The sequence below is a fragment of the Pungitius pungitius genome, chromosome 11 (genome assembly GCF_949316345.1).
Source record: "Pungitius pungitius chromosome 11, fPunPun2.1, whole genome shotgun sequence".
In the NCBI taxonomy this organism is placed as follows: domain Eukaryota; kingdom Metazoa; phylum Chordata; class Actinopteri; order Perciformes; family Gasterosteidae; genus Pungitius; species Pungitius pungitius.
In genome coordinates, this window is record NC_084910.1 from 18,603,919 (window position 1) to 18,716,384 (window position 112,466).

The following is a 112,466-nucleotide window of genomic DNA, read 5'->3' on the forward strand; positions in this document are numbered from 1 at the left end:
TATATATATAGAAATATATGAATCTAATTTTCATAATTAGTTGTAAATGTCACTGTTTCCCTTCTTTTTGCTCTGTTTTTGGTCACCTCCCCCTCCTGTCATTGAAAGCAACGACGGCGGTGGCCATGTTTGTGATATACGGCTCTGCAACCCTGTGTGGCTTTTAACAAATAAGTGTTGCCTCCGCGTCCCCCGCGCCCCCCCCCCCCCATAAATCCCGAGGTCACGCATCCACTTGGCTGCTCAACGTCGGGTCCGCTTACTGCAGATGGAGAGAGGCTGGGATTTCTGTGGGAGTCTGAAACTGATCCCTCGCCCCCCCCCCCCCTCGCCCCCCCTGTAAAAGTTGCACACTGAACTGGACGCATGCAATGAGGTGAAACTGATCGCAGCGGAGTGGGTGTGAAATACTCGGCCACCTGCGGGGTCCCACGCACCAAAGGAGGTATACGCCGAGGAGCTATAACACCCCCCACACCGCCCCCCCCCTCCCTCCCCCACCCAATAACTTCTACGACGCAAATTAGCGGCGTGTTTTTTTTTTTCTCTTTTCCTTTTGAAAGGCCTCCCACGCGGCCTCCGGCGCGCTGCGCTCCGAGCGGCCCAATCATCGGCTCCGAGAGGTCACTCGGCGGCAGACAGGCGGCCACGCCCCCCCCCCCCACCTCCGGAGTGGGAACGCTGTCGTAAAATAAGCCTTGATGACATAAAACAAAGCGATCCGCTTTGACGTGGAAGTAGATTTCAGCTCATTTGGGAGAGAGGGGGGGGGGGGTTTAAAAAAGAAAGGGAACCGGTTCTGAATTGATCCCCGTGCTTTACGGCCTGCCTCCCCCCCCCCTCTGCGCTCTACGCCGCTGGATTTATTCCTGCGTCTGCACAGCAGGACATAAATCATCCTCGGACTCTCCCCCCCCCGCCCCCCCGCCCCTCTGGAGCGAGGGATGTGGCTGTCTGCAGGACGGAGGAGTCCGGCTCTCTCCCCTCCGGAAGAATTAGGCCGGCAGACATTACCACATTATATTTTGCGGTGCGTCGCTTTTTTTTTTTTTCAAAGGGGGGGGGGGGGGGGACCAGGCCTGGCTCCAGCGCTGGTCCCACTCCCGCGGGGGCCCCCCTTTTTGGGGGCCTCTTTCCCTCACCCTCTAATTAGATTAGCCGGGTCCCCAATCTGGCAACCTCCGGGCCCCCAATCTGGCAACGTGGCTGCCTTTGTGGCGGCGCAATAGTGGGTCTGAGGGTGGGGGGGGGGAGGAAATGACCTCAACGTCGGTCAGCGCGATACTCTGTTTCGGCTCGATGGTGTGCTGACAAAACGACTCGGGGTAATGAAGACGTCGGAGGCGGAGGAGGAGGGAGAAAGAAAAAGGAAAAAGAATATTTACAGCCAAGCTCTATGAAAAGTGCTGGGCAGACCGAAGGCCTGTGGTCGGGTTGGGAGGGGAGGCGAGGGGGGGGGGGGGGGGGTGAGGGGGGGGCAGCCATTTTAGGGAAGAGAACTGGCAGCGGAGGGAGCCATCGCAGGTCGGAGTCAGTTCCAGAACAGCCAATTAGGCGCTGAGGGGCTCTTGCATGTCAATAAATATCACCCGAGCGTGTCGCTACTCGGAGGCCTGCGCTTTAATTTGCAATATTAAACAACCCCCCCCCCCCCAAAAAAAAAAAACGCTCCGTCTGCTCTCCTGCGAGTGCTTTTCGACATCTCCGAGCTACCTCGGCCCAAGGCGGTAATGCACGAACAGGAAGTCACCGAGTCGGTCCGCGCGCGGAGAAAAAAAAGAAAAGAAAAAAAGAAAGGTGTTAAGACTGGAAGGGGAGGGCGAAACGACACAAGCCCTCAACCCCTCACCTCGTGGACGGGACGTGACGTCTTGACGATTCGGGCCTCGTAAATCGCTTTCCTTTCCTCCGCTCAAACGGCGCTGAGTTGATCCCTTCGAGGGCGCCGCTGAGCTCCCACGCTGTGACACAAATCCAAAACGCTGTGGCAGGTCGCGATGTTCCCCGTGTTGTGTTTGAAGGGAGGGGGGGGGGGGGGGGGGGTTGTTGCGGAGAAAATGGTTACAATGCTTCACCGTGGCCCCTTGAGGAGGGAGGGGGGGGGGGGGAGGAGGAGAGGGGAAGAGTCCCGAGTCAGGGAGACATGTTCATGGGAAAGATCAACTGGGGATTCGTCTCTACGGTGTAGTTATGATGAGTGTGTGTGTGTGTGTGTGCGTGTGTGTGTGTGAGAAAGAGAGTCAGCTGAGAGTTGAGCCTGAATTGACAGTAATTCAGATGGATTTGTTTTGTATAAACCCCGATATGGTCGTCAACCTTCGCAGTGAAGCCGTGTCACTGGGTTCACGGGTGGTGGCCCGACTCCCTAAAGAAATATCACATACTTCTACATCTCCGAAAACAACACCTTAAATAGTTTATGTATATATATATATTTTTTTTATTTGAACATTTCCTGTTTGATGAGTGTTGTCCATCTTTGGACAGGAGAGACGCTCCATACTCAGGTGTCTGAGGGCATCTGGTGGACAGGTAGAGCAACGGCGACGTGGTTTTTGTGGTGAGTGTTACAGCGTCTCCGGGGCGGGGCGGGGGGGGGGGCGAACAGATAAAAGTCGTCCGGGCCAGTTTACCACGCACAGGCCAGGTCGCACTTAGTCCGACTCCACCAAAACGATTTGTCTAAAACGAGAAAATTTGACCTTGAAAAGTGAAGCCGATGCTAAAGTGCGTTGGACCTGCATTCTGTCTAACGTCCAGCGGGGGGCGACTCCTCTGCTTGTATCGAAGTCTGTGAGTAAACAACCACTTCTCTCTCTCGACTCATTCCACCAGTGAACATTGTGAACACGAGTTCATGACCTCAACCTCTATTTTGTCGCTGGCAACAATTTGCAAAAATAAATGAAATAGAAACAAGTAAAGTGAGTGGAAAACGAAAGGTTTGGACCAACAACCAATTAAATCCCCGTTTAACTTTAACACAAACTGTAGCTTATTAAAAAAAAAACATGACCAAGAAGAAGAAGAAGAAGACGTGTATCAATGCATCGACGTGTACTTTACAGCCGCCTCGCTGCTTGTGTGGGGTGGGGGCCCTGACGGACGGTCCTGGAGGCGGGCCCTGATTGATGGCCGCCAGAGGAGCAGAGTGGAGGAGGAGGAGGAGGAGGAGGAGGAGTGGACCAGGATGGATGCAGAGGGAGAGAGAGAGAGAGCAGGAGGCGCTGAGCTCTGCTGACATTTCATCGTCTGAATCAAGCAAAGAGTAACCCCCCCGAATCCACAGCTGCTTCCAACTAACTCCCCCCCCCTCCTCCTCCCCCCCGTCGCTTTCAGCTCGCTTCCATGAACTTTATGAGCAGCAAAGTGAAAGAGAAATATTTCCCCGTTTCATCCTCCTCTTCTTCGCTCCTTCTCTCCCTCACTTCCTCGTGTTTTCCTCTTGCTTGCTTTCTTGTTCATTTTAGTGGTTTTTCCTTCTTTGACTCACTCCTGTCAATATTTAACTCCTTTTCTTTCCTTCCCCGTCCGTTGCTCTGCGGCCTCCTTCCTCGCCTCGATGTCTACCTGTAAATAAATTGTGTCCCAGATTATTTCTCATTTCTTCACCTTGAACAGCTTCTGGTCCGTCCTCCTGTCGATGGAAAAGAATTTTTAAAAAAAGAGAAGAAAACCCGGAGGAGCCGCTGACATCCGGGTGCCCCGGTTCTCCCGATGATGGAGAACCCCTTTTCATCCACGGCACCCAGACGCCTCCAAACACAAATAAATCAGCTCCGATGTGCCCCCCCCCACCCCCTCCTCCCTGCGCCATAATTGTGGATAATTGTTGGACACAATTTGGAGCAATTCACTCCGTGACTAAAACGGCCTGTTACATGGAACCCAGGGTTCCTTTGGCATGTGGACGCGGTTTTGGACCTCGGCGCTGTGATAAAAAAAAAAAACACCAGGAGGCTTCTGATCTCACACACTGTGCGGCAGAGGGGTGAAAAGCACCGGGGTGAGTTACACCAACGCGAGAAAAAAGATTTATGCAGCGTGACGAGAAGACGGAACAGAATCACCGTTTGAGGCCTTTTCGGGGCCTTTGGTCCTTGTTTGGGTTCAGGTGTTTGGGTTCAGGTGTTTGGGTTCAGGTGTTTGGGTTCAGGTGTTTTGGGTTCAGGTGTTTGGTGGGTTCAGGTGTTTGGGTTCAGGTGTTTGGGTTCAGGTGTTTTGGGTTCAAGTGTTTGGTGGGTTCAGGTGTTTGGGTTCAGGTGTTTGGGTTCAGGTGTTTGGTGGGTTCAGGTGTTTGGTGGGTTCAGGTGTTTGGGTTCAGGTGTTTGGGTTCAGGTGTTTGGTGGGTTCAGGTGTTTGGGTTCAGGTGTTTGGGTTCAGGTGTTTTGGGTTCAGGTGTTTGGTGGGTTCAGGTGTTTTGGGTTCAGGTGTTTTGGGTTCAGGTGTTTGGGTTCAGGTGTTTGGGTTCAAGTGTTTGGTGGGTTCAGGTGTTTGGTGGGTTCAGGTGTTTGGGTTCAGGTGTTTGGGTTCAGGTGTTTTGGGTTCAGGTGTTTGATGGGTTCAGGTGTTTTGGGTTCAGGTGTTTGGGTTCAGGTGTTTGGTGGGTTCAGGTGTTTGGTGGGTTCAGGTGTTTGGGTTCAGGTGTTTGGGTTCAGGTGTTTGGTGGGTTCAGGTGTTTGGTGGGTTCAGGTGTTTGGGTTCAGGTGTTTGGGTTCAGGTGTTTGGGTTCAGGTGTTTTGGGTTCAGGTGTTTGGTGGGTTCAGGTGTTTTGGGTTCAGGTGTTTGGGTTCAGGTGTTTGGGTTCAGGTGTTTGGTGGGTTCAGGTGTTTGGGTTCAGGTGTTTGGGTTCAGGTGTTTGGTGGGTTCAGGTGTTTGGGTTCAGGTGTTTGGTGGGTTCAGGTGTTTGGGTTCAGGTGTTTGGTGGGTTCAGGTGTTTGGGTTCAGGTGTTTGGGTTCAGGTGTTTGGTGGGTTCAGGTGTTTTGGGTTCAGGTGTTTGGTGGGTTCAGGTGTTTTGGGTTCAGGTGTTTGGTGGGTTCAGGTGTTTTGGGTTCAGGTGTTTGGGTTCAGGTGTTTGGTGGGTTCAGGTGTTTTGGGTTCAGGTGTTTGGGTTCAGGTGTTTGGTGGGTTCAGGTGTTTGGTGGGTTCAGGTGTTTGGGTTCAGGTGTTTGGGTTCAGGTGTTTGGTGGGTTCAGGTGTTTGGTGGGTTCAGGTGTTTTGGGTTCAGGTGTTTGGGTTCAGGTGTTTGGTGGGTTCAGGTGTTTGGGTTCAGGTGTTTGGTGGGTTCAGGTGTTTGGGTTCAGGTGTTTGGGTTCAGGTGTTTGGTGGGTTCAGGTGTTTGGGTTCAGGTGTTTGGGTTCAGGTGTTTGGTCTCAGGCTCGGGCTCATCGGCAGGTTTCACGTCACGTTACCAGCGGCAACCGAGGATGTTGCCGCATTTTTGAATCATTTAGTTTAGCAACTAAATCCCGTGTGAACGTTGGAAAGGAAAATCAGCAGTTTGTGTTAAATATAACAACGAAGCGACCCGGGGGGGGGGGGGAGGTCATTGGCTCGACCCCTAGGGGCCTCCGCTCGGTGCTCCCGCGTCCGGCGTAACTTCAGGTTTCAAACCCATTCGGTTCGGCACCGGGTCCGGGCCGGGTCTCATTTGGGCAGCGAGCCTCAGAGCTCAGCTCAGGGGGGAGAGAAATGTGGAATTCGTTTTGGAACGGTCAGTGAGTAAGGAAGGGGGGGGGGGGGGGGGGGGGGGAGGAAGTATGTGGGAGTGGGTACGGGGGCCGGAGAAGACGGAAGGGTTTTGAAATATATATCGTTTCTGGTGTTGTTTGGTATTCAAACAGGACCACGCCAGACTGAACACAGTTATTCCCAGTGCCCCGATCCCCTGGAAGCGTTCCCCAACATCTGCCTGTGTGCGTCCCAGTGAGCGCTGTGGGAAAGTGCACCGTTACGCACGCACACTCCTGGATTTTGTTATAGTGTGTTTATGAAATCCCAGAATTCCCCTTTTAGCTTTTAACTCAAACCACAAATTTGAGATGTGATAACGAGCAGCAGGAACAAGGTGGAGTTGCTGCAGTGGATTTTTGATTAAATAAAATAAAAATGAAAAAAATGAACATCCGTTTCTACAAAAGGTTCAATCGTGTCATGATAGAATTCCAAAAAAAGTTATTTTATCCAAACCAGTTGCTGTTCTTTATTTAACGTATGTCACAACGTGTGAAGCAGAAACCCATTAAAACCTCCCGATGTGTCAAAGGGAGATCAACCTTATTATTTACCAAAAAATAAATTGTGTCCCCCTTTATCTATTTTTCAGGTTCTTTTGCTCTCGGGTGTCCCCTTCAGATTGTCCTGATGTGTCAACGTGTCCCCACTCCACACAGGCTGCATTTCACCCTGGAGAAGACCTGTGTGCTGAAACGTTGACAGTTTAAATAAATCAATTGGAGCATTGAGTTTGCCATAAAGTCACTTTAGTTTTAATCCCCAGCAGATGGCGCCGCTGTCCACGAGACCAAAAAAAAATAATAATAATGTTTTTGACTTTCATGTTCCAGGACGCCGGACAACGTGGGCTCGCTGTGACATCAGCGGGTCAAATCCCTCTCCCCCCCCCACCCCGAAAAACACCTTCCCTCCTGTCTTCGTAGCTGCGTTATTGTCCTTGGCGTCCCACCTCGTCTGCTCGGGCTGACCTCCTGGCCCCCGTGTTTTGTTGTGCGGTCTCCAGGAAGGAGGGCTTTCTTGTGGCCTGGGGCGCTTTCATTGGGTCCCGCATTTTGGGGATCCTTCAGAGCCGGGAACACCAGAGTCTAAACATAGGGCTGTCACATTGGTTTCAAACCCAGTAAAAAAAATTTTTTTTTTAACTGCCTGGAAAGGCACACACACACACAGACACACACACACACACACACAGACACACACACACACAGACACATTTCCAAGGCCGTAATCAGAGCTGCGGTCGGCTGGTGGAGGGCGACGACGCGCCGCCCGAGCCTGGCAGACCGGAGGCCGTCAAAACTGTGGGATCTGGCTTCGCCCTGCAGCACCGGCCGTGACGTTATCTAAACAGGAGCCCCCCCCCCCCCCCCCCCCCCCCCGTGGCTCTGGTTAGCCTCGAGCGAGCTCGGTCCGGCCGGAAGACATCAACAGAGGGGGTTGATCACAGGGTCGGGAAATTAAAAAGGGGGATCTGTGTGTGTGTTTCAGGGATACATTTGCCATCAATCATACGCGAGGGGTTTTGTTTTTAGAAGTTGACAGTAGAACAATAATGAGAGATGAAAGAAAGACTTCATTCAGACTCAAGCTGCTGACATTCTGTTTTACACTTAAACAACAGGCTGATCTGTCTTGTCTAAAAGGTGTATGTGGGGATAACCTCTTTCTTAGGACACAAATATCTACTTTATCCCAGAGTGAAAGAAACACAGTTAAGCCTTAGAGAATAAACGGAATCGAAATTTAAATGATATTTAATGTAGAATAAAACGACTACATCATTGACTTAGATATGTATGTCTAAGTGCAAATACAGTATAGTCAAAATACATTTTAAATGATTTATTTAATTTGCTGTATTCTTTCTCTTGTTCTCTTCATAACGTATTATTTATTGATTTAGTTATTTTTATAACAATCTTGCATTCATATTTCATTTTGTAAACATTGACCTGGATAATCACATTGTAGTTGGTACATTTGAACAGACTACAATATTTATTTATTTATTGATTGAGTAGGCAAAAAATGACAATAGAGAAAAAAAAAACATTTATTTACGGCCAATTGTACCAAAAAGCAGAAGAACGCGTCCAAAGCCTGTGTTACAAATTTGACACGCCCCCTAGTGGAGAGAGAAGGTATCACACTCACACCATGTTGGGTTTATTTAACCACCAGGTGGCGCTGTACGCAAAGGAAAAGCCTTTTTTTATAAGCCAAGACGATAAGACGACCTTGGACACAATCCATCATTCACTGTCACCATGGTAACCTGAAACCTGTATTTTTTTTAATGAGTCAATTGACCTCCTTCCTTAAAAAAAAAAAATTAAAAACCCTAACATTGAAAATATATTGAGTACATGCCTGGAGGCAGGTGAGAAACAGTGTAGCAGCATACAGCAGACATCAGACACAGAGCAGCTGAAAATAAATATATAAGACATTCATGCAGAGAAGGTGGGGGAAGTGAAAGGAGGCAACAAAGTGAAAGGAAATCCTGAATGGAAGACTTGAAATGTTTGCATTCACCTCCCGCCAGCTGCTCCTCCGTAGGGCCCCCGCCCTCTACAGAAACATGAGCTGATATTGTTGTGAGGAGCTCATTACAGGAACCTGGAGACCCCCCCCCACCCCCCGGAGGGGCGACACTCAATCAACAGTGGGAATTCCAGCGAGTAGCCGAGGACGTAGAGGACGCAGGAAAGCGGAGATGCCCTGGAAGTGTGAGAGGTGTACACAAAGCGACGGGGCCGCCCCCCCCCCCCCCCCCGTGCCCCCCCTCCGTGGCCTCCTCAGGAATGCTGCGGCATCAACACCCGTAAGGTGTCTTTGATGTGCGCCGCCGTTTTTGACCCGTTCCTCCGACAGGTACACGAAGCCCGAGGCCAGCTCCCCCCCCCCTCCCCCCCACCCCCCCGTGATCGCACAACGTTGGCTCTGGATATTCCCAGATACTCGAGAGCATTTAGTCAAAGCAATTCTCCCCTTCTGTAAACTTTGGCCTCCTCCACATTGCACTTTTTGTTCCGCCGCGTGTAAACAGGACGTCGATCAGGTGACCCAGAGGGGAAGAAAAGTTGGGCCTATTTTGTCACGGAGCTCTTTCTCACGTGACTCCTCGGCGCCACTAACCCAAACCAAATGGCTGTTTTTCCTTGTGGAAACGGAAGTTTATTTTGAAAAGCACAGCACGTATTGACCCGTGTACTCGTTTGATGGGTCGGGGGGGGGGGGGGGGGGAAATGTGACAGGAGGTCTCTGCACATCTGACTCTGCTTACTTTATCCTTTGGTTCTAGAGTCGATGTTAGGATCTGAATATAAATAAACACAATACGGCACAAAAATGCAAAACACATGCCGTTTTATTGCCTTAAATAAGCATTTACACGGAGTACAAAAACACAGGCATCTTCCTAACGTTAAGCAGTCGAGACACACGCACATTGGTGTATTTAAATCTTTTATGTCGAAATATTTGCCTTTCCCTTCAGGCCTGCAGAAGCTGTCCCACCAGGGCGGGGCTCCTCTCCCGGATCAGGACCGACGCCATCTCAGCGACCTTTGATACTGACCTCTGCCAGCGCTCTGTGTCCTGAGAGAGAGAGAGAGAGAGACTCAATACGTGCAACAACAAATACGAGGGACCCCCCCACTCGTATTTGTTCACGTTTATCTTCTCTCTAGGTGGCCCATGTAAGGACCATGCAGAAGTAAGGTGGAGGCCCGTTAGGAAGGAGTAACAACGTCCCTCCTGGACTCCTCCTGGACGTGGATGCTCACACACTGGATTCACTGCGTGTAATGCCACTGTGAAACCAGGGATTTCTTTAATGTTCAAATCAACCGATGGAAACAATTTACTAAAAGGGGGGGGGGGGGGAACAGAATTAACTTTCTCTTTTCACAAATGCGTGTTGATTTTGAGCCCTTTGAAGCCAACAGGGCCTCCTCGGAGATGTACGATACTGGACAGAACGACGACGCTGCACAGAGGGACCTTCTCCCCCTTTCCCCCCTCTGAAGATCTCCACTGTTGTGGTGGCTTTGCTTTGCTGCCCCCCCCCCCCCCCCCCCCCGGGTTCCTCCCTTCTGCATCGCTTTCTCCTTTTCCTTCTTTGTTCTCATGGCGCAGTCCACTTTAAAATGCTTTGCAGCGTGAAGGAGGGGAGAACGTTTGAATGATACAGAGGAGGAGGAAACATTTAGGTCTTTGCATCAGTCCTGCATTCACAAAACTTCCATCATCAGGGATTCTTTTTTTTTTTGTTTTGAACATTCCGGATACTTTTTCTGGCAAACTTAATGAAACCTCTAAATCATCCAGTTTACAATGAAAGCTGAGGCATGTTTACTGTCACAATTCATGTTTTTAACAATGAGTCGTTTGGAGAAAGAGACACAAAAGCAGGCTTCTCGTTTCTGGCCCACGAACGTCAACTATGCCAAAATGCTATTTCTGGAATAATTGTTTTTTTTTTGTTGCAATTGAATCGGGTTCGGCTTTTTAAGCTGACTTTTCAAGTCCAAAAAATGAGCGGGCCCCAGTCTAACTCTCCTTTGTGGTCAATTTGACTGGAAAGTGGACCATTTACCAAAATGAACATCGCACCGCACTGAGGAACACTCTGAACTCGAGATTAAGATCACGGACTCCCGTTTACTGAGGAAACAAATCAAGTTTTCCTCACAGACTTCCACACGTTGGCTCTGATCTGTGATCAGGGAGGTCCTGGTGAACGCATCTTCTTCGCCTCGGGCCTCGCGACTATGTGTCAGCAGGTTTTACGCATTTACACGAGTCCGAGGGGAGAAAAAAAAGAAATAAGCGCTCCCTCCCTCCCTCTCTGTCCTTTCTCCACCTCGCCGCCCCCCCCCCCCTCCCAGCCCGACTTCACCGGACGGCTCCGAGGTGACGAGGTGTGAGAGCGGTGAGCGTGGAATCGGGCCTGATGAGAGCTGGGGGGGGGGGGACCTAAACCTCCCCCCCCCCCCCCTAAATCAGAGCCAGCGGAGCAGGGGAGTCGGATGACACGTGGATTTTCCACACACACACACACACACACACACGCTGAACCGACCCAACGGGGACCTGGAGTTACAGATCAGCGGCTCCTCGTTGCTTTTAATCAACGGGGGGGGGGGGGGGAAGATGGAATATGAGCGCTTTGATTGAGCTCCAGAGGCATTCGCTGTGAGCTTCCACGAGCTCTTCTTCTTAATAAGCTTTTCACATCTAATCTTTGAAGAATTAAAAAAAAAAAGGAAAACCAAGAGAGGCTTTCCTGTGTTTTTTCTCCAGCACGTACCCAACTCATTGTTTTTTTTCCCCTCTGGCGGGATCAGAAGTAGGAGGCGATGAGGCCGATCCGGTCCATCCGTCAGCAGCCGCTGACGCCACGGCGACGCGGCGCAGAGCTTCATCAGCCATCAGTCACCGGGCGAATCAAAGCGCCCCGCTGGGACCTGATTGCCGTCTTATTTCATTTGTTTACGCCATGAAGCAAAATCACATCCAACGCATTCCTCCGATTGTTATCTAAAATAAATCACGTCTTCGCACGGCGAGCACTTGAGCCGTTGCACGTGTTTAAAAAAAAAAAAGAAAAAAAAGAAAATACATTTTTAAAAAAGGGATCGTCCCTCGATGGCCACCCAAGTGCATCGCCGAGCGCGACGGGAGAGTCACAGAATCACGCTAATGACCCTGCTGGTGGTGGGGGGGGGGGGGGTCTGTTCTCCTTATAGGCAGGGAAGAAAAATAAATAAATAATAGAAAACACTGGAGTGAGCACAAGAGAGAAATAAAGGAAAAGCACGTCGGGGATCACCAGGGAGAATCAAAACGTTCTAAAGCCGGCCGAATCGTTTCCATCCCGGACACGAAACACGAAGCACGCTTCATGAAACGCCGTTATTCAATCAGGTCCTTCACGGCGGGGCGCAAGTAAGAGCGGAGCTCTTCACTGACCCCCCGGCACAGCGTTCAGCAGTTCCAACTGCCACTCAGGCCTTGCATGTGGTGTGTGTGTGTGTGTGTGTGTGTGTGTGTGTGGGGGGGGGGGGGGGGGGCATCATCACTGAACAGCAGCAGACTCTGAGGCCTCAGAGACGTTCGCATATCGCCATGCACCGTTAGAAAAAAAAGCTGGTGCCCCCCGCCCCGAAACAGCACGCCCGCATACCAGAGACACTTCGTACTGGGAAAGTGATGTGGGGTGGGGTGGGGGGGCTTCGCAGACGGTCGCAGCCCCCCCCCCCCGTCTCCCTCCCTCCTCTCAGCTTCTTGTGGACGCAGGGGGGAGCTGAAACAAACACCAGCAGCGGTGTTGCTGTTGCCTTGGCGATGGAGCGGGACGAGGGCCGAGGTCTGAAGTGAAGAGGGGGGAATTTGACTTCATTCTTTTTTTTTTCTTCCTTTTTTACGAGCCTCCCTCCCCTATTATCAGACGTAAGGGGGAACCAACTTTCCACTCCGTAGTGAATAACTGCCACAAAGCACTTTAAGGGAAGCCCGGCCAAGGGCCTCATGGTTTATTCACATTAGTGGAAGGACCTTCACCGGTCCAAGGGGAAAGCGACACATTTATATATATATTCTGAAACACGACTCTTTAAAAAAAATATATATTATTTTTTGTTTCCACTGACAGCAGAGCCTCTGCTACTTCGATTACCCACGCGTCCAATCCCTTCGTGGCCTGTGTGACATTTATAGAGTTTCTCTCCACAGATTATATAAAAATAGAGAGACTTTTCACAAACAATATGCGAGCTGGTGTCACAATGCCAGCGGACACGAGTCATGGTTGGAGAGGGGGGGTGGGGGGGGACTTTTTTTTTATTTCAATTCCCAGAACACCGACCCGAAGGAGCAGTCATATTATGAAATTAAGTGACAGGCTGGTTGTAATACATGAATAACAAATAGTCGTTTTAAAAAGCCCAAAACGCTCTCAAATGGCTTCCACGTGTACGAATGTACAAACACACGCCGCCGCCTTGTTCCAAACCACAGCTTTATGGAATGGAACTTCAATCATTAGCTTTCTATTTCTGCCTAAACGGGAGGATTTTGACAAGCCGTGAGGCGACAGGTCTTTGAAACGCCTGGCGCGCGGGGGGAGAGAGTGTGTGTGTGTGTGTGAGTAAGGGGGGGGGGGGGGGGAAGCTTCAGCGGACCACACAACAAGCAATCCCTCAAACTCTCTCTTCTTCAATGCCGCAGATACGAATCCCCCCCCCCCCCCGTCCGCCGCACAGGAAGGACCTGCTGAGGCAATTAGGCCTTCTAAGGGTGACAATTTGTCCGTCTCCATCTCTCTCTCCTGAGACCCCCCCCCCCCCCTCCCGAGGGGAGCCGCAGCGTCCACTTGAGGGAAGCATTATTGCTAGAAATAAGGCCAGAGAGCATTTTCACGCTTTTTTTTATCCAACTCCTGCCCTTCAGATGAAGTCCCCCCCCCCCCCCCAAAAAAAGATGACCCCGGCGAGTGACACAATGCTGCTGTGAAACGCACCGGGGGCCGCTTTAGGTCTGAGGGCGGATCGAGTTTCGTGGGGCTCCTGACAGCTCGTCCCCCGAGTGGGTCCCGTCCCCCCCCCCCCTGCCCTCCCCTCCGTGCATCATTGAAGACAGGCAGCTGCTCGGGGCGAGGCGGCGGTGAGTGAAGGGGGCAACGAGGTCCGATTACTGGCCGGTCCCCAAAAAAAGGGTCCGATTGGGGCCGCCGATCCAACGCCCCCCCCCCAGGGGGCTGCAGGGGACTCTGCAGGGACTCATTTGGACAAAGGCAAACGGCAACGTCCACGTACAGGTTCAGCTTCTCGTTGAAGGTCCTCGAGAGAACCGTCAAAGCAGCGACTCCATGTCAGCGTTATTATTTTTTATGCATCACTTTGAAAAATTCACTTTGACATCTTTGAAAACCGTGGAAACGGTTAAAAAGTGAGTTTGCAACGACCGAGCCAGAGCTCAATATGATGAATGAAGCAGAAGTCGATGAGTCTTAGCAGCAAAACTTTGTGAAATATAACAAGTACAATAACTTATTTTGACAAAAAGTGTGATCAACATCCCTTAAGTAGGAACCTTAAAGTACACGGAGAGGGCTTTATTATTCACCTTCTGAGCCTTCGTCATCATTCATCACGCTCCCACTAACAGTTGAGCTTTGGAGCTTTGATAAATAAAAGCGACGTGAGCCTTGTTGTTGTTTCGAACCCATTCTGAGGAAGGCGTTTTTTTTTGTTTTTTTTATTGAATTTGCTAAAAGGCCTCCGGGGGCCACCGGGCTGGACGTCCTGTGTCGTTCCCATTCTGCCCCGCTTCCCCTGAGAGGGATCACAAGAAGAGGAACACTGAATGAAGTCCGTCTCCCGGGCCTGCTTTTGTGGCGTTCCTCTTTCTTTTCCCCCCCCCCCCGGCTAACGTTTGTATTGATAAGTCGCTCTTAAGACCCCCCCGTTGAAGGGGGGAACAACGGCCGCTAAAGAAACCCCCGTCACGGCACACTGCTGAAACTCTTTCAACGCCGGTATCCAAAATATCCTGTCTAGGGGCGTCTGCTGGGCAAACACAGCCCGACGTCGGTCACGTCCCATGTACGGCTTCCTTTCTGCTCTTCGGGGGGGGGGGGGGGGTTTCTTTAAAAAGGCGCTCCGGTGAGAGACGACTTTGTTTGGACTCCGCTCGCCGAGAGACGTGCCTCCAAACAGCGAGCGGGACAATGGCGCTTTTGGGGCGCGAGGGAGGCATGAAAGCGTGGAGGCGTGGGTGGGATTTACGAGCGGGTGGGGGGGACATACCAGACCCCCACGTGCGGTGAGAAACAGACCCACCCCCCCCCCCCGCTGATGCCTCATTTACTCATCACACTGTATCACTCACACCGAGCCCAGGGAAGTCCGTTTTTACACAAGCACCTGATTGCAATCGCGCTTTCGCACAAACATAGGTGCGACACTTGTGTTTTTGAACCGCTGTCAAAATATCGGCGCACCGCAGACTAAACATCAAGGGGGATGAAGCCGGGCCGCGTGACGTGAACCGACGTTAGCGTGAGAACCAGAAGGGTTTCCGGCCCGCGAAGGGAGCCGGGAAAAAACCGTTGACCTTGAGACTCAATTCAGGAGGATACCTTGAAATCCGGTTATTTATAACTATGCACTTCCAGTTGAGGGTTTCCAACAGAGCGGGAAATTTGGATTTTTGGCATTCAAGGCCCGATTTTAAACCGTTGTGTTCATGCGCTATATTTCCTGCTAATTCCACATTTCTTACATTATCCTCATCCCACACAGAGTCAGACAACACGCCTAACTTCGGGACGCTCCAAGCGGCGATGGCGTTGCAGACGTATTTAAAAGTCAAGTCAAATGTCAGACTTTCTCTTTATTGGCTGGATTCAGTGTTTTTTTTTTTAAGTAAAAGTCTCTTTTTCTTTTATGATTCGGCGTTTTCCATCTGCTGGTGTTTGTCCCGGCTCTGAATCCGGCGGTGTGCTCATCCGCCAGCTGTTTTCCAACCACACCCAGAGGTTCCTGCAGACAAAAGCGGCCAGCGAAGCAGGAAGGTGAGCGCCCGTTGAATGGAGGCGTAGTCCCCGAGGGGGGGTGGGGGGGGGGGGGGGGGGGCGGAGCTCAGCCTTTGCGACGCACCACCACCCTGAAGGAGCTGGGGGAGAAAAACCCGGGGGACTGGCGTTGGGTGGTCAGAAACGAGCTGGCTCTCATCAGGCCTCCAAGCGTCCGTCTGCAGCTCTCAGTTGTCTCCTGGAAGGGCATTTCTGAAAGTCGTCGTCGGGTCGGTCACCCCCCCCCCCCCCCCCTCCTTTTTTTCCTTTTTTTAAACCTAAGATATCAAAGCTGAGTAAACAGCGCCCGATTCCTTGAGCCAAAGCCCGGCAGGTCCAGTTGCACAGGGACCGACGCACATCTGGAGCGCTCTCGGCTTGAGACCCTGCACATGTGGCAGGCTGTGACCCTAACACTGTACAAGTACATCGCTAGAGGAGGGGGGGCGGGGGCTGCGGGGGGATCCCCAGGCTTCTGTCTGTATGAAGATGTCAGGCGACCACAATTTGGGGTCAAACTGAAAAATCTCAAAAGTTTCATGGGTTCCTATGAAATGTTGAAGGAGCCGTCATTGTCCCCTTCTGCTGATATATGGGTGATTAGCGCCATTTTTACAGGGAAGCATCTCAAAATCCACTGTATAAAGTCTGGGACATCCATGATTAACCTTTTGCTGTGGTGCCATCATGAGCCAAGTCAGGACGGACTGTTCTGACTTCTCTCCCGACGTCTTCCCCCCCCCCACCCCCCCGCCATGACCTCCCTCGACCCCGGCGAGGGTTGCAACTCTCCACCGAGTGTCTCCGCGACAGCGTCGGCGGGGTGGTGCTGGGTTTCACCCGTCTGCCTTTCAGACTCCAGACCCAAACAGGCAGAGGAGAATGGACCTATAGAGCGCTCTCCTTTTCTCTACCACCCCTCCCCCCCCTCCTCCTCCTCTCCTTTCTCTCCATCGCTTTTCTTCCCCCGGCCCGGCTAATCTTTTCTCGGGGTTTAGGATTCCCGGTCCGGGCTCTTTGAGGAGGAGGAGGAAATATGGGGCTGGGTAAACATCAGGGCTCTCACTGAGGGGATTACAACACCCATAGATCACCCTGACAACCGCCCTTTCAGCGCGTGACAAGTCGCCGGGACCCTGCGCGAGGAGGGATCCGATGACGCCACCTACACCGCCGGCGCTGCCACGGCACCGGGTCGGCCCCCGCGAGGATCCGGCGCCCCCGCGGCTGTAGGGCTGATGTTTTCAGCGCACCTGATGTTTGGCTCGTGGAAATCTTTTTTTTTTACGCCGAGGTAAAAACGGCGGAAAAACGTAAAAAGAGGCTCCGATAAGAGGTGCTTTGGTCTCGCACACACACACACACACACACACACACACACACACAGCGTCTCGCTCCTTTCCCGGCAGTCAGGCCTCGTTTCAGAGAATCCGCTCCATCCAAAATATCATGAAACATCAAGAAAGGTTAATGAGGTGGATGGTTTCCCCCCCCCCCCCTCCCACCCGCCCCCGCCCTCCAACCACTCTGGGACGAACGCTGTTCCATGCGCTCATGCAGTCTCGCTGTCGGAGCTTAAATTCAGACGGTTCTTTTCCAGAGAGGTGGGCGCTTGCAGCAGCAGCTCCTCAGGGTGACGCACAACGAGAGGCGAGGGACGCGGGGGGGGGTGTTCTAAAAGGAGCGTTCTTCTCTTCTGGCAACAGCCAGATAATGAAATCATTTAAAAAAGGAAGGAACAACCTTTCAAAAAAAGGAAAGAAAACGGAAGACGTGCGCTGTTTTTATTGGAATAGTTAAAGCTATTGTGACTGGTCCTTACAGCAGGTCCAGCGGGACCTGAGGCTGCCCACAACGGCCCGGTTGCGGTTCCTGGTGGACCTGCATGATTTTCGCTAGAACTCAACAAAGTGGGCGACCGGCATTGAGCCAACATTCTCTCCGCCGGTCTACATCCGTATTAAATCAACACCGTGTCGCAACCAGTTTAAAAGTTCTTCAGAGAAACTTTAAAACAAAAAGGTCTGGTCTAGTTGCACTAAATTGCAACTAAGTTGCCAGCGCAGCTCTGATTGTAACATTAAAATATTGTGCACTGGCAGCAAAAGGCCTTGGTAAAGGGTACTCTGATCCAGAAAAGTAAACACTATTAAAATAATAAGACACAACAGCACAAAACTGAACACATTTCAAATGATATTTACCCAGATCCGAATTTCTACAACTGACTTGCTCCCTCGGTATCAAGCATTAATGAGCAAACCTAATCTCTTCAAAATGATTCGTTTCACAATCAAGTATCAAGTATTATATCAAGTATTCCTCATCTGTTGGTTACCTCCTGCATCACTTTGAGAACAACGACACAGCAATGAAACCATGAAAAGGCAGAGTCGTCGCTTCACGACCGATGACATATTTAGGGGAACGGTCCTATTTTTGGTCCATGATAAACCAGGACATGGTGTTGACTTTGGCTTTTGGTGCTTTCATGTTCGGCAGAGCTAAAGCCACACACAGAGATGAAATAATGAAAAGCACTTATTTTAAACTACAGTATATACTGGAGGCAACAACTCAATATAAATAGAAAGTTCACGGATTGCGAGTCTCCTGTCGAATGTCACCGGAAAGACACTTGTTCAAAACCGCAGCGTAACTCAAGGTTTTTTTATAGCCAATGAAGCGCTCCAAACCCGAATATATATTATCTTTCCTCTGAGGGAACAGAAGATGAGATCCAGGCCCGGCCTCCGTGTGACCAACCCGACGACCACGACGTCGCGCCTCCGTTACGTTGCTGCCCCCTTTGTCTCATCGCAGTGGGATTTCATGCTTTCTCCACCCAGATTTGCCTGAACATGTTTCACTTTGTCTCCATCAATGCTCAGATCTTTTCCATCTGGCCATCTGGGAAGAATTATCCTCATTATAAACGAATAACTAACAGTGATCCGTCCGCGCCCGTGTTCCGCTTTCCCCCGCTATCTCGCCACGCTGACGTCCGGCATCCGACGCGCGGTGCCGACCCCAGATGTGGTCCGGCGGCAGCACAAAGCCTCTCCTCCCGATGAGGCCACAGCAGCAGAAAAAGATTTGACACACGTGAACTCATGTTGACAAATGGTCGGGCGGAGTCATTTTCTCATTTTGACGCCTACACAAACTGGCTTGTGTTTTTTTTGCAACCGGATGAGTCGCCGCCCTGCTGGTCGATAGAGAGAATGCAGGTTTTTAAGGTCCGCGTCGGCTCCCCACGCTGCAGAACTCCCCAGGTTCGACCGTGACAATTCACGTGGGGTGGGGTGGGTGGAGCTTCTTCGAACCCCCGAAGCGCCGCCGTATCCTTTCCATCCCTCTGGCGTTGTGTTGGATCAACGCTACGCGACAAAACAGCGGCAGGCGCGAGGTGAAAAGTTGATATCCTGCCTCCATCACACGGGCAGCAACGCATTCATTCCGGGCGTCCTGCGTGTGATTTTCTTTTCTTAAGGCGGCTTAAAACCACGGGTCACACACACACACATCCACACACACACACACTCTCACACACACGGGATGAAAGACGTCAACGTCGCCCCGAGGCACGAAGGCAGGTCAATGGAACGAGACGCTTGAAAGACGCTTACCGGCCTGTTTTGTTTGGCGCAGCGACTCCGGGTCGACTACAGGAAGGAAGAGAAGAGACATGGGAGGGGGCAGTGTGGGGGGGGGGGGGGGGGGAGGGCTCACCTCTGACTGATGCAGCTGGATGCCGTAGAGGAGAATATTTCGGAGTTTAGCGTCCGAGGACAGGTCCGCGACGACGGCCGCCGTCTCCGCCGCCGTCCCGCCGAGCTGCTCGCCCGAATCGCTCCAAAGGACCTAAACAACAACAACAACAACAAAAGCCATCCATGGAGGTGGTGGAGTTGACCTTTTGCACTTTTACCATGACCATTGTTCAACAATCAAAGAAAAGAAGAGGTTTCTTGTGTGAGTAAAGTTCGTTTGTGACTCTTCAAACTCGGCTTTTATTTGAAGGGAGAACCCAGATCGCAGGTGTTAATCCCCTAGAAATACATCTTAGGTATGGGTTTTGTCCGTGTGTTTCAATCTTTATTGCCACAACAAATAACCGTGGGGGTGTTCAGTGAAGTAATGCTGTGTGACGTTTGCAGTCACAGACTTGTTTGTGGCCCTCTGCAGGTTCATTTCCCCCCCCCCCTCATTTCACCTCAATGCTTCTGCGCCTCGTTGAAAACGACAGGGCGAGGACGACACGGGGGGTTTGGAGGCCCTTTTTGAAAAATATTACAAAGTTTCATGGATGAGATTTGATCAGAAAAAAAGATAAGGATGGGCTCTCTGCGTCGTGCGTTTACCTCGAAGAAACTCAATCCGTCCTGCGGGCAGATGTTCGTATTCATAGAAAAGTTCACTCAAAGTTCACTCAAAGTGTGGGAAAAGACATTAAGACACGTTTCAGTCCAGTGCAAAGGGACCTAGTTGCTCTTCGTGGTCCACTCACCGAGGGGCAGAACCCCCGATGCACAAGAGAAATAATGCAGCCGACGTGGTCTCGTGTGGAAAAAATGACCTTCTTTGCTTCCGTGTGAACTCACCCACACGACCACCAGCGGGTGGAGAGGAGCGCGGTTCGCCCCCCGCAGAGCCGCCAGCGTCGCTCCCACCTCAGCCGGGCCGCCACGATCCACCTGGAGGCCCGAGCAAATCCACAAAAACCTGGATCAGAGCTTTAGGGGCTATTTTTTCCCCCCTCTTAAAAGTACAGTGCTGCTAGAAGGTGCTCAGGGAGTACGGACTCTCTCCCTTGAGCCAGCACTGATGAAAAGCTGAGCTTGAAATGGGAACTCACAGAAACCTGGATGAAGTTCCACTCCTTTAACGGATAGCTGGCGTTTTCCCCCGTCAGATCTGGGACGGCATCCAGCTCCTGTGAGATGGAGATAAAAAAAAAAAGATATATATATACACACACACATACACGCTCTCGTCATTCTGCCTGTTAAAGAATGCCGAGTGATGACACTTAAAGCCAGAGGCCGCGCTGACAGATCGACTGGGTCACGGGGCTTCTGGGGCTTTTTTTTTTTTTTTTTTTTGCCACGTTGTCAATCATTTCGTGAGAAAGCCAAACCCACTGCTTCCCCCCGCCATGACGGATGTATTATTATTATAAACTGATATGAATCCAAAACACAGTTAAGGCGAAACGCAACCCGAGGGGCCAAAATCCCATCGACTGCAATCAGAAGCTTATTGGAACAAAATGCAAGAGATCAGGGGAACAGAACCGCCCCCCCCCCCCGGGCCTCCGACATTGGCGTCCCGCCTCTCCCCAGGAGGCCACCCGGATGGGCCCACCGCGTCCGCTTAACGTCTTTGTCGTTGTCGTTGTGGACAAATCGGTAAGACGCGTGGAAAGGTCACGGGAAACACTAGAAGTCGGAGGGTTAATTGGTTGTGGAAGATAACAGCCCGTGGCTTTGCAGGTGGGGATTGTGGATGTAAAAAAAAAAAAGAAAAAAAAGAAATAAATGGAAAATGATCTAAACCAGGTTGGGCATGAAATCCCAGAATAGCAATGTTTATTTTAATTTCGGCGCGCCCCGAAGAGCCGAGAAGAGCCACGACGGCCAAAAGCACTCGGAGAGGAAAGAGAGAGAGAGATTCATCTTAAACGTTACATTAAAATACACTTTGTTTTTATATACGGATTCTTTTTAGCAGCAGGACAAACCCAGGCCCAGCATTGGTCTCCGTCAACGCCTGTGGGAAATGTGCGTTCCGTTGCTAAACGCCATTGTGATCGCCATGGTTACCAATAGTCGGGTAGCCGGGTTGGTTTTGGCCAGGTTCTAAAACTTTCCAAAAAACGCACCCACGATGCTCATCATGTAGCACGTTAGCGCGACGATGTAATGAACGATATTTTTATCCAGGGCCATTTAGGAATGTGGAAATGTGTGACATCCGATTTATTTATTTAAAATATATATTCAATGGCTCTCAACCACTCCTTACTGACCAAAGAAAAGCGCTCTTCTGCCCCCCAAACATTCCTTCCTCTCCATCTCAGTGACTGATCTTCTTCCAGGAGGAAGTTAATCATTGAAAAACGCCACTAAGTTAAAACATGAGTCTGAGGTTGGTGTTTGATCTGGGCTTGATACGAGAATATTATCATAAATCACGATAAAAGGGTTTGTGAAGGCGAAGGGGGGGGGGGGGGGGGGGGGGAGAATACAAATGAGGTGGTTTGATCACTGTTTACATTATTTATGAAATTCTTTTTCCCTTGTTGATGCACTTAAAACATAAAACGTCTGTTTGTCCGGCTTCGGCCTTTGATCCGAACTCACAGACGATGAAGAACAGAACACCTGATGACTCAAAGGAAAGAAGGTAGGTGGATAACATGGAGGAACCAGTTTCAAGCATTCAATAGTTACTGTTTCCCTCCTTGCTGTAAATAGTCCAGATGTGCTTGTCCCTGGGACGTCGTCTTGCGATCATTTCACTCCGTATTCACCTCCCCCTCAACGGGCCGTTTGGATCACGCTGGAACATGAAACGTGTTGCGCGAGTAACCTGTAATGTGTAATGCAGCATGCTCTGACCCCCCCACTCCCCCCCCCACCACTGTCAACACCTCCACACGGGGAATTTAGAGCGATATCAGGAGGATCGGGAAAACGCGTTTCTATTCACGGAGCCCTGTGTGGGTGATTTGTCTGCTGTGTGAAATATAAGCACACAGAGGGATGGCCACAATAAGAATACAATTAACACCTTTTTCCATCCATTACTATTATCATTAAAGCTTTTTTTTTGTCCTCTGGATCCACACTTTTTTGCAGGATTTTGTTTCTTTTTTTAGATATGAAACAGATGTTCTGTAACAACAAATAAACCATAATTACAGCCTTACAGATGTTTTCACCCAGAAAACAGTTGCAGTTTTCCATAAATGTCTCTGCAATCATTTCGTCATCATTTCATCCTATAGATTATTTCTGTGAACTTGTTAATTCTTCTCACGTTCGCAGTGAGCGCAGAGTGATGTTGGATGAGAATCACACCGGTCCATCCTCAAACCCAGGGAGACGTTTGGGCTAAATTAAAAAAAAGAAAAAGAAAAAAAAAAGCTCCAGACATTCCTAAAATATGGGACCAGAGGTCACAGCCACCCGTCAAGACGGAGGAAGAGGAGGAGGCAAGAACTCCTCGCTAAACACTCAATTAATCAGGCAGACGCCGACGGCAGAGGAAACATGGCGGCCATCTGGGGCGGGGGGGGGGGGGGGGGGGAGTTGGGAGAGGAGGGTGAAAACAAGGAGGGAGGAGGGAGAGGAGGGAGAGTCGCAGAGGGTGGATGGCCACCCACCCGGAGCTCACGCTGAGTGACGGGGACGGTGGGACGGGGGTCGGAGACAATGAAAGTCGATCTTTCGAAAAGCAGCACTTTAAAAAAAAAAAACAAGTGTGAGGAAGAAGGCTCCTCACCGTGCCGAGGGCCCGGACGGCCTCCCGGAGGGCGTCGGCCAGCGCGGCGCCGCGTGCGGATCCGCCCGTGACAACGCAGGCCGACCGCGACAGAGCGTCTGCAAGAGAGGGACACGAGAGACAGACAGACAGACAGACAGACAGACACAGACAGACAGACAGACAGACAGACAGACAGACAGACAGACAGACAGACAGACAGACAGACAGACAGACAGACAGACAGACAGACAGACAGACAGACAGACAGACAGACAGACAGACAGACAGACAGAGAAGGAGAATTCCGTCATCCTCCTCGTTACATTGGATCTGGGATTAGTGCAGAAAATGGACGGTTTCCATGGTAATCACGTGTTCTGCTCGCGAACGCTGGGCTAGGAACCCGCTACGCCGCGGCCACGTCACCGCGGCAACCGGTGGTCCGTTTGATGGCGTCTTATTTGGCCACTTGTTTAACAACCGCCTTCGCCGAGACACGCAAAGAGCTTCAGAATCCACGAGGCGGGTCTTTAGAAGCCTTTTATGTGGTTGAAATCTACATTTAAAAAAAAATATTATAATAATATATTACTTTGAGACGAAGGAAGTGGAAGTGGGTTTTGGGAGTTATTGCTGCAGCGCTCTGTGGAGGTTAAGTGTCACGAGAAATAACACCAGTGCGTTGACACTTTTTTTTTTTCTTCACTCCGTGTCTCATTTCGGTTCGTTTCTCGGATCTATTGAGACGGCCCATTGAGAAGGCCAGTCAATCAGAGCTGTGGTTTAATATGGGAACTAAAACGCGTTGCCATCAGTTGCTGAATTTATCCAAAAAGTGACCCAGAATCAGAAAGTTAATTGATTTAAGCTGTTTCAAGCAGGAATGCACCTCTGGGATTACGTCTGCCTTATAAAGATCCATCGTAATTCTACAATTCTGACGTGTTCCATGACAGTTGTTACTCTTTGGTTCTGAAGATGTTATATTTTCGGGTTTCATGCTGTACAGTCGAGAAACAAGGGGCGCCAGAAGGAGCTCCTCCCACTTCTCCTCCTGTGGTTTGAGGTCAGAAACAGAACAAAAGCTGGGAACACGAGTTTGTAGTTGAAGCACGACGCCACGAGGAACGCATCCCTCTCTGTGCGCCGATGGGCCGTTTTTTGGGGGTCATTGTGTTCATTTGTGGTCATCTACCGTTCATGTGTACACGTCTACGGGGACTCATCAGCTTGGCGTAGGACACAAGAAGATGAAAAAGGTGCACTATAAACGTCACAGGACATGACGATGATGATGACGATGATGATGATGAGAAATGTACAAAGAAGGGAACTGACCTTTGATGATGGACTCTGCAGCAGCTAAATCACGTTTGTAGGTCACCTGGAGGACAAAATGAGAGATTTGAGGAGCAGTTCATCTGCTCATCTTTTAAAGTGTTACGACAATGCAGAGTGTGTTGATTTTATGTTCCAGGATCTTGAGATGTTTCTCTGGGTTCAAACTGTAAAGTGGCTCTAAATGAATTGTAGCTGTGACCAGATGATGAATAGGACAAAAAAAAAATCAATCTTTTCTTCTGTTTGCCTCCGAAAAAAATGAAACGAATGACTTTGAAAAACCTCATTCAGAGGGCCAGACTTCCGTCGCTATAAGGTTGAATACAGAATAGAGTTTCCAGAGGAACTGGGGAATTGTTTGAGTCTTTCAATGTTTTTTAAAATGTCCTCAAATGTTTTCAGAAGCACCGACAACGTGATGCAACATTACACTGAAGTGAAGGCAGAAGAACTTACAGTTCAGATAACACAGAGTCTAACAAGAAAAATAGGGTTAGGATTCGGGCAACGTGTCTTTTTACGCCAGAACGCTCCATGATCCGACCGAGGGATCCACTTCAACACATTTAAACTCATTTGATAGCTAAGTGCTTCCCCTTCTGCCAGCAGCCCCTCACTGTCAATTAACCAAGCGCTGTGCCCCGTATGATAAATCAGCAGCGGGCACACTGCCGCGCCAGCCGAAATGTCACCAACGACCCCCCCCCTCCTACACCCAGGCCCCTGGCGAGCTCACCTTCCACAGCGTGGGCGGCCCCTGGACGAGCTTGGCCTTGGTGCCGCAGTACTGCAGAGCCAGATGGAGACACTCGGTGCCAAAGTCAAAGTCTGACTGGCTGCACTGCAGAGACGCAGAAAAACAATCTGTTAAGAAAAAAATAATAATAATAATAATAATAAAGAAACGACGGGTTTCCAAACCCGCGGGGTCGGGGGGGGGGGGGGGGCGGGCACCCAGTGGACTGGATGCCCCTTTTTGAAAAGATCCATTTAAAACAACTAGGGCCGGGACTTTAGCGCGTTAATTACGATTAATTAATTTTAAAAAAACAACAACAAAAAACACATTAAACATTTTTTACGCATTTTTACACTTATTTTTGGCACCGCGGAACGTTTCTCACTGGATGAGTTTCGGGGGGACCGATTATACTGGAGCACCAACTAGCGTTCATGACTTCAGACAACAACAAACCACAGTGAACATGAACGAAGAAGCTGACGAGACCGTGTCGGGTGGCCCCGTGAATGGGAAATCTTATTATAATAAACACACGGATGGAAGCGTCGATAAGAGCGTGGTTGTGTGCAAGCTGTGCAACAAGGAATTCACATCGAGCCTCAAGTATCACCTCAACGCAAAACAATTAGCAGCTAGCGTGGACGTTACAAGGACCCACACTGCACCAGATGACTGGTTTAAGGACCAGGGTAACTAAGTCCACGTCTGACAAAATAACCAATGTTCTGAAAGTACTTGAAAGTATTGGTCTACTTAAAAAAACATAGTTTACAGGAGGTCTACTTACCTATAGGCTACCTGAATTTCTGAAAGTACTATATTTCTAAATATGCTATTTCTACACTTGTTTGCTGGAATTGGTTGAACAAAAATAAAAATCCATGTGAAAAAAAAAATTACTTCTCACTGTTCTCAGGTCAAATATTTGTATGTATAATATATGCGATTAATTTCGATTAATTAATTACAAAGCCTCTAATTAATTAGATTAATATTTTTAATCGAGTCCCGGCCCTAAAAAAAACGTCAGGAGACAAATATGAGCCGATTTATCGCCACGACTACAAGCGTGCGAGGTGATTGGAGCTAAATCAAAGGGCCTTTGACTGATCGACTTGAATAGAAAAGGGAGACGTTCTCCTCGAATCCCCACTCGTGTGAGAAGCCACTTCTCTTGGTCCTGAGAAATGCAACCACCAGAAGAAGAAGAAAAAGGGGAGGTTCACAAAAGTGACACTTTGGAAGAAACTCTTTTCTCTGGAGCAACACTCCGACCTCTCTGGGTTTTTTTCTTTCATCGCCGTGGTGCACACGAGATGTGCTTCCTTGTGTATAACTATTGAGTCTCCACAGATGTTTGTTTGCATGATATGCCAAAAATAAAAATGGAAAATAGGTTTTTGTCTCAGAGGAAGGCGGCGGTGTTTAGTTCAGTCGTGAATCTTTCGACGCTCGCTTTAACAGTGTCGCCCAAAAGGAACTTACATACATCATGGTGCTTTCTAAAACGTTCCCCTTTCAAGTGGCAGAGATGTGACATTTCTTGTTCCAGCACTCTGTTTTGTTCAAGTCAAAGCTCCCCGGCTCAATAGTAGGTGAGAACATTTGGTTCTTGTAAAGTTCACTGGACGCAAAATCCCACAAATGCAAATGTTCTGTTGGTGTGAGCTTAGAAAAGAAATGTGTTACTGGTTACTTGAAAACACACAAAGGGAAGTGAAATTAGATTGACTGATCACCTAATAAAGATTTTATATGTTTAATTAGAAAAACTTTTTAAGAATTCATCTGCTAAATGCACTAAAAGCTTAGTTTCCATACGTGAGCATTTTATATTTGTACTTTGAGGCTCATGAGCTTGTTTGGTTTAAAACACACAGTCAAATACTACAAAGGCAAATCCATGTTACCTGAGATTAAACCCGGGTAATATTCTATACCACTATAACAGAGAGGGGGTTTGGGGGGGGGTCTTTCATTCCATGGACCCTGAAACTGAGGAGAGAAGTTTGAGCAGCAACACGTTCCTCAGGTTGTAATTGAACCTTGAGCATTTTCTCCAGGTACAAAAGTTTTCACTGGGGAGGGGATACAGTGTCGCCCCCCCCCCCCCCGCCCCCCACCACCATATTGTCTTCTTCTACTCTCAATGGACGTCAAGCTATGAACGCGCTAATGTCCCACAGTCCTAACCTGACACTTTCCCTCATCCTTTGAAAGTTTGAATAGGTGGCGAGACGGGGAACACGCTCTCAACACCTACACCCCCCCCCCCCCAGCGACCCCCCCCCAAAACAACTCTCTCTTTTCCCCCAGAGACCTCCGGTGGCTTCGACGACGCAGCGCAAGTGTGATCTCATCTCGTGAAAAACGGGGGGACAACGTTGTTGCCTTCCGAGTCAACGCCACGCGCTCCGCTCCGCGTCTGCTGACTGTTATTTTATACTTTCCAGTTGTCGCCCTGTGTGTCGGTCTGGCTGACCTTTGACCCGGATGTTAGGACTAGACAGTGTGACATGTAATAAAATATGAACCTTAACATTGTACAGAATGATTAAAAAAACAGAGCCACGCACAAGGTTATTCTTCACCTGAATTCATTGGGTTTTCTGTTTCGCTCTACAGTTTAAAACCTTTCACTCCGGGCTGCAGCTGTTGATCTGAACGCTGTGACGGCTCCCAGGTGGAGTCAATTGATTTGATTGGACTCATCCTCCTTTAATTGTGGGAAGCCGTAGCCGTGACGACCCTTGTGTTTGTTGTGTTTATCGTCACGCGCTTTCTTTGGTGACGCTTGTTGTCATCAAGCAACGCCCTCTTATAGCGCCTGAAGGAAGTAGAAAAAAAAAAAGAAGCTGCGTACCCGCTGATAGGCTCGGTAGATGACATCATATGTGAATCCCTGAGGCATCTCGCTGGCTCGGTACCTGCCCCGCTCCAGAGAGTGGTCCAGGTGTCCCTCCGGCGTGGTGGCTATCACCGTGGAAACGAGAGGTCGGATGGCCCCTGCCGCCTGGGTGGGAAAAAAAAAAAGAAAGAAGTTGTGAGCATTCATCGCGATCACAGTGCAAGGGAGACGCTACGCCTCCAGAGGAGCTCCGTGCTGGAAATTATTCAAACCGATGAAATCGGACCAAACCGATCGCTCGGATTGGCTGAGCGAGGAGAAACGCTTCATACATTTTCATCCTGGATTAAAATAAACAAAATGTTTTGTGCGGAAGGCCAAGCCTCTGGTAACAACTTTCATCCCCGTGTAATAAGACATAATCATGAAACACACATCAAAAAATGCTGTGGGAAGCTGAAAAAAAAAAGAAAAAAAGAAATTGGACTTTCAGTTCATGTTTTCCTTCTCAAATGAGCTCGATATGCGTGTGGCCACAACTGAGCATTTCAAAGAGAGAACGTTTCCCCCCCTCCCCCCCCCCCCCCCGACCGCGGCCACATTACAAAGGAGCATAAATCTCAGCCATGCAGCTGCAGCACGCACCGCTTGTGCTTCTTGCAAATCCCCCCCCCCCCTCCAAAAAAAAAAAATCACCATTTCTGAGATTATGGTTTGACCACAGCTTCGTCGGCGCGTGCGAGAGGGAAAAATCGTAGCCAAGCAAACACGTGCGTCTGAAAAGAACCATCCCCCCCCCCCGGAGGGAGTCGGGCTCCCCCGGCGGGGTGACCGCCCGCTGTGAGGCTTTATTTCACAGAGCGCCGTCCTGTCGGCAGAGCTCGGTCGCAACCCTCCCCCCCCCCCATGCGCCAGGTGAAAGGTTCCATTCCTGTGACAGAGTGTTTCCACTTTACTTCTCTGTGGGGGGGGGGGGGGGGGCGGGGGGGCGAACTACAGCTCCTCCGGCCTCCGCCATCCTCCAGACACAAAGTCTTCTGATGGTAAGGGGGGTTTTTTTGGAGTGTGAACCAAGAACGGGTCACAGATGGCTGCGGCTCTGAACGGATCCGGTCCGCTAGGAAACAACTGAAGCCAATCGTCCCATTCGGGGGAATTACGTGATACACGTGAGAAACAGCAGCAGTTGGGAGGGATTTCACAGAAACATTCATGCGTTTTTTTTTTTTTTTTCGGGGAACAACAGCCTCCGTCACACTGACCCCGTGCTCCTTGGCGGCCGTGGCGATCTTGTACAGGAAGTCCTCGTCCACAAAAGGCCGCACGGCGTCGTGGATGAGGACGACCGTCGGCGGCCTTCCCGCCGCCGGCCTCTGCCCCCCTTCCTCCTCCTCCTCCCCTAAAGCCAGGATCCCGTTACGTATCGACCTGTGACGAGTCGAGCCGCCCGGCACCGCTCGGACCTTCCTGTGCCGGAAGCGCCGGACGATGTCCGCCATCAGGTCCGTGTTTTCTTGGGCTACGACGACCACGATGCTCTGGATCCACGACACCCTGCGAGTGGGGGGGAAACAACAGATGTAGAAATAGGAAACGTTTATTCTAGGTCAGGCAAGTTGACAGAAAAAAAACGGGGTTGTGATTTCGCCAGCCGTTTAACAAATTATCCAATTATAATCTGCGAATATTTTCGGCATCGGGATATAATATTGTGCAAAACTAAGTCCCGCCAAAATGAAAACGCATCTGGAAGACGTTTCCGGGAACGAGCATCCCGATCGACCACAGTCGGATTGTGGATCGGACTGAAAACACTTAAGTTCAAGTTCATGACCGACGCGGACGACCTTCGACCCTCCGTGTTATCACCGGGGGCCACACAGGCAGCTTCTGCGCCCCACCCTGCGCTCCCAGGATGTTACTGTAAACACACGAGAACAAGGCCCGAGAGGACACACGTCCGATTATAAACACCGGTTGTTATTGTGTTGTTGTAATGAGGGTCAGGCGGTGATCACCACACAGTGTAAACATCCACCTTCTCCACCCTGAGGTCTGTCTGTCTATCCCCCCTCCCCCCCCCCAGTGGTGGAGGAAAGGATCACATTCTTTAGCAGCATCTGCTGGTGCACAGCTAGCGGTGAACAGGTGTTTTGAGACTGTTTCATTTGAAAAAAAGTATTACAAATAAATACATTTTAAGCTCTTTCAATTGAGAAGTACGAACCATCGGGTGTATTTTCCATGATAGATGACTGAAAAAGATCATTAAGACAGTTGCCAAACTCTTTTCTGTAATGTACACTGTAATTTCAATTGATAACTGGACATTAGTGGAAGTGAAGCGTCTCACCTGGGAGTCACCTGTACACGTTGCACACAATAACGGTTCATGGCATTTTAGTCTCATGGTATCTTTCATAGTTCTCCCACCTCTCGAAAGCCTGGATAGTGTAGCTTATGAGCGGCCGACCCAGAAACGAGCAGAACTGTTTGGGTGTCTGCAGTCCCGTTCTCTCTCCGGTGCCGCCGGCGGGGAGAACCACAGACACCGGGAAGTCCACGCTGCGTTCCGCCGGCTCGGGGTCGCTCTTTCCGGCGTCGCGGGTCGGGAAAACCCCGGGATGAGCGGGCCTGTCCCGATCGCTACAGCCACTCTGCGTGGTGGCGTGGTTGACCTCCATCGGGTGGCAGCTGGGGGGGGTCGGGTGGGGGGGGGGGGGGGGTTACGGAAAGGTGATTCCCAAAAACTGCCCACAGTCCAACTGATGGGCGGGGTGGGAATGTAGCGGAAACGTGGATGGATATTTGGGAAAACCGCGCCGTCAAGCTGGATCTGTTGAATGGTGTTTTTCCGGTGAATGCTTTCAAAATAAAAGAACCACAGTCGTTTGTCTTTCATTTTATGTTACGAAGTGAGGTATTTATAAGGTGGTAACCTTACAATGCCGTTTAAAATGTCTTTATTAAGTGGTGAAACTCCATAGCAAATAGTATTACTAGGTCCTAACGCAGTAATGCTCTCAACACAGAACAACTCATTCCCATTGAAAATGTATGGAAATGTATGTAAATAGTGGAACCCGTTGATTAAATATCACGTTTTGAAAGGACTGAAGCAGATTAAAATAAAAATATTTAGCATTACCATAGATCGACTCGTTTTTAAACTAACTTTTATTTTACAAGTTAAATTATTTGATTTCCGGTCTAAATAAAGTGAAAGCTGCTACAGGTAGCAGCGTTCTGCAGCTTTTTGCTACCCATAGCAGCTTTCACTGGTAATTTCAGGTTCTCTATCTTTTGATGAGGAAATTAGAAACTAGAACATAAAAATGTATCGTTCTTGTGATTAACTACTTTTTGAGAACACAATTTAGCCTGAACAAACAATACATACACATACATTTTTTGGCAAAAGTTCATGGGAACGTTTTTTTCTGTGCTAACATTAGAACTTCGACATTACCTGATTTAAGTTTTCATGTCCGCTCCAATTAAACTATTTGTTCATTTTCATGGCAAAGCAGATCAGGCAATGTCTCCACTGACAACAATATGTGATAAAAGGTTATATTTATTTCATATAGTTATTACAAGACTGATTGATGACAAATCTTTTTCCATATTTCACCAACATGCTGACGCCTCTTACCAACCAACATATCCTATCATATGCTGCCAAGGAAAATATATTACATCAAACATCATAAATCTTACATAGTAAAATTTTACACACATGACCGTATAAGGCAAGTGAGAAATGTTGATATATGTACAAAGTATTTACACAAATGTTGTTTGGTGTCTGCTGGTGTTGGTGAGACGTCCATCTGTATACAAAATGATTATATGGGAACATATATGAGGACGATGTGTCTCGGTTCTGGACTCCAGTGGGCTTTGGACCCCGGTTCAGTTCACATTCTCTTCTCAGCATTCCCTCCGCAGCTCTCCCTCACAGCTGAGGGGGGGGGGGACCAGCTTCACCCACATCACGCCCCAGTCACTCTGAGAAGATAATCCGCATGCCCTTGGACGTCGTGTCTCCACGTCACCGAGACAAAACTCCCGCGCGGTGCGCGTGGACTCCTCGCCCCCGGGTCTCAGGGTTCGCTGTCGTGCCAGTTCTCGCTCAGCCGGTTCTTCCCCGGCAGCCTCCTGCTCTTGGACTTGTGCTTCTGCGGGATCTGCGGCGGCGACGACAGGGCCGCCTCCCCGAATTTCCCTCCCGACTCGTTGTGCTGCCTCGAGAACCTCTTGCACTTGCACGAGGTGACCACGGTGATTTTGTAGGTCCTCGCGGTGCCGTCCTGGCACTGCAGCTGGATGCGCTGCGTGCGGGTCTTGTCGTTGACGCACCGCCAGTCCTGGCCGCGGCTCCACCGCTTCCGACCGTACGCGCCGCCGATCCAGTTCTGGAGCATCTGAGCCGGGAGGCACTGGCCGGCGCACACCAGCTCCTTGATGGGGTTGACGCTGGTGCAGTGGCCGTCGGAGATGTACTTGGTGGACCTCAGCTCCCTGCAGCCGATCTGGCCTCGCTCTGTGGTAAAAGACCGAGGCACGGTTGTGAGAATAGGGCGGCGTGCGCGGGACGGGACGGGACGGGGGGGGGGGGGCAGTCAAGGGGGGAAAAGAGCAACAGCTGAAACAAGATATGCCTCTTGGCCACCGTAACCCAAGCTCAGGTCCATTCATATACAGCTCAGTGACAGTGTTTGATGAATGACCCCCCCCCCCTCCCCTCTTCCTTCACTGCCGCCTTTTGGTAAAGAGAGCTCAGAGCCAGCAGTCACAGGCTTCCTGCTGACTTCCATTCCTCTGCATCTTCCAGTGTGTGACACCGAGTGCTGCCTCGGTCAACAACTGCCGGGTTTGTGTGACAATCAAACCCACTTGTTTTGCCTGGTTGGATGAGGCGCGTCTTTTGAAGGATGCGTTAATGGCGGTGGCGGCATGGTGATGGGATTACGTGTGTGATTAAACGAGCTTCTAATTCGGTTCTTCAAAAAACAAAGCTTCATCAAGAGCTCGTGGTGGCATGCATCCTTAAAATAAAGTAGGAGGTAAAAACATAATGGAGGAAATGGAGCACCTTGTTAGTTCTGTTTTTTTTTTTACATCTGTTACTAAAGAGTTTTGAATATTCAGACGCAAATGACCCCAGGTTACAAATAAAAGGAAAATAAAAAAGGACAAAAAGAAAACCCTAGAAATCAACGTCTTAATGCACAAACAGGTCACAGCCTCCTCCGGTCCTCACCTCCTCGGTCGTGCGCGCCGCCGGCTGCTCCCCGCCCGCCGTTCCGGGCACGGTTCAGGGTCACGTTGCTCTGCACCTCCGGCGGCGCCGGCACGGTTACGCGCGGGAACAGGAGCTCCGTGGCATCGTTCCGGAAGGCTCGGCAGCTCCTCAGGAGGACGCAGAGCACGAGCAGGTAGTGGCACGACTCGCACGCGCTCAGGTGCATGGCTGGAGAGACGTAAGGGTCCGACTTGGAAGGAGAGCTGATGCTGGGTGAACGACAGAGGAGACCCGGGGCTTTATACCGACGCGCTTTGGCAGCTACTCAGGTGCGTCTCTCTTCGGAGGCTGTGATTGGTTGACGTGAATGCGCGCTCGTAAATAAACCCCGCCCACTGCGTTTATTTTAGCTGCTCTTCAGAGGGGGCCCGGCCCAATCGTGATAGTGATCACGATGATGATGATGATGATGATGATGATGGGATTATGTGCCTGAGTAAGTCACACGTGTTTTTATATTCCTGATATATTTATAGAATATTATCGTTAATCAACCTAAAGGGTGAAAACAGTGGATCAATAGGACATAGAAAACGGGACCAAGAGGCCAAAAAGAGGAAGCTTTTTTCTTTTGTTTATTCAGTAATATTCTGAATCTTTTTAGGGAAATATTTGAAATATAAAAAGTTCTAAAGAGACATTAAATTAGAAATATTCCAGATCTTAATTCAGCAGCTGAATGAAGCAGGAACAGTGTTTCATGGGTCAAAGAAAATCAAGTATACGCGGGGTTTTTTTAATCAAGTTTTCAAAAAGTGTCCTGAAAGCAGATCTTTTGATTGTTAATGAGTCATTATAAAATGTGGATGTGTGGTGCTTTCAGTGACTCCTGCTGTTGGCAGAAGGTTCTGGTCTTCATCAGTTTCTTCAAGTGTTCCGAGCTCCAGATGCTTTAAAGTGTTTCCCCTGTGGCTCACGCAGCGCCGTGGAAAAACCAGTGAGGAGTTTGATTAGCTCTTACGCTTGTGACAATGGTCGTTTAGTTGTCATATTTTCAACATTGTCGTTAAAAAGAAATGAAATTTGAACAAATGTTGCTTTGTCCAAATGTTGCTTTGGGAGGATGCAAATGAAACAAAACATTTGTCCAATATTTGTACATAACATTTGTGACATTTGCACGTGATCACATCTGCATTCGTGCTTCTCGAACATCAGAGAGCATTTTTTTTTAATCAGCGTTGGAACAACTTTTCATTGGGAGAGAAGATTGTTCCATTCATGTTGTAATCAAGACGGATGGATGTAATGGAGACCGCTGCATTTCTGACTAAACTGTCATGTGTTGCTATTTATCATCATGTTACTTCCTTTCAATAAGCCAAAACAACGACAAAAAAAAGCCCAGTGCGTGCCTGAGAACTGACGTGATCAATTACTGAGACGTGGCTGCTGAATTTCGCTCCGTTTGAAAGCCTAATTTGACGCTCATTAATCAGACGGAGCATTAATCGCACACTGATGATTTAAGAGTTTAAGTCTTTCACGTTGGACCCCCATCCCCCTCCTTCTCCCCCCCCCTCCCCCCTGGTTTGATTGGTGAATGAAAGCTGACATCGTCTGTTATCGTCCCTCCATCCCCGTGAGTTACACCTCTCACGGTCCCACCTCAGACCAACCAAGGAGAGAGGCGTAATTACTCCTGTGGGGAACGTTCACTCCAGGCTCGCCTCGCTCATTGGGGGGGGGGGGGGGGGGGGGGGGGGGGTGTTTATGTTTGTTTTTTTAGGGTTGTGGTCTCATTTGAGGAGGAAGAAAGGGACGAGGCCCAGAAATATGTAAAGTATTCCCTCGCCGGGGTCAAAGGAAATACTAACAGACTACCACGGGGGCAAAGGTCAGCTAAGAGGTACACAAGTATTGTGTCAACTGCGTTTAGGAAAAGCCGAGTTTAGTACATCACGTACCAGCAATTTGGGAGGTTTCCAGGATTTTTAATATGAGGAATGAAGGTAAGAAATAATTTAGGAAACAATGGACGGCGGCGCCAGCGGCAACCTGCGCTAACGTGCACGCGAGGACTAACGGGGAAACTTTATTCTCTGCTCAGGTAGACACGACTCCATTATTTAAACAGCAAATAGTATTTTGTCCGCTGTAATCAATGCACTGAATATCGTACGGATAACCCTTTAATAAATGTAATTCCCGACTCGGGTGGTTCAAATCTCCCCAGCAGTTGAAACCGGCCTGTCATTAAACCTCACACCTTCTGTTATTGCTTCCTCTCTTTTGTTTGTCCTCAAACAGGAGAACCAAAGGCTCATTCACTGCACTTCCGAACCCCCCCCCCCCACCAAAAAAGAAAGAAAACGGCAACATGGGCAGCTCCTCTCGGAAGACCGGTGGTGATACTTTGACGCCCCTCTGAGCTTCCCATGAGACCCGGTTATAATAATAAGCCCCCCCCCCCCCCCCCTCTTCGTGCCCTCGAGAGCAACCAGACCCTGCAGCAGGAATTCGGTAGCCCCAATAACCCTCATGGGGAATGGAAGGAGGCTGGGTTAATAGCCATATTGACAAGCAGGGTGGAGGGAGAGGGAGCATGATCAGGAAGCGCCCACATGGGGGGGGGGGGGGGGGACCGGATGGGTGACAAGAGGAATGCACAACACCTGGAACAGAGAAAGACAAAGATCCCAGTGGGGAGGTGTGTCTCCTTTAGAATGACTTAACTGCAATATTGTCAACGTGCCGGAAGTTATCGAGGTTTCATTTAGTCGCCAAAAAAAGATGTGAGAGAGTTACAAGGTCAAGAGAAAATAAATACGGGCCACACAATGTGAATAAATGAAACCGTAAACTCAACTAAACTGACTTCGTTTCACACTAAGTGTGGTGAAACGTTGCCCTCTGCTGGAAATGAACGACAATCCAGGCAAAAAACAGAATGCATATAAACTTATATCGGTGGTCACAGCGTGCAGTGCGTTGGTATCTTCTTTAAAAAGAGAATGAGCCATCTTGTGTCCACAAAGCAAAGCCTCCTCCAGTCACACCTCCGTACTGACGGGACCTCGCCTGAGAATCGGGCCTCTTCTCTACTACAATAACTCACTTTTTAATGTTAAACTAATTATCACGACGAACAATAAAAACAATAACAGGATAAATCACGGAAACTAGTAATTCGTGTTTATTTCGTTTATATTTAAAAAATATACAAGTTTGGTCAATATTGTGCGGCCCTGCCATTTGCTATGACGTCATTGGTACAAAAAAAACCCCACAAACCACAAACTCCCAAAAACAAATCAAGTAGGAAGAGAAAGCACTGCTCTGATTGGCTCTACGGTTTAAGGCAAAAAATAATCACATTCCATCAGGGGTGTGAACCACCAGCTCTTCTACCACCACTTCTAATCACAAAAGACATCAACCTTTACATACACACATATACATTTTATATATATATATATATATATATATATATAAAAAGAAAGAAAAATGATGGCCACCGTGCCCTCGAAGCGTCCTCGTGACGTAATAAATATGGGTTTCCTCCTCTCCGGCCCGCTCAGTTGTCGGCGGCCGGGATGGGGGCGGGGTTTGAGGTTTGCGGGGGGGGCGCCTCAGCGCCGGCCTCCACCGAGAGCGCCCGCATGGAGTCCGCGGCCTCCTGCGCGCCGGCGCTCTCCTCTGAAGCGCAGAGAGACGACACAGTTTGGCTTCAACACGTTGTCAAGTGAGGAGGTTTCACACATGGCATGTTTTAGTTTACATGGGATTCATAGTCAGGTTTTAAAGGCTCATTGTACTTTTTTAAAATTCTCACCAAGTAAATACCAAAAACCACAATGAACTGATTCGTCTCAGGGCCCTGTATGAGAACTCTCCAAATGGTTAAACTGCAATTTAAAAATCTAAAGTCTGTCCTTTTTAATTCTCCCTCCCCATTCAAAAACAATGACCATCTGCTGAATTTCTTATACAAAAAAATGTATGACTTCTTTTAAAAAGCACCTTTGCTCTGCTGCATCCTCATCTCGGCCTCCTGCTCCTCTCTCTGCTCCTGCAGCGTCTTGCAGACCTTCTTGTGGGCGAACCAGTGCATCTTCTGACAGGCCTGGTCGCAGTAGATCACCTGAGTAGCAGAGACTTCCGTTTGAACATGCAAGGTGATCGTCAGTAGCCACGGACTCAAGAGAGAGAAAAGGGAACCGAAAACTGGATTCATCATATAAATTCACACGATGCTTCGTGTTCAGCTCACTGAGTAACTACAAATGTTAATATATTTTCATAATTCTGTTCTCTGCATTCGCCCCCATATCTAATGTGTAGCTTTAATTCCCTCAAGCTCGAGACGCATTTAATACAGTGCTGTTGGATGTGGATGACGCTTCTGTTCCTGTCTTCATAAGGTTGAACTAACACCACCACACTAGTACGAGTATATAACAGAATAAGAGACTTTAATGTCACTGAGGTTTGCCTCCAACAAAAAGTCACACAGCTCAAGTGTTTAGTCGAAAATCAACAAAAGCAAAGAACCCATGTTGCATCCAACAGGACACACCGCCCACACACACACACACACACACACACACACACATGAAGAAGAGGCGTAAAACGCTCACCATCTTGCAAACGGAGCACCTCTTCTCGGCCCCCTTCTCGCCGCACGTGGTGCAGAACTCTGCGTCCATGAAGCCCACCTGGCCGGTGATGGCCTGCGTCAGCACCGACAGCGCCGTGGGGTCGTTACCCTGCGAGGGGGGGGGACAGACGAGGGGCGAGCGTTAGGCGACCAGACAAGATGTCTGCAGGCGAGGGGAGTTTGCGGCGCCCCGATTGAACCTCATCCAGGACTCACAATCTCCACGGGGGCGATGCTCCGCACCAGCTGCTGCAGCAGCGTGGCGTCGCAGTAAGGGAACTTGCGGATGCACTCGCGGAGGAACTTCTCCTGGTGCACGGGGAAGCCGTCTCCGTCCCGACCCTTCAGCAGGCTGCAGGACAGGGCGACACCCATCGCTTACAAATACGAAACTCATTTTTTGAGGGTAAATAACAGCCGAGGAGGCCGATTAACACCCCCCCCCCCCCCGCCCCACCCCACCGTGGCCTGACCTCTTGATGAGGCCGTCCAGCTTGTCCTCGCGCTCCCTGAGGAAGGACGCGCACTTCCCCAGCACGCAGCTGATGTAGTGCATCTTCATGGCCAGCACCTCGTTCATGTCCTGCTGCTTGATGCACTTCTCGCAGATGAGCTCCATCACCCGCCGGCACTTGTCCAGGGCCTCCGCCTCGGCCACCAGGGGGTTCTCCTTCACCAGCATCACCATCTGCAGGACCCGGGGAGAAGCCCGTCACGAAATCGAGTCCTTTCAAAATAAGACACCGCTCGTGGTGTTTTTTTTCTTTTCTATAGTGCATTTTAAAGTATTACAAGTGGGGGAAAAAAGTGACAAAAAGCAAGTTTTCACAGGAAAAAAATTATAAAATTTCAATCAAGGTTGCAGAGGCTCAAAAGCATGCTGGTTTGCTATCACTGAGGCGGATGATTTGTTCGACGCCCGTCATGCAAACCACTCATTTTTATCTCCCAGAACCAGGAGAGGTTAGAAGACAGTTGGAGGGATTCCTTACATCTGACTGAGAGCACTTCTTAAAAGACACATTCATTTAAAAGACCTACAAGATGATCACTACAAGAGCGGCCGCCCCTGTCCGGCCGTGTCCTACCTTGACGGGGTTCAGGTTGGTGCTCATGATGACCTTGTGGAGGGGCCCGGCCAGTTTGGGCGGCAGTTTGGGTTCCTTCTCCAAACCCTGGGGCTTGGTGTAGTAGTCCAGTCTGGCCCGGGAGAAGAAGTTGTTGATCACCGTCACACAGTCGTGTTGCCCTGCAGGAGGGAAAAGAAGAGACGGCTCCCTGTTTCTCTTCAACAACCAATGGCTGGACGTTCCGGTTTTTGTAAGTTATAAGCCGCTTAAATGCAACAAACGTCTTTCCACAGGTGGGCGGAGTTGCCATGGCGACGAGTAGTGGGCAATTGGATAATATGGAAATATGTCAAAAGAGACAAGCGCACGTAGTTAGGATCTGGTCAATTTTCAAAATAAAACATTTTTCAGAAAGAAAAGAAAAAGTCTTTCTGTGGTGCGGCCCGGTACCAAATGACGCCGCCGACGGACGTACCGACAAAGGCGGCCATCTGCGCGGCGGTCCGTCCCACGGAGTTGACCACGTCCGTCTCCGCGCCGGCGTCCAGCATCATCCACGTGATGTCGGTCTTACCTGCAGCCGCGACAAACACAGGGTGAGACCTTTTTTCCGGTTTGGTTTTTCCTTGTCGTCGTGTCGCCGCGGTGATGAACTCTGACCCGACAGGCCGGCAAACATCAGCGCCGTGTATCCGTGCTCGTGTTGGTTGCAGTTCACGTCCGCTCCGTGTTGCAGCAGCAGCCTGCACATGTCGGCTTTTCCTTTGTAAGCGGCGTGCATGAGAGGGGTCATCCCGTTCTGTGGACCAGAGGAACAAACAACAACAACAACAACAACTTTGATTTACATGAACAGTCAGGTTTAAATATTCAGTCGGCTTCATGAAGACCTTTAAATCATTAAGGGCTTTTCTTTTGTCAGTAATCTGCGCATAGTCAATTCAAGTTCATATGATAACGTTAATTTCCCAATTTAATGGGTGGTGGCATCAGATGTGTTGTGTTTGACAGAAATAACAACACAAAGACAATCAGGTTACATGTTAAAGATATTATATAAATACTTTCCATGCATTGAATGGTCCTTGGTGCAGCTGAGGTTGTATTTTCTACAACCGTTTATATTTTAGCATTCTGTCTTTTGAGTGGTTGCCTTCTTTCAAAGCTTTCCAAAATGTCTCGCATGATGGCATACTCTTCCTTTTATGATAAACGGAAAAAGAACAACAATAACTCAAAATGCTCTTCAGTTATTCAACAGATCATCCGTTCGAGACATCTGGTTGTGACAGAAGGGACAAGGGAGGACATGAAGGGCGTCCTCCAAAGCCGGTCAGGGTGCTGACTCATCAGTCCTCTTGTACCACACATATGCCCCTGAACTAAGGAGGATCTTAGCGGGTTCTCTTGCCTACATCTGACACTTTGTACTCATGTCTACATCCGAGACGCAGATGAACTACTTGCAAGATGTGATTTTCGTAGGAAACATTTAATGAGCATTGTTGGAGGAAGCCTGAGATCTAAGATTCCCTGTGATTGCTGTGGCAAAACACATCATTTGAAACATGTTAAGTGGTCCGATGTGTCCACTTTGATTGAAATGCTCGCTCACCTCATCCAGGCAGTTAACTCCAACATCTTTGCAACCCAGCAGCCTCGAAGCCTCTTGGACGTTTCCTAAGTGCATACAATTCTCTGTTATTACATTGTAAATCAATTAAAACGAGCTTGCACTGAAGTTTATTCAGCAAATAGATCGTTCAACGTTTGAGTATATAACTTAAGTCGTAATGCTACTCTTACAAAACCAAAAATTGAATGAATGAACAGTAAAGTGCACAGTGGTGATTACATTGTAAACTAGTTAGCTGGCATTAGCTAACGCTGCATCCAAGCCGAGCAAGAACCATTTACGCCCAAGTTAATTTAAACGGTTTTGTTTAAATGAACCGCATCGTTGGGCAGTTACTGGAAATCAAAGGTGTTGAGCGGACATTATTTCATAAATATTAACAACGTAATAAAGCGCACAAGCTAACAAGAGCTAACTCCAAATGTGGGGTTCCTGAGGGGGATTAGCATTAGCCGAAAGAGATTTACCTGCAGTGATCACCTCAAACAACTCCTTCTCGCTTGGAGACAAGTCTCCCTTCTTAGGTGCAGACATGTCGGTGGTCAAGAGTTCCCAATTAGGCTTGAACACGACGAAAAAGACAAGAAGTTCTAGGTAGAAAGGCGGCTTTCTGTGGCACGAGCATGGAGCCAGCTGTCATTTGGAATGTACCACTGCGGACACGTTAGCGGGGGGGGGGGCGGAATTACCGACTTAAAAAAACAACATATTTTTTAGTCTTTTGTATTTAAGCAGATGTTTTTCACTAAACTGACCTATACCTAGGTTCAGGCAACTGGAAACAAAAAACGCACAAATAATCCCTAATCAGAAAAAAGTGATGAGTTAGTGTGTTACCCCCTTGTCCTCGAACTGAAGTATTCCGTCTCGAACAGGTGAAAAGGTGTTTTCACTGGCCACTCTTCATTCATATTTATATCAAGATTAATAATCTGTATTATTCTCCGTGACACGAGACGGAGATGAATGAGAGACATTTAAGATTATGGTATTGGGGGAAACCCTCTCCTTTTTTAACAATTAAATTCTGTGTTTGTTTTCTCATTTCTTTTAAAAGCCACTACATTTTTTGTAATGTTCTCTTGCCACGTCACTGCACTGCGTTGTGAAAATACATTTGGCAATGGACACATGCTAAACAATCCACCATACATGCGTAATAATTGATTGATTGTAGAGCCAAAGTATGTGATTTAGGATCGCAGCTCCTTTCATGGTGTTCCACCATGTGTCCACGTGACTAAGGCCTCCAACGTGTCATGATCAGAGGCACCTTTTTCCTGCTGCTAAGACACTCCGTACCACAAGGTGGCATCAGAGTTTATTTTAGCTCTTTTGAGTCAACATCTGTAGCTTTATGCATCAAACGGAACACAGAAAGGAATACTTCCTGTTATTTGATAGAAAGCAGGGGGTATTTTGCACTGTTGTGGCATATTTGAGACAGAGAGTTCTTTTTTTTTACGTCACGGCGTCCACTGAACGTGTGAGAAGGAAACCTAAATCAAGCTGGCTTCTGCTCTCTTGATACCGAAACGTGATCATTTGTGAGTAAGGTAAGGGATACACAGGACGACACCAACAAGGATCACACGATTGGGAGATTGCTGCTGATGCCAGATCTTCTACCAATAGAACATTGTGAGGATGTTTAAATGCAATCCTGTTTCAAGCAATGCATCACATTATATAATATCACGTGTTGTTTTGTGAGACACACCCACCTCTCAAGAGTTATAACTATGCATTTTACGGCAGATTATTTAATAAAGAGTTTATTTAGGTCGTGGTGTAGTCTTCTCGCCACAATAATGACAGTTTATAAGGAAGAAAACACTCATTATGAATCAACACATCTGGAGATGCAACGTTTACAGTGAACAGGTATAGGGGATTCAAATGTGGATTTGAAGTAGGGTTGTAAAAGAAGTAGTGTTTGCCCGTGAGGTGTCATTTTCAACACACACACACACACACACACACACACACACACACACACACACACACACACACGGCCCCTTTTCGATGTTCAGCTCCGACTGGGGATGAAACCAGAGCACCAGGACCTCGTCCTGCGGGCGTGCTCCGCGTCGTCGCTGCGTGTCGGTGCCACGGTGCAGACGCTGTGGAGCGGCTACGGGGAGATAGTCCGGCTGCACCTGGAGGGCTGCGACCGGCCGTCGGTGGTCGTCAAGCACGTCAAGTTTCCGGAGGAGGCCGCGCACCCCGGCGGCCGGAACACGGATCGCTCCCACGCGCGTAAAGTGAGGTCCTACCAGGTGGAGACGCACTGGTACCGAAACTATCACACCGACCCGAGCTGTCGGACTCCCGCCTGCCTGGCTGTTTGTTCCCATGGAGACGAGATGCTGATCGTGCTGGAGGACCTGGACGCGGCGGGTTATGATCAGAGATGGTATGGTCTTCATTGATCTCTTAGACATTTGTGTGAAACTGTCATACTAAAAAAAACCTGTGAGGTCAGTAACCTTTTGACCTTTGACCCCCAATGTGCAAATCAGTTTATCCTTGAGTGTAGGAGGACGTTTGTGGCAAATTTGAGAAATTCCCGTCTGGGATCCGCGAGGTACCCGGTACACGAGGTGATAGGAATAGTAAAACAACACTGAGGAAAGGACTTGCTTATGGGCCTCAACGAGCTTGTTTTAAGGTCATGAACATGCATTTCTTTACACTCCATGAGATTTAAGATTCATTTTATGGTCAAACTAGCCAACCGCTGGGCCGTAGAATGGAAGAAAACAAACAAAAAACATTTGAATGAGTGTTAAGTCAATTTGGAAAAAAGACTGAATAAAAATAAGAAGAAAAGATGAATGTTTTGACCTTTCCCTACAAAACATCCCCACATACTGAAAACATTCGTCAATTCTAACTCTTTTAATAAGAGGAACACATTTCATGCCGGACGGGTAAGAGTTTGTTGTGTGTCTTCTTAGGACCAGCGTGAAGGACAGAGAAATAAAGGCCTGTCTGCGCTGGCTCGCCCACTTCCACGCGCTCTTCCTGGGCGTGCCGCCCGAGGGCCTGTGGCCCGTCGGCACCTACTGGCACCTGGAGACCCGTCCGGACGAGCTGGAGGCGCTGGACCACGCCGAGCTCAAAGCGGCGGCCGGCGCCATCGACGAGGCGCTGAACGGATGCGTCTTCAAGACCGTCGTCCACGGGGACGCCAAGTTGGCCAACTTCTGCTTCTCGCGGAGCGGGGAGGACGCGGCGGCCGTGGACTTCCAGTACGTCGGCGGGGGCTGCGGGATGAAGGACGTCGTGTATTTTTTAGGAAGTTGCATGGACGAGAGGGAGTGTGAGAAGAGGGTGCCGGGCCTATTGGACCACTATTTCACCGCGTTGAAGCGGTCCGTGAAGAAGAAGGACGTGGACCTCGGCGCCCTGGAGAGAGAGTGGAGGGAGATGTTTGCGTTTGCCTGGACAGATTTTCATCGCTTTCTGTTGGGATGGAGCCCCGGACACTGGAAGATCAACCGGTACAGTAAGCAGCTGACCGAGGAGGTTCTCCTCAAACTGAAACAAAAAAAACAGCTTTCCTTCTGACAGTCCCGAGAACTGAGCGTGTGGCTGAGAGGTTTGAAACCGAAAAGGTCTGCAAATGTAAATAATCTAATCCGGCCGAACAGCCGGTGGAGACGGAAGCGTGCAAGCTGTTTTACATTTTCTCTCCAAGTAAACATATTGTAAAGTGTTTTTTTGACATGGCTTCATGCATCCACACATTTTGTTTGATGTGTCAATGTGTGATCTTTAAAAAAAAAAAAAAAAAGTTTGGAAATTCATCAAACTATTTACAAACCAGGTGGTGTCATTTTAGAATAAAGAACTTGTTAGTTTATTATTTATCGACCTGTATGAAAATGGGGTAGCATCAATCATTGCAACAGGAAATTAAACAGATTTCAGAGAGTTAAATTGTCTCTGTGAGATTCAATTTGAACTCTAAGCTAGTGTTTTATTTTGTCCCAATCTTGTCAGTGTTAAATCAATACTCAACCAAGTGTTAACAATTTAACTCGGAATAAGTGTCACAATAAATCTGCCCAGTGTTGAATACAACGTCATTTAGCTGCTGCTTTTATCAAATGCAACTTATGTTGCATTTTTAACACGTGGTGTTTACATTTGGGCAATTCAGGGTTAGGTGCATTGCTCAGGGACACTTTGACATGGAACGTGGGGAAGCCAGGGATTGAACCAACAACCCTGTGCTCCTGACTCACCCTCACCAATCCATGCGCCATATTACATGGAGTTAAGCCCGACACCAAGAAGTGTGACACTGTGCAGTTACATTTCAATCCCATCAAAGAGTTCATTTAACCCTAAGTGTTGCAAATGATTCTGATCTTGACACTGGATGATGACTCCAACTCTTTGGTACAATTGACTCTGTAAGAGTTTAATTAAATAATTTAATATTCAAAGAATGAATGTATACTTGTTTCTGTGCCAGCATTACATAATACAAAGGATTCAGAGGGATATTCATAGTACAATTCCCTTTATTTTTTGATCAAATGTATGTCAGGGTCCAATCAGATCGCAAATGAATGCTGTCCCAGTAACACGTATCGCATTTTTAAAATCAGTTAATGCTTTAGTGATTTAAGTGAAGAGGAAAATAGTTGTAGGTCCTTTACAAACCAAACACATTCCGACTGCTTCCTCGAGCGGTCCTTCTGGTTTCTAACCGGATCCGTTGCCCGGATCAGCTGTGAAGACGAGCACGATGACGTAGTTTCCGGTCTCACACACACACACACACGATTTTCAACAACAAGGCGAGCCGAGCCGAGCCGAGCTGAGACTCCGAGACCAGGGCACCGCCAGAGCAAACGAGGTACGGGACGAAAATACCCAAAGATAACGCATACTGACATACACCACCTGGCGTCGTTCCGTTAAACGGGTTGTCATTGCGGTCAACGGTTTACGAGTCCGATCCGGGCTTTTTTCCCCCCCCCCGTTCTCCCCAGCAAGCAAGCCGCGAAGCTAACGTTAGCATACGAGCTAAAAACCCGTTACACCGGTTTCAACGACGGGTCAAAACGCAGGCAGAGCCGCGGAGGGATCACCCCGGAGCTACTTTTACGTTACTGCCGCGTCACTTTCCCCCGTTCTCATCCGCGCACCTTGGTTCTAACTGGTCCCGGGTCAGCGGGACTCTGAGTCGAATTAGCCCACGGTTAGTTTAGCTAATTGCTTGACAGTTGACTGATGACGCAACGTAGCAGGTGACAGAAAAAAAAAAAAAAGTCTGAAGTGAAACTCGCGACCCGTCGCCTGCGCGGTGGCGCGCTTCTGTTTTCACACTAATTACAGAAGTGCAGTGTGTTTACGGGGGGGTGGGGGGGTGTATTGTTGGTCCTGTCCCGGGGGATGATTTCTGAGAACCGGAGGTTGTTTGAGAGGCGGCAGGTGGCCTCTTTCTCTCCCTCTGAGATATAAAGCAATCAATGAGTGGGCCGTTTAACAAATGTAATGTATATTTTTTTGAAGTTTTGAAGTCAACGTATTCAACTCATTAAAGGGGCAGCAGCCCGAATGCTACACTGTAGCTATATTTAACTGTCTCTAATATATTAACATGTAATAACATAACAAAATAGACCTTTTTATGGTAACTGCGGCGCACACAAATTCGGAGGAAATGAGATATTGTGAAGTCGGAAATAAAACCTCATACAAAACAAGTAAAAGCTGTATCCGTCAAAGAGCCAATTCCTTGTGTTTTTCCACCAGCAGAAATCCAAGAAGTATCACCACAGAGGAATTCCCTTCAACAAATGAGGCAGATGTTTTAGAGGGGGAAGCACGCCCCCCCCCTCCCCGCCCCTCCCCATCCCCAGCACCCCCTCCCGCCCCCAAAGCAGATCCAGTTGTGTGTCTCTACTGAGCCCCGCGATGGAGAGGATTTGAGGCAGCTCTCTCCTCAGGTGCGAGTCCTGAGTTGTGACACAGTAAGCTCAGGTTCTTTCGAGCCCCTTCTTCCCCCCCACCCCCATCCTGCTAGTAATATGAGCCATGGACTCCTGGGCAGTTGATAGTCCGGTGACCTTGGTCATCAAGGCCCCCAACCAGAAGTATGGAGACCAGACCATTAACTGCTTCCTCAACTGGACCGTGGAGAGGCTGAAGAGTCACATCTCCAACGTGTACCCCAGCAAGCCGGTAAGTCGCTCCCATGGGCGGCCCTTTTTATTTTTATTTTTTTTATTTGTAATGATCTTCTCGCCGTAATGTGTTGGATACACGTGAAAAGGAGCTTAGCGGGACGCGTGGCTCATGGATGGACGGACATCCACCTAAACGCGCATTCACTAAACTGACAAGAATAGGGCTCCAAATAACCATGTATTTTAATAATCCAATAATTTGCCATTTATTTCCCTGTAATTGACTAACCGGCTGGTCTTCAAAACATAAGCAAAAATATTATATTATTACATTCTCACAAGTATTTTCCACATTCAAAAATCTTGGCGTGAAATCAATATCTGGCTATGAACAATTTGAGCTCTCATAGGTTCTGTATAATTATCTATTCATATTTGAATTTTATAATTCACGTTCTTGGAATTGCACAGCGGAGTAAAAATAATAACTTCATTAGTTAGAAGTAAAAGAATCTGCACTCAGTATGTGATCTGCTTTGCAGGTAATGGTTATAAAGGATAAAGAAGCACCATTGCATAGGCTGCTGTTGCATAGGCTGCTGAGGTCATAACCTTTTTCACAGTATCTTCTATTAGGAGGAGCTGTTTTATCACGGCTATGTCTACTTAATATAATGAGGCGCAGAGAATATGATCGTACACACTGGGTCGTAGCCCAGCAGTCTAATCCAATCCAAAGGTGTCAAACCAGCCATACAAAACAACAAGGTCAACAACAAGGTCAAGTCGACTACATGATGTTGATTTTGAAAAGGCCGACGTTTGGGATCATAATTTGTTCTTGAGCTTTTGAAACGGGAGTTAAGGAAATCCTCAACTCGCTCCCCGTTCTAATGCGTGCGATCAAATCACATGACTTCATTCGCCCTGAAGGCTTTTATGTAAATGTGTAAATCTGTTTACACCGGAAAGGAGGTTGTGTGTCCGCAAACTAAGCTCCTCTCTCCTGTTGCTGTTTTCAACAAGTCTATTAAGAAGGCCCGTTGCCACCGTTAACCGTGTGTCTCACCACGCAGTGCTGTTTGTGTTGCAGCTGTCCAAAGACCAGCGGCTGGTGTACTCAGGGAGGCTCCTTCAAGACCACCTGCAGCTCAGAGATGTGCTCAGAAAGGTAGGGCCGTCTACCTCCGTAACATCTAGTTTGGCAATCCACCTAAATAGTTTTGTTCCTATTTAAAAGCCTTTTGTAAATTTATTTTTATCCACTTTTCTCTTCAACTGCTACATCTAAGATGTGTGTGTGTGTGTGTGTGTTTGTGTGTGTGTGCGCACTGTGGGAGAAACAAATGAGGCTGCCTGGGAAAAAGCAGCTTATCTGATGTGTTTTACCAACAATGGGTGAGCCGTGTGTGTGTGTGTGTGTGTGTGTGTGTGTGTGTGTGTGTGTGTGTGTGTGTGTGTGTGTGTGTGTGTGTGTGTGTGTGTGTGTGAGAATTCTAGCATTTTCCCTCACTAATTCTCTCTCTCTCTCTGTTCTTTCTCGCTGCCTTCACCTCGACTCGTTGACCCGCAGCAGGATGAATACCACATGTTGCACCTAGTGTGCGCCTCTAAAAGCCCCCCGGCCTCGCCCGTGCCCCGGCCCCCCGCCGGGGCCAGCCCCGACGCCAGCGTGAGTAGAGCGAGACGCACCTCCAGCAGTGTCACGTCCAGCCGCGTTGACATTAGATCAGAGACGGTACGCGAGAAGCTGATGGGGTCACCGTGAACCGACAAAGACACGATACTCTTCTTTATTACCTATATGACTCTAAATGGACCGTCATTTACGCAATGAACTTGAAAGTAGAGATTGAGAGCATAAACTAATGTTTACAATGTTTAATGAGGGAATAAATCAAGAGAGAAGTCAGTCAGCAGAGGAGTCGTGGCATGCTGTCCAATAGCCCAATAGAGTTTGAGCTACTTCCTCATTGACATCCCCTTTCAGAACTACTTGCCGATTGGTTCACATTTAATTTAAGCCGGGGTTTGGATCTTTGGATTGTTAGTTGCTCGTTGTTCTATTACAATTGGGAAAAAAATACATACACTGGTATTGGTATGTAAAACCTGATCAAATTGATAATAATTAAAAAAAAAAATCATCTTAATGTCTGATTGGTGCTCACATCTCGTCCTTCAGAGTTCAGACAGCGCCGGCTCCACCCCCCACGCCAGTCAGCCAACCCCCTCTTCCTCCTCCTCCTCCTCCTCCTCTACCTCGGAGCCGGGAAGTTATGACGGGCTGAGGTATCGCGGCGGCGGCATCCCGCAGTACAACCCTCAGGGCCCCGCCGGTGTCCCTCAGTGGTAAGAAAGTCTTTCCCAATGTGACGGAAGCACAACTCGTGTTCACTAGCGATTCAAAGGTTCTCTACTGTATGGAACAAGAGTTTCACCACTTGTTGTCACTTTCATTTGAGGCAGTTTTTTTGGTGGATTTTTTAACCCACCAGGAGCAATACTGCAAGGCCGGAGGATTGTAAAATGCATTGGCAGTGTGGATGAGGAGACCGTGTTTGTGTGTAAACGAATGCATTGACCAACGTGCCGTTCCTCCACAGGCCAGACGGAGCCCAGGTCCCTTTGCAGGGGGACCTCCCGGGCAACATGCCCCCCCACCCCATGTACATGCCCATGCAGATGCTGTGGTGGCAACAGATGTATGCGCGCCACTACTACATGCAATAGTAAGGCTTTATCCACTGTACGACGACGATTAGAAACATTAAAGCCCGACCTCTGACACGAAGTTGAGTTGATTGTGTTTTCCCGCTCCTCACCAGTCAGGCGGCAGTAGCCGCCTCCCAGCCTCCGAGCGCCCCCGCACCTTCCCCACCCTCCCCTTCGCCCCTCCCACCCGCCCAGCCCAACGAGGCCGTGCAGCCCCCGCTGGGGCCCAACCCGGCCCCCAACCCGCTGCCCGAGAACCAGCCGGCCAACCCCATCCAGATGAACGCGCAAGGGGGGGCGGTGCTGAATGACGACGAGCTGAACCGCGATTGGCTGGACTGGTTGTACACGGTGTCGCGCGCCGGCGTCCTGCTCAGCATCGTCTACTTCTACTCCTCCTTCAGCCGCTTCGTCATGGTGGTCGGCGCCATGCTGCTCGTCTACCTGTGAGTCACTCGGGACGGTCTTGCTTGCCTGTTGTGATTTCTTTTTCAGTTAGTTGTATGATTTAAATACAAGAACTGTACTTTGGACCTAAACGTATGTCTGTGGCGTTTTTGCTTTCTCTCCAGGCATCAGGCTGGTTGGTTTCCCTTTAGGCCGGAGCAGCAGAACTTCAGAGGAGGAGGAGGAGGAGGAGCAGAACGCGCCGGGCCTCCTCAGGAGGAGGCAGGGAGACACCAGGACATACAGGAAATGGTGAGCTGTCCGACATGTTGAGTAAAACGTCACAGCTTTTCACCAGATGCGATAGGAAATCCAACCCGAAACATGGTCGTTGAACGCATGCATGTATCCCTTTTTCAATATTTTCCGTGTTGTTTCCATCCGTGTCCCAGGAGCGCCTGATGGACGAGGGGATGGAGGACGATGACGACGGCAACAACAACAACGGTGAGGAAGGCGCCGGAGGTCCGGGGGACCGGGCCGCGGCTGCCGTCGTGCCCGAGCCCGGCTTCCTCACCACCGCCTGGTCCTTCGTTAGCACCTTCTTCACCTCCATCGTCCCAGAGGGAAGGCACCAACCGGCCAACTAGGCAGAGTCCCCCTCCCTCCGTTCTCCTGTTATACCGCTCGACTTAAGTATCACAATTGCCACCTAAATACCCCTAAAGCATCTTCAGTCACCCCGGTGCGTTGATGTACCCCGAGACCTTCTGGTTGAACCCACCCAGGTGTCTGCAATCCTTGTACATTCAAAACAGGCCCCTCTGAGGTTTAAGAGCAGATGTGTCGTAATAAAGGAACTTAAAGAAAGTTCATTTAACGTTGTGTCAATGGATTAAATGCTTCAGCAGTGATATATATATATATATACATTATTTTTTTCCTTTATTGGTCTTGAATTAATTGAGACGTGGTGATGGTGAGAAGCTGAGGGGAGCTGTCTTCCATTTCAAACAGTTATTTGAAACAGCGTTTGAAACTTTTAAATGAGGGATGTGATCCAGACAACAAAACAAAACCGTGAAATCCCAAAAGACATTTTCATGTGTGCACACAAAGTGCATAAAGACATTGCAGCTACTGAAGCACATTGTTTTTCCACTTTGTGTGTTTGAATATCAGTTACACATGTAAGTATATGCATCTCTAATTCATCAATATTTGCTTTTTTAAATAAAAAATCTTGCTGCAGTTTGACTGCTGTGTTTCACTTGCTGTTGTTTTTTCTGTAGTTCCTCTGACGTCCTGCGGGTGGCGATGTCCACACACTAATGTCAATGTAGTTTCAAGTATTTCTGATGGAACTTCCTTTTACTGGACCTTCAGCAACAAACTTTTCTCTCAAAAGCAGAGACTTAAGACCTTGATAATGCTCTACTGTGAATATTATAAGAATCCGATAAACGGCGGCGAGAGGGAGCATCGGCAAAGTTGATCCTTCGCCAAATAAACTACTTTTCCACGTGATAATTGCTTAATATCTGCATTTTTAGCCGATTTCTTGCCCATTGTATAAGACCGAACTCCTTCCAAAGATTATTTCCGAATGCATGAAGCTTGAAAAAATATTAAACTATGTGCCATATACAGATGTGTATTATAGTGTGAACAATAATAATAGGATCATAGGATCTTCTTCTGCACCCAATCGAGTGGCTTACAAAAATCAGTCCCTACAGTCAACGGAGAACAACGCTGCACTACTTAAAAATGTCAAACTTATGATTTCACATGTGCTCGTTTACATCCATCTGTTTTATGCACATTTTATTCAGTTGTGAAAAATATCTATTGACAAAGGTGGAAAAAGGTTGCTTGACCAAAACAGTATTTTCATCGAAAAAACAAACATGCTCATCTACAAAGATTTGGTTTTCCTCAGTATTTCGATTGTTATTTATTTCATCACCTACACACTGCATTTTGAGTTCTTTGGATTATTTATTTCTTAGCATTTGTCTTACTTTTGTTATGTATGCCAACAACATTAGCACAAGTGTCCGCCACATGCTAATTAGAATGAGCAAACGACCGAGTGGGATTCACGGATCTCCATCACTAAATATCTTTGAACTGGGATTCAGCGCTGTAGACAGCGTTCACAAATGCTGCAATGTCATTGGCTGTCACCAGGCAACCAGACACCCCGCGGCGTGACGTGGTTTAATATTGAGCATGTTAGCTCCTAGCTTTTGGACTGAAACAACTTGTGAGGTTATTGTGAACGGACATCGAGTGGACACAGTGGAAACCGGATTTCGGAAAGTTGAAGTTGAACACGGAACTTTTCTTTCTCCGGTAAGAATTATTAACGCGATACACACACCGTAGATGCTTGGGCATGCCGATTTGTTCGCGAATAATCGGTCGTGTTTGGAAAACAGAGCGCTAACTGGTTAATTACTCGTTAATACAACCCAGACGTCCTACAAGCATCGTGCGAGTGATTTTAGTCCGGTTTCAGTAAATGTTACGTTAGCTACCGAGTGCTAACTCACGTTAGCTAACATTAACTCAGCTAGAAACAGGCTCCAGGACGGTTGGCTGCATTTTAACCGGTAAATGTACCAAAACGTTATCGATGTTAGTTCAGTAGAGAGTCATAATTAACCATTTATTTCTGCGTCTGTGGTAATATAAAACGTGCTTACTTAAATTTAACTGGGATGGAAATCAGCGGAAAAGTCAATATCATTGAATTAATCTAAAATATTCATTTTTAAAATGATTTTTCAAGTCAATGATATAAACTACATCCATAGCAACATTTTGTATTCATAATAATGTGTTATAATACTGTATAGACACTTATCATAAAAATCCTGTATGTTATAAAATGTTGTTGTTTATTTAACGCTAACCAAGAATGCTACATGCAAAACATTGTGATGAATCTTTTAGTACGAATGCACCGTTTGATTTGGTTGCTGGGTGTGTGTATTGATTTAAAAGTGACTTTTAGATGATCTGAACTACCTCCATGGCAACACTTGTTGTTATTCATAATTTTGTGCATTAATATTACAGATGTTTACTGTCATATATGTATCAGACGTTGCTTGGCAGCTGCATGGGTTTGTTTACTTCCTGTCAGCTGATACTATTTGTATACATAAAATAAACCGGGACACTTTTGGAACGTTTGTGTCTAAAAAAACAGCAAACTAATTTACTATTCTATTTTCTTTTGTCATGAAGTATTGCTATATTGCTATCTGCTTTGACCTAGGTAAATTATCTGAATGCTTCTCTGTATACTTTTCATTTTTAATTAAGTTATGAAACAGACTATTGGCTCATACTATGAATGCACTGTTATTAAGTCGGCTACGCAACGTAACAGTACACAAAATATCTTACTGTTTTTCTTCATTTTGGATCATTCTTCTCATCACTTCTCTCTCTTGGACGTCCCTCCAGAGTATCTCAGTCATGCCTGAGGTGGCACTCGTCATAGAACCTCACGGAGGTCCCGACCCCGACCCGGGCCCCGAGGAGCAGGAGCAGCTGCCGTACCCGGATCTGGCCCCGGTGGTGTTGGGCTGCTTCAAACAAACATCAAGACTCCGTAATTGGTGTCTGAAAGTGGCCTGTGGTCCATATCCTTTGTTACTGTAAAAATAACCCAAATGCGTGTGTGGATATACCGTCATGCATGTTTCAGAGCAAAGGCCATGCTCACCTGTCGCTGTTAATACATTGTAACATTGTTTAATCCGGTCGTTGTTAGTCCCATTTGATCCATCACCATGCTGTGTTGTAGATACATTTTACCAGTAGATGAACACCTATGAGTTTTGACCTGAACCTCTGCCTCCACGTGGTTGCGGTATGTGTCCATACTTGTGATCCTCCTCGACTGTGTGAGTCTGGGCATTTACGTGCCCGGTCAGCATAAGAGCAACGAGCTCAAGGTTGGATTGTCACCTGCACTCTTTTATGTTTAAAATTCAACTAAAAAGGTCCCCATCATGTTTGTGAAAGACACGCCACATATTTTAGTCTTGCAAAATCCTAACCCAAAGGACTGATGACAACTTAAAATGTTTATTTTGTGTACATTACGCTCTATACGCCCCTCTGTAGTGATTCCAACACCAGTCTAGCCAGTTGAGTTAGCATTAGCATTTTTGTTCTGACTTTGTTTAACAGGGATTTTTAAATTCGATCTTTTTATGCGTCCTCAGGTTTTGGATTACTTTATAGTTGTATTTTTCTTGGCTGAGATGTTAGCCAAAATGTTGGCTATGGGATTGTATGGCTACAAAGGAAGTTACCTCTGCAACCCATGGAACAGTTTGGACCTACTCATCAACTTAGGAGAGTGAGTATCCCACAATGCCATTCGTTCTGTTTCCTCCTTCGTCTGCCCGATGGAAAACATCAGCCACCGCAGGAGAACGCCACGTTTCCACGGTAGAATGTGTGTACATTTACATTTTGTGCATATGAAGACATCCCCGTTTCTGTCCCCTCAGGTTTTTTGACTTCTTTTTGACCGAAGATTACCTCGGCCTCCACCTACAGGTGCTCGGGCCGTTCCGACTGATCAGCAGAGTAGCGAGTAAGTCCACGTACTGAAATGGTGCTTTTTGTTTTTCAGCTTTTAACCTGACTGCATTGTGGACTCATAATAATCCTCCTCAAGTCAGTTATCTCACAGCGTCGTTTGTCTTCATCCCTGCAGGTATGCATGACATCGTGTCAGTGCTCCTGGTCATCTTCCCCATGCTGGCTAACGTGCTCTTCCTCTACATGTTTGTCATGCACATCTTCGGGGTGATAGGGGTCCAGCTGTGGGCGGGGCGTCTGCACAACCGCTGCTTCCTGGGAGAGGACCCCGCCGCGTAAGGATGCTGCTGCTTCTATCGTTTTCCTCCTCTAATGTGTAAAAAGCTAAATAACGGCGCTAACTCAAAGTTATGTTTAAGAGAGCATCATGTAAGAATAACTGTTCCCACTGAACTATTCTTCCCTGCACTCTACAAGCTGTCATTCCTTTCCTCACCACAGGATGTACAACGTCTCCTTAAGCCCGTACTACGTCACCAAGTACGGTGAGCTCCAACCGTTCCTCTGTTCCCCCGAGGACATGAGCGGCCTTCACTGCGCCGAGGTGCCGCCCTTCAGAGAGAACGAGCAGGTCTGCTCCGTGGCCCCCGCCGCGTCGAGCGTGTTTGGCCTCACGGGGGCCGGCACCAATGCCTGCGTCAACTGGAACGTGCTCTACAACGTCTGTCTGGCTGGGGCCCAGAACCCCAACGACGGGGCCACCAACTTTGATAACATCGGCTACGCCTGGATAAGCATATTCCAGGTGAGGCCGGTCCAAAATACATCCATCCATCAGCATAACAAGGCATCCGCTCGTCCATTTCATCCATCTAAATCTGTAACTCGATGGTCGCCATGTCTGTTAACGTTAATGTTTTGTTCCTTCGTCCTCTTTGTCGCCACCGGCAGGTCGTCACACTGGAAGGATGGTCAAACATCATGTTTTATGTCATGAACGTGTATTCCTCCTGGAGTGTCTTCTATTTCATATTCGTTGCCATTGTGAGTATCCACTCTTCTACCTTGTTTCCTTTTTCATTCATGTGTTATTCTTTGTTCGTCTGTCCTGGCTACATTCTTTTTATTTCTCCAATTAAACAGGCTTTCTGTAAACTTTAGAGCTGTATTCTACGTTGAGCAAACAGGATCCTCACACTTGTTTTGCATGTAGTGATGTTACAAATCAGAATGCTGTTTGTATATATATTTTCATATATATACAGAAGATAAACCATCCCATAACCACCCTGAACTTGTTGTGGTTGCCGTGAAGTTGAGATGCAGTTTCCCTGAAGCCTTTGTACGAACCCCTCATGCTCCCTCAACCAGATGGGCTCCTTCATCATGATGAACGTGTGCGTCGTCGTCATCGCCACCCAGTACTCGGACAACCTGGAGCGCTTGAGAAGCCAGCGAACCGTGAGGGAGGATAGCGCCGCGCTACTCGAGTGGCTCCGCCCCAAGTGGACCGGCTGCCTGGCGGCCATCAGGCGGCGTGCATCCAACAGGTCGGTTCGCCGTCCGCAGCCCGAAAGTCATTTGAAACGCGCTGGTGGCATTTCTGGTCAAACCTGCAGCTGATAATTCTGGATGACTTTGAGTTGTTTTCTGTTTCTCGCTTGCTTTTGTTGAACGCGACAGGGTGCGGCACCATGACCCCGACAGCAGGGCGGACGACTCCACGGTAAGACTTGCGCTGGCAACCTTCTGCACCGCAACCACCACCAGCAGCAGCGTTGGTCCCATCGCTAACAAGGGGGTCCCCCACCGTCATCTTTTTAGGTTGGAGGTCACATTTGGAGACAGCTCACGACGAGACTCGAGAAAGTCATCAAAAGTAAAATCTTCAACCGGCTGATCATGTCGGCTGTTGTCCTCAGCATCCTCACCCTGGCCATCGAGCATCATGACCAGGTGAGAGGCGAAGGGATTCCGGCCTCTCTCTATTAGATGATTTTAGTGGAACGGGATGGGAAAATAAGACTAAAAAATGTATCCTTGACCACCCCTTACCTCTTTTTGCATCATCGTCCCTCACTGGACCTTCTCTCCTTCCGCTCGTCCTGCAGCCGAACGAGTTGACCAACATGTTGCAGATCAGTGACATCGCCTTCACCGTGATCTTCGTGGCGGAGATGCTCTTGAAGGTGATGGGTCTCAATTGGGCGTACTTCCAGGACCGAAACAACTTGTTTGACTTTGTCATCGTCATCATCAGGTAAAATTAAATTTTTTCACGATGTCATTGTTTGGGGGTTCGAACAACAAAAAGCTGTTCCACTGTTCTTCATTCATTCATTCTCATGGCATTTTTTCAAAACGCAGCAGTGGAACCAAATTTCCGTTCAATAAACGATCAAAGCTCATGTCGAAAACATACATCAACGCGCTCCTCTGATGTCTTACCAGGTTACGCCGCATTGAGATGTGTTTGCTTGTGTTTTCCAGTCTCTGGGAGACGACAACAAAAGCAGACGGCAGGTTGTCGGTCCTGCGAGCTTTCCGCCTGCTGAGGTTTGGGAGGCTGCTCCACTACCTCCCTTACCTGAGGACACAGCTGCTGGTGCTGAAGAAGGCCATGCAGGACGCCGCTTCGCTCTGCATGCTCATGCTTTTCGTCATCTTCATTTTCAGGCACGTGCACGCCCCGATCCGCTCTACAACACCGCCCCCCCCCCCCCCCCCTAGTGTCTGCTTGGAGACGTGTGGCCGCCACCAACCCGATGAACGCATTCCACTGACTGTCACCCCCCCCCCCCCCTGTTCCTCTGCAGTCTCCTGGGCATGCATCTGTTCGGTCATAGGTCGGATACACTGAAAGAAATCAGGGACAGAAAGTACTTTGACACGCTCCTCTGGTCCATGGTCACCGTGTTCCAGGTCGGTCCGTCTGAACACCTCATTTTGTGTTTCACCGTCGTGAAAATTCGGTGTCTCAAACTCTTTCGTTTGATCAAGATTCTGACTGGGGAGGACTGGAACAGGGTGCTGTACACCACCATGGCGGCCACCTCTCCGTGGGCCTTCATCTACTTTGTAGCGGTCATCGTGACGGGAAAGCACGTCCTTCTCAACATCCTCGTGGGTATTGTGCTTCAGGGCTTCCAAGACAGGGTGAGCGCCGCTCGCTCCTCCAAGAGCTCGCACCCGACGTGGCTTTCACGCGCAGCACACTCGCATGCTTTCCATCCACACCCATGCTAAGGTCTCGTGTCCTCATTTTTTCTTCCAGCGGACACTTCGCGAGGACCACGCCTCCGTGACCTCGCCCCCGACCCCCGAGGACGGTTCCGCTGATGCAAACGGGGATGAGGAAAACGTGGGTTCCTCACAGCAGTGACGCAGCATGGGTCTCGCCACCTTCATTCGAAGCAGCGTGTTTTTAAGCTTTCTGCTCATTATTTGTACACGAGGCTTTAAAGTGTACTTCATTTTATTTTATTTTTTCCAGCGAACGCTTGCCGAGAGCCCCGCCTCCGTGACCCCGTCCCCGACCCTTGAGGACGGCTCTGCGGATGCAAACGGCGACGAGGAGAACGTGAGTTGCCTCCATCGGCCTCGGCCTCATCGCCTTTATTCTTTTTGAGCCAATGATGTGGACACGAGGCATGAGGCGCCTGACCTGTGATCATTTGCAACCGCAGAGACCTCAGAACCGAATCCAGGCGGCGCTGCGTTGGTGCAAAAAGCGCAAGGAGTGGTCATTGTACGCGCTGTCTCCCCAGAACAGGTAAGTCTCATCGCACACACTCACATAAACACACACAAAGCAGGACGTCACCATCATTCTCTTCATTTGGCACTGCTTGTGTCCGGGGAGCGACGCGTCAACACTTATGTTTCCTCACCGGAGATGTACAAGTCCTGTATTGATTCTATGTGTGCGTTCCGTTTGTGTGTGTGTGTGTGTGTGTGTGTGTGTGTGTGTGTTTAGGTTCCGCCTCTTTTGCAAGAGTGTGACGTCTCACAATTCTTTCGAATACACAGTTCTGATCTTCATCCTTTTGAACTGTGTCACCATTGCAATGGAGAGGCCTGGAATAGAGGCTGCAAGCAAGGTGAGAACCGTGCAGAGTGTGGAGACACACACACACACAGCCCTTTGTAGTATAGACACACGCTCACACTCGCACACATATCAAATGTATAAGACTAAGACTAAGAAACACACACAGTCAAGCTGGATATTATGCATTTCATGACACAATTATTTTGTAATACACATTTACACATTAAATGTAATAAAAATACAAGCCGGTTGGAAGTGAATCTCCCTCTGCCGTTTAGGAGCGAATGTTCCTGACCATCTCTGGTTACATCTTCTCTGCAGTCTTCATGGTAGAGATGATTTTTAAGGTAAGATCTTTAGTCACCGGAAAATGGAATTTTTATTCTAAACTTTATTGTTAAGTTTGTTCTAATAAATAAAAATACATTGTATTGTATTGTATTTCTTTTCACCATCACTTCATTTTTCTATGATGCATTACAAACCTACTTAAACCGCTTTGTCTGATTATAGTATTTCCTAATTGCAATTAAAAGCGTCAAAGCCTCTAGCATTGTAATTAGGTTAAAATAGATTTTAAAAAAATAATTAATTGCACTAATTTTGAAATTCATTGATCGTGATTAAGGAATGTTATTGGTACAATGTTGTTTTTAATGAATGCTTTTTTTCTTCTTAAGTCTTACAAGTAATGAGTAAACAGTGTTTTTTATTCTTAATGTTATTTCAAACACAAAACTAAAGACATCTTTACGTCCGTTTGCCACTCACTCGCCTTCTGTTTGACACGTGGAGGAATCCCCCCCCCCGCTGTATGTCGCGACTCGGTTTGTTTTACATTGGTAATACACGGTAAACGTGCTATGATGCAGTACCGAGCGGTAATACGACTGTACGACTGTCCCTGGCAACAGGTCCTCACCCTCGGCCTGTTCTTTGGGAGCGGGAGCTACTGCCGCTCCGCCTGGAACGTCATGGACGGCTCGCTGGTGGTGGCCTCCTTGGTCGACGTCGTCGTCTTGCTGAGCCCTGCGAGCAACAGCAAAATGCTGGGCATCCTCAAAGTGCTGCGCCTGCTGCGCACACTGCGCCCGCTGCGGTACGACAATTCTTTGTCGTTGTTGTTGTTGTTGTTCTGCGTCCACACAGTGTCGACGTTTCGACGCATCTAACAAACGTCCCCCCCCCACCCCCCCAGGGTGATCAATCGAGCCCCAAAGCTGAAGCTGGCGGTGGAGGCTTTGATCACCGCCCTGAAGCCCGTCGGGAACATCTTGCTCATGTGCTGCGCCTTCATCTTTTTCTACGCGATCCTCGGTTTGCAGGTAACCCTAACCCGGGGGGGGGGGGGGGGGGCTCTGTCGTGTGAGTGGGATGCGTTTCAGAAGAGGGCAGCACGACCCTTGTCTCCATCCTTTTTTTTGTTTTTCTCGCACTGCAGCTGTTCAAGGGGAAGTTCTACAGCTGCAGTGGCGAGTACATCGATGACGTCGCCAACAAGGCGGACTGTCTGTCGGCCGACTACCGCTGGGAGCAAAAGGATTTCAACTTTGACAACTTGCCGCAGGTACGGGCATTGCACCCGGAGGCCGATATATGGAAAAGTAACAAATGGTGTTACTTTGGAAAATATATATTTGACACTATTTTAATGTTGCCATAAATGTTTTTTGTAAAATGTCTTTTCGAGTTGATAAAAAAAGAACCATATTCAGCCAGCTGAACATCAAAGTTAAATATCAGGAGTGTCTCCCATTCAGGCTCTGATGTCGCTGTTCGTGATGTACTCCAAGGACGGCTGGGTGAGCCTCATGTACGACGGACTGGACGCCGTTGGGGTGGACCAACAGGTGACCCGACTGAAGTTCTCACGCCGACACGGTGCCAGTGAAATGACAATCTGACGTTGTCTTTCCTCCTCGTCCCCCCCCCTCCCCCCTCCCCCCCTCAGCCTGTGACCAACAACAACGAGTGGATGCTCCTTTTCTTCATCTCCTTCATGATCGTGAGCTTCTTCTTGCTCGACATGTTCATCGGCGTGATGGTGGACACCTTCCACGACTGCCAGAAGCGACAAAAGAAACTGGCCGAGGAGGCGAGGGACCGCCCCCGGCGCAGCGCAGGTGAGCAGCGTGGGGATAGAAAAGGGGGTCGCGGGGCAGCGGACGCGTCGCGGGAGCGTCTGAACATCCGCGTTTGTGCGTGCGAAGGCCCTGGTGTTCCCGCGGCGCCCGAGGAGACGCCGTTCCAGGCGTCCTACTCCCGCACGCGTCTGTTCATCCACACCCTGTGCACCAACGAGCAGCTGGACCTCCTCATGGCCGCCCTGATCTTCATCAGTGTTCTGATCATGGCCGTCGAGCACTACCAGCAGCCTCTGGTGAATGCTCCCACACACACACACACACACACGCACACACACAGATACGATCACACGCCACAGCGAGAATGAGTCCAACACGGAGTCTGTGTGTGTCCTTGTGTTCAGTACATACTGAGGCTGACCGAGTACTCCCACTACGTGTTCACCTCCATCCTGGCGATCGAAGTCCTGCTGAAGCTCGTGGCGTTTGGCGGGCTCCGCTTCCTGCGAAACAGGTGACGCACTTCGACCCGGGCGGGGGGGAGGTCTCTGTTGGCCTGTCTCAGCCGGCGCCTCACGCCTTCCCCGTGCTCGCCTGTGTCTAGTTGGAACCTCACGGACCTCGTGGTCGTCTCGTTATCCCTCGTGAGCATCGTTTTAAGCGCGGTGAGGGTGTCGCGGCACGTTCCCGTGAACCCCACCATCTTGAGAGTCTTCAGGGTGCTGAGGCTGGCTCAAGGTACGCGCGCACTCGACACTAAGGGGATTTGGGGGATTTTTAGAAGAATGGCTGTGTTTTGAATGCACCTGCACGCAGCATAAATCCTGACCACCACCGCGTCTCTCTCTTTCAGTCGTGAAGGCCAAAAAGATTCGGGTCCTGCTGACAACGATCATCAAAACGCTGTTGCAGGTAAAGGCTTTGCATATTTATTCCCCATCAACGTGAGACTGAGAATGAGTGCATTTATCTTGACCGCACGTAGCGGCCCCCGTCGGTTGGACGGCCTCCACGCTGCAGCTTTTGTATTTCTGATTCCAGGTTGGAAACATTTGTCTCCTCTTCCTGTTCTTCTTTTCCATCTACGCGACGCTGGGAGTGGAGTTGTTTGGCCATCTAGGTCAGTCGCACTGCCAGCAGAACAAACGCACGCACAAAGGGCTCACAGCGATGGGTCGCGGGCCCCAGGGGTCATCCGCAGGACGTAGTGTTGCCATGGAAACCGAGAAAGCTCTCAGCTAAACAGGCTAGGCAGGCTAGCGGGCGCAGTGACTACGTCACAAACAAGTTCAGTGTCGTTGGCCAATGCTGTCTTAGCTCATCCTGATGGTGGGTTACGTGTTAGCGTCTCGTCTCCAAAAGGGCAGAAGTCGGCGTCTGAATCGCGCGCGCGTTGTCGTTTTTTTTTTTTTTTTCTCCTCAGAATGCGCCGAGGACGACCTGTGCCTCGGGTTAAACGAGTACGTCAACTTCAAGCACTTCGGCATGGCCCTGTTCACCCTCTTCCTGCTGTGCACCGGGGACAACTGGAGCGTGATCATGATGGTGCGCACACACACACACACACACACACACGCACACACCCGTCAGCACCCGACGTGAACTGGCCAGTTTCTCTGAAGGTGATCCAAACCCTGCAGCAAATGAGAGGTTTCTGGTTGGCCCGATTGGCGACCAAACGGTCCAGATTTCCTCCTCTGTGTGGAGGTCTTCTTCGCTGTCTGAACCTCTCTCTGCTCCTCTGAAGGACACCTTGAAGCAGTGCCGTCTTGGAGAGTGTGCGCACTACCTCGTGTGGGTGTCTTCGATATACTTCATCACCTTTGTGGTCATCGCCCAGTTCGTGCTCGCCAACCTCGTGGTGGCCGTCATCGTCCAAGCTATGGAGGACAGCAACAAGGTAGAGGTTGAGCTCAGGGTTTTCGCTTTCTTGAAAATGTCATTTTGAGAGCTCTGTGATGATGCTGAATGCAACGTAGTTCAACGCGTGTTTATTTGTCTTGTTGGATGGAAAAATCCATTGAAAAAAGGACTAAACCAATGTTTACATATTATTGGAGAGATTATTTCTGTATTATTATAATGACTTTGTGTTTTGTCCCCCCCCCCCCAAAGGATGAAGGATTGTCTGCGGCTAATCTCGTTGTCTCAGGAACTTCTGATCCAGTTCATTGATTTTAACCCCTAACGGTCCTTTTGAAAGCAGTTCTTTATTTTAATGAGTATACTTTATTGATTTAACTGCATCATTTCAATGTTTTGATCATTTTTACATATTTCCTGAGTGATAAATGATAAATGTATATATTTCTGCATCTGTTTTTCAGTGACTTGGTTCTTTTGAAAGCAGTTGTTTTATTCTAATAGAAAGAATTCTTAATTTAACTGCTATTTTAATGTTTTAAAACATGTGTTTATTTCTTCATGTATTTTATGTCTAAGGTTCCTTTCGAAAGCAGTTGTTCTATTCTAAAAGAACGATTTATTGATTTTTCTGCTATTCTACCACTTTATACATTTCTATGTGTTTCTTCATGTATTTTTATGTCTGATGGTCCTGCAGTGGTTTTATTCCAATAGAGCAATTTATTGATTTAACTGATATTTCTTAGTTTTAAGAAGTGATATGTAGTAATATATATTTCTACATTTTTTTCCCCATAGCTTGTTGGCGCTTAAGAAGTTCATATTTCTTCCTGTAATGTTTTAAGTAACTGTTATGATAAAATGTCCTAATTCAGTGCTTGACCTGTTATTTTTTTCTGCTGAGAGCTGCTTCACTGATGCAATGAGCTCAAGGTATTTGAGTTGTATAGAAGTTTACGTTATCCCCACCTAAGACCTTAGCCTAAACCGAAGACGGGTCTAAATACATTTTCCTTTTGAAGAATTCTATTTCAAGGAAGTATTATTATTGTTATACTCTCTAAGGAATTTAGCCTTTTTGGAAGCTTTATCACATACAAAAAGTTGTTAAACTTGGCATGCATATAGGATTGGTGGAAAACCTTTAAATATGATATAATTAGACATTTTTTGCCCATTTTCAGCATTGTAAAAGATCAGACTCCTCCCAGAGATTAATTTGGATTGTTCTTAAATTTGGGAAGTATATGATCTTGAGTCCTTTGCCCTGAAAAAAAAAAAAAAAAATATATATATATATATATATATATATATATATATATATATATATATATATATATATAAATATTCCATGAAGCTTGAAAAAATATTAAACTATGTGGGCGTGTTGACACGACACGAGTGGTTTTAACTCGGCCATACAAAATCTGATCTGCTGCACATGAATCACCTTAATCAATCCTTACCCTGTAGACATCCAAATGATAACTTTGAATTCTAGTCATAGCACCACCTAGTGGCGACAGGAAGTTAAAAGTTTATTTTTTATTCCCCGCTCTTCGCCAAATAATCAGATGCCCCTCAAATCTTGTCAGAAAAGACCCTAAACTCCGGAGGGGGGGGGGGGGGGGGTTATCTGACGTCACCCAATAAATACTTTTCATTCCCTGATCAGTCATCCAGGCGTTTGCCTCAACCAGATGATCAATGACGAATGTCAATGTTAAAATCACCTAATGAGAACGATCACGTGTTTTGAACTTTAAAGCATCTCGTGCATTGTTTAAGTAGAAACCCACAATACAAGTGAATGGAGTCCCCTGCTGGATGTTAGAAGCTGAACCTGCAGCGCCCCCCCCACACTGATCCTCCTCGCTGATAGAGAGGCGAGGGGGGGGGGGGGGAAGCGGCTCTGACAGCGATGCACTTCAGAGAGTCCTCCAAAACCCCCTAATCAAATGACCATGGATTTTTGTGTAGTTGGTCGTAGAAGGCCCAATTAATTATGCATGACAGCGGCTTGACGGCCCTTTGATTTCGTTACGCGCGCCCCCCTCCGAGCCGCCGATCCAATCAGGTTAGGATGCCCCCCCCCCCCCCCCGCCCCCGCCATACTCCCCTCCATCCCTCTCTCCGCGGGGGTTTAGGCTCCCCTTATCGGCGGGAGAGATTTCTTTAAGAGGGTGTTTGGGGCCTTGTAGGACGATTCATCATCATAATGAGTCGTTGTTATGCAGACGGCCCCCTCCTCCGGCTCGTCTCCCGGAGGCGGCAGCGGGGGGGGGGGGGCTGGACACCTGCCACGGACACGCGCCGCGACTTTATTAAGTGGGCCCCGGCGGAGGGGGTGCTACCACCCGCGGGGAAGCGTGCTCTCAGTTAAAGTGGCCCCCGACGGAGATGTTCAGGTGACGCACACACACGTGTCGTGCTGTGTAACACAACTGAAATGATTCAAATAAGGCGAAAGTTAAATATTTTTCAAGCAAAAATAGAAGCAGACATTCGCTAATCTCCCCCACCGGATATCAGATAGTGTGTATGATACTAAACATCCTTTTGGTTTTGGACCGAGGGTCGGATTAGGTTTGGGATTAGGATTATTCAGGCTACTTTTACTCCACAACTTTGACTTGAATTAACGGGGTCCTGTTCATCTTTCTGCTTGTTACAACTGGTTGCAAAAAAACCCAAGATGGCCGCGGCCTTAATCCCTCACACGAGGCAACACAATTTCCGCCCCCTGAACGGTCACTTCCTCTCAATGGATTTGCGGCCCGTAATCTGTAAATGAATGCAGGCAGCTCAAAGTGGACACGTCTACTTTATATCCCGGGCGGAATTTAGGCCATGTGACATTATTTCAGAGTTAAACAAATCAGCATAATGCATTATGTAACATCACGCAACTCGGTTAAGTGAATCTTCTCTTCTGTGTCTTGACAGTGAAAGTTAAACTCTTTCAGTCGTCGTGATGCCTCAGACGTTCCTTCTAAGGCGGAAGTGGCGCATAATTAGTACCAAAAAAAAAAAGGAAGTACTACTTTGTTTCACATCTGGTTTGGGGTTATTCCTTAACGCAATGACTAAAGATAAATCATTTCCAAAAAAAGGGTCCGATAGAAATATCCGAAGCCTCCCGCCTCGACGTCAGTCTGCTTTTGGTCTTAAATCCCTCAGTTTGAGTGGATTTGGCTCGCGCTCCGTCAGGAGAGCGGCCTGTCGTCTCCGCTCGTCCTCGGGGAGGGGGGGGGGGCAACTTTGCTCTCAGGGTGCATTTCTTTTCTTTAAAAAAAAAAAAGAAAAAAAAGAAAAAACCCAAACAGATTTGCACATTTCAGCGCGGACTCCGGCGTGCGGTCGTTTGTTGTCCTTCGTCTTCCCCCCCCCCCCCGAAGCACTTTGTAGCCCCGGATTTGTTAAAAGCGCTTTATCGCTAAATTTGCCTTTGGCACGTCTCGTCGGGACAGACTGATGGCCGATGAGACCCTTGACCTGCAGATAAAACATCCATTAAGTGGCTTGTCTGGGCCCGGGCCCCCGCCCGATTAGCATGTTGTTAGCCATTAGCCGGAGGGCCGCAGCAATGGCCGCCGCGCAGCCAGTCACCCCTCGCTCCGCGCTAAAGGACGTCCCCCCCCCGACCTCGTAATGCCTCGCCGGCTGTCTTCCGCCAGACAGGTTTCAAACGACCGCTAAAAGCCCAGAAGGGGGAGGGAGAGGGGGGGGGGGTTCGGCGGCAAGATGCAAAATTGATGGAAATGACATTAGATTCAGCTCATGCTCCTCACTGTGTAAATTATGCCCCAAAATGGACTCTCTGGCCCGACTGTTGGCTCCAATTTGTTGGGCCATACCTCACGGTGGCTCGTCTCGCCCTTCCCCTCTGCCTTTAATCCAATCACAGCCACACTGGATGTTATTTATTTGTTTATTTATATATATATATTTTTTGGTCCGAGGATGTAACCGATTGTTATCGGGGCAGAAAGTGGGGCCTTTTCTTTTCCTGGTGAAACGGTGACTAACGTCCCACGGCCATCGATCCGTCAGTTCGTCTGCGGTGGCGGGCGATGCTTCTGGTGATAGGCGACAGCGTGTGTGTGTGTGTGTGTGTGTGTGTGCGTGTGTGTGTTTATACGTACGAGTGGGGGGGGTCCACAGTGCAGATGTGGGTGTGTTTTTTTTCTCCAGCCCGTGGTTTCGTGATTGAACGCACGGACGACAAAGCGGGGAATTTTTCAGCGGGTTTGTTGCCTGAATTTGATTTTTTTTTAGGGAGAAAAATCCTCATCAATAACATCAAAGTGCCGCTGCTTGACTGTAACGTTTGTGCTCGTGAAGGCCCCTGAGATGTAAATGCTGCCGTTGGACGGTGTCTGTGGTGCAGATTCCAGCATTATGATTAATGATGTCAGCGCTGGCTTTAATAATTTAACAACTACTCAGTGGATTGCTGTTCGCTCTCGTTAAGTCCGTCATTCATTTTGTCATTTTTTTTTTTTTTGGCAGGATAACAGAACCTTTTTAAACTTTTTTTTTTTTTTTTGGCAGGAGACGTCCTGGGGGAAGGGAGGAGGACGCTTGGTGTTACTCTACGTCCACCCACCCTGTGAGTGGGATCCACTCAAACCCTTTCATTCGTTTCTTTCTACTGCTGCTGTGAGGAGGGGATGAGGAACAGGGGTCCGTTTCAGGAAGCAGGTTGGTCGAAAAACTTGAGTTTGTTAAACCTCCTACTTGAAACGGACCCCAGGTGAGACGGTCAGGTGATCGGGGGATTGGTCATGCACATTAAAAAAGGATCAATTTGGACTTTTAATCTCCCATGACATTGACCCAAATAGGGGATTGTTACGGCGGTAAAAAAATAAACTAAATCATGAGAGGAAATAACAAAAATATCTGCAAAAAGGACACGATGTCTGAAAATTGTTATTGTTCCCTAAAGGATATAAATCTGATAATATGTGCTTGCGTAAAAAACGAGTAAAGACAATTTATCCAGAAAAAAGCTTCCTTTCTCCGGTTGATCAAAGAGTCTTTTAAATAGTTTATTTCCCTTAGAAAGTAGGAGAATTGGATAAACACATTAAAGGAGCAGATTTGCAGATGAAGGTTTTCTATCAACAGGAAGAGTCACACATTTCAAAATGAACAAAAGTCTTATAGTGAATATTTTAACAACTACCATATGTACAAATAATAATGTTTCGATCTCAGAATGAGGACAGCGTTTTTTGCATTATATAACATTCCCAAACCGGTTAAAAAAATTGATGCCATATGTTTGACCTTTTCTTGATCTGCAGATAATAGATGATCTTATACATTGGTTGACAAGTTTCCTTATTTGTCCTTTGAAACGAAATGGCATTAAAAAGTGAAGAAGAAGAAGAATAACTTCCATAACCACCGGCAGCAGAAGAGCACAGACTGAAATATCACAGTGAGGTCACCGCTCTCCTCTGGACCATCGATGAGATGTTTGTGCACCTTGACTGGAGTCCACCTCGGGTAAATCACTCTGATTGGACACAATTTAGAAACACACATATATATAGACACACATAGACACATGCACACACTCTGTCGAGTTGGTTGCATCGGAGAAAAATCTTTTTATTTTTGAATTATTTTGGAAAAATATATGGCAAAATAAAAATTCACCACGAGGATGCAACATAAAGAAAAGAAGCCAAAATATTCTCCCATTGCTGTCTGCAAATTCTCTGCAATTGTTACGGCTTTCCAAATCTATTCTAATTATCTAATGAAGTATATAAAAGGAGTTATATTCACACTCAAAGTGCATCATATCGCTCGCTTTCAGGTAAATATATTAAAAAACATCTCGATGTTTGACCACTGGACATAATTTAGGCACAACGTGCAATGCAGGAGCCGACCACTGGGTGGCGGTGTAGGACACGTTATGATTGTTCATTGAAGAAGTTTAACAAGAATACTTTCTGCTGTGTTTTTTATTTTTTTTGTCTTACTTGGTGACACTGCACTTCTTGATGTGACCTGATATATTTCTTTCTGGGTATTTTATGTCTTCATTAATACTTACCTGGGAAAAAGCAAATGTCTCTAGCAACTAAAATAGCAAAAGCTATTTGAAAATGAATTCTCAATTCATATGTATTTCTGAGAAGAAAGTCAGAAAGAACTCAGACTTTTGGGTGGTGATATATATTTCTCAAGGTTTACAAATAACATTTTTTTTTAAATGTGACATAGTACATTACACATTATTTCCAGAGAGCAAAATAAATATATTGCACTTAAAATTCATCAAAACAACAATCCCGTTCGTATTACGCCGTACAAAAACCAACGTCTTGTTTAGAAAAGGGATTTTTTTTTTTTAGGGGACTCTGCGTGCGGTTTCAAAAGGGGAAAGCAAAGAGTTTTACTTTGACACTGATGAAAATCAACAATCTGATAATTCTGAGAAAGAGAAAAAAAGGTCAAAGCACAAGATGCGATTTGATTCAATAAACAGATGAGGTTAAATAAACAACATGCACCATATTTCACTGCTTTAGACGGGCTTGTTCTTGCTAAAAAAAAACCCGGATATTTCAAAGTGGAATAATCCGCCAAATCTTGAACAACATATTTGAAGAGGATCCCTTAAATGAGTTTAAGTGGAAGGATTTAAAAAGAATTAACAACAAAGATGATCGTTGAGTTGTTGCCGCCCCCAAAACTTTTACATATGCACAACAAACTGCATAAAGAAAGTATTTAAATAACCATTAACATATTTTGGAAGTCTCGTTCTTAGAACTCGGTCACAGACACCTGACTGACGCCGCGTGTTTCCTCGTATCGTTCAAAATAAATGGCCCCCCCGGGGCCCCCGGACTCTTCCTCTGCTACTCGTGGATCAGAGCGCCAAACGCCTGCTCAGCTGAAAAGGCGGCCATCTTGCTCCACACGTGCCCCCCCCCCGCCTCCCCAGGCAGAACTGAAATTGCCTCAACTTGCATCTTTTTAATGTTTTCCGACGTCTCCAAATGGACAGACAAGAAAAATCTATTGAACGGTGCCTCTGCTTTTGACCGTTTTTTTTTTTTCTTTGTATTTTTGGTTTTTAACTTAAATTTGTACTGTTGTTTCACTCGTGATCACGTAGATGTATTTTATGGCTGTTTTTTTAACGACGTGTCGAAAATGAGATCTCGATCTCAATGGGACTTTTTACCTGGTTAAATAAAGGTTAAATAAAAAAAAAAAAAGAAAACAGAAGAACTCACGCGGCTAGAGGCGACCGATGGATGACGTTGTTTTCCTGTTTATTTGCTCTCTGCCGTGCGGTTTGAGCCCTTCTTTTTTCGGGAATTCATTCAAAAAGAGGAACCCAAAGCGGGTCCTTTTCAAACTGTCCGACCAGAAACCCGTCGGCTATGATTTCCCAACAGGAGACACATCGGTGCCGTCAGCTCACGACTCCTCCTTTGTGGTCAGTGGTCAGCGGGTTGCTGTCGGCCCAAAAGGGTGGAGATTAGCAAAGTTTTGACACGAAGACAGTTCCACACATGTTTTTTTTTTGTTGTTTTTTTAACGCTAAACTAGCTAGCTCGCTATAGTTGGGAGGTGACGTCGGATGGGGAGGAGAACGAGGGCTGAAGTGAGGCTTTTCCATCCACGTCTACATCTAGTAGGTCAGAAATAACAAAGTGCAACCCGAGGACAACTATTGGTTGGGTGCTTTGAAATGAAATGGTCTTTCTGCAGCCAAAGGAAGCGCGTTTACATGCTGGTGTGACCGGGGCCTTCAGAGGCTGCACAGACTCTCTCATTCGTCACATATTATCCCGTACAAAGTTTACCCAGCGTGTTTGTCTACTGCTGTCAGCATGCGTCCTATGATTGATTCTTTTTTTTTGTTTTTTGTTTTTGTTGCTGCTACAACTAAGTTTTGCAATTACACCATTTGTACAACGCATTTTCACCACGAGAGTGCAGTTCGATTTGGCCGGCTGTCAATCAAACGGAGGAAAGTCACAACACTGAAGCCTCAGATCAGCCTCTGCAACAACAAAAAAAGGGTCGGACGCCAACGCGGCCTTCGGCGACTTTGACACCTTTACAGGGTTCTTCTGAATATCGTCTCAAGTGAGTTCAAACTGAGGCTCCACCCACTGTTCTTCTTCGGGGGCCGACGAGACCGAGCAGGCTCCTCGCCGCGTCGGGGCTTCGGACAGTTGTGCACGATGTCACTGAAGTGTTGGCACGAAACCCCGGTGACGCGCCCGTCCGCCTCCGTCTGTCTTTTTTTTTTCTTCTTCTCGCCTCCTCTTCGCACTATTTACAGAGACCAGGGGGGGGGACCACGACACAAACGGGAGGAGGGCGCGCGTGAGCCCGGAGCGGGGAAGCCACAGGCCGCACTGGCTCGGGGGTCGGAGAGAAGGTCGTCCCCCTCCCCCCCCCGGGATGCGGTCATACGAAGGGCGTCATGACCGTGGAGGAGTGGCGGAGTCCCTGGATGGCGGCGTAGGGCCCCTGCTGGAAGTAGTGGTGGTAGCGGGGCATGTGGAAGGAGGGGAAGGACGGCCCGCTGGCCTGCATGGTCCCGGCCAGGGCGGTGGGGGTCAGCGGCATGCCCAGCCGGCTGTAGGGGGGCAGGGAGCCCTGGATGGGGTGCGGCAGGGAGCCGGCGCCGGAGCCCATGGCCGAGAGGGACTGCGGGTGCTGGAAGCCCGAGAAGCCCGAGGTGGTGGTGACCCAGGAGCTCAGGGAGAGGTTGTCCGAGGCGCTGAAGGCGGAGCCTGCAGGAGACAACGGGTACAGGTGGGAAAAAATGACTACATTGTGCCAAATACAGCGTCCTGCTACAGGACAAAGATGCACTTGGAGTCCAATATTTAGCAATGGACAAGACGGAATGTTCCTTTTTCTTATGGAGATTGGTGCCCCCCCCCCCCCCCCCACCTCACCTCGGGTGTGTCCGCCGAGTCCGTCCTCGCCCAGGTTCTCCTCGTCGCCGGCGTAGGTTCGGATCGGCGACCGGGCGTACGAGTGCTTGTGGATCAGATTCTCAACACTTTCCCTGCAGCAAAAGTCCAAGAGAGAGCCCCCAAAATAAATCTCTTTTGTTCCATGTTAGGTTTTCAAATTCTTGTTTTTTATTTAAGTTAAATTTTAGAATCTGATCAAAGGTTGTCAAAATTTTCAAAGATTTTAATTCAAAGTTTCCTTTCACCCTTCAACCTAGAGTTAAGTGTCAACTCCTCTCTTTGTTGTGCAAAAATTTCCAGCTTTTTATTCTTGTTTATTCTATAAAATTGTGTTTTATACAAAAACTTTGTGTTGCAGATTGTCCTCACAGACTTTCAGTGTAAGCACGGTGAAGATTGTTTAATGATGTCTCTGCATATTTCTATGCATTTATGTCATATTTAGTTGACATTTCTGAACATTGTGTTTGTGCAGACTGTGCATGTAGTCGTGTGTGTGTGTGTGTGTGTGTGTGTGTGTGTGTGCGTGTGTGTTTCCACCATCCCACAAAGTGCGTTGGCTCATTTGAGTCTTGTCAGATCACACTTCTCAAAGACAGTGACACAAATTGTTAGGGAGGTAGTGAGCGTGTGTGTGTGTGTGCGTGAGTGGGTGGACAGGCAAGTGGTTTGCGTCATGCGAGCCATGCGTCCACATTATGCAGCCCCCCCCCGCCCCCACTCCGCCCCTCCAATTAGGTTAGGAAAGTGCAATATCTGTCAGCAGAGGAGTACAAATGTGTGCGTTTTTATCAGCACCGGGCCTCTTCGGCACAGAGGCCACGGCAAACTCCCACAATGCTCGGCAGAGCAGGAGGGGAAGGGGGGAGAGTGTGTGTGTGTGTGTGCGTGGGGGGGGGGTTTCTGGGCCATGCTGGTTTCAATCAGTCACAGCAGCCAATTGAATTATATTGTGTTTTAGTGCAGTGGCCGACTGCAGCCTAATGCGATTTCTGCAGCTCCCCGAAGATCAATTGATCAGGTCTAATTCACAGCCCTCAAAAAGAAAAAGACAGAGGAGGGGGGGGCGGGGGGGGGGGGGGGGTGGTCTGGCTCAGGTTTAGTCATCTCTGTTTTGGGATGTTTGATCGAGGGGAAATGGGCAGATGGTTTGATTTTGTCAGCTGATTTCGGGGCGTAGTGCCGGAATCAGGAATTACGAGAAGTGTGTGTTTTGGCAGCGTCCGTAAAAATCCTTTAGATGGGGATTTGTAACTGTGTGTGTGTGTGTGTCATCTGTTTCATGTCAAATATGGTACAATACATAATATTTACACACACACACACACACACACCTGCACATTAAAGTGAGAAAGGACAATTAAAGGTACGAAAGAAAACTGCAGAGGAAACGAGATGTAAAAAAAAAGACCAAAAGGAAGGATTGAAGGATGATTGAATTGAAGAAAAATAGAAGACTTTGAGGAAGGAGGTAAGAATAGAAAACCAGACGAGAAGGCAAAAAGATGAGAAGACGGAGTGGATGAGAAAGGTACGAAGGAAGGTGAGGGGAGGAAAGGAAGGATTAAAGAGAAAGGGAAGGGAGGACTACATAAATAAAGGAGAGCAAGGACATGTGATTGTAGCCTGTGGCATGAAATCATCACAAGAGAGAAACAAACCCAGTAGCTACACACACACACACACACACACACACACACACACACACACACACACACTCTGAGTGCAGGACCCAGAAGCCCCTGTACCTCTCCATGTCCGTCAGCCGAGACGAGTCCCGGAAACCTTTGGCGAACGGGTTGCTGTCGATCTTCAGCTTGGTGATCTGGGAACAGCGGAGAGAAGTGTTCACCCCGGAGGTCAGGGGGTCAAACGCCTGCCCTTCGAAACGACCCAATCAAAACGCAGCCGCGGCGGCCCACGACTCGAATTCGGAGCAGCATTTCGGCAGTCGATCCCAGAGAAGAACCCCCCCAAAAAAAGGGGGCGTCGCTCACCAGCTGGTTCTGGTAGGCCGTGACGGCGGTGAAGACCGTCTCCACGAAGACGAACGTGCGGAACTCCTCGGACTTGAGGTTGAGCAGCGAGGCGGTGTGCTCCTTCTTCTTGATGATGTGGACCCGCGGCTGGTACTTGTGCATGGAGTTCAGGATGATCTGCAGAGGGCGAGGGGAGCCGGGGTCAACGACCATCGCCGGGGGGTTTAGACCGCCGCCGCCGCCCGCCAGGGGGCCGCCGCCATGAAATAGTTCAGTCGTTGGAAGCCTCATTATGGAGGTTTTTTTTTTTTTTTTCTCGATTGTATGATGTTTTATGGGCAAAATGATTGAAAAATAATGAAAGAATAATCAACGCTTCATTCTGTGTACCTAAAGTGTACTAAATAATTATTAGACAAATTAGACTCCCACAAAAATGGTTATTTCTACATTTAGGAATCAATCAACAGTCGTGAAGACCATGTGATATGATTGACAGACCTTAAGGTTAGAAGGTTTATTGCTGGTTTATTTAGAAACATGTTCACGGTCATTTATCATTTTATTCCTGCTACTTTGTATCTCATAAAGACACTCAAATAAATATATAAGAATATAATCAAAAGTAAGGCATCTGTGAATAAACACTGGAGACATTTGGAGAATAGCTGTAAAGTATTAACAAATAGAAGTCAGTATTATTATTTTACTACAAGACTGAATTATATTTTTGCAAATGTCAAGGGTCTTATAATAAGCTCATCAAATTAAGTGGAAATTGTGTAATTAAAATATCAATCCAAGAGGTTTTTAAACAATGCCGTTAATTTAGTCGCAAAAAAGACCGTGACGTTTAAAATATGTCAGTCTTTTTTTGGGAGGTAAAGAAAACACGAATAATACTAAAAACATATTATTGATTATACCTCATAAAGAATTCGTTAAAACTGCTACTACAACTATAATAACGATCAGTCATATGGATTACTATCAATAATAGGCATAAATAAACTGTATACAGCATTTATTTGGGGTTATTTTCACTTCATATTTCAGGAGGTATTTTTGGAATGTAACCAAAGTATGACACACACACACACACACACACCCTTCACCACAATGCTCCCCTTGTTTCCCAGACTGTGGGTAAATGCTGGATGAACATGTTTCTTTGGGTGCTTGCCATGGTTCCTCCAGTGAAAGGAGGATTAAAAGAAGCTCTTTGCTCTTGTCGGGGGGGAGCAATTAAAATGTCACCGAGGTCTTTAAAACCTATCAAGAGACAAAGCTTTTGTTTTGGACATTTTTATACGACTCACTTACTGTCGAATCAACTTTTGACATGTTTAAACGTGTCATTTGGTCGATATTCAGAACATCCACACTTTTTACCAGAAGAAGAAGAAGAAAAAAAACACACACACAGTCTCCACAGTCTGCTGATAACATCAAATATTATATTTTCTCGGAACAAAAAAAAGGAATAAAAGGAAACCAGCGCTCACGTGTCCGTGCTGGTCCAGCTCGTTGTTGGTCAGTTTGACCTTCTCGAAGGAAACCATCTGCTTGACGAGCTGCTCTCCGGTGAACGGGGAGTCCGGGTGGACGTACAACCTGAAGGACAGCGGGTCACATCCTGAGCTATGATTGGCTGAGAGGCGTTTGGGGACTCGTCCGATAACCAGTCACCAAAAAGCTGTTGAATATTGCTAAAGAGGCTTTGTCGTTACTGTTGTGACGCATTCGTTAGTTTTAAGGGTGTTTAAAACGTTGGAGACAAGGAATAGTTTAAAATCTAAATGCACATAATTTAAAATGAAATAATTTTATTGGGAAAAACACGTGGGGATTTATTGATACAGTTCACCAAAAATAAGCCACTTATGTTGCTTTTTTTTGCCGAGCTGCACGTGCTTAAATATAAACACAGACACCTGAAACCAACTCATTAAATTGGGCTTTTTTTTATTTTAGAGGGAAAACGTCGTAGAGAAGAGAAACCCCATTAAGGACATGGCCAGTGGTCGTTGCCCGAATAGGGACTGAAGCTATAAAAAAAAATGCTGTTTTCATGCTGGAATGGACATGTTCGTGACATAAATCAGCATCACGTGACTGACTTCCCGGAGGAAAGATTTAATTAACGCATCGGTCTCCATTAACGGCGCGTGGCCTCGCGCAGCTCTCTGGTCCCCCCCCCCCCCCCCCCGTGTTTTCTTCACGAGTGGTTGATGATGTTCATTTTTAGGAAGAGAATGGAAGAATGGAATGGAATTTTTAGGAAGAGAACACAAATATTGTCCCTTTAAAATAGAGCTTTGATACATGATATGATTTGATATTTTTTTCTCGATCTTTGCTTTTCGTCAAAATACGAAAACAACGTGTCTTTGAGTCCCGCGTGAGACCACGCCGGCCCGTCGATGTGAATGAATGAAGTGTACCTTGCGGGAAGGGGAGGGTCGGCCTTGCCGGCCACCAGCCAGGAGGAACGGTGGTAGGCGTACCGGTACCGCTTGTTGTCCACCGGGACGATGTCCATCAACACGATGTACTTGGAGTCTTGGTCCACCCCGGAGAAAGAGACCCGGATGGTGGGGAACATCCTCCTGATGGAGCCGTGACGGGTGATGTTAGCGTTACGAGACGTATTAATGTTGGTCTCATTAGGAATTGTATTATTATCATCATAAATGTTGGTATGTACTTTAAATGATCAAATAAGTATGCCACCCCCCCCCCCCACCACACCCCACCCCATGCATCACATGATCCCTCTCAGAGGTGAACAATCTGACAAATACGGAAGAGTCAATACATTTCTCCGCAAAACAAAAGTTACTTGTACATTTTATTGTCCTAAATCAATTTGTACATTTTATTTTAACTAAATACTGCGTTGGAGGGAAAACGAATACCATTTCGAAATAATTTATTACTAGTAATAAAATACATAATCTGATTTTTTAATGATTTTTTTTAAATTAAAAAATACTGACTTATAAAATGACTCAAATAATCGAAATACATTTCATAATTTTGTATTAATTTTCCCCTCCCGGTTGCTTTAGCTGCATGACCTCATTGTCCTTGATAGGCCCCTCTGCTTTTGTCTTCACACGTGGGACACTTCGTGCAGAAATATGTCACTTTTAGTAACTCGTCGAGTCTTTTCTTGACGCTTTAATTTCAGGAAATGATCAAATCATTATTTGTTATTATTATTTATGACCAGTGGACATCCAGCCGTGGTGGACTCGTGCGTGTGCGTTATATGTTTGTAACCTTTTTTTTTTTCCAGCGGAACCTCAGATTAAGACGTGTAGCCATCAAACAAGGAGACTAAAGTCCTCAGGTCAGCGATGTCTGAGGAGAACCCCCAGAGGAACGTGACGGTGACCCCTGAACCCCACATTAGCACAATAATCTCTCATAGTCTCATAGTAAATAGCCTCTCATCACTCGCTATCCTTACATTGGCATCCAATAATCGTATTTATCTACTTAAGAATGTTATGTTATTTTTGCATTATTATTATTATATTTTGTTATCTTCTTGTATGGGAGCATCGACATAATAATAATCATAATCATAATAATAACTCGGAATCGTGAGAATAATTAGGGTTAAATAAATAAAAGAAAGCCGTTTACCTTCCGGACTTGGTGATGATCATCTCGGTACCGAGCTCGTGAAATTTGTCCCACAGCTCTTTGGTCTCCAAGCTGCACGAGATCTTCGCCATCTCCTCGCTAGGGATGCCGGGATTGGTGGGGATGAGCGGCTCCGTGCACACCGCGGGCGCGCTCCCGCTAAAGTCGCCGTGCCCGTCCAAGGAGGACAGGTCCGCCAGAGACTGCTGGTTGCAGGAGGACTTCTCCACAAATTGTTCTGTTTGTTGAAGCAAACACAGAAATCAACGGATATGAGGAGACTGATTTACATTCTCTCTGAATCAATGACTCTCTGTCATCAACGAATAAAATGATAGATAAAAATGCTGGTGACCCTGCATCTAACGTCTGTATAGTCTACATTGGAATATGTCCCTCTGTTATTATCACAAACCACACTGTTCCATACATGAAATTAGGAGTGTAATATTTGAACCCAGCATGTTTCGTTTGTTTATTGTTTATTCTATATAACAAATACACATAAATTAGTCTACTATTCTACAAGTGTGTTATTCCTCTTAGAACAACTTAATTTTATGCAGTAACTCAACACACGACGGATTCAAATCACACATAAGTTTATTTTTAGGTAGAAAATAAAATTATATCCAGGCTCTGTCAGCTGAGCTTTTCGGCCACATCCTCAACTTTTACATCACGTGTTTTATTGTAGAATTATTAGCCTATAAAAAGTTTAACTTTCAAACAAATCCAATCACACATTTGTTTGTATTTTTATTTGTGGAATGATGGTGATGCTGCTTGTGTATTTTGTCATCTTATTTGGGCTACATATTTATTTATTTGCAGGTTTTGCATTATGAATCCTGGCCGCTCGTGTTTTACACCACTGACAGTTTGTCCTAATTTTTTTTATTTATTTTTATTTTTATTGACAATGCATTCAACTTTTATCTATTATTTATTTTTCATTACTGCTGTCATTGCGTGTTTCTTCTCTATAATTCGTCAGGGCTTTTTCTTGCTTTGGCAACTTTAACAGCTGCACTCTCGCAAACCAGTTGACGTGACTCCAGTAGTTTTCTTTATTATTATTATTATTATTATTATTAGTACATACTTTCCCGATGTGGCCCTATTCCATCCTTACCAAGGGGCTTGATGGTGTTCTCCTCCGTCTCCTTGTCCTTATTGGTCTTTCCGCTGGACATCAGCGCGGCTATGGAGAACGCGTTTGCCCGCGAGGAGAGCTGCGGCTTCGGGGAGGACGTGTACTCCATGTCGCTGAAAAAGGCTTCGACCAACGAACAACAAAAAAAATAATCCCCCTTTTTTTTACATATAAATAAAATAAAATAAAAAAAATCCAACAGAAATGCTCAACTCCACGAAGAAGAAGACGAAGAAGAAGACGAAGAAGGAGGAGGAGGAGGAGGAGGAGGAGGCGAAACAGGGTGTCCTTGATTTGTCTCTGCGCACCGCCCGCTCGCTGAAGCGGATGAACTCTCCCCGCGTTGCGAACACCCGTCACAGGCGAGTCGTGCGCGTCTCTGGCTGCATGGCGGAGGACGTCGGAGGTGGACTTCGCTCCACTGGCTTCCCTGCGGTGTCGGATGTGCGGCGGCCTGCTCTGTGTGGGGAAGCTTCGGTCCGATCCACCCTCCCCTTATAGTCCCCGGCCCGCCCCTCCAATCACTGCCTCCGCTTCCACGTCACCCCCCCAGCCCCCAACCCCCGCTGTCCCACAGCCGTCCTGATAGTGAGCAGCCAATTAAAAACCATTAAAAAAACAACATCAACAACCACCCGGAGCTGTCAGGGGCCCTATTCTTTATAATGCCAAAGATATGACCTCATGCTGTGTATAGTGTGGTGATGACAGTAGGACGTGATAAACATGGGGTGAGGAGACTTTATACCCTTTGCACAATATACAGTAGGGAAATGAAAACGTTATTTTACTGGCTGCACCCCCATCGAGCCAAAGACGTGCTGTTAATGATGACATCAATGTTAGCAGAAAAGGTATCAACGTCAGCTTGACATTTATAAAACAAACAATAAAGTGGAAAATTCAAATCTTTTTTTTTGAAAAACAAAAAGAATGTAAGTCCAAACCTCAGTGTCTGAAAGGTATTGATCGCTAGTCAAACATTCTTAGTTACTGCGTCACAACATCTCTGTCCCAAACAGTTTTTAACCAGCTCAATGCAATCCAACAAATTAGTGAATTAACGTATATTCTGTTCTACTTTCAGCGTTGTGTAAAAAAAAAAAAAAATCCAGCGTGGTCAGCAAAGCAGGTTTTCCAAGGGCCCCAACATGTTGTACCAGGTCTGTAACAAAAGGAAATAAAAACGTTCTTTTCAGTGGTGTTATACTAATTAAAATACAACAAAACATGATCTTTATTTCTTCCATTAGTAAAGAAAATAGGTGAGATTAAAAGCCTCATTGTTCTTGTGTCCATACGCTCTGAATGTAAAAGGGAGCAAATGGATTAATTGCACCGCAGCAATTTATTCACAACGTCTCGTGTAAATCTATGTTGTGTTTTGTTATGTCAACAAATTTCAGATAATACCGTGAAATCAATAAATCTATTAGGCCCCTGTCGGGTCCCTCTGATACCTGACGAGGGTCTGAGGACAGAAATGTCAATAATGAAGTGAGTCTATGTGACGGAAAGTAGGCAGGATGTTCTCTTTTATTTAATTCAAACGCAATAAACTACACAACACAACAATCCATTTAAAGTAATCTTAAGGATTTTGCAGGCCTGTACATTTGTGGCGGTTGTGATTTCGATGCTATAGTTTTTTCAAACCCTCAGCTGGGATGGATTTCAGGTTTCTTCATCTTCAATCTGTTTGAAAATGAATGTGTCAAGAGAAAAATATTCATTGCGAGCACCAAAGATTCTGCTTTTTGTGCCCTCATTAAGTGTGCGAGAGACCCTCAGCAACGGTGAGAAATGCCTTTACAACGCACACGCACACACACACACACACACACACACACACGCACACACACACACACACACATCTCATTGAGTGCAGGAGCAGCAGTCTTGGGTTAATCTGTTCTGTGACACACACCAGTGAGCCCCTAATCTTTTACACACACACACACACACACACACACACACACACACACACACACACACACACACACACACACACACACACACGTGAGTCTCACGTGAAAACAGGAAACGCACCTTGTTTCTATGAGGCATAGCTGGGATGGTCGTTGGCTCAGTGGTGAGCGCTCTGCACTCAGCAGGTTCATTCGGTCTCGTATCGAAGGAGAAACCTTTCAGGACGGATTAAACATATCTTTCCACTTTTTTTCTTTCAACGTGATCGTCGGCACTGCATCCAGTGAGGCCACGAGGAGGTTCCTTCAACCTGCATTCTTTCTACTGAACAGCAGGGGGCGACCACTCTGGTTGCATAGAAGTCTATGGGAAAATGACTTGATTTCTCCTTCTTTGTTCCCTCAGTAAACATTACGAATGTTTGTTTTTTTTCAAATTGCTAATAGACCTTACAGCAGGGAATGTTCTAAGCTTTACTGGGAGTTGTCTGTGGTGGTCTCTAACCCAACTTTAACCCTTTCACATTGTGTTTCTGGCAGATCAAGTGCAATTGCACAAAGTGGTCCCTTTTCTGTTTCATTCAGCATTTAAGTTTGCATTTTTTTGGTCGACAGAAACACGACGTCAGATTTGAGAGCTGAAAACGGGTCGTCCGTCCATCAGCCGATGACGTCACGGCGGCTCCGTCCACTTTCTTTCTTTCGGTCTCAGTTGTGTAGCGTTTCAAGCCACTCTATGCACACACACTGTTCCAATGAAGATGTGAACACATCCAAATAGTTTAGAAGTGATGAGTTCATGGTGCAGGGCGCTTAATGGACAGTGATGAGTGATGCATGATACTAAACTGTAATTTACTGTAACATACATTGAAGATAGAATGAATACTTCCGAAGAGCACCGTGTTCCCAAAACGCTGACTTGAGTTTTACTAAAGGCTTTAACGTGCGTGTGTGCGTGTGTGTGTGTGTGTGTGTGTGGAGACAGAAGGATCACCTCTTGTCCTCAATGTCACTCCCCCTCTCCTCTGGAGATGGAGGCTCACATGAACACGGACTCAGAGATCTGCGGAGCAGCTAAACCCATTAGGAGACTCCTGAATGCAAATCCTGCTGCAAGCAGATATTTAATAAGAGACCTGCGCCGGCAAATTCGATTACGCTTGCAATTGCCAGTGGATAATGTGCTAAAAGCTTTCCCACTTAAAGCGTTACTCCTTTGCTGAATATTATTCACACTTTGAGGGGCCAGTGCGGCCTTGAAGGAGCAGGCGGAGCGGGGCGGGAGAGCTGAAGGGAAACAGATGGCGGTGGATGTGGATGAGAACAGGACGAGTCACAGATCAAACAAGGGGGGAATCAAAGGAGCCACGGCCCTTGATTCTGCTGGTTGGATAGTTATTGATGCTTCGCAGCCAGCTGACCTGTTGAAGTGTGGATGTTTGGTGATGCGGACTGTTTTCCCTTTTTTCTCCGTGCCTTTTTAATCTTCATGTGCAAACCTGCTTACATCAGTATGTCAAAATCAGCCACGGTTTAAGACAACATTTTACTCTCTAGTGCACCTTTTAAAGTATCCTTTCCACACATAGATATAAATGCACGTTCATTTCTTTATATTTTTTATTAAATTTTAACTTATTGAACTCAAGAAAGCACATAGTTGAAAACAAAAGGACTTTTTAAGAGGGGTCAGTTTTATAAATCGGTTTCAAACATTCATTTAAATCGTTGATTAAAACGGTATTTCTCTAAACTCAAAGCACGATTGGCGATTTCCATGCACAAAGGTCGCTGTAAACAATGAAAATTCAAAATCAAAGATCAAAGATCTATTCTGTCACTCACTTGGTGGCGTTTCATTAATGAACTGGGTGTGCATTTAAATGTAATTAAGTACCTTACTGTACAACAGTATAGATGTCTCACCTTGTTTATCTGAAAGAATGAGGCGGATTATTATTCTAACATCAGTAAAAACACTCCAATTAAAACCAATCGCGGCAACTAAACTAATGCCAGGTCATTAAAAGTAATAAAATATTGATTTGTTTGGACACATTTTGCCACGTTGAACTGATTCAGGCTTAAACATCTTTTTTTTTTATAATTAACTTATGTCTTAAAAGTCTTAAAAACCTGTAATTGTATTGAAGAACACATCCCAAAAAGAATGATCCACGTCACAAACGACTAAAATCGCTGTGTTTTCCACCTGAGAGGATAAAAACCCGCCCTACGACGGACCCGTGTTTGTGTGTGTGTGTGTGTGCTGCACATCAGTATTTTGTTTCCCCCCCCCCGAGCATCAGATAACGGGATCGGCGGCGGCACTCAGGGATATGACGGCGAAACCCTCTGAACAATTACACCTGGGGAGATAAACGGCACCGCGGCGCGAAAAAAGGTCAGCGACAAAAAAATGACAGCCAATTCCCCGCAGAGTGGAATCCGGCAGGAGAAATAATCGTCCCCCCCCCCCCCACACCGCCACCCCCCCGGTGATTGAATTGCATCCTGGGACATTTGAGCCACAGTAATGAAATGGCTTGTTGGTTGTTGTGACCCCCGACCCCCCCCCCCCCACCTTCGCCTCCCTGACGATTTTTTTTATTTTACCCGATTATAGAGCAGGCAGCAGGGGCGACTATTTGCCTACAGCAACACATCTAATATATGTGCATAGGTTTGTTTTGGTCAAACGTAAGTCCCCCATTATCACGGATGCTCGTGCATATTACACGACGGCGTTCGACCCAGTGGGGCCGGCGGGGGCCACGGGGGGGGGGGGGGGGGGGGAGCGGGGGTGGGGGCCGCCATGGACAGGTAGACGATCCGCTCTCTCTCTATAGAGCCACGCTAGCTAGCGGGGGCTAAACAGTCTGCAGGGGCACGAGACTAAAATGTTGAGAAATATTTGATGATCTACACATGACTACTGCCTTTTTCTACCTTTCTCTACTCACTTTATCTCTTTATTTTTTTTTTTTTGAAGAATGCACGGAATGTGAGGAGCAACTTTTGGTTAAGAGAAGGCCATGTTTTACAGAGTCAGGTTTAGGAAAAGTATACAAATTTGTGTTATTTTACAATAAGCAAATCCTTTTTACTTACTTTACCCAAATGCATTGGGAGTGTTGACTTGTGGTGACTTGGATTTTCGGCGGGAAAAAAAAGGTGAAAGGAGAAAAAATAATGGTTGAGAAAAAAGTACAAAATACAGAGAAGTTGTGTTTTTATTAAGAGGAGAATAACGAAAGAAAGGTCTGTAAAGACCCAGATAAATAGTTCCCATTGGTCAATGATGCAGCATGACGTACCTTTAACATGAATACAGATGTTGTCATTTGACTGTGCTGTCGACAAGACAACAACCCTAAATGTTGAAGAGGGGGTAATTGGAAGTTCTGATACATTCCAGAGAGGCAACTTTCATGCGGAGAAGCAGTTGTTTTCTTCTTATTTTCTGCTAACAGATCATCTCCGATTCACTTTGATCAGAAGCATGTCTTCACCCAAGTGGACTCTTGTTCACCTGCTGCAGAGAATGCCCCCTCAACGCACGCACGCACACACACACACACACACACACACACACCCTTCCTCCCCTGCAGAGCTCGAGGCATGCAGTGATCGGTCTGTTGCCTCCGTTCATATGACTAATTAGACCAGCTTCACACTGCGCCGTCCCTTTTGAAGCTGATCCCTGGTGCTAATTGCTGCGTCGGTCCAGGTCCACAGCCAGGTGAAGTTCAAATGCAGGACCCACGTCTCCACTCGACCCCCCCCCAGCGTCTCCCCCCCCCCACCTCCCCCCCCCCCAGCAGACCTCCGTTTGTACGCACAAACAATTGTTCCAATGTGAGTGACGTGCAGAGCAGCTTAAAACACCGCCGCGCTCTCTGACGCCGTCAAGATGACGCCGTGTGAAAAACTTCTTTTTTATTTTTGCTGTAGCAGCAAAAACTTGGAGAGTTTTTCTCCTTAACCCTCCACCTGCCCCCCCCCTTAACTCCCCCCCACTTAAAGTCTGTTTTGCCCCAAACTCAATGGGATTACACTGGGCCTTGGTGAAGGATAGGTCAAATGAAAAGAGAGTGTGCTTGGCGGTGGGGGGGGGGCTTGTGTGTGTGTGTGTGTGTGTGTGTGGGGGGGGGGGGGGGGGGGGGGGGGGGGTGTGATGGATCAGGGGGCCGACGAGCCAGAGCAAGCGAACTTTAGAAGAAGTCCACTCGGCTCCTGCGAGGCCCCCGAAAGGTGTTTTTTTTTTTTTTTTTAGCGTCCGTCCTCCTCGCCGTCTGTCTCTACACGACCACCAGACCCCGTTCGGCTGGTCAAACAAGTGTTAGATCTTTAAATGGGAATGTTTGACTCCGCGCCGCTGCTGAATAATTGAGGAGGCGGCGGCGCCGGGGGCCCCCCCCCCCCACCCACCCACCTCCGGCCTCTCTGCCGCGCGTCCCCTCAAGAGACGCGTGGCAGACGCGCCCGGCGCCGAGGGGGGCCAGCGACGCGCTTACTGGAACACCCAAACCCTTTTCGCGGCATTGCACGGACAACCGGAAGATTTTAGCGGCAACGTGGGGCGGGGGGGGGGGTGGTGGTGGATGGAGTTGGGGGGGGGGGGGGCGGTGCTAAAAGCCAACAGTGGGATTTTTTAGAAAGGCAGCCTCTTTGTACATCTCTTTAAGGATGAGTGCTGTAATTGTGTTCTGATTCTGCGGACCGCATCGACCCCGCTGACCCCCCCCCCCCCCTCCCCCCCGAAGAGTGCCAAGAGTCACATCTCTAAATATGGCCGGGGTGTGTGTGGGGGGGGGGGGGGGGGTGTCTCTGCATGTTAGACTGTGGACTTCACCTCCTTGTCCTTCTGTTAGTTTGACCTCAACTACAGAACTCCACACTTCAGCCCCACAGATTTTCACTTTGGCAAAGAGAGAGAGAGGGGGGGGCTACTCGCAGGAGGTCAAAGTCAAGGTCACCGTGCAACTTCCGGGGGCCATCAAAAGTAATTAAGTAATAAAGTATTTCTTTGTAAGTAAGTCATATGAAACACTATTGTCAGTAAATTACGCCTATACAAATCCCAGGCTTTTATTGTGAAAGGTTTTTATTTGTAACTTAATGACCGCGGCGTCGTGTACTTCCTGAAATGTCGGAAATTCGAAAATGTAAAAAACCCCCGAAACCACGAACCTTTCTCACACACTCACACTCACATTGACTAAGTGTGTGGGATGGGGAAAAAAGAAAGAAAACACGTTTAAGCCGTAATCTCGCCGTCTCAGGGCTTGAATGCTTCTACAAGTGGGATTAGCGTCGCAGCTAAAATAACACAAAGAAGACTGGAGTAGAGCCAAACACTGCCAAGAAAAGGTCTATTGTTGTCCAAGTTTTGTTATTGCCTGGAATTAACAGCACTTAGTAACACACACACACACACACACACACACACACAATGCAGTGCTATTTTTTTTTCTTTGCAGTTTTTACACTGTTTCCATGCAGCTGTTGCTAATCCAGACGCTCATGCAGATGTTTTTGCCCCCCCGCCCTCCATCCCCCGACTCCTGCTGTGTCTCCATCGATATTATTGATCCTCCCGCGTTTAATCCTCATGTTTATCTGCTCCAGGTACTTAATTGCCAGACTCTCCCGGAAAGTGCGGAGGGCCCGCTGAGGACGCGAGGTGATCCGCTCCCGGCACCCGACCCCCCCCCCCCCCCGTGAAAATGGCCGTCGCTGGGCCAGAGTTATAAGGGGAGGATTGTGGCTTCTTGCCAGTGACCCGTTTGAACCCTGAAGGGTGTCACAGTGGTGATTAGGGGGATATTATCGAGGCGACGTGGTGGAGACACCACAGGCCGAGGGGGAGAGAGAGAGAGAGAGAGAGAGAGAGAGAGAGAGAGAGAGAGGGTTGTACGAGTCTTCATTCTGTGCAGACATTTTTTGAGGAACTCTTTTCATACACATTTCAAGATGAGGACACTATGGATGTTATGATGTAGTTCAAGCTGCCTTTGCATTTGTTACTCAGTCAAAAGTTGACCTGCTCATGATCAGGGTCAATCTACACATGATCCCTGCAAGCCTCAAAATGTTTTCTATTTGTATTAATGGAGAATAGGACTTCTTTTTTTTCACTTTTGGCCTTTTTGGCCACTCAAGGTACCCGTACTGTTACGGCACAAAGAGAAAAATCAGGATAGGGACAGTAAAGAAAGTTAAAAAGTAAAAATAAATTGGGAGACGTACTCTTCAACGGCAGCTCAAACCTTTAGATGTATATAAAGTTTAATAAATTGTTCAGATCATCTTCATAAAACGTTTCAAAGCCAAGAAAGCATTTCATGAAAATAATAAAGATTTTCTGAAGTTGAAGGTCCTTCTGGTTCAGGAGAGTCAGGGTAGCAGAGACGGAAAAAGTCCTGAGTGTTGAGGAGGAGGAGGAGGGAGGGGGGGTGGGGGGGAGGTGGAGGGGGGGGGCCTCTTCCTCGTGCCTCCAGCCGAGCAGAAAATCTCAGCAAATTAGTTACCGCGACGACGGCCGGTCGGTCGGGGAGCTTTCATCCAGCGCAGCAGGGGAGCCGCCATGGGATCGGGATAAGAAACACCCTCTCATAACAACATCTTCCCTCACCCCCCCCCACCCCACCCCACCCCACCCCATCCCACACCGTCCATTACTGTTTCCTGGCTGGCGGGGGGGGGGGGGGGGGCAGCCGAGGGCCCGACGGCCTGTTTGGCTGTTAAACGGCTCTCCAGCATTAGCACTCCTGGAAAAGGTGTCACATAAACACCAAGCAGCTGCTAAGAACTGCTGCGGTCCCACGAGTGTGGACCGGCATCTCCCTGTGTGTGTGTGTGTGTGTGTGTGGGTACCAGTACACAAATGACACACAAGGATGCAATGACAATCAATGTGAACTTGAAGTAAGAAGTAAGTAAGCCGACATCAACGAAAAGTTCTGCACACTTTGCAAGGCCTGCGAACCGAAACTCTTCATTCACCAAATAAACGACAAGGATTGATCTCCTCTTTTTGATGATGTAGGAAAGAGGATTTAGGAAGAAGGAAACATGATTAGATCGAGAGGAGGACACATGGGTTGTACACTTCAACTTTAACCTGTAGAAGCTTTCACATTTTGCAGCATGATGACATGTGTGTCTGTGGAAGAACCGCAAAGGATTCTGGGTCCTCTGTCTGAGGAGACGAAGCAAGTGTGCAACCTTTACCTTTACTCTAATGACGGGGCAACCTCCGCTTTCAAAAAAAAAAGGAAAGCCGATGTCAGGCGCCTTTAAAGTTACATTCCCTGAAATCGACTCAAATCAAATCAAACCTCTTTTAGATTTGTGCAGCTTGGGTTTTATTCCGGTCCGGCCCGACATCTCGCAGAGTCAAGAGTCCAACCGCGGCCTCGGGACTAAAGATCCCCCCCCCCCCCGCCCTCCCCTCGCGGTGGGCTTAGACCGCGCTTTACGTGCATGTACACGCACTTTGTCTCCAACCCTCCAGAGAAACACGTGGTTAAGAACAGGCCGAGGCCCAGTGGACACGCCGCCGCTAAAACGTATGGAGGGTGGAACATACACACTGTCCCTTCTGAATGGTTTCCATCCGCGCACACACACACACACACACACACACACACACACACTGTCACATGACACATACACACTGTCACACGTCCCTGCAGCGCAACTCCCCGACACACATAAAAAAGTGTGTCCTTTTTGTCTTTCAGGGCTGAGGAATAAAAAATCAATCGAGTACATCCCAATCGTGTTTCAAAACATGCACGGTGGATTTCGTCCGGGGCCTCGCCTCCAAAGACGCACACGGGCCGCTGAGTACAGAGGGGGAAGACTTGAAAGTCTGCAACAATAATCTGCTTAAAAGTCTGCAACGACCCACGTCATCACACATGTCACATTCATGAAGCAGGAACTGGACAAGTCGTGGAAATAGCGATCCTCTAGAGTAATCCTCTACCCCATTCGGCTTCAATGTTATCAAAAAACGCAATGGGATCTTTGTGACTTTGAGGCTGAGAAGATGCAAAGATGCAAAGATGCAAACCTGTGGTCAGTTTGTGCAGAATAAGACGTAAACAAATCAGCCCATTATCTGTAAACGCAGTGTTGATAACGCTGTCAATACTTAGAAAAAGAAGGTGCAGAATGACGGAGTGGTGACAGAGATGTGGCCCGCGGACTTCTGTTTCTCTGCGACCTTTGACCCCCCCCCCCCCCCCCACTCCGCCCGGGCCTCCCTGTCTGCTGCCGCCCAGCAGTCGCTGCACAACGATTGACGACGTGCGGGCGGTAAAAATATGCGTCTTTGAGCTCGGATGTAAACACACACGCTGCTTCCTGGTCCTGACCGAGAGGTTTTTGGTTGTAGCGGGGGGGGGGGGTGGGTCAGGTCTAAGGCTGTGTGTGTGTGTGTGTGTGTGTGTGTGTGTGTCTCCATGTGAAATGATTAGGTGTTGATTTTTTTTCCCCGGACCAACCAAGTTGTTTCCTGTGGAGACGGAAGACTATTTGTGATGTTTTCAGTGTGTAAGTGTTGTATAAATCAGTCTATGAATGACACATGCACAAAGATGTGTGTGTTCCGGAGAAATCTACACAACAAAAATTAACTCCTCAATTTGTATTGTTTCCATTGCAGCAGAAATAGTACAAACTCTGTGGCCTCCACGTGTGTGTGTTCGTTCCGCTCAGGTCAGCTGATAAACTATCTCACTGGTGCTAATAGTGGCTCCAGCGCAGCCCATTAGTGAGACACAATTATAGAACATCTTAAATGAGTGAGCCACTGAACACAACATCCCCCCCACACCTCCCCCTCGCACACACACACACACACACACACACACACACACTTTTTTTACCCTGTACCCTAATCAGTTCCATGCAGACGGCGGCTTAGCAGACATGCTTTGCATTGAGGAAGTGCTGCCCAATTTCAAAATAAAAATAAAAATATATAATTCCACAATCCCAATATAAAAATATTGGGATTGTGGAGCATGTGACTCGTTCATATTTTGATCTGTCAGCACTCTGGTCAGCATCTGGTTCGTGGTCTTCTGAAGGACTCGGGCTCCTCTGCTTGTCTTATCTGAGCGCGCTGTGAGTGGTATGTAACGCTAACAGTGACGGCCTGCTGTCCCCTCCACCCGTTTCCCAGGGAGGAGGGAGGCGTGGGTGGGGTGGGGTGGGGTGGGGTGGAGGGGGGGCAGCTGTGTCTAACTGAGGGAAAGTGTTTAAAGACAGGAAGAGAAAGCTGTGAGTAAACTAAAGTTACGGTTGTTGAAGTAAAATAAACTTGAGGGTCCTGAAGATCGGTTTCTAGGTTTCAATTTGTATTATTAAAAAAGTGTAACTGAGTAAAAGTAAAAGTTCACTAGATGCCTAATGTAAAATTTCTAAAGTCCTTCACTGCTTAAAATTCAGGAAATCATTTATCACTTGTCATCGTTTTCACCACCTCTGTGTCCTGATGTGCATGTTCTTCTGGTGTGTGTGTGTGTGTGTGTGTGTGTGTGTGTGTGTGTGTGTGTGCTTGGGCCATACTAGGAGGACTGGTATGGTGTTGACAGTGCTTTGCTCTCTCCATATTTGTACATGGTCAGTGTGTCAAGATGTAGCCAAGGAGCAAAGAGATAAGAAAGGACGCCTGCATGGTGTGTGTTTTTAACATAATGTGTGTCTGTGTGTGTGTCTGTGTGTGTCTGTGTGTGTTTGAGCATACTCAAGGTGTATTCATACAACTTTTTCTCCTTCATTTGTCCACTCAATCACAAATTCAAAATCAACGTCACCGTGCTCCCTCACAAACGGGACGGTACCAAAACCACTGGGTTTGGTTTGGGCAACAGAGTTGTTTGACTAATACTAATATTTTATGAATTACATACAAATTCATTCACGGCCAAGCTACAAATTACAGCTTGAAGGTTCAAAGGCTGCGTGAGAACAACCTTCCTTTCATGTTTAATGAATTTCGGGCCCGTGGTGTTTGCCAGAAACGCCTGATCTCAATTTGTCAAAAACACGTGGTAGTAGTATTTTTTTTTAACTATTAACTACTATATAAATTTTTTTTTACCAATGAATAGATTCAAGAATGTAATAGAATGTAATTGCCGTTGTTGCTCCATCCCACATCGATTTCCACAGATTTCCAGTCAACAAATAAGTAAAATCTGTGTAGCTTTTTCTGGTCTTTTATAAAACATTTAATACTGAGACAACAAAATGAAAAACCCAGGCAAACGTTGCTGAAACAATTCAAACGGGACAAACGCACACAAACGCACAAACGCACAGCAACACTCACTCGATTCATTCAGTTAGTAATCACGGAATACGGGAAGCGGTCCTAAATGGCAGAGATGGATCCCGGGTTAACTTATTTACCCATCGGCCTCTGCTTCCTAAAGCCTCCACTCGCTTTTTTCTTTTTTTTCTTTTTTAAAAGCTTTTCAGAGTGATAAGCCCCCCCCTCCCATGGGAGGAATGATGCTGTTGTCACAGCAACGCTGAGACAACCCACCCACCCCCCAGACACACTTCCCCCTTTGTGGTCGGAGTGATGTCATCCGAGGGAGAGAGACGGAGGCCAAACACACAACCACGCGCAGGACTTCAGTGTTTTTTGGGGGGTCAGTTGTGGTTGGTAGTGGGGGCAGGAGGTATGTGGTGGGGTGGGGTGGGGGGGGGGCTGATAAGGGGGGGGGGGGGGGTCCGGGGGAAGCAGCCAGCTGAAGGGACAGACAGACTGACAGGATGCCGTAGATCACGTCTGTCATCTGCAGTGACTCTTTAGCTTCGTGTCATGAGCTGGGAGTCATTTCATTTTAGAGGCTCCGTGTCTTTCAGAGGGGGACAGGCGGGGGGGGACAACTCTAAATCATCGGGGACACGGCCGTCCCACGGCTCAACATAGATGACCACGAGGTGCTAACGAGGGATAACTTCTCGTCGCGAAGAGAAAAAAAAGACGAATGACTTGAAAATGTGCCCCGGACACAATGTGGGCGACAAAAGAAATGTCCAAGCAACGTTGACATTTTGAAAAATGTCTTTTGTGTAACTTCAAACATGACAGGAACAGGGGGTCTCTGTCTCCTGGTTTTAGGGATTTTTCAGGTCAAGTGACGTCTGATTTATTCATTCAGCAGCGGCTCCACGCACGAAAGCATCTATCAAATGGAACAAAGTATCCGATAATGAATGCACACTTTGAAAAAGTTTCATTGCACTTCACTGCATCACAAACCAACAAATACGAAAAGCTTCACAAAAGAAACGCGCCAAACATCGACGTTGCAGTTATTTTGGTCTCGGTTAATTGGTCTCGTATTGTACATCTTTTACATTGTTGATTCTGTACACATGACATCCATTGCAGTCTGTCCATCCCGGGAGAGGGATCCCTCCTCTGACGTTCTCCCTAAGGTTTCTTCCCTTTTTTCCCCATTGAAGGGTTTTTTTCATATTTTGGGGAGTTTTTCCTGTGCCGATGTGAGGGTTTCGGGACAGAGGATGTTGCATGTGTACAGACTGTAAAGCCCTCTGAGGCAAATTTGTAATTTGCGATTTTGGGCTATACAAAATAAAATGAATTGAATTGAATTGAATTAATTACGGCAGGTGTCACTTTTACAGACATCCACTGTCGGAACGAGGGGCTCTGAGAAATGCTAATTGTGGTGGACACTCGTGGGGTCTAGCGGGATGAAGTTATCAGCCTTTCCTCCAGATGATAAACCCCCCCCCCCGCGTAGCGCCTGTGAACGCCACTTCCTGCAGCAGACCTGCCGAAAGAGATCTGCGCTTTATCTCTCGCTGCTGATAGGCCAGACTCCTGCAAGAATCGCGTTGAGAACAGCAGGCGTCTCGTTCCTGAATTTCACACGCAGAGCAGCACATCCGAGTGTCAGCGGCCCTAAAAAAGAAAAAAGAAAAGAAAAAAGACGTGTGGGAACCGATGTTTGAAACAACTCGATTAATTGTGAAAAGTTCCACAATCCTTTGATGTTTTGGGGTTTTTTTTTGCCTTTGGTTTGTTCAATGGGATGTGGAGTAGTGAAAATGTGAGACTGATGAGCAATGATGTTTAGATCAATATGTCTCTATTGACCAATACCAGCTGACATGAAAGAATTTAAAAAAAAAGCTTTTATTGAAACAAATTTTGGGGGGGATCTGGCACAGGGGCTTGTTTTTTATAAGGGCCTTTAAAACATTAACATTTTTTTGAACGAGAGGAAAAATGATTGTAAAAAAATACTAAACTTAACAGTGGCAAAAATGTATTTTTTGAGCAGTTCTTCAACTTCAGAACTTCAAAAAGTCAAATGGAAAGAACATTTTATAAAGAAGAGTGAGGCTTTAAATTTCAAAACTCATATCAAATGAATTTTAAAGTATAACAAAATCAGTTTTTTTTTTTAGATCACGCATCCGCCGACCGAGTGACGAGGAGCAAGAAACTGGTTTGCGAGGTAAAAAAAAAAAAAAGATGGCCGCTGGACGTGGGAGGGGCGAAGGAGGGGGGGGGGGGGGAGTAGGAAGAGGAGGATGAAACCCCCCCCCCCCCGTCTCTCTGCTCCCAAGGTGGAAACACGGTTGTCTGTTTTTCCCACACTGGTGATAGAGCTATCTGGGCTGTTCCCAGTCGTCCTGGCTGGGCCTCCCCGCCGCCTTCCAGCCCTGCGTTGCACTGCGGGGCCGGGTCCTGAGGAGGAGCCGGCCAATAAAGATAAGCTCGACGGAGGAGCCAGCCAATAAAAGATAAGACCCGGGGCCACGTCTGTGACTTCTTCACTGATCTTCCCTCGGCAGATACGAGGCTCCGCGCTGATGTGTCTGGCGTCTCGCTGGCCTCCACAGAGAAACCCCGCGTGTGCATCGCTCGCTGAGCAGCATTCAAACAAGTAGATAAATCCCAGGTCTTCGCCTACAACCGCCCCCCCCCCCCCCCCCCCCGTGGGCCCCCCGCTTCTGTCGGATCGGCTCAAACTGCTTTCGTAACGGAGCCCATCGTTGTCAAATAACATCGGGTTTTCTAATGAGCCGACGCCGTTGTCATGGGAACCGTTGAGTTTAAAAGCCCCAAAACGGCCACTTTTAAAGGCCTGCTTTGTTGTGTTACGCCTCAGGGGTCAAAAGTCATGCAAATGCGCAACGGGCAGATATTTCAGGGGTTTTAACTTTCTGTTTATTTGCCTTCGTTCATCCCGGGCGAGTGGACCGAAGCCGCCCGGCACGCCAGCGATACGCTCCGTAGACCGAAGAAGCCAGAAATACTCGAATCAAATAAATCACTTCCACAGTGAGGAGTTGAAATTATCTGCAAAAAAAAAACATTTAACATCCATGGACTGCATTATTTGCTTTCTGTAAGCCCTGTAAAAAAAATATATTATATATTAAATGCAGTATTAGAAAACAACGAATTTCCTGTAAACCAATTGGTTTGGCTGCAAATCCTTAAATGTCGATCTGTAAGACCTCCTAATGCATTTATTAGTGAAGTCACATTCTTTGTTTGATCCCCAGACATGTAAATAGTTATTTTATCAGTTAATTTGTGGCTGCGGGTCAAACCTGCAGCGACCTGAACTGAACTTGAGTGTCTCTCCTTGATCCTTCCAACCTGGAGAGTCTCCTTATTTATCAAAACGTGCTGACGTGAAAAAACAAGCCTTTGTGGTGTATGGTGTAAATAAAAGAAAAGTAGCAATATGAGAGAAATCACATTTGTGCGTGTGTTGTGGGCACACAATCTGTTTGCTGCAGAGTCAGATTGTGGGGCCTCGCCTTCGTCCCCATCGTCGTCAACATCTATTTGTGTTCAGTTTCATGTGATTATATTTCTTTGTGCCAGTGAAATGGTTTCTTGAAAGCCAATACAGGCTGTTTGTGTGTGTGTGTGTGTGTTGTACGTTAGCTCAGTCACATTGTGGGGGGGGGGGGGGGGTTCCTGCAATTTGGGGAACAAAATGGAAGTAAATATTCACATTTTAAGGTGAGAACTTTCATGTTTAGTTGTGATGGTGAAGTCTGGGCACAGTATATTTACCAAGATGTTGACTTTGGCCTTGGATGAGCAACAGACCCTCCATAACTTTATCCACCATCAGCATCCAGACCTCTTACATTTCCGCTTATTATTTTCCTTTTAAGCGTCTGTGACGCTGAGTTGAGTGGATCACAAACAAAAATGAAGCAGACAAACAGCAGAAAGTGCCTCTTTTTTTTAAACCCCCGCTGTGATCACGAGGTCCGCCGCAGGAATACAGGAAGCGCATTTTGATAACCTGACGAACGTTTGATAAAAGGCGTGTTTCAGGCGTGCATCATTTCCCTCTGATGGACGCTAAACGGGGGGGGGTGTACATCGCGCTTTGGCACATGAAGACAGAGGAGGCGTCTTTGAGCCAACGGAGATTGAGTGTGAGTCCTGCTCTGTCTCACACACACACACACACACACACACCAACGGCACATTCAGCGAGCCCCCCCCCCCGCCCCCCCGTTCTCCAGTCGCTAATGACGGACAGCTGAAGGCACACTCCTGGGGCGCCAATCAAATTTGCAGGCCTGTAATTGGATTACAGCGGGCAAGGGGGGAGGGCTTTTATCTCTCCCTCCCTCCCTCTCCCTCTTGTTTGTGCTCTTGTCTGCGGGTGAATGATGGACAAAAGAGCAGCCTGTCAACGTCAACTCCAGGCTGACAGAGGGTGTGTGTGTCTGCGTCTCTCTGTCTGTGTGCGTGTTGATTGTTTAGAGTTTTGCACCCGACGGCCGCTGAGTGCACAACTTTGTGTGTGTGTGTTCTGGGTTTTTTTAGGCACATTTTTGCAGAATTTTCTGTGTGTGTGTGTGTGTGTGTGTGTGTGCGTAGCAGCCAAAGAGTTAACTATCACTTAGCTCATTGCCTCGTCTCTGTTGCCTTTCCACCAAGGGCTCAACGCCGCGGGGCGACACAAAGGCAGCTGTCTTCCCCCCCCCCCCCCCCCCCCCCCCGGGCCAGGTCTCCTTTAAGGAGAGGAGAAGATGACGGATCACAGACACAAGGGAGCGAGCTGCAGAGGGAAGATGCTGCTGCTGCTGCTGCTGCAGCAGAGGAAGTTTAATGACGTGCACATCAAAGCGCGTAGGTTTGTTATCATTGTCATGAGACTTTTCATCAAGCTATCAAAAGGGTCTTTTAAAAAAGAGACCCGTAACCGGTACAGAAGATGAATGACTGACCATGTAGTCTGTGTTATGTCTTGAATAAAGTGAATGAAAATGAATTCATCACCTTTAAAAGTTGTTTTTTTCTTCTTTTGTTGCATATTTATTTCCCGCAAAATACGGTTCCCCAATGCAAAATACTTATGTATAGTGTAATTTGTGTGGGACTCCTTTCCTTGAAGGACTGAAATACAAGATCCAAAATCCCCAAAATCCATTAACTTGATCCCAGCTGCAGCAAACATCTGGTCCTCAGCTCTAAGGAGCACAAAAGAGAAACATGATTATTGTCTGAGTTTAACGGGTCATTTTCTTTTAAAATGAGAGACTCCTCTCTTTGCACCCACACACAGTCCTTTCAGCACTCACACATATGACACATATACATATATATATATATATATATTTTAAATTATATTTTACAGCAAAGGCAGAGAGGAGCTAATCAGAACAATGGCTCGATTAACTCACCGCTGACACACAGACGCACCCCGAGGCCACACACACACACACACACACACACACTTTTCTCAGCCCCACGTGTGTGTCCTGCTGTCAACATGACAGTAATCATGACGTCCAAACAACACACACACACACAAACCAGCGATGCCTGGATAGAAATACACAGATCCACAAGTACACAAAGACACAGAGTCACCTGTCGTCTGGATAATGTCTCTCTGTCACCTGAACATCTGGTCTCTGTAGGAGGCCCTGCAGAGAGTGTGTGTGTGTGTGTGTGTGTGTGAGAGAGGGAGATTTTGCTTCATTTTCACGTGAGAAAGCTGGTGCAACACATTAAACAACAGTTTAACCTTTGGATAAAATATCCAATTTTTTGCAGTTATTTTTGCCCAGAGGGGGATTGAGAATATAATCCATAGAATAACAAATATAATTTAACAAACTTTATTCGTGCAGCACCTTTTCAAAACAAGGGTTGTAAAATGATGTGAAATGAGAAAAGCACATTAAAGTACAGAGAATAAGAAATAACACAACAAGCAACTGCACTGTAAAAAACGTATTGCATTATTAAAATGCGCAATAGAGTTGTTTTAGTGAAACTAATGTTTTGAACATTTCTATTCGGTCCTCTGTCACAGCTCTCATGCAGCGGCAGACAGGTGTTGAACACACACAACACTTTACCTGCTCAGCACCAGACGACAGACACATTAAGTTAGAGACCATTTAGAAGCTAAAGATATTTCCCTCAGAAGTAGGTGGAGACCAAACCAGAGCTAAAAAGAAAGTTAATGTTCGACTTCAGAGGTGTCAGATATACAACTGTATTTAATCATTGATAATGAACTTTAAAGTGTAAAAAAACCCTGTTGTTTTCTCCCATAATACCAGCCTGTTATGATGCCCCCAAGGGGCCAAAAACGTCATGTCCTCTTAATACAAAGCTCGTCGTGAATGAAATTCAGCAGATTGTGTGGCTCAGATCGCATTATTTATTCACACATTGCTGCGCCGTTCAGAGGGGGGGTTGGTGGGGGGGGGGCCCGAAAAGGGCCGTCGCAGCCGGTGTCGCCGGGTTGATCAAAGGTCCCCGAACGCAACAAACTCATCACACCAGACAAACCTTTCGGGGATTACGTGTTGTTCGGCAAGATTTTCTTCGCGGTTCCACGTTGAAACGCAACGTCATCACCCGAAGAAAAATCACACGGCCGTACCAAAAAAGTACAACATCGACCAAAGCCGAAAGGGTGGAGATGGATGCGGATCCTCATGAAATGACCGTGAAGGGGTTTGTATTTGTCTTTCTTCTAAGCCTTTCTAAATATGATGATGATGATGATGATGATTGGACAGCGGACAGGAAGCGGCGGCGGACGTGAGGAGGAAGTCCCGGTTAAGAACAAGAGTGTTTTGGTTCTAAAACTGTGATGGAGATATGAGTTTATTGAGATTCAGATCAACCTGAGAGTGGAATCTCACGCTCGGACCTACAGACCCGGTGTGAGTCGGTGATTCACAAACAGTGTCTCGGTTTGTTCCCAACGGTGTGCCCTTGTGTTCATGCGAGTTATTTTTATTGTGTGTGCGTGTGTGTGCGTGCGTGTGTGTAACGGCAGACAGGCCGTCTGGATGTTGCTGAGAACTTCCAGAGCCTGAAAGCCGAGTGCCTGTCCCTCAACCACGCCGCCTCTGAAACACACTCAAGACAAGTTAATCCTCCAGAGCGCGGCTTTATCTGCACCCACCTACCAAATCCCCCCCACCTCCGCCCCCCCCCCCCCCCCCTGCTTCGTCCCTCCCCTCCAGCCGCGCTGTGATCGATCGCGTACTTTGCCAGCACTCGTTCGGCCCTCCATTTGTTTCCTCCGCGGTTGGTGAGCGCCTCCATTTCTCAAACTGTCCACATCCACTTCTCGCAGCACACGGCCCAATGTGTGTGTGTGTGTGTGTGTGAGGGGGGGGGGGGGGGGGGGGGTTGCCACGGTCAACTTTTGCTTCGCTTTTCCCATCTTGGGTTTTTTATTAAATTCGATGTTATGCTCACATGACAGGCGAGAGACCCGAGAAGCCGTCGATGTGCCGACAGCGTCCCGCGCCATCATTACGTACGTTACCCACGTAAATCACCAAGTCCAAAGGGGCAAATAAACCCCCAAAAACTTCACTCGGCAGGCCGCTAAATGTTTTGATTTCGAGGTTTTCGCTGCCATTTTGGATTTATGTCATTGTCTCTTTTTTTTCTCAAAAAAACCCGAAGTGATCAATAATAATAATAATGCGCAAACTGACGTATAGACGGATAGGAGCCCGCAATGAGTAATCATCCAGAGGAGTCGCCCCCTACTGGTCAGTAGAGAGAATGCACGGGTTTAGACAACCGAAGGTTACCGCCTGAAACCAGTATGATGTCCATAAATATCTAACTGCAAAGCACTTTATTGGTGGTACGATATAAGATCTTGTACAGCAGTAATAATTCAATCTAAAAAATATTTAACATTTTTTTTTGTGCCGGTGAATCTGGTAAATCACAGGGCTTTGTTTGCCTTTCACATCTCACATCAAACGTTTTGTGTGGGCCAAACCCTGAACAGTGTTGTTCACAAGGAGGATCAGCAGCTCGACCTTGGTGACCTTCACCGCCTTCTCAGGACATTGTGCACCAAAAAAAAGGATTAAACTTTTTTTTTTTTTTTTCTCACTTATTTTAGAGAGAGTCATGTATGCCGGTACTGAGAACAGGGCTCCAGACATTAAAACACAAATATTGAATATCTCGTGACCTCAGTTGGCGAACTGTGTTGACTCTCGACAGCCTCAACGGTCACAAACAACTGAAGATTGTATAATCCTCCAATTTCCATCTTTGTCTTGTCCCAGATCAGAGCCGCAACTTCAGCCGGAGATATTTTCTGTCCCACAAAATGCGGTCGTTTTGCGGCAAATTGAACCCTTTGTTGCATTAAAAACACCAAGTGTGTCCATGAAGACCTTTCAGCCCTGAAAAATGGACTCAGTTCCGGCAGATTTACCTTTTTCCCCCCCCCTTTTCCTCCATCGAAGAAAGATGGCTAGATTAGAGGCCGCGGCCCTCCGTGTCAGCTCTGGGCTGGTCCAAAAATAGGTCACATGACCCGTTGACCTATCCCCTTTTTCTGCAGAAAAAGCGCCGCCTGTCAGCGCAGATCCCGCTGGGCGTCCCGGGGGGGCCGCCCTCTCGCACGCCGTCTCAGATCTCGGATGCCTGAGGATTAAAGTGTGCGCTGAGAGGAAGATCTGTTTTGTTTCTCTAATGCGCTAAGTACTCGTGAGGAGTCAAGAATTCGCACATTCGGGGATGGAAACGCTGCGTTCGGTGCGTGGCGACATTCGTTGTGCGTCAAACACTGTGTTGCTTTTCATTAAACGGTGGTCCGACCGTATGAGTGGCCGGTGAGTCTGTCAGTAATAAATACAGTGAGGCTTAAGTGTGTGTAAACACGTCTGCAGTGCCAGACTGTGAAACGCTCTCCTGCGGATGGAGGCGGTTTGGGGAATATTGACCAGGTTTAGGGCCACGTATCTATCCGTCTCTCTGATGTTTCAAATGTCTGTGGAAAACCGATAATAAAACAAAAAAGGCTCAACCGCACTGAACCATGACGAGTTCCTGTTGGAGTCTGTTTCTGGCTTCAGGTTGATTTGTGTTAGATGTTGTGTAAAACTTGACAGCTGCTAATGTGTTTTTAATTCCTTGTGTTTTATTTGACAAAGCAGAAAAGAGTTGTCGTTTTGTTGATTTAAAATCATTTTAGAAGACTCTGCTGTTGCCACCGAGTAAAGTCGTATATAAGTAGAATATCGCTGTCACTTTTTCAGATGACCTTTTATTCTTTCCAATCCGCTCAAAATCCAGATTGTGATCGGTTGTTTTGCCTTCCGCTCTGCCTCAAAGAGGCTGCTGTTGTTCTTGCGAGTCAAAGTCAGCAGTTGGTCATGAACAAAAATCAGAAAATAAAGTGGTTTTCAATCGACTGACCTTTCTGACACTAATGACTTTTTTAAAGGGTGACAGCCATAACTCACAGTCGGGGAAAAACAAAAAAAACATTATTTTGTTGATAGTAAAAGGCCCAATTATCTCCACTGACCACCAGGGGGCGACTCCTCGTAGAAGTCCACAGTAAACACTGGTGTCAATCCCTGGTTTCAAGTCTTCTTCAAACCAGCATGAGGTTTATTTAGTATGCTGTGGTCCTTTTAGAGCAGGGCGTGCTTCAGGACGCCTGCGTGTGACGGCAGGTTCGCTGAAGGCTTTGAGCCGGCGGGCCGCAAACCAATGGGCGGCGTCCACGATGACAACGTCCACGGGGTCATTTGTTGTCCAACAATGGCGACTCGGCTGGAACTGGGATCAACCAATCCACCTTTTCTTAATTCACCCCCCCCCCCGCCGCCCCCCCCTCAACCTCCCAAAGGCTGTCAAGCCATCGGAGGCATTTATCGCGTTGTTGTGCGCAAAGTGCGCCGTCTTTTCTCCCCTCAAATCCTCCCAAAGCTCCCTTCTCTTTTCCAACCGGGCTTTAGGCCCACGGAGGTGCGCAGGCCAGTCCCCACAGGTGCAGCCCCGCAAAAGATGACAGCCTCTCCTCAGGGGGGGCTTAGCCTCCTCTTGTGTGGCTTTGAAGCCCTCAGCCCTCGGTGGATCGCCCCCCCCCCCCCCCCGTGGTTCGCGGGGCCACACCCTCAACAACACAGGTAGTGTTTTGGATCCGCGTAGAGACGAACGCCGAGGCGGGACGTGAAGCAATTGGCGGCCCTTTGAAGCCGGCGGGTCCCCCCTCCCTCTGCCCCCCCCCCCCCCCGCGGCCGTCGTCTGTCAACACTCAGGCGAGCGATCGCTCTCGCCGGCGAGGTGCGAACGCGGAGGTAAAAACCAGAGGGATCAAAGACGAAAACGGCTGTCGGGGGGGGGGGGGTATTGAGTCGTGGCTTGTCGGCGGCATTATCGCGCACTCAGCCCTCGCTCGCAGGTGAGATGCACTTGAGCGCTTAAGTTCTTTTTTGGAAGGAGAACGCAACCGCAAATTGTTCAGTTCCAAGCCCAGTAACACCAAATGGGATTTAAACAGAACTGGGGTGTTCCGGGAGACCTCCATTGGCTCCTCTTTTTTTTAATTCAAACTAACGATGTGGCGTACACAGGTTCCCCAAAAAGGTCCCAGCACTGCGACTTTCCAATAACAAATATCCCATTACAGCAAATTTGTCTCTTTTGTTTTCACATCAAAATGTCAAATCGAATTCATAATCTAGGGGCAAAGTTGTAAATCCGGTGGCAGGAGGATATCGTTGTCACATCGGTACAAAAATTGTTTGCTGATAAGTAGGTCGGCATCTCCGTGAATCAGTTGGAAGGTCCAAACCCCCCCCCCCCCCCCTCTCCCCCCCCCCCAGCTGGCCTCACTGTGCTTCACGGCGTGGCTTTAACTCACACTGCCGGGCCGGGTGGTCCGAGCCACGAGGAACACAGGAACACGGCACCTCCTCCTCCACTAAAAGAGCGACGCAAGCAAAACAAGCCGCCGGTGGCCGACGGCGTCCTGCTTCCCGCTGGGTGAATGAGCGAGGAAGGTGCGAGGGGGGGGGGGGGGGCGTCCGCGTCGTTGTGTTCCGCCGCGTGGTGTTTTGTTTAGGAAGAGAAAGCTCTCCCCCCCCCCCCCCCCCCCGTGTGATGCTTAAAGGGCAGTTCCCGCTTCGGGAGCTTTTGTCCCGACATTGACAGCTTCACATTCATCTAGAGCGAGACAACAAAAAAAACATGCACAACATCCTGTTCAGTGAGGAGGGACCACAGCGGGTCGACGTGAAAGCTGAATCCTTGAGGTGGATACAGATGTTCGAGGGTTAAAAAATTCTAAGATAGATGAGAAGTCCAATGATGTCCTTTGGTAACTTTATGTCTGCTTAACGTGTTGTGGGCGTGTCGGGGACCCTTTTCGTGTATTTTTCCTTCACCTCGGCCCCCTGTTTTTGAGACCAATAAAGAGTTTGAGCAAAAAGTGGGACACACAACGAACTCGACATGTTACATTTCAAATGAAGCCCCCCCCCCCCCCCCGAAAGTGTGTTTGTATTATTTTTTTGAGGAATGTCTCTGTGTGTGGCAGAGGGGTATCGAGCCGCGTCAAGAATGCTAACAGACCGCTGGGCTTTATTTCGGGTCTGGCTCCGGCTCTTATCTGCCCCCCCACCCCCTCACCCCCCACTCCCCCCCCCCCCCTCCTCTGCGCTCGAAGGCCTCGTCCTCCCGTGTCGACCAATCACGGCCCCCGGTTTTGAAGCAGACCGAACGTAGACAATAATACTACATTCGGAAGATGAGAAAGTGAAAGTTTCTTTCAGCTTCTGGAAATATTACAAGACGCGCAAGTTCATAAATATGTTTGATGAAGAGCAGCTTGCAGACTGAATTTCTACTAAAATGGAGTAAAATCTAAGTTTTCTTCTACAAATTTGGACCCAGTGGTGCAAATTTGCAACTAAAGCGGAATGTCGGTGGAATAGTGTTTTTAACGGAAAGTTACGCCGTGAAGCCAAACCTCCTTTTCATTCTCCTAACCAGCAGAAATGATGAAATTGATGACATCATCAGATGGGGGGGGGGGGAGGGGGTTCGAGCTAATCTGCTCTTGTTGTTGGTCAGCGGCAGCGTGACGCGTTGCCTCAGACTTGGAGCCGCAGGGCTGCTCGGCTGCTTAGGATCTGACTCTGCGGGGCCGCTGCAGTGTTTATGGAGCCGGGACTGGAGATTAGCGCAACTACACACACACACACTCACACACACACACACACACACACACACTCTTTCTGCCTCTGGGTTTCCACTCTGAGACTCCTCATGAACACTCGCTGCACGCCTCCTCCTTTCTTTTTTTTCAGGGGGTCCCCTTATCGTGGGGCCTGGAGACTGGAGCGGTGACATTATCTACACATGTGGGGAGGATGTGTGTGTGTGTGTGTGTGTTTGTGTGTGTGTGTGTGTGTGAGAGAGAGAAACAGAAAGAAGGATTGAAGTGCCAGCGGCTCATTTGAAAAGGGTCACAGCGTCAGATACGGCTGTCGCCAGCGCCGTCATACCTTGGAAACCCCGACGCAGGCCGACAAGGCGCCGCGGCGCGCTGCCGAAACGTGACGTGACTTATTCGTACAATGTTTGGCGTGAAAAAACGAATTCTCCAAAAATGCATTTATGTCAAAGACATGAATGTGGAAGTAGAGCTCCACTGGACGGGTGTACACGGCACAATGACAGTACACAACCACCAGTGTGTGTGTGTGTGTGTGTGTGTGTGTGATAACACACAGGGTGATGGCGCCATGTTGATCCTTCTCTCGGCTCCCATGCTGTCCACATCCTTTAATGAGTGTGATACGGCTGATTGTTTATTGATTATTTTTACTAATTTTACACACCAAAAGCATGCATATTAGATGTTGTACATGTACATATATAATAATACACAAACCAACATATGTTTTATAATATATAGTATAATAATCATAATAGTATATTATAATAATATCTGCAACTGCATTTCATTAATTAATTTAGAGTTCACTAGCGTCACAATTCAGACATAAATTGAGAAAACACAACAACAAATGAACTGGACAAAACAAAATAGTGAACAACCTTTGCTCAACCCCAAATCTCCCAAAGCTATTGGAGCCTTAATGTGTCTGAAAATGACTTTGTTTAACTTTAGACGTTATAAATGACAGTTACAGAATACGCTCGGATGAAAGAAATGTCGACCTCATTGAACCTGGAACCTTTTTTACCAAAAAGGGAAAAATCTGACAGAGAAACGTGAAATGATTTCAAACACGTCGTATCTTCTCGTTTTAAACAGTTCTTTTTGGGGTTTTATCATATGTTTAAACTGTCTTATGATGTCGCCCTGCCAACATTTGTGTCATTTGTCATTTCCTTCTTTCTTTTGTGGCTGCTAGACGGACTGCGTGTGCGTATCTAATCAAAGGAGCCTATCTGTAAGTGTGTGTGTGTGTGTGTGCGTGTTGTCTCCAGAGCATTCTGATACTATTGTTAGTGAAATCTAATCTGTGTGTTGTATTGGGTTGGGGTCGGAGGGGTTTAGGTACCAGGGTTGTGTGTGTGTGTGTGTGTGTGTGCGATGTCGGCGTGGAGGACATTGTGCTGAGCTCGGGTCTTCAGCAGCCTCTTTCTCCATTAATGCTCCATTAGCCAAATTAGAGTCCTAATTGGGGAGGCGAGGAGAGCTCTGCCCTCTTAAAGGCAGTGTGTATTTGCGTGTGTGTGTTTGTGTGTGTTTGTGCGTGTGTGTTTGTGTGTGTTTGTGTGTGTTTGTGCGTGTGTGTTGGAAAATTTACTGTAAATTGCAGACATTTAAAAGGACGTTTCGTTTTCGAGCAGCGGGGCTCTTATCGGCGCGCCCCCCCCCCCCCCCCCCCCGCGAACCCACGAAGGCGCAACGCCGCACGAGAGGGCGCCGGGGCCGTGCGCCAAATATAGGACGGAATCAAAGCGCCCCGACGACAGTCGCTTGATGCTAATGGCGCCGCGCCTCGCCGTTAAAGGGCCCGGCGGTGGGGCCAATTCGATTAGCGGGTCATTAGCTAATTAGCTAGCCGCTTGCAGGGGGGTTCGTGGTCCGCCGAGGCCTGAGCGGTGAAGGGGGCGAACTGGAGGAGACGCAAGGTGGCGGGAATGTTTATTCAGAGGTTAGATAAGGATAAGGAGATTAGCTCGAGTTTGCCAGAGACGGGGAGACATACGCGAGCGAGCGAGCGAGCCCATTCTTAAAATTGCACACATTTCGGGAAATATCAGGTTTGAAGGTGAACCGAAGTTACGGCATCGTGGATGCACGTAGAGGCGGCTGCAGGGCATGTTTACAGTAGAAGGCACATGTAATTGATACTATTAAATATTATCATCAAATCACCTCCTTTTCAATGCACAAACCTTTGAGTTGAGTGAAATAAAACAACTTGTTTTTTTCAATTTCCAGTGAATCTTTTTTTCCCACATTTCAAAGCCTGCAGTGCCGCTGATAGAAGTCAGAGCAAATTTTTTTTTAATTTACAGAAAAAAACAAAAGTTGGTTCATCCATCATGATACTGTACACTTTTTATTTAATTTTGACATTTTCAAAATTTTGGTAACATCGAATTCTAAACCTTTGTTTTTTTTTCCACTGTGGAGTTTTTTTTTTTTGAATTGCGTCAGACCCAAGAGAACAAGAAGATACTTTGGCTTTCTAATTAACGCATCCTTGTGTATACATCATATGTTGTTGCTATGTGTGTGTGGGTGGGTGTGCTGATAAGAACAGTAAAGATGTGAAATTTCCCAGACCCCCCCACCCCCCCTCCCAGCCGACCCTCTTCGCTGAAAGTGCTCTAAAGTAGTTTGGCAGAAACAGCGGCCGTGTGATAAACTGTAAATGACTGGGAGTTAGCTTAACCTAATCCCCTCTTGTAGAGAGGCCTGCAGGTCGCCCCGGCAACCCGACAGGTCCGCGTGCCTCGAGATCTCCACACCTCCCTCCGCACTTATCCAAGACTCGTATATCACGCAGGTCTCCCGAAGCACACCCCCCTCCCCCCCCCCCCCCCCCCCCCCCCAAAATGAACGCTCCCACGGACAGAAGTGACGGCTGGGAGGGTGGGAGGGAATAACAAGGGGCGGTTAAAGCTGCAGTAGCAACGTTAACAACATCTTAGTCAAAGTAGTGGTATAAATAGTGTTCATTTCCGCACCACGTAACAGACTTAGAAACCAGGAGGAAACACAACCAGAGAGCGTGGAGTGTTGTTGTTGTTGTTGTTGCCTCCTCCGCGTGGACCCTCGTCACCTCACCGAGCTGATGGATCACGGGCCTCGTCTGCTACGACGACAGAGCAGCATCCAGCTGTTGTGCTGCAGGAGGAGCAAATTAGCAGATCGAAATAAACCATGTTCAAAGTTTAGCATTTCATGTTCAGTCTGTAGATGTTGTGAGGAACACTTTTTTTCTGTAATATCTATTTGTCCAGTGCAGCTCCACCAGTTTTCGATTGCCGTGTTATATAGGGAACAGAAGGAAGCTTATGCACACCTAATCGCTGGTACCCAAGAGGCTCATGGGTTATTATCCACGGGCACATCTGCCCCTTCGCTCCTCAGGAAGCGTCGATCAATATTTATAGGGGCGGCGTGATGAATTGTCACGTGACGGTGAGGATGAGCACGTCCGACATTCCGATCACAACGACTTTCCCCCGGAAAACCTTCGGCTTATTCTTCTTTTTTTTGAAGATGTGTGTCCCATGAACGGAACGAAACGTTTCAGCTTTTTTACAACCAACGATCTTGCGTCTCTCGACTCACGGCCGCGCTTTGCCCTTGGCCCCCCCCGGGGGGGCCCCCGTCCCCTGGAACCCCCGGGAGGAGAACCGGGGGCCCCTCGGTGAGTAACCGCGTTACCCAGCCTCTAATTCGTAAGTTAATAGAAGTTGTCCTGGATGAGGGCAAAAAACATATGGTGTGGGATGGAGGGGGGGTGGGGGGGGTGGGGGGGGGGGGCTCTCCACTTCAATCCTGGTAAACGGGGACAAACCGGATTAAGTCGGAGGTAGCGGGTCGGGCCGAGGGCGAGCTCGTCTGTGGACTTTCAACAGCCCTGAGAGAGGATGCTGCCAAAGAGGCGAGCAAGAACGAGTCCAACTCTCTTCAGCCTGGACTCGCGGCAGCAGTTCATTCCCTTCGGGGAGAGGGAGGGGGGGGGGGGGGGGGGGATTCTGTCATTTATTCCTATTAGCGCTTGAAGGTGGCAGTTCAACTAAATCAGGTGACTTAAATAAGGCGCCCGATACGTAAATTAAACCCGGGATGCGCCCCCCCGGGGTGAGATGGCGACCTCCGGTGCAGAGCGCCGTTCGACCTCTTCGAGGAACGCTTTGAACCATCGAAAACCAAACCAGACGAAGAAGAAGGAGTTCCGCCCCCTGATGCTCGGTAGAGATCCTCCAGGTTTTGAGAACTTTTACAACTGCTTTGGGTTTAGCAGTCAGGTGGAAACTAAAAACCTGAATAAACTATAAAAAATAAAAATAAAGCTTTCTTTGGGCGCAGAGCAATTTGCACCCTGATGAGGTGACCGTCGGGACGTAAGACATAGTTTTACTGAAGAAGAAACCAAACAAATAATAAATAAAAGCAAAAAGCTTCTAGAAAGTAAACACACATTTCTTCTCATTTTCTTAACGAAGTTCATATGAAGAGGAATGTCTCCTCTCTCCTTCCGGCTGCGGTACAGTTATAGCAAACATTTCACTTCAGGGGCTTGTAATTGAATGACTCCATCCCTGTAAAAGCCGCCGTACGTTTATTATCTTCTCAGGGCCCCATTTGTGTGGAGTGGCACTTAGGAGCAGGACAGTCGGAGAGAAACTAATCTCATATTTGGATTTTCTTAGTCATCAGATTCGCCAATGTCACTGCTGCTGCTGCTGCTGCTGCCCATCGCGGTGTGGTGATGATGATGGGTCCGCCGTGACCTCCTGACTGATGAGTCTGTGTGTGTGTGTGTGTGTGTGTGTGTGTGTGTGTGTGTGTGTGTGTGTGTGTGTGTTTGTGTGAGTGTATCCCTGTGCTTCAGTATTGGCAAGCGCTGCCTCATCAATGAGGTCAGTATCGGGTGTGTGCGTGGCGACGCTGTCAGTGTGCGAGGTCATTTAGCACATTCTCAGCAGGGTTTTGGGGGGCGGCGGGGGGTGGAGATGTTTAAAGGGGGGGGGGGGGGGTTGAATAAGGATGAGATTGATGGACTGCCAGGAGGAATTATTTTCCCCCGCTGATCAATGTCGCCCAGTTAAAACCTTGTGATTTCATTAGGCCCGACCACTCAGCTGATCTCCCTCGTTGATTCCACGTTAAAGACATGCGACGGGAAAAAAAAAACGCTTTTCCTGAAGTTATATACATAATAATGGTGCAAATAGATTCTTGGTACATTTATTGACAACAGAATAAATCTGTAAAACTGAAGGATGATTCTGGTCCGTTTGTCAGTCAACGAATCTTTAACTGCGACGCGCTACAAAAAAGTCTGACAAGGCAAAAACACACATCAGAATGTAATATTTATAGTATAATTGAACAGGTGTAAGGGGCTGAGGGGGTAGAATAGTGGAGGGAGTATCTCTTCCATCGGGGGGGGGAAGTGAGATCAGGTGTCCCAGGAGGAGACGAGGTCCAGGTGTGTCCCAGGAGACACACCTGGACCTCGGGTAGCCGTGAGGAAGAGACGCGTTGGGAGAGGAGCAGTGTTGTTTTTGTTTCTTTATATCCATACAACTTTTTGACAGATTGGCCATTTATCTTATCCCCAGAGGATGAACCACAAAGAGTTTAATGAATTTTAATCCCACGCCTCCATTTATGGCATTTTTGAATTGATCGGGCTGATTGCTATTGGATATTTGTATCAAATATCAGCACGCTGGCCATGTTACCCAAGCAACAACTTTGCACCATTATTAGCAATTGAGCTGGAAGCACCAATATGGCGGCGCTATGGAGAGAAGCAGAAGCAGTTGCATGCTGGGACTTTAGTGGAAAGTGCCTGCGTTATCTCTTCTTGCCCTGCAGGGGGCGACCCCTTTGGTTGCAAAAAGAAGTCCGCTTCTATGGAAGTCCATGGGAAAATGTCATATACAATGCGAGTTCATGGTCTCAATCCTCCGTTGACCAGCGTGACGTTTATTTAGTGAACGACGGTCCGTTTGGGTCAAATGGACCAAAAAGCGAGGTGTCTTTTAGGGCGGGGCTTCCTGCGATTGACAGGTCGCCAGAAAAAAAAAAGCGACTGGGCGGGGGCAGTTTGGACACAGAATGGTCTCTGAGACGCACAGGCACGGTGACGGCAAATGTCACATCCAGATGTTTCGTGGTGGTAGCAGACAAAGCTGCGCCCACCACATTTTGGCTGCCAACTCTTCTGCTCTGGGGGGGGGGGGGGGGGTGAAAACTGTCAGAGGGCGACGCTAGACGATGGGTGTCAGACTAAATAAACGCCGGGGGCGGGGGGGGGGGCAGCCAGGCTTCTTCTTTTTTTCTTCGGTGTTAACAGTTTGACTGCAGAGCCGGCCCGTCCTTCACAATAAAACAGAGGGGGGGGGGAGGGGGGGGGCCCAGAGACGAGCTGAGGGCGCGCCAGCTCCCACAGGCTGACGGATTTAACAGGTAAAAATATACATTTTGGGGTAAAGAAACAGACGGGTTGTGTGGATGTTGTGGGTGGATTCGGGCAGGCGACCCGACAACACTCCCAGTGAAAAGGGCTCACGTGGGATCCAGCGAGTATTGATCTTCTAACATGGGATTATACAGTCTGGCTCTTTAATTCCCTCACAGAATAGATAGACTGACTTTGGCTCTATACATATCTGGATCGATGCAAATCTGCTTTCGCCCCCAGCGGTTCAATTTTAAGCGAATTCCATTAGCCATAAGTAAAAGTTTTCTTGGGTAATGTGATTAGAGAGAAGGGTTCAAAGGGGGGGGGGGGGGCACGCTCCTCTCCGATGGAGTCTCTCTGCAAGCGGTGAAACGTTTCTATTCTTCTTCCCTTCTCCTCTTCTTCTCCTCTTCTCGCTCTCACTTTTTTCTTTTCATCTTACCTGTGTCGGTGGACGAGGACGTGTCACCAACGCTGTAAAAACAGCTGTCATTTTCATGATGGGTTCGTTTGTAACTGTTTTTGTAACAAATAAATTTGGTCTCAACACTCCTTAAAAGAAACCTTAACCGTGTTGTGAGGGCAGGTCCAGCTTCTCCAATGTGTCACAGAACCTGCTCTAAAGTCTCTTACCACCTCTTCATTCGTACTATTTGTGTGTATTCCGGTTATAGCTGTGACATGTGCCTATAATTTTTCTCATTTGTGTCTATGTGCTGATGTTGGGGAATATTAGACTAAATACAAAATGTAAACCGCCCCAAAGTGGGGCTTTTTCAGACAGATTTTTGTCCCCCCTCGTATTGTCAGGCCAGAACGGTCCGATTTCTAATGATACATTAAAGCTGAGCTCCACGGGACATCTGTGTAATCCGGTTACACACACACACACACACACACACCCACACACACACAGTGGATGAGACAGTAACCGATGTGGTGGATGAGACAACTGACGTCCACTGATTGGACTTTAATGCATCTGAGAGAAGAGAACAAGACAACAAAACACCACAAACGATTCCCGTCATTGTCCCCAAGCTTTGGAAAATTCAATCACGACGACACAACTGGTCTCGTGGCCGCGACCCTTCACCGCCAACGACAGCGCCGCTAATGTCAGAACAACGACTCCCTTTTTCCACTCTCGTCCCTAACGTGATTTTCCCTTTTCTTTTACAGTAATTTGTTTTTTGTTTAGTTTTTTTTTTTTTCTCGTACAGATCGCGGGGGTGTCTTTGTTGAGTTGACTGGGGGGGGGGGGGGGGGGGGGAGGAGAGGTCAGCCGTCTGTCGGCCGCCGGCTTTGTTCTGGACGCCCACCCCACCACCCCCCCCTCCCCGACGGGTCGGTCTGAGCCTCCGATTGTGTCGCTTTTGCTCCTGCTGTTAAAATTCTGTCAATTACAGGGGAGACGTGACTTTACGTCTCCATGGGGGTCGGCCATGTCCGTGGGCGGCGAGGACGCCGATTAGCATTGGTATGCTAACGTCTTTAAGCCTGGGTGAGGACGCTGTTGGGTTGGTCATTTGTAAGTGTGCGTATTTAATTATTCAATTCTTTCAGATGATTTAATTCTCTTATTCAGCTCCTATTCTTTTTATTTCAAACACGGCGTCGCTCAAACACACACACACACAAACACACACTTTAGTGTCTCTGTGAAGACACACATTAACGTAATGGGTTCCGTGGCCACCGACCCAAATCTTCATGACTAGATGCCTGACCGTAAACCCTTACAGGAACTTTAATCTGGACCGAATTCTGACCCGAAACCTTAAACAGTCCTTCGAAGTCCCAAAGTGGGGGCCGGCCTAAATGTCCTCACAAAGTTAGCCGTGCTAGTACACAAACACACACATTCTTTGATATGAGTTACTAATGACCACAGATCAACAACTGTAATAAGGTTACAACAGATATAATTACAACAACCAATTCTTTCTATATAGTGTTACTTATACTTTAGTTTTGGAGCCAAATATTGTACTTTATAATCTGTTACACTCATTTAACATTAATGCAACATTAATGTTATGAACGTCAAATATTATAAAATGGGCCGTTTGGCTCAACTTTTTAGTGTTTTAAGCACTTTAGTACCTGCAAAATGTTTAGTGGATGACTTTCACTTAAAAAGTACAGTTTTGTACAGCATGGCGTTGCTAATTTGACTTATTAATATGCAATTAAAATAAAAAAAAAAGTGAGATTTTTCTCCCCCCGACTCGCTGATTAGCTTCGGCCTCCGGGCCATGTGGGTCGAACCTGTGAACTCTTCCTCGTGGCACCGCTCCGTTCTCTCAGCTCTGCAGCACAAACCCCCCCCCCCGTCCAACAAGCTGCTGACAGCGCGCTGAATCAGGGGCAGAAGCAAAGGAAAAAGCGAGGGAGACTGGTTTTAACTGTGCCCCTCGTCATTAGCCTCAACGTAATCAAATCATTTTACTCATTCAGAAGTTCTCTGGGGCCCCCCCCCGGCCCCCGGGATGACGGATGCTGTCGAGGAAGGCTTCCCTCTCCCCTCTTCTGTCACTTAACGGCTTTTAATTGTTCGTCTCTTGTCTCCAAACGCTTGGAAAAGTATGTCAGCAGCTCTCGTAAAGACGGGAAAAAACGGCAGGATTTAGACGCTCACTGCAGGTGAAACTTGAGAAGCAGCAGTTTGCTAAAGACAATCCTTCATTTTTTTTTGGGTAATGTTTGTAATTATTTTTCACTTTGTGTCTTCATGTTTTATACGTAATCTTTATTCTTCTCTTCTTGATTTGCACCTTTTTAAAGTCTTATAAAGGCGTATAAACTCTTTCTGTTTCACGTCATTGTAGATTAAAGAAAAGCCTCCAGGTGAAAGAAAGAAAGTGAGATTAAATAAGTGCGTCTTGCAGCTTCTTCGCGACCTCGGTGGAGATCTCTCCTCCTCTCACTCTTTGCAGGACCTTTTGTCTTCACGTAGTTTGAGGTCAGGGTGCTTTTCGAGCTGTTGTCCCCCCCTGGAGGTCAGTGGAGGTACAACAGAGTGTATGATGTCTTGTTAAATTAAAGATGAAGAGAAAAACACGAGTAGTCCATCTAACACTAAATGCTAAAGTGATCCAACAGCACAACTAGTGGATATTTAGACAAAAAAGACATATAAGTCAGTAAATAAGATTTTAAAACAAAGTATACCAGGTGTTCTCCGAGTGAGGTCAATGACGGTGTGGTACCGCTCAACCTAAGCTCCGGATACATCAAAAAAAATACAATCCGTTGTGTTTGAAATGACAAATTTGTCGAAAACAAACTGTGTTATTTTGTAGACGTGTGGCTCATGAATTTCCCCAAATAATAATAAAAAAAAAAAAAGCTCAAGGAGAATTGTACCTTTGCTCCAAATAAGGCCGTCACTATTCCGACAGAGACGTTACATAAGTCCAGTGTGTGTGTGTGTGTGTGTGTGTGTGGGGCCGTGTGTGTCTCTGTGTTGCCTCCGTCCAGCTGATTCCGTTTGTTTGTGTTGGGGCCCGATTCGCTCAGTGACAGACGTGCGCAGCTCTTTAACGCCTCCCCCCTCCCCCCCCCCTCGAACGATCTTGGCCTCTGAGAGGAATATTGTTCCCTGGAAC

The 112,466-nt window shown here is 47.6% G+C and overlaps 7 protein-coding genes across 12 annotated transcripts; 3 read left to right on the forward strand and 4 right to left on the reverse strand.

Annotated features, from left to right (window-relative positions):
- Positions 1–9,089: 9,089 nt before the first annotated feature.
- Positions 9,090–30,440, reverse strand: crppa (CDP-L-ribitol pyrophosphorylase A). 2 transcript variants are annotated; one of them, XM_037454785.2, is made up of 10 exons: positions 30,173–30,440; positions 29,002–29,293; positions 27,755–27,904; positions 24,886–24,990; positions 24,147–24,192; positions 22,827–22,924; positions 20,176–20,253; positions 19,922–20,014; positions 19,050–19,181; positions 9,090–9,337 (listed from the first exon to the last, which is right to left on the reverse strand). In XM_037454785.2, the coding sequence occupies exons 1-10, from the start codon at positions 30,421–30,423 to the stop codon at positions 9,233–9,235; spliced, it is 1,350 nt and encodes a 449-aa protein (XP_037310682.2). In that variant the 5' UTR covers positions 30,424–30,440; the 3' UTR covers positions 9,090–9,232. The 2 variants fall into 2 exon arrangements, with proteins under 2 accessions (XP_037310682.2, XP_037310683.2); XM_037454786.2 differs by having other exon boundaries at positions 30,093–30,226.
- Positions 30,441–31,298: 858 nt separating this feature from the next.
- On the reverse strand, positions 31,299–33,301 carry sostdc1a (sclerostin domain containing 1a). Its single transcript, XM_037454807.2, has 2 exons — positions 33,006–33,301; positions 31,299–32,285 (listed from the first exon to the last, which is right to left on the reverse strand). Exons 1-2 carry the CDS (start codon positions 33,211–33,213, stop codon positions 31,846–31,848), a joined length of 648 nt encoding a protein of 215 aa, XP_037310704.2. The 5' UTR covers positions 33,214–33,301; the 3' UTR covers positions 31,299–31,845.
- A 2,866-nt stretch (positions 33,302–36,167) lies between these two features.
- On the reverse strand, positions 36,168–41,006 carry ankmy2a (ankyrin repeat and MYND domain containing 2a). The gene is made up of 10 exons (XM_037454799.2): positions 40,821–41,006; positions 40,333–40,397; positions 39,378–39,516; positions 39,193–39,291; positions 38,736–38,896; positions 38,121–38,335; positions 37,864–37,999; positions 37,628–37,756; positions 37,011–37,131; positions 36,168–36,686 (listed from the first exon to the last, which is right to left on the reverse strand). Exons 1-10 carry the CDS (start codon positions 40,885–40,887, stop codon positions 36,565–36,567), a joined length of 1,254 nt encoding a protein of 417 aa, XP_037310696.2. The 5' UTR covers positions 40,888–41,006; the 3' UTR covers positions 36,168–36,564.
- Positions 41,007–41,713: 707 nt separating this feature from the next.
- On the forward strand, positions 41,714–44,814 carry pkdc (protein kinase-like domain containing). Of its 3 annotated transcripts, XM_037454802.2 has the most exons (4): positions 41,714–41,909; positions 42,216–42,237; positions 42,387–42,769; positions 43,314–44,814. In XM_037454802.2, the coding sequence occupies exons 3-4, from the start codon at positions 42,399–42,401 to the stop codon at positions 43,924–43,926; spliced, it is 984 nt and encodes a 327-aa protein (XP_037310699.2). In that variant the 5' UTR covers positions 41,714–41,909; positions 42,216–42,237; positions 42,387–42,398; the 3' UTR covers positions 43,927–44,814. The 3 variants fall into 3 exon arrangements, with proteins under 3 accessions (XP_037310699.2, XP_037310697.2, XP_037310698.2); XM_037454800.2 differs by having other exon boundaries at positions 41,714–42,237; XM_037454801.2 differs by lacking the exon at positions 42,216–42,237 and having other exon boundaries at positions 43,314–44,813.
- Positions 44,815–45,107: 293 nt separating this feature from the next.
- On the forward strand, positions 45,108–50,861 carry herpud2 (HERPUD family member 2). Of its 3 annotated transcripts, none has more exons than XM_037454798.2 (9): positions 45,108–45,226; positions 46,132–46,557; positions 47,596–47,673; positions 48,079–48,174; positions 48,688–48,854; positions 49,109–49,234; positions 49,331–49,663; positions 49,790–49,916; positions 50,057–50,861. In XM_037454798.2, exons 2-9 carry the CDS (start codon positions 46,411–46,413, stop codon positions 50,252–50,254), a joined length of 1,272 nt encoding a protein of 423 aa, XP_037310695.2. In that variant the 5' UTR covers positions 45,108–45,226; positions 46,132–46,410; the 3' UTR covers positions 50,255–50,861. The 3 variants fall into 3 exon arrangements, with proteins under 3 accessions (XP_037310695.2, XP_037310692.2, XP_037310693.2); XM_037454795.2 differs by having other exon boundaries at positions 45,109–45,226; positions 48,076–48,174; XM_037454796.2 differs by having other exon boundaries at positions 45,151–45,226; positions 46,129–46,557; positions 48,076–48,174.
- Positions 50,862–53,096: 2,235 nt separating this feature from the next.
- On the forward strand, positions 53,097–62,998 carry LOC119197320 (voltage-dependent T-type calcium channel subunit alpha-1H-like). Its single transcript, XM_062565555.1, has 30 exons — positions 53,097–53,200; positions 54,143–54,228; positions 54,352–54,511; positions 54,678–54,981; positions 55,128–55,220; positions 55,548–55,726; positions 55,860–55,902; positions 56,001–56,132; positions 56,288–56,436; positions 56,667–56,852; positions 56,993–57,098; positions 57,177–57,332; positions 57,451–57,537; positions 57,670–57,756; positions 57,863–57,948; positions 58,153–58,276; positions 58,506–58,574; positions 59,142–59,326; positions 59,426–59,552; positions 59,669–59,794; positions 59,988–60,077; positions 60,179–60,394; positions 60,467–60,607; positions 60,716–60,825; positions 60,916–61,049; positions 61,165–61,223; positions 61,353–61,431; positions 61,735–61,856; positions 62,059–62,211; positions 62,427–62,998. Exons 1-30 carry the CDS (start codon positions 53,097–53,099, stop codon positions 62,484–62,486), a joined length of 3,753 nt encoding a protein of 1,250 aa, XP_062421539.1. The 3' UTR covers positions 62,487–62,998.
- Positions 62,999–70,634: 7,636 nt separating this feature from the next.
- Positions 70,635–78,367, reverse strand: tbx20 (T-box transcription factor 20). The gene is made up of 8 exons (XM_037454789.2): positions 77,921–78,367; positions 76,786–77,023; positions 75,576–75,740; positions 74,637–74,745; positions 73,150–73,308; positions 72,901–72,977; positions 71,132–71,244; positions 70,635–70,963 (listed from the first exon to the last, which is right to left on the reverse strand). Exons 1-8 carry the CDS (start codon positions 78,048–78,050, stop codon positions 70,635–70,637), a joined length of 1,320 nt encoding a protein of 439 aa, XP_037310686.2. The 5' UTR covers positions 78,051–78,367.
- Positions 78,368–112,466: the final 34,099 nt, after the last annotated feature.

Excerpts from the sequence above, each read along its gene's own strand:
- pkdc (XM_037454800.2), top strand. The coding sequence starts at position 42,196 with ATGAATCAACACATCTGGAGATGCAACGTTTACAGTGAACAG. Across the intron at positions 42,238-42,386 it reads GCAACGTTTACAGTGAACAG|CTCCGACTGGGGATGAAACC; the intron begins GTATAGGGGATT and ends TTCGATGTTCAG. Across the intron at positions 42,770-43,313 it reads GCGGGTTATGATCAGAGATG|GACCAGCGTGAAGGACAGAG; the intron begins GTATGGTCTTCA and ends GTGTCTTCTTAG.
- tbx20 (XM_037454789.2), bottom strand. The coding sequence starts at position 78,050 with ATGGAGTACACGTCCTCCCCGAAGCCGCAGCTCTCCTCGCGGGCAAAC. Across the intron at positions 77,024-77,920 it reads GAACACCATCAAGCCCCTTG|AACAATTTGTGGAGAAGTCC; the intron begins GTAAGGATGGAA and ends TTCAACAAACAG. Across the intron at positions 72,978-73,149 it reads CGGCCTACCAGAACCAGCTG|ATCACCAAGCTGAAGATCGA; the intron begins GTGAGCGACGCC and ends CGCTGTTCCCAG.
- herpud2 (XM_037454795.2), top strand. The coding sequence starts at position 46,411 with ATGGACTCCTGGGCAGTTGATAGTCCGGTGACCTTGGTCATCAAGGCC. Across the intron at positions 46,558-47,595 it reads ACGTGTACCCCAGCAAGCCG|CTGTCCAAAGACCAGCGGCT; the intron begins GTAAGTCGCTCC and ends TTTGTGTTGCAG. Across the intron at positions 49,664-49,789 it reads GCCATGCTGCTCGTCTACCT|GCATCAGGCTGGTTGGTTTC; the intron begins GTGAGTCACTCG and ends CTTTCTCTCCAG.
- LOC119197320 (XM_062565555.1), top strand. The coding sequence starts at position 53,097 with ATGCCTGAGGTGGCACTCGTCATAGAACCTCACGGAGGTCCCGACCCC. Across the intron at positions 55,221-55,547 it reads ATTTCATATTCGTTGCCATT|ATGGGCTCCTTCATCATGAT; the intron begins GTGAGTATCCAC and ends TCCCTCAACCAG. Across the intron at positions 62,212-62,426 it reads CTATGGAGGACAGCAACAAG|GATGAAGGATTGTCTGCGGC; the intron begins GTAGAGGTTGAG and ends CCCCCCCCAAAG.
- ankmy2a (XM_037454799.2), bottom strand. The coding sequence starts at position 40,887 with ATGTCTGCACCTAAGAAGGGAGACTTGTCTCCAAGCGAGAAGGAGTTG. Across the intron at positions 39,292-39,377 it reads GATGTTTGCCGGCCTGTCGG|GTAAGACCGACATCACGTGG; the intron begins GTCAGAGTTCAT and ends TCGCGGCTGCAG. Across the intron at positions 38,336-38,735 it reads CCAACCTGAACCCCGTCAAG|ATGGTGATGCTGGTGAAGGA; the intron begins GTAGGACACGGC and ends CGGGTCCTGCAG.
- crppa (XM_037454785.2), bottom strand. The coding sequence starts at position 30,423 with ATGGAGGTCAACCACGCCACCACGCAGAGTGGCTGTAGCGATCGGGAC. Across the intron at positions 29,294-30,172 it reads ACTATCCAGGCTTTCGAGAG|GGTGTCGTGGATCCAGAGCA; the intron begins GTGGGAGAACTA and ends CCCCACTCGCAG. Across the intron at positions 20,015-20,175 it reads GGAACTTCATCCAGGTTTCT|GTGGATCGTGGCGGCCCGGC; the intron begins GTGAGTTCCCAT and ends TCGGGCCTCCAG.
- sostdc1a (XM_037454807.2), bottom strand. The coding sequence starts at position 33,213 with ATGCACCTGAGCGCGTGCGAGTCGTGCCACTACCTGCTCGTGCTCTGC. Across the intron at positions 32,286-33,005 it reads CGGCGCGCACGACCGAGGAG|AGCGAGGCCAGATCGGCTGC; the intron begins GTGAGGACCGGA and ends CTTTTACCACAG.